This window comes from Scyliorhinus canicula, chromosome 8, assembly GCF_902713615.1.
Source record: "Scyliorhinus canicula chromosome 8, sScyCan1.1, whole genome shotgun sequence".
In the NCBI taxonomy this organism is placed as follows: Eukaryota; Metazoa; Chordata; class Chondrichthyes; order Carcharhiniformes; family Scyliorhinidae; genus Scyliorhinus; species Scyliorhinus canicula.
The window spans coordinates 97,914,783-98,050,910 of NC_052153.1; the positions used below are offsets into that span (position 1 = coordinate 97,914,783).

The 136,128-nt window shown below is 45.2% G+C and overlaps 2 protein-coding genes across 2 annotated transcripts; both read right to left on the reverse strand.

Annotated features, from left to right (window-relative positions):
• Window positions 1–364: 364 nt before the first annotated feature.
• On the reverse strand, window positions 365–60,684 carry lmnb1 (lamin B1). The gene is made up of 11 exons (XM_038804978.1): window positions 60,089–60,684; window positions 22,761–22,917; window positions 19,631–19,756; window positions 13,706–13,876; window positions 8,768–8,893; window positions 8,460–8,680; window positions 6,491–6,716; window positions 6,281–6,385; window positions 5,084–5,203; window positions 4,588–4,686; window positions 365–1,044 (listed from the first exon to the last, which is right to left on the reverse strand). The coding sequence occupies exons 1-11, from the start codon at window positions 60,448–60,450 to the stop codon at window positions 1,003–1,005; spliced, it is 1,755 nt and encodes a 584-aa protein (XP_038660906.1). The 5' UTR covers window positions 60,451–60,684; the 3' UTR covers window positions 365–1,002.
• A 37,214-nt stretch (window positions 60,685–97,898) lies between these two features.
• jtb (jumping translocation breakpoint) lies at window positions 97,899–134,703 on the reverse strand. The gene is made up of 4 exons (XM_038803885.1): window positions 134,553–134,703; window positions 133,457–133,542; window positions 125,133–125,206; window positions 97,899–98,603 (listed from the first exon to the last, which is right to left on the reverse strand). Exons 1-4 carry the CDS (start codon window positions 134,701–134,703, stop codon window positions 98,447–98,449), a joined length of 468 nt encoding a protein of 155 aa, XP_038659813.1. The 3' UTR covers window positions 97,899–98,446.
• Window positions 134,704–136,128: the final 1,425 nt, after the last annotated feature.

The window sequence follows — 136,128 nt, forward strand, 5'->3', positions numbered from 1 at the left end:
AGACTCCTGAATGACCCTCTTGTGGACTGAACCGATCTCTCCATGTATCTTCTCTACTGTGTAGCATTACACTCTGCTTCACCTGTAGTCTATGTATTTACTTTGTGTATTTATTGTTACGTTGTTTTTCATGTAGGGAATTATCTGCCTGGACTGTACGCAGAACAATACTTTGCTGCACCTCGGTACACGTCTAGATCCAAATCCGAACTGAAACATAAAGTGAAATTTTTTTAATTTTAAAATCAAGTTTAGTTGACCTACAATAAAATAGGTATTTTAGCGACACAGCAGTTACTGGAGATGCCTCAAATCATGGTACTTTGATGCAGGTTTGATTTCAGAAAGAATGACATAACAATTCTTTATTACACAATGTTTATTTTATTTATATTTGCCAAGAAAACCCAAGTAGATCATTTCTACGTTAAAACTTATTTTTAAAATCTGCATTAAGTCATACCATGTGCCCAACCACTATCTAAATAAGGGGGTAAAGCTACACTCTAGATTTTTCATCCCATTTTGTGGCATATTTATGCCAACCTGATATAAACAATTTAAAAAAATTAAAAAAGGTTACGTTCAGTATTGTTCTATTTATAAATTTACAAAATGCCATTACCAAAATCTAATCCCCCTTTCCTTGCTCATTAACTCAAGTCCAGTCACAAATGCAAGCCGCCCCAAAAAACTGTAGTTTCTTCAACTACACAAAATTATGTTTCACTGGTTTCATCGGTAATCTTCAGAAAACCATCTGATTCACATTAGTTTGGTTTCAGAATTACACACTTTTGTTTTAAGTCTATACTTTGTAATGTTCTAAAACAATTCTCAGTAACAGTATAAAAAAGCCCTGAACCAATGTCATGTGTACAAAAAGAAATTAACAAAATATCTAAAATACAAATTACTGAAATACAAAAATAGTTTGAATTTCTAGATATCAAGTTGAACGTAGGCAGCGATGAGTTTTTGAAAAGTTGTCTTGCAAGACAATCACATTACTGCACAGCCCCTGTCAGCTGCTCTTGGATCGCCCTGCAAAAGAAACCCAAACAAGCTTACTGTTTTAAAGTAGCAGTTTTTGGTGGATTTGTAAAATGCATAACAAGTTCATTTTACTCATTGGGTTTTTACTATTTTGATGTATTTGGACAGCAATATATACCTTTAAAACAAAGTTCATTAAAACATACTTCGAACCCAAGAATATTAAGAAGGGAGCGGGGGGTGGGGGGAATTAAAATCTTGATCAAAGAGTTGGGTTCGGCTGGTCTTAAAAAAAGGTGCTGTGGAGAAGTGTATAAAATTGCAGAGCTTATCATCTAGATGGCACAGTGATTAGCACCGCTGCCTCACAGCGCCAGGGACCCGGGTTCAATTCCGACCTTGGGTGACTGACTGTGTGGAGTTTGCACTTTTCCCCTCAGTGACTGTGTGGGTTTCCTCCAGGAGCTCAGATTTTCTCCCACAGTGCAGAGATGTGCAGGTTAGGAGGATTGGCCACAATAAATTGCCCCTTGGTGTCCCAACGGTTGGGTGGGTTATGGGGATAGGGCAGGGTTGTGCACCTTGGTAGGGTGCTCTTTCAGAGGAATGGTGCAGGCTGGATGGGCCAAATGGCCTTCTTCTGCACTGTAGGGAATCTATGATCATAGCTAAAGACACTTTAGGATGAAGAGGCCAAAGTTTGATGATCACAGACTCGTAAATCTTGCAGGATAGCAAGCAGATGAGGTCATAGACAGGTTTGAATAGGACTGAAATTTTAAAATCAAGGTACTGGGAGACAATATAGGTCTATCAGCATAGATAATGGGCAAATGAAACTTGGTATGATATAAGAAACAAGCTGAAATTTGGATGAGAAATTTATATTGAGTACAAGATAAATTTTGTGTTCTATGTTAGCCTGCGTGTCACCACATTACAATTGTATGGTCAATTACCAGGTGCTAAAGGGGAACTCTGGATCTATTTTCTCATTCAAAAAGGTTTTAATATTCGTTGAGAACAGTTCAACCTCACGAACCAGCAGCTTTCCAAATGACCTGGCCAGCTTTCATCCCTCAACCAGTTTAACTGATCATTTATCTCACTATTTGAAGATCTTGCTACACACAAACTGGTTGCCTGTTTGTCTATACTTCAAAAAGTAATTTGTTTCCTTATAAAAGCAGTTTGGGACAAAGAACATCAAAATATATAAAAGCAAATACACTTAGAAATAGAGTGAACAGTGAAGAAGTTAGTAAGAGGCTAGAAAGGACACAGACAGACCTTCCAAGATTTATTTTTCCAGTTTAATCTGCCACATTGATATTACAAGCTAAATGACACAATAGATTTATTTTTCCAGTTTAATCTGCCACATTGATATTACAAGCTAAATGACACAATAGAGACCCATGGGGTATGTGCACACACCTTTAAAGGCAGCATGATCGATTAACAAAGAGGTTAATAAAGCCAATAGAATCTTGCGCTTTCCAAATAGACAGTGTTCTAAAGTAAGGATGTTAAACTTGTATATTGGCCCCAGCTGGTTAATTCTGGGCACCATTAGGAAGGATGTGGCAAGAATAAATTCGCTAGATAGACTCCAGGAATGATGAATTATATATGTTAGATAATAATCTTTACTGTCACAAGTAGGCTTACAACACTGCAATGAAGTTACTGTGAAAAGCCCCTAGTCGCCACATTCTGGCACCAGTTCGGGTACAGAGGGAGAGTTCAGAATTCTCAGCTGGTACAGGAATTGAACCCACGCTGCAGGCCTTGTTCTGCATCACAAACCAGCTGTCTAGCCCACTGAGCTAAACCAGCCCAAGAGAAATGGTTTTCAAATGAATGAAGAGTTTATGGCTTCAGCATGGATGTGATTGGCAAAAGAACCAGAGACAATATGAGGAGAAACTTTACTGGACGAATGAAGAGGATTTGGAATACACCAAGTAGTGGAGATTGAATTGATAGGTGGTCAAAAGGGGATTAGATAAATTACAGGAATATGAAAAAGGAATAACAAGTGTGTGGGACTGAATTAATTTTCATTGAAAAAAGAACAGATTCAATGGCTGGAGAGTTTCCTTCTGCCCTGCACTAGTCTATGATTCTAGGAAATAAAACACTTGTTGATTTAGAGCTGCATGCCAGACTGATAAAAGCACATAGACAGGCCACTTCTAAAGAGAAGGGAATCACATTGCAGTAGCTGTGTTAGAGAAATTGTATTCCCCAATCATGAACCTCAGGTCTTGCCATGAATGAACTCATTTCAGATTTATTCTTCCTCAGTCACAAAACTTTAAAATTCACATCAAATTCAGGATCTGCGTCATAATTGGTGTACGATTGCACTAACCACTTCCCTTTTGCAACTATCCACTTACACGAGAAACCAAATGTTACTGAACATTCACAATAAGGTTAGAAGGAAATGAAGCACAAGATATTCAGTCCACTTGCATAATGTCCAATGTGTAGACATACGAGGTGTGATTCTCCCAAAAACTTTCTAAGTTCATTTGTGGAGGATTTTTCAGGGACTTTCCCGCCAACTCTGCCAGCAAGCTCCCCACCGCTATTCAATGACACCTGGTCGCTTTTTTCGACCCTGGGGAGTTTCTCACCGGTTTAGTCCACACAACAATTTTTCAGCACTAGGGAGCTAATCAAGCTGCCATTTTGAAAGGGTGCCTCTATCTATAAGTGAGCTTGGGGGGACCCCCACACCCATGGGCAATGTCACCACCCCACACACACATGGGCATTACCCCCCTCGCCAAAGTGAGGACACCCCACTAGGTGTCCCGAGTGGTCCTGCCGCTTCAAGAACGACCACACCTACTTACAGGCCCCTCCCTTTCCAGGACCCCCTCCCCCTCCAACATCCCAGAGGCCCCGACTTACCTGCCCTGCATACTCCCACCTTTCAAACGCCCCCCACTCCAGGCATGCCTCCCTTCCCTCGGACCCTTGGCAGTACCACCCTGGCACCACTCCTGCCAGCTTGGCAGTATCAGAGGCACCATGGCAGTGCCAAGAAGTCCATGTTCCAGGGAGAAAGCGAGGGAACCAATCTGCACTGACCCTGACCACCCTGGGGTCTCCGATGGTCCGGGAGATTGTTGTGTGGACCGGTGCTGAACGGCTCCCGGTTGCGGCCTTGCTGGGGAAGCCAGTGGATCCCAGCTAAGTTCACCGGTCGGTTTAAAACCAGCTTCCATGTGCGCTGTTTGGTCCCACCCCTTGTGGATGTGTTTCTGACTGGAACCTCGCAGGACTTGGGTGAAGCCTGCAAGATCTGAAGACCTCCAGGAAGCCTGCGTGAAGGCTCTCCCAGCATCAACTGGCCGCACCGCGCTCAGGCGAGAGCACAACGCAGCTGGTGGATTGTGTCCATGTTGTCTTAATCTAAAACTAAAATTAAACGCAAGTTATTGCTTCAATTTCAGACATTCCACCAGTGTGAAACGGAAACTTACAAAGCTCTCACAGCTCATTTATATCACCCACAATGTTTCCCTGTGTAGCTCACATTGTGAGATATAAATTCAGTTGTTAGATCAAACATACCTGTTGATGGAAGAGATCTTCATCTCTGATCTCAACTTCTTCCTCCTCCTCCTCCTCCGGTACAGTAGTTGTGAAGATGGTGGTTCTGTCAGCCACCGCCTATATACACACACACACACACAAAAGAAATCAATCGATGAAGCTAAACCTAAACTAGAAAATTGCATTGGAACTATTTTTCTACACTGTTTTTTAAACTATAAATGCATATTTTAATCTTTACTACCCGTGAATTTTAGATAAAGGTTCTGGCATATTTTATCTCCCATAGCTTAATGCTTACACAGCTGTTATTTAGTCATGTTCAAATTATAATAAAGAGGCTTATAAGGGGAGTTATTTAAGCCTCCATTGTGCAACCTCTTCCAACCCCTATGAAACCTATTCCCATCTTTATTTGCTACAGCATTAATTTTGATTGCTTGGAACTGGCAAGAGATATTAATGGCGAGATTCGACACATACATGTTTCAATCCCACTGAAAGACGCATTTACCTCGCCCTGAGAATTCTTGAGAACAACTTTCACATCTGTCCCAGTGCCCCAAGCACTTTGGTTCTTCCAGACGAGGTTGGCAGGAGGCGCAGAGGTCACACCAGCATCAGCAGCCCAGATCTGCAGTATTACAATTATTAAATAAGAAGCATTTACATCAGTCTACATAACAGCAGAGTTTCAGCCTCATGGCAGGCACATTTTTGGTAAAGTTCCCCCCAAATTATTTGAACTAAGCAGGGGGTATAATGCATCGAAGTAGCTTTGTTTTTGCGCAAACTCTACTTAATGTCCTCCATCAATGGCAGTCATACAGCTAGCAAAACTTTCAAATACAGCAACTGCTGGATGTTATTACTTGGAAGCTAACAGAAACATAGGTTTAACCTTCTAAATCTAGGGTCTGGCACCACTTTTGATTGTTGGAAATTAGGAAGCTGCTTAAATTTCATTTCTCAATTGAGTGTGACTGTTGGGTATTGTGCAAAGTTAATCACGAAAGTCTCTTGGTCAAGAAAATCAGCTGGATGACGAATGTGACTGGCTCAATAATCCAAAGTCTAAACCACAAATCTGCAGCAGATGCAGATCTGTGGCGAGGAGCTAGGATTCTTTCCACTCAGCTATAAATAATCCTGAAAATGAATGTCACGATAGGCACGGTGGTCCTACTAGACAAGAAAGTTCACTAATGCAGGGGTCCCACCTATGCTCATGCCCTATCTCTGGCATGTCCCTGAGTAGAGAAGGTGATCACTCCTCAGACAAGAAGGAACTATATGTTAGCCACCTGAACGACTAAAAAAGGGTATTTAGGAGATCAAATCACTGGAAGCATTTATGCATTAGGATCATAATAGTACAAGTTAATATCCACTCTCTTGTTTCTGGAAACTGGATTTTCCAGTTCTTACGACAATCTGGCCAATGTACAGGGAACATGCAAATCACTATTTCCTAAACTAATGCTACAAAACAAATTGTCCGATTTCAACTCCCAGATAAAATAAGCATTCCAACCCAAAATCAGACCCATCATTTCAGCAACGATCACTGAATGTCACATCAGGATCTAGGACCCTGGCAGTTTTTTTCCAGCAGAAGTACACTAAAACCAACCAACTCCTCCCTGCAACAACCGCAAATAGAGATCAAAGGCTGTATCTCACTTTAAATCAGTAACTTTATTGGACTTACTGCAGTAGTCTGCCCAGCTTTCAATGTATACTTTGGGGTAAATTTGTAAGAGGCAGTTGCATCACCAATTTTTCTGGTCAGCTCCCAGCCACCCATAAACTGATCCTGTAAAAGAAATGTTTTGAGGAAATAGTGGGAAAAAAAACAGCATATCCAAAACAAATGATTTGATGCATCCTATACGTAAACATTTTTTTCCCCCACTCATACCTGTTCAGAATTGTTCTTTAGGCGGATAAACTTGCCATCTACATCCACTTCTTCAATGACAACATTCCCTGTGGCAGAAGCAAGATGGGAAATACTGACACTGCTACTGGCCTCTGATTCTTCAACATCAATGCGCTTTCTCTTCCCACGAGTAGTTCGGACACTGCGACTTGATGTCGCACGAGAAACAGTCACACGAGAAGATGGACTTGGTGACAACTTCAATCTGAAAAGGTTATGGAAACCAAATTAGCAAAAAAGCTACAAGAAAAGGACAGTTCTTACAAATTACATGTTGTAAAAGTCCCTCAAGTAAAATTGCTACATAAAAATCAAATAGTTTGTGCAAAGTTGCAAAAGTCATCCTTTATCCAAATCATCAAATGTAGGTTTTTAGTTGCTGATGTTTCTGCTGTGAGTTCCAACACTGTGGCTACAAGTATCGTGATGTATAGCATTTTGGATATTGGATTTGGTTTGTTGTCACATGTACCACAGTACAGTGAAAAGTATTTTTCTGCAAGCAGCTCAACAGATCATTGTACATGAAAAGAAAGGAAATAAAAGAAAATACATAATAGGGCAACACAAGATACACAATGTAACAACACCTGCATCGGGTGAAGCATACAGGGGTGTAGTGTTAATGAGGCCAGTCCATAAGCGGGTCGTTTAGGAGTCTGGTTACCGTGGGGAAGAAGCTGTTTTTAAGTCTGTTTGTGCGAGTTCTCAGACTTTTGTATCTGCTGCCCAATGGAAGTTGGAAGAGTGAGTAAGCCGGGTGTGAGGGGTCTTCGATTATGTTGCCTGCTTTCCCCAGGCAGCAGGAGGTGTAGATGGTAGTCAATGGATGGCAGGCATTCATGTGATGGACTGGGCTCTGTTCACGACTCTCTGAAGTTTCGTGAAGCTCAGCTCAAAAGATATGCCTGATATGGGGCAATGGTCAGATGATGTCAGTGCATATAAACATTTGCAGGTGTGTCCATCCGTGCATACATTGAGATTTTGAATCACAATAAACCACTTCCTAAAGTTATTAACTCCAAACAAAAGGGGAAGGCATCAGGACTTTTTCCCCTACAAGAATTCGTAAGTTTGTAAAGAGAGTGACTGAATACCTAAAGACCAAAAAAAACTATAAAATCGACAGCTTTCAGGAGATCACGCAGACTGAATGGGCCTATTTTGCCGAATATGCCAAATTTAAAGTTCCTGGGTAATCCAAAATTTGTTTCCATATTTATGGCAGTGACATATTTTAAATGTTCATCTTGCTCAGATTAAGAAACACAAAAACAAGCCCACCTCACACTTGGATTACCTTTAGCCAAAGCGTGATTCATTAGCAATCCAATTTTATTGGGTATTTTCTGTCAGAGAAGATACCAACATAAAAGAATACTTAATAATAGGGGGAAGTGCAGTCAACAGGAGATAACATTTAAAAGCATCAGATACCATAACATAGTTGTTTTGCAAACAGCATACTACAACCTTTAAATGAAACAGAGTACTCGTCCTTGAAAATCTATTGCTCATGTGTGTATTATAACTATTTGGCCACTGTAAAAATATTCAACATAATAGATGCAGCAACAGGATAGATATGGCATTTCAAGCACAATGATATTGGCTGTGGTTGTCAGAGTACTAAACTGTACACCTGCCATTTCCTTTAATATTAAACTACTGTCCATAACTGAAAAATGATGAGTGAGGCTATGCAGTACTTGTAAGCAAGTATGAAGAATCAGAATTTAGTCCACTGGAGACATGCAGTACAGCAAGATGTAATATAATGGATAGAACTTGATGCTCAACAGGATACGTGCATTGTAAAGAGCAGTGGCATATGGACACTTTTGGACATTGGAGTAAGGCATCGACAGGAAACAAAAAACAGTAATATTAAATATGGCCTCAGCAGTCTTAAAAATTTAACTTGAAAGTACGATTTAAAGATTACCTCTCCTCTTCACCCTCCAACAGCTTCCTGTACGCGCTGATTTCCATATCCAGTGCTAATTTAACATCCAAAAGATCTTCATATTCATTTAGTTGGTGCTGCATCTGTGCTCGGATCTCTGCCATTTCTTTCTCCTTTTCTGACAGCAGCCTGCGATGTCCATTCCTCGCCTTTTCCAGCTCATCTTCCAATTCCTGAACCCTCGCTTGCCAGGCTCCAGCCTATGGCAAAGAGGCAGGGTGAGATTAGACTAGTTGAAGGCATTTAAAATTACTGATATTTTAACTCTAATTAATAAATATACTTACATCTTTTTGCATGTTGAACAGCTGAGTGCAGAGACTCTCTATCCTCATAGAATTTTCTTTCAACTCTTCTTCAGCTGCCTTGGCTGACCTGGTGTTCATCTCGGAGGCAAATCTTGCATTCTCCAGCTTAAAAACACAAATTACCAGGAAATTTCAAAATATGCACTTCCTCAAAATGGTTCGTAATTGAGTCACGAATCCAATATAGAATTGAGCCAATCATCCTCAATGCCCTTCAGATTACTGAATATATGAAAGTGTAGATTTAGCAGAGACAACTTGCAAAACTATTTCCATTAAAAAAAATAAGAGGACTATTATTTGCAGCTTTTCAGAACTCGTTACAAGTGCTGTAAACCCCAATCTACACACTGCATGCTCCTACCAGACCAAAAGGTTTTTCAAAAACTAAAAAAGGTACACAAAAAACTCTGAACTGCACAGTCACACCCACCATTGCTTCCTGTCAGAAAAAGCTACAAGGGAAATGGTAACAAAGCACAGAATTAGGCAGAGTCACTGATTAATCAAAGGGAAACAGTCTTTAGCAATTAATAGAATGGATAAGGGGCAGATGTAGTGCATTTGCAAGAAACTCCCCCTGTCCTTGTAAAAGTGTGGGCTCCCTTGCATAGACACGAATAAAACCGGTAAACCCAGCCCCGCCCACTCTTCATACTAACATCTGGGAGCTTATGCCGAAGTTGGGAGAGCTGTCTCAGAATAGTCAAGCAACAGCCTGACAATTGTAAGATATGATTCTGAGTGTATGACTATGTCCCAGACACGATTATCACCATTCCTGGGTATGTTCTGTTTCACCGGCAGGACAGATGCAGAGATGGCGGCATAGTGGTATACATTCGGGAGACCTCAACAATGACTCTGCCTTCTGAGGGCCAGGGGGGGATGATGGGGAACATCAGCAGTAGAATTGTATTCAACCACAATCTGCAACCTCATGGCATATCCCCACTCTACCATTACCACCAAGCCAGTGGATCAACCTTGGTTCAATGAAAAGTGGAGGAGAGCATGCCTGGAGCAATATCAGGCGTACCAAAAAAAAAAAAGTCAACCTGGTGAAGCTACAACACAGGACTACTTGTGTGCCAAACAGCATAAGCAGTAAATAATAGACAGAGATAAGTGATTCCACATGAAACCATCAGATATAAGCTCGGAAGAATGGCGGTGGACAATTAAACAACAGTGAGGAGGCTCCACAAATATCCCCACCCTCAAATGATGGTGGAGCCCAGCACAACTGTGCAAAAGATAGGGCTGAAGCATTCGGAATAATCTTCAGCTAGAAATGCTGAGTGGATGATCCACCTTGGTTCCCTCCGGAGAAACCCAGAATCACAGATCTCAGTCTTCAGCCAATACGATTCACTCCATGTGATAGTAAGGAACAGCTGAAGGCATTGGATAGCAAGGCCATGGGCCCTGACAATATTTCGGCAGTAGTACGAAAGACTTGAGCATGCAGCACCTACAGAACATGCAGCACCTAGCCAAGCTTTTCCAGTACAGCTACAACACTGGCATCTACCCAGCAATGTGGAAAAGTGCCCAGGTGTGTCCTGTACACAAGAAATAGGACAAATCCAACCCAGCCAATTATCATCCAATCAGTCTATTCTCCATCAGCAAAATGGTGGAAAGAGTCATCAACAGCACAACTGGACTCAAACGTGAATCACGGAGGAAAACTCTGCTGGTTGGGGTCATACCTGGCACTAAAGAAGATAGTGGTGGTGGTTGGAGGTCAATCATTTCAGCTCCAGGACATCACTGCAGGGGTTCCTCAGGGTAGTATCCTAGGCTTAACCATCCTCAGCTGCTTCAATGACCCCCCCCCCCCCACCCCACCACCCGGAGGTGAGAAGTGTGGATGTTTACGGATGACTGCACAATATTCAGCACCATTCGAAACTCCTCAGATAATGAAGCAGTCCATGTTCAAATGCAGCAAGACCTGGGCAATATCCAGGCTTGGGCTGACAAGTGGCAAGTTACATTCGTGCCACACAAGTGCCAGGTAATGACCATCCCCCACAAACAACCTGGGTTACTATTGACCAGAAACTAACTGGATTAGGGCTGGTCAAGGACAGTAGTGGGAACTTGTGCATGGAGTCAGAAGAAATAGGAGGTGTTGAATGAATACTTTTCTTCAGTGGTCACCAAGGAGATGGGGCCATGTTTTTGAGGATGAGTGTGAGATACAGGCGGGTAGGCTGGAGGAGGTAAATGTTCTGAGGAAGGATGTATTAGCAATTCTGAAAAACCTGAGGGTCGACAAGTCCCCTGGGCCAGGATATATCCAAGGATTCTTTGGAAGGCAAGGGATGAGATTGCAGAGCCTTTGGGTTTGATCTTTGGGTCCTCACTTCCACGGGGATAGTGCCAGAGGACTAGAGAGTGGCGAATGTTGTTCCTCTGTTCAAGAAAGGGAATAGAAATTACCCTGATAATTATAGGCCGGTGAGTCTTACTTCGGTGGTCGGTAAGTTAATGGAAAAGGTCCTGAAGGATAAGATTAATGACCATTTGGAAAGATGCAGCTTAATCCGGGATAGTCAACACGGATTCGTGAAGGGCAAGTCTTGCCTCAAAAATTTGATTGAATTCTTTGAGGTAACTAATTGTGTAGATGATGGTAGAGCAGTTGATGTCGTATACATGGATTTCAGTAAGGCGTTTGATAAGGTTCCCCATGGTCGGCTCATGAAGAAAGGAGGTGTGGGATAGAGGGAAATTTGGCCAATTGGATAAGTAGCTGGCTATCACATAGAAGACAGAGGGTGGTGGTGGATGGAAAATTTTCAGACTGGAGACCAGTTACCAGCGGTGTACCACAGGGATCAGTGCTGGGTCCTCTGCTATTTGTGATTTTTATAAATGACTTGGAGGAGGGGGCTGAAGGGTGGGTCAGTAAATTTGCTGATGACACCAAGATTGGTGGAATAGTGGATGAGGTGGAGGGCTGTTGTAGTCTGCAAAGAGACATTGATCGGATGCAGAGCTGGGCTGAAAAATGGCAGGTGGAGTTTAACCCTGATAAGTGAGAGGTGATTCATTTTGGTAGAAAAAATTTGAACGTGGTTTACAGGGTCAACGGCAGGGTTCTGAGGAATGTGGAGGAACAGAGAGATCTTGGGGTTCATGTCCACAGATCTCTGAAGGTTGCAACTCAAGTGGATAGAGCCGTGAAGGAGGACTATAGTGTGTTAGCGTTTATTAACAGGGGGCTAGAGTTTAAGAGCCATGGGGTTATGCTGCAACTGTACATGGCCCTGGTGAGACCACATTTGGAGTATTGTGTGCAATTCTGGTAACCTCATTATAGGAAGGATGTGGAAGCATTAGAAAGGGTGCAAAGGAGATTTACTAGGATGCTGCCTGGTTTACAGGATAGGTATTATGGAGGAAAAGTTGAGGGGGCATGGGCTTTTCTCTTTAGAGCGGAGGAGGGTGAGAGGCGACTTAATAGGGGTTTATAAGATGATGAGGGGGATAGATAGCCGCAATATTAATAGATATTAATATTGCAGCTACCAGGGCAGGTCAAAGGCTAGAAATCCTACGGCATGTAACTCGCCTCCTGACCCCCCCAAATAGTACATCGACAGCAGTGCATCAAGAAAAGTGATGGTTACAGTGCGGAACAAGGCCAAACAAGAGCAAAGGACGTTGAGAATAGTGTTGTTTCAGGGAACAGATCAGTCCAAAGGAGAGTCATTGAGGAGTCTAGTAACTGTGGGGAAGAAGCTGTTCCTATGTCTGAATGTGCAGGTCTTCAGTATCTTCTGCCTGATGGAAGGGTCTGGAGAGGGCAAAGCCTGGGTGTGAGGGGTCTCTGACAATGCTGTCTGCCTTTGAGGCAGAAGGTGTATACAGAATCAATAGGAGGAGGGCAAGCTTGCATGATGCGTTGAAATGAGTTCACCACACTCTGTAGTTTCGTGCGATCTTGGGCTGAGCAGTTGCCGTACCAAGCTGTAATGCAGCCGGATAGGATGGTCTCTATGGCACATCTGTAGAAGTTTGAGAGATGATGCAGACATGCCGAATTTCTTTAACTTCCGTAGAAAGTAGAGACGCTGTTGGGCTTTCTTGACTGCTGCATCAATGAGAGTGGACCAAGACAGACTGTTGGTGATGGTGACCCACAGGAACTTAAAGTTATCGACCACCGCTACTTTGGAGCCATCGCTGTGAGGAGAGGGGTTGCGCTATGCTTCCTGAAGTCGATGATCAGTTCCTTGGTCTTTCCATCATTTAGAGGTTGTTTTCAGTACACCATGCAACCAAGTGATCCATTTCCCTCGTGGAACACCACCCTGACAGCACTGTGGATGTACCTACACCTCCGGGACTGCAGCGATTCAAGGCGGCAACTCTCCAATACCTTCTGAAGGCAAATTAGGGATGGGCAATAAATAAATGCTGGCCTAACCAGCGACCCCCCATCCCGTAAATGAATTTAAGAATGCATGTGCATAGGTCATTAGAGGTCAAAAGTGCAGGTTAAAAGAGCAGGACAAAAAGCAAGTAGATTTCCCCTGTTTCTACAAGATAGAATTTGCATAACACATTTGGAGCATTGCAGGTAGCTCAGGACAGGCCATCGTATGAAGGATATTAAAGCCAAAGAAAGGGTACAGTGAATACTGACTGGAATGATTGAAGGGTGGAGGTGTGAAACTCGGGTGAGGAAATGGAAGCTCTCTCCCACCCGGAAAAACCCAGGGTGGTTTTTAAAATTATGGATAGTTTTGTGCAGTAAAAATGACAGCGATTTAGTTATAGATTAATTAGCGATTTAGTCAGCGATTTACCTCGAATAATTTATTCTTTGATATACTGGATTACTCTTCCTTGTACACGTCTTCACAGATATTGATGGGGGAGAAAGGTTTTTTTTATTACCTTATCGCGGAAGGTTTTTTCGAGTTCTTCTTTATAGATTTTAACTTGTTGATCATGTTGTTCCCGGAGTTCTTGTAGAGCTTTGGCCAGCTTGTGCTCGTATTCAACCAGCCGACCTGTATCCACCTCAACTAGACGAGTCTCATGTCTCTTTCTGGTTTCTTTGATTTCCTGGGGGTCACAGAAAAGAGCCACAAGTACATGGAGGTTTTTCAAACACAATTACTTGAAAAAAACACATACAAGATTTAGAATGGACCTGGAAAGGAAGTAATACACTACATCACAAGGCTTTGGAAAATGTAGTTAGTTGAGAAGAAGTTAAAGCATCAAGACTGCCTGGGGTAGCAGGGTACAAATTGGTTCTAACATTTTGCCTGGTAGTGTTAGCCTCTCATCATGCAAGGTCATGGTGGCTGCCTCTCACAAGGATTGAGGAATTCTGGAGTATCAAAATCAACGCATCCACTATTTTTGCAGCTGCCTCTTAAAACCCCAGGTTGCAGGTCGTCAAAACCAAGCAATCTGTTGTTACTTCATCTCAAAAATTTCCCCAGACCATTTCTTTAATAATTTAAGTTCTTAATTCTTACTAGGCTCTTAGTTCGCCATTATTTTGGGAACATTGTCTTCTACTGTGAAAACAGATAAGTTTTGTTAATGTCTCTGCCGTTTCCCTATTCATGATTTTACCCGCCTCTGATGGCCTGTGTTTCCTTTCACCAATTGCTTCCTATTTACATTTAGTCTATTTTTACATCTACTTCCAGCCTACTCTTTATTTCCTATTTTGTTCCTTCTTAGCTAAATTCCTTGCAATCCTCAGGCTCACCATTCTTTCACGAAATAAGCTTTTCATGTAATGCTGTTGAACTGCTGGTCCACATTTTTTTACCTTTATGGAATACATAGTTGTTGCACATTAGGTATTATTTCCTTAAATGTTAACCATTGATTGTCATATCCTTTAATGTATTTTCCCCATCTAACTTAGGCAACTCACACAGGCTTTGCTTTGTTCAGATTTAAATCCCTAGTTTCAGTCATACCTAAAACAAAATTCTAACATACTATGGTCACTCTTTCTTAGAAGTTTCTTTACTACAAGGTTATTCATTAACTTATTTCCATAGCACTGAGATACTCAGTAAGGAGTTAGGTAATCTCATTACTAGCAACTTTGGAGGAGTTGAGACGTTACAAAGGAGTACCCCTACACCAGGCTAGATCAATCAGAGGACAGACAGGTAATATCACAAACTAAAACGGTGTGCCTATGTAAAATGAAATTTGTATCTAAGTGTGGGGAAACATGCTTTCAGACACAGGTCAACAAACACTACTAAATCCAAAACAGCCTATACTCTAGTTGGTTATTTGACATACCTGATCTAGAAAACAGGCTACTCACTCCCATCAATCTTTTCTGCCTTGGTTTCTTAGCCCCACTGGAATGGATTCTACTACTTAATTTTCTAAGATTGTCTTTATCAACACTACCCCTGCTTTTCCATTTTGCACCCCTCAAAAAAAGTATCACAAAACATTTAGTTCCTAAACTTACCCACTCAGTAACCACATTTACTAGCAGATCAAACCTTTAATTTGTTTGTGCGGTAATTCACCTAATTTGTTACAAGCACTAATAAGCAAATATTAGTGTATTTAGCTTCAACATTTTCAGAATCAATAATAATCTTTTAGCGTCACAAGTAGGCTTACATTAACACTGCAATGAAGTTACTGTGCTATCGTGCCGCCCTTCCACCTACTTTCTACTTGTTACCTAATAGTTTTCCCCCCCTTCCTTGTACTGTGCAGTTACTTAATTCAGCCCCCCCCCCCCCCCACACCCCCACAACTGTACTGTGCACTAGTCATTTCCCCCTTTTGCCAGAACTCCAATCCATTCTTTAAATTAAAACCTTCGCCAAAACTCCTTTTGCCAATTTCACTGTCCTTACTCTCTTCAATATAAAGTCTCAAAGCACGCATGGCCTAATGTTTCAGTCACTGATAAAGCCACTTCTGATCTTAAGTGTTGCTTAAGTGTTTCCCCCTCTACTATAACACCAAGATATTGACAGAATAGTGGTGCCCTCAAAACTGTATCCATCCAATTCTCACTAAATTTCTACTATCCCATTTCAAACTTTAACTTTACATTTGCTTCCATTTCAAATATCTAGCTTGATTTCCACTCCGCTTACAGCATTATACAAATTGATGTCATTCATGGCATCCTCTGTAGCTACGAAAATAGTGCATTCTCCTCTGTACAGTCTCTCCACCATAATTCATCTCAAATTCTCACTTGCATGGTTCCAATGATAAAGATTCTATCTGAAACACATCTCCTGCAATGACTTCTCGACTCACTTCTTGCAAGGTCAATTTGCCACTGTCCTCCCTTTCTTGCTTTTTATGTGGTCCCTAAGCAGCATTATCTTTAAGAATGAAAGTTTGATCTATGCTTACCATATCCAATTCAACGTCACCACCAATCTCAATTCAATAAGTAATATGCTGTCCAATTAGTGGTCAGATATCAAAACAAAAAAAAGACAGAAACTTCCCAAACAGACAACATAAATAAACCTTTCCCTACCCTGGCATGTTATTGCCTGCTCAGGGTATGATGCTCTAAACCAGGGGTGGGCAAACTACGGCCCGCGGGCCGCATGCGGCCCGCCAAAGGTCTTTATGTGGCCCACCAAGATCAAGTCATTAAAAAAAAAAAATCTTTTTTAAACATTTTTTGTAAAATTAAGGTTAATGTGGGGGGGGGGGGGCTGTTGGGTTACTGGTATAGGGTGGATACGTTGACTTGAGTAGGGTGATCATTGCTCGGCACAACATGTGTTTCATGTGAAGTTTCTACTTTAAAATATTAATTAATAAAAATTAATTGCTTTTTTTTCTTTAAAAACCTTTTATTTTGGCTATTTTAAATATTAATTATTTTACTTAATATACTATGTGGCCCTTTAAAATTGTGAATTTCTGAATGTGGCCCTTGCACAGAAAAGTTTGCCCACCCCTGCTCTAAACTGTTGTGAAATAGTTCATTAATTTAATGACAGGGTGGGATTGTGTGCCCATACTTCATTTACTGTGGCCTGTCTCAGCTGCTGAAACTATGTTCTCTCAAGATTTGACTAATCCAGGGCAGCACGGTGGCCTAGTGGTTAGCACAACCGCCTCACGGCGCTGAGGTCCCAGGTTCGATCCCGGCTCTGGGTCACTGTCCGTGTGGAGTTTGCACATTCTCCCCGTGTCTGCGTGGGTTTCACCCCCACAACCCAAAAATGTGCAGAGTAGGTGGATTGGCCACACTAAATTGCCCCTTAATTGGAAAAAATAATTGGGTAATCTAAATTTAAAAAAAAAAAAAAGATTTGACTAATCCTAATTATTTTCATAGGTTATTTTAATGTTGGTCTATAACCATAATGAAGTTGATTACTGGTTTGATTTGCATAATCACCACAATTTGACAATTCTTCTAAAACCAATTATCTATTCTGTTCAGTCCCGTCAAAAACTAGAACCACAGAATCCCTAGTGCAGAAGGAGGCTATTCAGCCCATCAAATCAGCACCGGCCCTCTGAAAGAGCACCCTACCTAGGCCCACCATAACAGTGTGCAAAATGTAGCCCTTCCAACTATTCATTAGTCATCTCCACTAACTGTGCTATCAATGGTCGGCTTCAGTCTCCTCTCCTTTGGGCTCCCAACAGCAGGCATTACAGGGGGGGGGGTGGTTTTGTTCACTTGGCTGGACAGGTGGTTTATGATGCAGAGCAAGGCCAGCAGTTCCTGTACCATCTGAGGTTATTCACGAAGGCACTGCCCTCTCAACCTTGCCCCTCGCCCGAGGTGTGATTAAATCACCAGTCAGCTCTCCCCTCGAGGAAAGCAGCCCATCGTCATCTGGGACAATGGCAACTTTACCTCAGTATATACTTGCAAACGGCAGTTCATCTGTTCAAGGGTTGACTGTTCAAATAAAACAGCATGATCTCAAAGCTTCTAGATAATTCCTGCAGATCTTTCACTGATATGCTATGACATTAGCTTCAAATGTTTTCATCCTATAAATCACTCCTCGATCTCACCATAAATCTGACTGAACCTTCTCCATTTGGTCCAGCCAACATTTGCTTGCCTCCCAACTCCATGACCACTCATTTTGCCCCTCCTGCCAAGGTCAACATTTCAAACAGTAAGCTCAGGTTTACTCTTTCAAAACTACTTTGTCCCTTTCGCCAAAAAAATAGGAAGATTTCTGTACTTCACAACATGGAACTTTCCTAACAAGTTTTCCAATCATTCTCTCGTTTAGAAATTCTATGCAAGATATGCAACCTATTATAGCACACTACAAAACTAAATTTCCTTAAACTGTTGGCACAAGGAAGGTAGATTTAAGGGTGTAATATAACACATCAATATAACCAACCAACCATTTTAGAAAGAATAAAATGACGACTCCCATAATACAGAAGAACTCTCTAAATCAAGTATTGAAATTCATTCAATTTTATTCTGTGGGCAAAAAGAGCAAGCAATTATTCTTTGACATGCAACTGGGCGGCACCATAGCACAGTGATTAGCACTGTTGCTTCACAGCACCAGGGTCCCAAGTTCAATTCCAGGCTTTGGTCACTGTGTGGAGTCTGCATGTTCTCAAGAATCTGCATGGGTTTCCTCCGGTGCTCCGGTTTCCTCCCACAAGTCCTGAAAGACGTGCTTGTTAAGTGAATTGGGCATTCCAAATTCTCCCTCTGTGTACCCAAACAGGCGCCGGAGTGTGGTGACTGGGGGCTTTTCACAGTAACTTTATTGCAGTGTTAATGTAAGCCTACTTGCGACAATGAAGATTAAATTAAATGTAAGATGCGTAAATAAAATTCCACAATCCAGATCCAAAGAGAGGCACTGTACTGTCTTCCTATGTGCAAATTCAATAAAGTACAAGTTTTATGCTCGGGCTGTTTTCGGAAGTGGCTTAGTTTGGTATTTTGACTGATGCTGTGGCCAAACCCATTTCCTAAATGGTCTCCACCACAGTTCATTCAAAAGTGATGCATTAGGGTTTGAAATTATGAAGAAAAAAAAAAGAGGAGCTTGGCAATGGCCTACAGCATCTTCCTGGTCATCCCACAGTAGGTATGAAAGGAGGGAGATTGGGTGGGTGCGATAAATTGGTTTCTTGAACCTTGCTTTAAATCACCTAAAATAGCACAACTTTCCTCCAATTGGTCTCACTTGAAATAGTTGCCCAGAATTAGAAAAAATGGAAATGACAACAGGTTAGAGTTGCAGTATTTTTGGCGAGTTAATATTCAGCGTTTCCCTCAACCCCTCCGAATCCAATCACAACTTCAGGACTTCACATAAGCAGAAGCATAGATTAACGCTCCGTAAAAAACTGTGGGGAATCCTCCACCCCACCCAAGCTGGTAGTGAAATCAGTTACTTTGCATGGAAGCTCCCCTTTTACTCGTTTGTTAGAAACCAAGTCAAGTCTTTTCAATGAAGTGCAACTAGATTTTATTATTTAATCACAATTTTATAATTTCAGCTGAACAATCAATCTGGTCCTCAAAAAAGTGGAATGAATGATTTATTACTTGTTGGTTTTTTGTTCTTATTTCAGTCTCTACCTTATCTTTGTGCATGTCCCAATCTTCTGATCGGTTTATCGGAGTTTCTTAATTCCTGGTGTGATGCCTGTGAAAATTTGCCTGGACAGAATGATGACATAACTGCAGCTCAATGCTGGGAATTTCCCGCAAACATTATACATCAGCACAGATTGCCGGATCCATCCATGCAGCTTTCTAGAGGCCAGTATGATTGCCATCGCTTTGCTGCTGGCTGCAAATCTGGATCAAGTAACATTGCATTACGTTCTTACCTCCTCATATATATTCTTTCTGAACTCCAGTTCCTCGGTGAGGCTCTGACATCGATTCTCAAGATCTACTCGTAAGAGAGTCTCTTCTTCGAGTTGTTTCTTGACAGCAGCTAAGGAAACCTCCAGCTTTAAGAGAGAGATATTTTAGTTTCATTTCAAGAATTCAACTCTACCTTAAAATCTAAAAAGATGCTACGCATAGATAATTAGTCTATTCAAAAAAACTAAGTGATTAGATTTTAGGAACATATTTGCAGATGCCTTGTTATACAAGTATGTACCAATGGTACCATGAACAGTGAAGACTTTGGGGTGGGAGCTCATTCATTCCCTCCAATGGCAAGAGTAGCTCGTAGAAATTGCTTTCTGTGGAAATTTGATGAACTTGGGATGGTGTATTAGAGAAGGCAGAGGCTGTTGCATCTTTTACAGAAGAACACCGAAAAAGATCAGGCTATCGGGGATCGAGCAGGGCAGCTGGATTAATTTTGGGTTGCCCCATTTAAAAAAAATGGACAGACCAGTGGCATCAAATGACATCTGTGCAGAAAACTTCCATGGTGAGGGACCCCCTCTGCTTAAATTTCCTTTAACATTTAAACTTGTGAAATGTTTTGATAGAATGGGTGATGGAGAGATAATGTCTCCTGTGGGGAAGAACATTCACAAGAGACCAGTAATGCAAGATAGTCACCAAGAAATGCAATAGGGAATTAGGAAGAAACTTTACCCAAAGAATGGCAAGAAGGTAGAACTCATAACCACAGGGACAGTGAGATAATTGAAATGAATAGCTAATATAGGTGCATTTAAGGGAAAACTAGACAAGCATTAAGGAGATCAGATGGTGGATCTAAAGCAGAAAAGATGGGAGAAGGCTCAAGCGCAAGCACTGGAATGAGCTGGTTAGATCAAGTAGTGGGTTTCTGTGCAGCACGGTAGCACTGTTGTTTCACAGCTCCAGGGCAGAGGTTCAATTCCCGACTTGGATCATTGTCTGTGCCAGTGGTAATGATAACTATGGTACTGGGTTTTCACTATATTTTATAACAATGGCAAAGGGTCATCTGACAATAACAGCACAATTATTTTCAAATAAGATAAATTGCATAATGATTTACAAAAGAAACCTGTTAGTTTTTCATCTTGACAATAATAGTTTGTAATTAATTCAGGGTAATGCAGGGGGGGTCAACTGGAGGTGAAGGTGATGTGACCCAAGGGCAGGAGTGCAGTGGGGCTGCCACAGCTGAGGGGAACACTCATGGAGGACACAAAATATGGCCAGGAAGCAAGCACCAAAAAGTTGATAAATTATGTACAGGTGTCTCTAGCTTGCATTCACCAGTTGTGGGAAGGATGAGGAGGAATTGTACAGTTCTCGACCTCAAGGTGAGGGAAAGCAATTAGGCCACATCAGTCCAAAATTGCCATTGTTCCGTAACTTCCAAGCTCCAGGACGTCATGACTAAGGGAAAGGTGCACTGCCTGTTGGCAAAAAAGCTCATATGGGAGCAGTTTGTAATTCAGTTAGTTGGGCATTACAATTATTAGTTTACATTTGTTACGCTTGCCTGTGGGAAGTTTCAAGATTTTATTTTTTGGCAAGCATTGCTACAACGTATAATAGATGCGTGATTATTTTACTGCAAAATGTTGTGGAATCAGAATTAATTAAATGGGAAAATTATGTCGTTTGCACAGAACTTCTCAAGAGCCGTTAGGGATGGGCAATAAATGCTGGTTTGCCAGCGACACCCACATCCTATGAATTGAAAAAATTAAATTTGGATACCTTGCTGATGAAATGAAATGAAAAATGAAAATCGCTTATTGTCACGAGTAGGCTTCAATTAAGTTACTGTGAAAAGCCCCTAGTCGCCACATTCCGGCGCCTGTCCGGGGAGGCTGATATGGGAATCGAACCGTGCTGCTGGCCTGCTGGGTCTGCTTTAAAAGCCAGCGATTTAGCTCAGTGAGCTAAACCAGCCCATATGTAACTGGTTAAATATGTTGAATCAATGCAAAAAGGTATACAAATCATACTCATGTGTTTGACAAGACTACAAAATTTATGACGTAAATTGGGATTTGAAAAGTCGACTGAATAATTGAGTTCCTGCTACTAATCAATTTTCTGGATGCAAACAGTGATAAAAGGAATAACGGATAATTTACGATCTTTCAGAATTGACAAGAATACTGGTTTTGAAAACACTGGGTTTGCGGGACCCATTTTTGAACAAAAGGTTTGTAATCGTGTTGCTCAAGTGGAAAATAGAAAAGGAGCTGGTGGGGCAGTCCTATGGATGCAGAGTGCACAGAATTGGGAACAAAGCGACAAAACGTGTCATCACTTTCCCAACATGCATTAAACATTTTCTGGCATAGCAATGAAGGAAAAGTTCAGGCTCGCCTGGAAGGAGAGAATGATGTACAACGTTCATTGCCATCCAATGCATATTACATGAATATTCAGATGGTAATTAAACGATCCTGAAATGTCTAATTTTTAAAAAGAATTCTGGCTGAGTCAAAAGTTTATCCTTCAGCTCATCGAGTCTGTGTCGGCCATCAAACACCCATCTATTCTAATCTCATTTTCCAGCACATGGTCCATAGCTTTGTATGCAATGGCGTTTCAAGTGCTCATCTACGGAATTTAATATTTGGAGTAAATTAAGATTGCTTTTGGGAATAGATGCAATAAAGTCAACATGAGGGGCCTCCAACTTGCAGCTTTTAAGTGCAGACAGCCCAACTCAAACTGCAATTCAGTGGCATTCGGCAATGTTAGCATATGCAGGTTAATGGAGATCTAAATTTAAGCCATTTACCTGGCTTCCTTGCTACACAATAATGTAGCTCATGAAGGCAAGTAGTTAGAAAAGATGCTGCAGAAGGGGATATCTTATGAATACATGGTTATACCCAGTACTCTAAATGAAAGGAGGAAAAAAATAGGAAAAAAAGGAGGCAAAAATAGACAAGACTTTTTGTAATCCACAATATTAAGATCAAAACAACACAAGAGAATGGAAAGAAATGGCATCTCTCCAAACAATTTTCAAGCAAAACTGCATCCTGTTGGAATTCCAAGGATTTTCCAATCCAAAAGTCACAATGCTACCTTTGAAAGACGGGCCTGCAAATCCTCAGCTTCTTCCTCAAGGGCGTCCTTTCCTCCCAGGGCACTGGCAAGGCTAACTTCCTTAGATTGAAGCACAGTTTCAAGATCTTTGATGTGAAGTTGGGCCCCATGAAGATCAGATTCTTTCTTGGCATAACTGTTGACAGACCAGAGAGAAGAGAATTTTCAAACTTAGGTTCCTGCCCCCAAGTTAACTAATGTTGGATCTGGTGCTTGGTCAGATTTTAGAAACCGCAATTGGGCATGGACTGCAATATGGTTTCCTTAAATCACGGTGGTGACTCATGATCAAATAAAGTTATCATAAAAAAGAACATTTAAGCATTAAAAATGCAACTTATAGGTCTAGTTATGTACCTAGAATGGCTCTATTCTCAATTCTAATACAACCAAAATGTCTCATACTTCAATTTCATACCATTTTTAAATTCAATGATTTTCTTAGTCTTTTCAAAGTGTTAAAAATCAATGCATTAGTGTTTCCCCAAAAGTTAAAAGCACATTTCCATAAGAAAATTCACATAGTATTTAGATTATGATCATATTTTAAATACTATAAAAGGATTATATACCAAATACAAACAGCTGCAAATGGAAGAAAATATTTGTCAAGTTAAGAGCTATGTGCATGGACTTACCAGATAACAAAATGTGATTATGCCCACCAGGACCCTTCAACACTTCCTGGAAGAGTATGCAGGTTCAGGAAGATGATATGGAAAAATTTATGGATACAAGCTTCAGTGGCAAGGCCAGGATAACTATCCTTAATTTGGTGGCGGGCCACCTTTTTGAAATCCTGCATTCTCACTGTTATTAGGAAGGAAACACCAGGTATTGTTCAGAGTCAGGATTACATTTGGCTTGGAGGGAACATGGCAGGTGATAATAAAAACAGCAGATGCTGGACAATCTCAGCAGGTCCAACAAACGTTTGCCAAAGTTGGAGACAACCGGAAATAGATGGGAGTTTAACGTGCAAACATGCGCATTTTCAGTTCTCTGTAGCTTGGAGAAAGAATCACCCAGACCCAAAGCCTTAGCTCCATGTTACTTCCCACTTTGAAGTAGCTGAAGTCGGTTGGACCCAAAAGGAACTTCTGCAACAACACCCTGGGGCAGAGACCATTGGACTCCCAATAACTGCAATCATCTTCCTTTGTTCCAAATAGGATTCCAGCCACTGGAGCATTCTTCCCCACCCACCAATCACCACTGAACTTCTTGCCAGGGCCCCTTGATGCCACATTCATTAAATGCTGTTTTGATGTCAGTGGCAATCACTTACCTCACTTCTGGATTTCAGCTCTTTCAATGTTTTGACCAAGGCTCTAGAGCAGAGTGGTCCTAAGCACACCCCACGCTCAGGTTAACGTATCAAGTGCCACTTAATAACACTGTCAATTAAATAGCTATAGCTGGTTTTGAAGCTCCAAAAGCTCACCATACTGGGATGCTGTCCAGAACTTTGCATGCTGCTTCTACTTTTTGGCATACATAGGAAGCTTCACCAGGTTAATACCTTATTTTTAAGTATGCTGCTCTTGGTATTCTCTCCTGCTCTCCATTAACCTAGGGCTAGTCCCATGGCTTGATAGTAATGGCAAGTAAGGACATGCAAGGCTGTGAGGTTACAGATTTAGGTTGAATATAATTCTACTACTATCACTACTGCTACCCCACACCAACTCATGGATGCCCGGTTTTGAGCAGCTAAATCTGCTCCGAATCTCTAAGCTGGTAGTACCACATAATATGATGGAGCGTGTACTCAACATGAGGGAAGACAGTCACAACAAGGGCTGTGATGGCCACTCCTAGCAATATTGCCTTTGGTGACTACAACAGGTAGACTGGCACATAATGGCACCAAGTAGGTTTTTCCCCTCCGATTCCCTCACCACCTATCAGGCCCAGTCTGGAAGATGTGTCCCTCATTACACAACCAGTTCATTTACAAATGGTGCGACTGAGCCACTTGCGGTGATGGACTCCTCACCCAAAGTACATTCAAGTGTGTTCAACATAGAGAAGTGATTCAAGATCGGAGGGAGAGCGGTAAGTAATATCAGATTTCCTTGCCCATGTTTGACCTGATGCCATGATAGTTCATGGTGTTCTGGAGTCAACGTTGGGGACTCAAGATGGACAATCCTTTCTGGCTGCATACCCTGTGTCACCACCTCTGGTCACTGTCCTGCCACTAGCACCCATTGTAGCTGGGTAGCTAATGGTCGTGACCGTGTCACAACTTACTTTCAGATAACTTTCAGATTTCGAACTTTGTCATACCTCACAATCCACTTCAGATTGTTGATTGACTAATCGGAGCCAAGCTCTCCCAATTTTGGTGCAATCCCCAGATGTTAAAGAGGAGAATATTTGGGAAGGGTGTGCCTTTGTCCTTTCTTTTAACTAGATCATAGGTGGCCCAACCAGTATTGTTCCTTTTCAACTTTTCTGTAATGATTTGGTACAACTGAGTGGTTTGCCTGACGACTATAGAGGGCAGTTAAAAATTGGCTACATTGCCAATGTTTGGATCTGACGTCACATGTAGGCCAGATCGGGGAACAAGGCATATTTCTTTCCGCGAAGGACTTTTGCATTGGTCAGTGTGCAGAAGGTGGCACTTATTAATCATCTGCCTCAAGTCAAAAGAAATTCAGCCAACCAGTTGCGGAAGCGAAGGGATTTGTCAAGGTCCTACCCAAACCGTGACAATGCGGCATCCAATTCCCCAATCAAATACATCAAAGTATCAGTTCAAATTTTTTCAGGGATCTGGGTTGTTTGTTTGACTCAGAACCTGATGGAGACTGCTATGCCTCATCTCCCATGCAAAGGTTGCCACTATGTTGTGTCCTCCATGAATACAAGAAACCAAAAGTATGCAAGTTCAACAGGTAATGTTGACATTAGATTACTGTAAAATAGTTTTAATTCACACTTTGTGCAAAGTCAAAATTATGCTCCCTCCCCTGTTTCCAACTCCAAGCATTTCTTTTCAGAAAGGCAAAAAAAAAAAAAAAAAGAACCTCCCTCTCAGTAAAACTACGATACTAAGTCTCCCGTTACCTCAGCTGCCAGGTTAAAATCAAAATGGTACAAGAGATCCATATGATTTCAGGGTCAAGGTGTTCGTACACAAGGGAAACAAAACTCAATTCAAATTTTCAGGTCAGTATACAATGCTCAACTAGAAACGGTTTATCTGAAAGTTTAAATTCAACATTAAAAAGTACAATCAATATTATTTTACTCGTACAATGTGTAATTAATACAACAAATAGATAGTGGATGGGGCTTTGTTCTTGTTAAGAATCTGTACTCAAAAATAAAAAAATAGGGAAATCTCCAGGACCTGGTGATTTCTACTCCAGAAAGTTTAGTCCTTTGATTTGATTTTAATTTCCCTTCTATCATTGGTATTTTAGCTTTACCTTTGTGAATACAGAATAAGAGTATGTGTTTAATCACTTTGCTATTATCTTATCCATTGCAATATTATCTGCATTGGCAGACATGGTCATAGATAGTAGTTTCAGGGATGTTGCTACTCCAAAGAATGAAGATAGATGGGTGACAGTGAGAGGGACTGGGAGGAAGCAGTCAGTACAGGGATCTCCTGTGGTCCTTCCCCTTAGTGACAAGTATACCCCTTTGGATACTGGTGTTGGTGGGAGACACGACTTACCAGGGGTAAGTCACAGTGACCCGATGAGTTCCCCAAACCGAAAACACAAACAAAGCCAAGCCAACGGCCACCTAAGACATGCCCAACCATCAGGGCACCCACCCCTTTATTGGTCAAGAAGCGGCCCAATTAATTGGGGCCAAGCTTAAGGCCCGCCTAAAAGCACGCGAAGCCCCTCCGGGTATAAGAAGGAACCCCCACGAGAGAATCGCTCTCTTGGAATTGGCTCTCAAAGTGGAGATCCCCTTCCACCAGCTGCACCAGAAGCAAGCAAGTTCAAGGTTAACACCCGCTACCAGACAGACGACCTTAGCTGTTCTCCTGTACCTCTTCAAACCCAACAACCTCAGATCCGAACAACGGCCATTGTTCCTCTGACTGAGTGGGCATCCGAAGTTAAGTATAGGCGTTAGCGTTAGAGATAGTTTAGTTTGTACTACTTTGTGCAGGAGTAGATCTTACTGCGTGTGTAAATAAATATTGACTTTGAACTAACTAACTGGTGTATTGGCTCTTTGATCAGTACTCGGGTTTGAACCTTGTGGCAGTATTGAGAGATACCTGGCGACTCTAAAGCAAACATAATTAGGATTAAAGGAGGTGACCATATTGACTGCTATATTTATAGCAAGTAAACAGAGCAACAGTACCAATGACATAGGTAAGAGTAGGGACGGGGATTTAAAACAGGAATTTAGGGAGCGAGGGTGGAAGCTGAGAGCCAGGACAAACCATGTTGTCATCTCTGGTTTGTTACCGGTGCCACGTGCCAGTGAGCTGAGGAACAGGAAGAGTGCAGATAAACACGTGGCTGCAGGGATGGTGTCAGTTAAGTGGATAATTGGAGCACAATCTGGGGAAGGTGGGACCTGTACAAACAGGACAGTTTGCACCTGAACCAGAGGGGCACCAATATCCTGGGAGGAAAATTTGCTACGGCTCTTCGAGGGTGTTTAAATTAATTTGTCTGGGGAATGGGAAAATGAGCTGTGGTCCAGAAGCCAGTGTTGAGGTACTGAGGAGGGTATCACGGTTGTAGGGGTGTACCAGCAGGCAGGAAGTTTGAAGTGTGTCTACTTTAATGCAAGCAGCATCCGGAATAAGGTAGGTGAACCTGGAGCATGAATTGGTACTTGGGACTACGATGTTGTGGCCATTACAGAGACATGGTTAGAACAGGGACAGGAATGGTTGTTGGATGTTCCAAGGTATAGATGTTTCAGTAAGAGTAGAGAAGGTGGTAAAAGAGGTGGAGGTTTGGGGAACTCATCGGGTCACTGTGACTTACCCCTGCAGAAAGGCAGTTCGAGGGGGATTTGCCTACTGAGGTAATATGGGCTGAAGTTAGAAATAGGAACGGAGCGGTCACATTGTTAGGAGTTTTCTATAGGCTCCCAAATAGTAATAGGGATGTGGAGAAAGAAATTGCAAAGCAGATTATGAATAGGTGTGGAGGTCTCAGGGTAGTTGTCATGGGTGACTTTAACTTTCCAAATATTGATTGGAACCTCTATAGGTCGAACAGTTCGGATGGGGCAGTTTTTGTAGTGTGTGCAGGAGGGTTTCCTGACACAATGTGGATAGACCGACAAGAGGTGGGGCCACGTTGGATTTGGTACTGAGTAATGAACCGGGCCACGTGTTAGATTTATTTGTGGGAGAGCACTTTGGAGATAGTGACCACAATTCGGTGTCTTTCACTAATGCAATGGAGAGGGATAGGGCCATACGGCAAGGCAAGGTTTATAATTGGGGGAGGGGTAATTATGATGCAATTAGGCAAGAATTAGTGAGCATAAGATGGGAACAGAAACGGTCAGGGAAAGGTACAAATGAAAAGTGGAGCTTGTTCAAGGAACAAATACTGCGTGTCCTTGATAGGTATGTCCCTGTCAGGGAACCATGGTTCACAAAAGAGGTTGAATGTCTTGTCAAGAGGAAAAAGGAAGCATATGCAAGGATGAGAAAACAAGGTTCAGTTGGGTCGCTTCAGGGATACAAGGTAGCGAGGAAAGCTTTAAGAAAAAAAAAAGGGCTCAGGAGACCGAGGAGGGGGCATGAGAAGTCTTTGGCGGGTCAGATCAAGGAAAACCCCAAGGCTTTTTATTCTGATGTGAGAAATAGAAGAATGACCAGGGTGAGGTTAGGGCCGGTCAAGGACAGTAATGGAACTTGTACATGGAGTCAGAAGAGATAGGAGAGGCGTTGAATGAATACTTTTCTTCAGTGTTCACCAAGGAGAGGGGCCATGTTTTGGAGGATGAGTGTGAGATACAGGCTGGTAGGCTGGAGGAGGTAGATGTTCCGAGGGAATATGTATTAACAATTTTGAAAAACCTGAGGGTCGACAAGTCCCCTGGGCCAGATGGGATATATCCAAGGATTCTTTGGGAGGCAAGGGATCAGATTGCAGAGCCTTTGGCTTTGATCTTTGGGTCCTCACTGTCCACTGTCTGGGGATAGTGCCAGAGGACTGGAGAGTGGCGAATGTTGTTCCTCTGTTCAAGAAAGGGAATAGGAATGACCCTAGTAATTATAGGTTGGTTAGTCTTACTTGGGTGGTCAGTAAGTTAATGAAAAGGGTCCCGAGGGATAGGATTAATGACCATTTGGAAAGATGCAGCATAATCCGGGATAGTCAACACGGATTCATGAAGGGCAAGTCTTGCCTCACAAATTTGATTGAATTCTTTGAGGTAACTAATTGTGTAGATGAAGGTAGAGCAGTTGATGCCGTATACATGGATTTCAGTAAGGTGTTTGATAAGGTTCCCCATGGTCGGCTCATGTAGAAAGTAAGGAGGTGGTGTGGGATAGAGGGAAATTTGGCCAATTGGATAAGTAACTGACTATCACATAGAAGACAGAGGGTGGTGGTGGATGGAAAATGTCCAGACTGGAGACCAGTTACCAGTGGTGTACCACAGGGATCAGTCTGGGCCCTCTGCTATTTGCGATTTTTATAAATGACTTGGAGCAGGGGGCTGAAGGGTGGGTCAGTAAATTTGCTGATGACACCAAGATTGGTGGAGGTGGAGGGCTGTTGTAGGCTGCAAAGAGACATTGATAGGATGTAGAGCTGGGCCGAAAAATAGCAGATGGAGTTCAACCCTGATAATTACGAGGCGATTCATTTTGGTAGGACAAATTTGAACGTGGATTCCAGGGTCAACAGCAGGGTTCTGAGGAATGTGGAGGGACAGAGAGATCTTGGGGTTCATGTCCACAGATCTCTGAAGGTTGCAACTCAAGTGGATAGAGCCGTGAAGGAGGACTATAGTGTGTTAGCGTTTATTAACAGGGGGCTTGAGTTTAAGAGCCATGGGGTTATGTTGCAAGTGTGCAGGACCCTGGTGAGACCACATTTGGAGTACTTTATGCAGTTCTGGTCCCCTTATTATAGGAAGAATGTGGAAGCATTGGAAAGGGTGTAAAGGAGATTTACCAGGATGCTGCCTGGATTGGAGGGTGGGTTGAGGAAAGGTTGAGGGAGCTATGGCTTTTCTCATTGGAGCGAAGGAGGATGAGAGGGAACTTAATAGAGGTTTATAAGATGATGAGGGGGATAGATAGAGTGGACGTTCAGAGACTATTTCCTCATGTGGATGTAGCTGTTACAAGGGGGCATAACTACAAGGTTCGGGATGGGAGATATAGGAGGGATATCCGAGGTAGGTTCTTTACTCAGAGTGGTTAGGGTGTGGAATGGACTACCTCTGCGATAGTGGAGTCGGACACTTTAGGAACTTTCAAACGGTTATCGGATAGGCACATGGAGCACACCAGAATGACGGAGTGGATAGCTTGATCTTGGTTTCGGACAAAGCTCGGCACAACATCGAGGGCCGAAGGGCCTGTTCTGTGCTGTTCTATGTTCACGGGCCCACATTCCCCTTAGCCACTTAACATTTATAAAACACTCACCGTTGGCTTTTTATACTATTTGGGTTTTCCATACCAGACTCTTTTTCACGGTTAATATATTTGTGTGCAATGCCGCCATCTTAAAAAGTAAATTCAGGTCAGAACAGAATTGATGGATTAGTCATCGCACTCAAAAATAACTTTTCCAAATGATTGGAAATGTCCATTTATTTCTTCTATGGATCAATTAAAATTTTCAAAGAATTAGGTGCATTGACGAGCCCAACTAGGAATGGGTACACGCTCGAACAATTTGGTCAATTTCAACCACAAGATGTCAATTCTTAGGCATAATTAAACGCTTGGTGGCTGCACGGTGAGCAGCACATGTGGCTGCTCGTGTTAGGGTACTTTGCTTATGACCCTTTTCACTGGGGGGGTGCGTGTGGTGTGTCTATGTGGGAGGGAGGGGGGGGGGAGCAACGACCCCACAATGTCCATGGTATACAAGTCAGCAGAGGGGCAAACAATGGTCAGACTCAGAAGCCCGTCTAGCCTCATTGGTGGAGAAAATGGCATAGGCTCCTGCTGCAACTCTCTATGGACGGCCAAGGATGCTGGCAAGCTTCTTGGGGGATGAGTTCAAGAAGCAGCGGCAGGAGGTCTCGGAGGAAGTTGATAAGAGGCTCCAGCCCCCATCCGTGCAGAAGACGGATTGCAAAGTAAAGGAGCATGGTGCAGGTGCAGAGATAGCACTAAAACCAGATTGTTTCACTGGCGGCAGAGATGGCCCTGCTGGCTGAAGGGCATAGAAAAGAGGGCCAAGATAGATGATCTGGAAAGCTGCTCCAGTCGGCAAAATTTAAGAATACGTTAGGCTGCCAGAGGACCCAAATCCTACAGACCACATGTCCAGGATGTTGGGAAGGTGGTGGTTGGTGGATTGCTATTCCCTCTGGACTGGACCAGGGGTCGCTAATGGCCCCCAATCTGGGGAATCACCATGGGCAATCAAAATCAAGTTCCACAGGTACCAAGAATTCAGGTACTTGCAGGTTTGTGACTTCTTGCGGAAGGAGGTTCCTTCCATTTCCTCTGGCACAGCCACCTTCGCTCTTGGATAGGACCCTTTATCTGGCTGAGTTGGGCAATGGACGATTTCAGATGTCTCTGGCCGGATCCCGTCGACAGAGCAGGCTTCGTTAGAGGAAGATATAAAGAGAGAGTGTGTGATATCTATACACGTACTGATTTGGAGTGCCAAATCCATTAAACAACTGCTCAAAAAGTCAAACTTTGGTCAAAATTCATAATCTGGGTTTCCATAACACTAATAGCCTGGCAAGAATCGAAAAGTAAAGAGAAGTTACTGTCACACTGGAAGACGCACCAAAACACTGGTTTGCTGGTACTAAACTCACTGTTTGTTGTACCAACAATATTTTAACAAGTCCGAGCAAATAACTTCCATTAAAACATTTAATTGCCATACTGTTTAATTCCAGTCAGCTTCTTGAAAATGTACGAGGATTGACAGAATGGTCAACTATCTTCCACTAGGAAAGTTTTTTTTTAAAAAAACACCTACTTCCCTATTTTAAATCAATTGCAGTGCCATTGTGGAGTAATAAGATATATTCTATCTATTGTCTCTGGACTGACAGTATATTTCCAAAAAGTGGCCAACAGGTTAAAATGTTTTTTGTTAAACATACTAAGAACATATGAACTGACCAGGAATCTGTAATTATGATACAGTTTTTATGGTGATATGGGGCATATTGAGCAGCAGTATTTTATCGCCTACAATATATTTTATCACCCTCAACCACAATTTCAGAATGATTAGCCACATTTCTTTCCTTGGGTTTATTTTACTTTAATTCCATGGATTTATTTCATTTAAAATGTTATATTTAGTGGTATGTACCTATTCAATCTGCAGTCAACTGTTCTATAAAAAAAATTGCTGTTGAAGAGGTAATAAAAAAAGATAATCTCCTCATTACAGTTTAGGAACTTAAGAATTAAAGCATCATTCAGTTATTAGACGAAACCAGGACTGGATCGGCACACTCCATTATATAATGATGGGTAGGTTGAAGTCTCCATTCTTAATGACTCAAGAATTTGACATTTGGATATTCTTAGCCCTGCTCAGAAAGTGGATTACAGCACAAAATGATCCAGGATTCTGTAAACAAGAGTCCAAAAGTAGTAGGGTAGAATCATAAAATTTACAGTGCAGGAGGCCATTCAGCCCATCGAGTCTGCACCAGCCCTTGGAAAGAGCACCCGTGCCAAGCCCACACCTGAGGAAGGAGCAGTGCTCCGAAAGCTAGTCCTTGAAACAAACACCTTGGACTTTAACCTGGTGTTGCAAGACTTCTTACAGTTAGCACAGTTCGACTCTCTGCTAACCTATGTGTGATTGCTCTGTATGACTGAACCAGACTAGCTTTCAAGTCACGTGTTGGAGGTGTTGTGTGATATATATACACCCTGACTCACTCTGTAGATGTCCCCAGTGGAAAGAGTGGAGTGAGAGTGCATCGTGCCTTTTATAGTAGGAAACCACCCCCAAGTGTTCTTCTGCTGATAGCTGCCCGTTTGTCCTGTTCTCATTGTTCATTAGCTGCCAGTCTGTATCTCATTATGGGCATGTCTGGATATCATGATATCGCCCCTTTTGAAATGTTTTCTGTAACATATGTTAAAGTATTTACATGTGCCGACCGGAAAAAAAAACTGGCAGATGGGAAGATATGTACATGTGAAAACAGGTGTCTATGCACGAAAACAGAACATAGCAAACAAAACAAATGTTCAAAAGTCTAGCCCCTAGGGCTTGCGTCTGATCCTAGTCGACCACTGGAGAGGTGGTGGTGAAGATGACGGCACCTTGATAGGCAGGATTAGAGCCTGACTGGTAGCCTCGTAGTTAGAGGTATCATGAGGTGGCACAATAACAGATGGAAACAAAGAATGTGATTGCGGGCAGGCAACTGTGCGCAGTGCCCGTCTGTTTCGCCGCACAGAGCCAACACCCATATGCACAACATACGATCGAGGAGCAGCCTGTCGAACAACAGCTGGAGCGGACCAGCCACCCATCAGGTAGCTTGATCCGAACAGCATCCACCGGGGATAGCACAGCCAAATCGGTGGCATGAGCGTCATAGCCCTACTTTTGCCGGTCCCTCAGTTTCTGCAGCACCGGGAGGTGATCCAGGTCAGGCAAGGTATGGCTGGAAGAGTCGTCCACAGGTCCCTGTTCATCAGGACTGGAGCAGGTGACATCCCGGTAGACAGAGGTGTTGCCCTGTTCACAAGCAACACAAGGTTGACGTCAGAAGCAGAATCCATGGCCTTGCAGATGAGCTGCTTCACTATGTGCACCCCTCTCTCAACCTTCCCGTTGGACTGCGGGTAATGCGGGCTGGAAGTGACGTGGTTAAACTGATATGACTGAGCAAATCTTGACCATTCTTGGCTGCTGAAGCAAGGACCATTGTCATTCATGACAGTGAGTGGAATACCATGCCTGGAGAACGTCTCCTTACAGGCCTTGACGGTGGTCTTGGATGGGAGGTCGAAGACCTTCACGACTTCTGGGTAGTTGGAAAAATAATGATCAACACAGAATCACGACCATTAGCGTGAAAGAGGTCGATGCCCACCCTGGACCATGGGGAGGTCACGATTTTGTGCTGCTGAAGCGTCTCCTTGCTCTGGGCTGGCTGGAAGCGTTGACAGGTCGGACAGTTAAGGGCCATATGCGAGATGTCCAGACTAAACCCAGGCCAGCAGACAGCTTGCCTGGCCCTGCGCCTGCACTTTGACACCTAGATATCCCTCGTAGATTTGCCTTTCCATCCAACGGCGGGAGGTTGCTGGCCCACAGCTGCACCTGTGATTCAATCTGTTGGATGAATGCCAGCAGTTCACTAGGCAAGGTTATGCAGCGGGACAAGGCATCCGCAATAATGAGCTCCTTGCCAGGCGTATACACTAGTTCACAGTCATACCTTCAGAGTCTGAGGAGGATGCGCGCAGCCGGGGCGTCATGTAGTTCCGGTCCTTGTGGATACTGTGGACCAGAGGCCTGTGGTCAGTCTTGACGATGAACGTAGGCAGGCCGTAGACATACTTGTGGAACTTGATAATTCCAGTGAGAAGGCCTAGGCATTTCTTTTCAATTTGGGCGTACCGCTGCTCGGTGGGTGTCATCGCCCGTGATGCGTAGGCAACCGGTGCACAGGATGAAGTGTCATTGCGCTGGAGCAACACCGCGCCGATGCCGTTCTGGCTCACATCTGTTGAGATTTTATTTGAAGCTCTACATGGAAGCTTCAGACCTCATGAGTGCGTCTGATGTCAGGAAGATCGCGCTTCAACTCCAACTCTTCAATTCGTTTAACTTCACCGACGTTCACTTTCAGCTCCAACCACTCTGCTTGATGAGCTGCCTGCCACTCAAAGGCAGTGGACTTTCACCAGGTGTCTGAGGGCCGTGGTGTGTGAGGCCAGGTTTGGGATAAACCTGCCCAAAACGTTTACCATGCCTAGGAAACGCAGCACGGCCTTCTCGTCTTCAGGGGTCTTCATGGCTTTGATGGCCTGGTGTCCGGGCGCACACCCTGCCGAGATATCTGGTCACCAGTGTTGACATGCCAAAGCAACACTTGGCCCTGTTCAGCTTGAGGCCATTGGCATGGACACGGCGGAATACCTGCTGGAGACGAGAGATGTGCTCTTCGGCGGTCGTGGACCATATGATAACGTCGTCCACATACACACAAATCCTTCAATGCCTTCCATCATCTGTTCAAATGATTCTGTGGAAGATCTCAGAAGCTGAGACAATGCTGAACAGCTTACAATTAGAGCAGTACCTGCCAAACGGTGTGTTGAAGGTGCAGAGCTTTCTGCTGGACACATCCAGCTGGATTTGCCAGAATCCATGTGACGCATCTAACTTTGTGAAAAACCGGGCGTGTGCCATCTCACTTGTGAGTTACTCCTGCTTCGGGATGGGGTAGTGTTCCCGCATTATATTGTGGTTGAGATCTGGAAGGTGTTTGGGTGGTTTCTTGATGCGGTTGAAATCTGCCTGTGAAAGAAGATTGGTAGAAGCACCTGTGTCCAGTTTGAACTGGATAGAGCACTGATTTACTTGCATCACCACACGCCATTCGTCTGCAGAATCCACAGTGAGGATGGACAGGATTCGTGATGATGTTGGCATGCTCCCATGTGGTAATGATGCCCACATGGTAGGGGGACTCCAGGCAATCGTCCTCTGGATTCATTGTCCAGCCATGATCAAAATCCTGTAAACCTTGTTGTACACGCCGAACGCACCTGCATTGGAATTGGGAGCGCTGGCCCTCGACTGGTGGTGCAGACCTGCACAAGGCTGCGTAGTGTCCAGGGTTTCCGCAATTTAAACATTGCCTGCCTCTTGCAGGACAGTGTTTCTTTAAGTGGGCGGTGCCGCAGTTCGGGCACATCATGACATCGTTATGCTCAGTGCATTGTCACACAGGCGCAGACCTGTTGGCAGACGTTCGCACCTGCGCAGTGTGGTGATCGGCCACTTTGTTATCCCATTCGCATCGAAATGCGTGGGGCTCCGGGAAGAGCTTGCGAAATGGCCGCTTTCATCAATGCTGAGTCGCTGCATCCGGGGGATGACCTACACGCTGCCTCTTGGGAAGCAAGTTTCTCATTTTCAGGCAATTTGTATTGGGTATACCGATGTTTGGCGTGCTCATGCACTGTACGTGTTTCAATCGTGACTGACATGGTCATATGCTTGATTTTGAAAAGCTGCTCTCAGAGGATCAGAGTGCACTCCAAAAACGATTTGGTTTCTGATCATGGAGTCAGCAATATCACCAAAGTTGCAAGACAGCACTAGCAGACGGAGATTAGTTAAGGAGTTGAAAGATTCATCTTTACCTTGTAGGCGTTGTTTAAATATATATACAGCGCTCAAAGATTTCATTGGTGTCCACTTCAGTGACTATCAAACTTGTCCAGGATGGTCTGAAACTTTGTCTTGTCCTTTAAATGAATTGAAGAGTTGGATGGCTTGATCCCCCACAGTAGAGGAGAAGCGCGATCTTCCTGGCATCAGACACACCCACGAGGTCTGAAGCTTCAATGTAGGGCAGAAACCTTTGCTTGAAAGTCCACCAGTTGGCACTGAGATTGCCAGAGGTCCACAGCTGTTGAGGAGCTTGGATCTTCTCCATGGTGCCAGGATACATTTGCTGGTAGTCACGGAACAGATGGAGGTAAACCACCTATGGTTAGCAGTATCCTGGTATCATGTCATGTTAAGCACACAGATAACACGGGCTGCAACTGGATGCAGTTTTAATTGAAAGATACGCCAGACCTTGAAGTTAGTTCAATCTGATTTATTGAACCTGTCGCACAGTTCTGTGAGTTCGACTCTCTGCTAACCCAAGTGTGATTGCTCTGTCTGACTGAACCAGACTAGCTCTTGGCCACGTGTTGGAGGTGTTATATGTGATATATATATATATACCCTGACTCACTCTGTAGATGTCCCCAGTGGAAAGAGGCAGGAGTGCGAGTGCCTCATGTCTTTATAGTGGGAATCCACCCCCAAGTGTTCTGCCTGCTGATGGTTATGTCCTGTTCTCTGTGTTAGCTGCCTGTATCTCATTATGTCTATGTCTGCATATCATGACACCTTTCTTAAACATTAGTCCAAATGAGAGCTACTCAAAATGAAAACTAACTATCCAGCAAAGGACATAAAAACAGAGGGATCCAAATCAGCTCATCTACTAAACAAACCACTTCCTTCCAATCTCTGCAAACAGCAGTCTGCCTGCCCATCTAGCACTCTAGCATGGACATATTTGCCCAAATAGACAATCTCGAAATTACCCCCAAGATAGCAAGTGATCACAACATACAGATGACCATCCATGCCACCACAATTAAATGAGTGAAATCCAATTACTTCAGGAGCGGTGCAGTAGCACAATGGTTAGCACTGTTGCTACACAGCACCAAGCTCCCAGGTTCGAATCCCAGCTTGGGTCATTGTCTGTGCAGAGTCTGCACGTTCTGCGTGGGTTTCCTCCGGGTGCTCTGGTTTCCTCTTACAAGTCCCAAAACCCGTGCAGTTAGGAAATCTGGACATTCTGAATTCTCCCTCAATGCACCCAAACAGGCACCGGAATGTGGTGACTAGCGGCTTTTCACAGTAACTTCATTGCAGTGTATGTAAGCCTTCTTGTGACAATAAAGATTTTTATTATGCGGTACACTTCCTAGCACTTTGATTTTGCCTACTTTGCCTGAAAATCCCTTTCTCCAGTTACAAACTATTGCAAGCATCCCAGCAAATCTTGAGAATGAGGTCAGGATTAACCCAGCCTATGCCATTAATGTCCTGCATATTATAGATGCACCCCACTCCTCCCAAATAATTTTCTAAAAAGAGAGAATTCAGAGATACATATACATACCCATATCTCATATTATATAGCACAAAAAACTTCTATGGCACTTTGCAACAGTGTTAAACAAAACACATAGGGAGAGATATTTTTGGACAAGTGACCCAAATTCAAAAAAGGAGACACAATCGGAGGGTTTTGGGGAGGAATGCCAGAATTTCTTGACAAGGTAGCTGAAAGCACGCTCAATGGTGAACCAATTAAAATTATGATGTGGAGCTGCCGGCGTTGGACTGGGGTGGGCACAGTAAGAAGTCTTACAACACCAGGTTAAAGTCCAACAGGTTTGTTTGGAATCACTAGCTTTCGGAGCACCGCTCCTTCTTCAGGGATGTACATGTGTGCAGGAGTCAGAGATAGGGACGAGGGAGGGACAAGGTCACAGATTTGAAAACAAAAGGAATTTGACTGAGACGTTGCCACATATGATTTCTTCATTGTTGATCCACAGTTATTTGGCATGCTAAATTCGAATCTTCATCAACATCACTAATCCCTTTCCACAACTTTCCTTTCAAATGTACAGTATTTAGCATTCATCTGCATTGTACATCAGTCATGCTTATTTGTGCATTAGCTTATTTTGTAGCTCACAGCTAGACCGACTCTTCTCCCAATTTATCATCCTCTACTTAAATTAGTCGGTTTCCAAAGTCATTTGTTTAGATTAGGAACATCAAGGACTTCCAAATCACAATCTGCCAAAAAAGAATCCATTCAACATCTGGGCAGAGGCAGGTGCTATTTTTCTGCAAGTATCAGAGTTTTACTCAGCCAATTCAATAATCACAGGTTGAAGCTGCTATATAATGTTGCCACAAAAATATCCATTCATAAAGTTGCTCAAGTATTTTAAGTCCAGTACATCATTTGGTTTCCATTATGCCATTTGGTTCACGAATGCCTTCCAGGCAAGGAAATTTGCCATCCTATCCAGTCTAGACAACATGCGACTTCCCAAGCACAGCAATATGGTCAACTCTAAAATGCACTTTGAATGGCCTAGCAAGCCCCTGGGATAAAATTTCTGCAAATTTCAACTAATTCAAGGACTTTTCTACTTCTAAACCAAAGCTAGCTTTTAAAACATAAATTGGGCAACAGATTCTACTTTCCTCCTACCCAAAAAAGGAGGTATTCCTCATATTTCCCCAGGTGAATAATTGGATAAGCAATCATTTAATTGGATATCAAACTTTGCTTGCATCTTTTTCAACTGCCTAGTTACTCTTGGTACCTTAGGGTAAAATAGAAGACAAAAGCATCTCTACGAATTTTAGTTCCCTTTGGCTCACCTCATCTAAAATCCGGTTTAGCAGGTCTGACAACTGGTGGTTCCAAATTCTCTCAAAAATGCACAGTTGGATCTGGCTTATTACAGGGAATTTTCTGTACCAGTACAACCAGTAAAACCAACCTAAAAAGGTACAAAACAAAACAAAAAAAAACACTGGGAACACTCGTGGAATGAGACATTGAGCTAACATTGCAGACCAGTTATCTTGGGTCAAAACTAGACAGGGATTATGTAGGAATTACCCCCATAAATACAGTCATGGATACATGCAGCTGCTACAACAAGTCTGGCCAGTACAATGTCAAGATGATTCCCTCACCAAACTCTGGCAGGAATGCCTACTCCGGTGAGTAGCGGTGCTTTATTCTTTCATAGGATGCCGGCATCACTGGCAAGAGCATTTGTGGCCAATCCCTAATTGCCTTTAAACTGAGTGACTTGCTTGGCCACTGCAGAAGGCATTAAAGAGTAAGCCACATTGTTGTGGGTCCAGAGCCAATTTGCACTGGGGAGCTGAACAGAGATAGAGCCGCCATTTTGGAAGGGTGCCCCAATTGATCTTGTGCATCCCCCACACTTCCTACCCATGGGCAATGCCCCCCCCCCCCCAAGTGATGACACACTGCCACGGGGTCCCTGGGGATCCCACCTCTTCAGGCTACCCTCCTCCTCTTTCCCCTTCTTCCCCCCCCCCAACCAAGCCCCCTTACAGCACCCCCATCCATCACCTCCCCTTCCACCCTCCTTTCATGGGCATGGCTCCCCCTGGCAGGGTCACCCTGGCACCCCAACAGTGCTCCTGCCAGCGCCAAGGTGCCAGCTGTGCAGTGCCAAGCTGACAGTGTTCAGGGGGCAGGGGGCCACCTTGTACTGACCCCCATCACCCAGGGGTTCCCGTTGGCCCGGGACCCCCTGGGGGCCTTTCCACCTGGTCCATGTTTGTGTGGACCAGTGAACAGCACCTAGCTGCGGCCTTGCTGGAGAGGCTAGAAAATAGAGGGAGACCAGTGGATACTGAGCGAGTCCACCCAAGTCAGTTTAAAACCAGCTTCGGCGAGCGCAGTTTGTTCCCTCCACTTGTGGATGGGATTCTGACTTTGATGCCACACAGGATTTGGGTGAATCCCATGAGGCAACTGCCAGGAAGCCCATGAGAGGGCTCGCCCAGCATTCACCAGCCACACTGCGCTCATGCGAGTGCGCAATGCAGCCGGTGGAAAATTCTAGTTAGTAAATTAATTTCAATTCCACAGCTGTCTTGAACCCATGTCTCAAGAGCATTAGCCTGAACCTCTACGATTACAAGACAAGATACCACATACCTGCCTCCCAGAGACACTCCCTCAACTGTACACTAGTAACTATTCTATAAATTCACTGGCGCTTTCAGAAGATATATTTGACAATGGAAATAGCAAAGTCAGATATGGGCCAAAGATAAAAGGGGTGGCGGAGCTGCTGTACAAGTTCAAAAAGGGGCAAGGTAGTAGACCGAGAAAGGAACTGGAATAAAGAATCCCACAAAAAAAAAAGACAAGCATGGCCCGGATCCATGCAGGTTCCTAGAATGACATTTTGGAAGCAGTAAGTGGAGTCAAAGGGCAAGCTGCTAAATACAACAAGCACCGTTAACAGGGTGGAGGATGATGACTGATTGGGTCTCTGTTCAAGGAAGAACGGAGTGCCCAAAAGCCATCATGTTAAGACAACAGAGGTGTAGAAGGATAGAGATGAAATGGACATGCTTGGGGGCCAGGAAACAAGCGGTGGAGGGCGCCGTAAGAATCATGGCGGGGCGGTGGGAAGAGAATGTACGAGGAGAAAGAAAAATAGTAAAGTGATCAGGCAAGGACAAACTGAGTGAAAGTGCAACTGCAGATTTGGACAATTTGAGCAAGTCACTGCTTACGTAGCAGTGGAGTGTTGATATCAGTGAAATAGCAACTGTGTTTCAAAGAACATTATTGAGGTAGATATGTGATCATCGGTGGATCAGTAACACTAGGGGGTGGAATTTTAATTCAATCCATGTGGAATAGGTCAGAGCCAGTTGCTGATGAGAGATGGGACTGTGCATGATCAAACCGAGGAAAGGAAACAGAAAGCAAATTAAAGATGAGACAAACAGAAATCCGTTTTGAGAGAAGAGCAGATAACTTCAGTATGCATTCCTGGAAGGAATGGCAAAATTAAACAACATTACAAACAGGGGAAAATAATACCACAGATTTTGGAACTCTGAAATAAGCAGAAAATGATGAACATTCCCAGCAGGTCAAAGCAGCATCTCAATTCAAGAATGGCAATCCAAGATCTGGAGTCTGCTCCAGAAGGATTTTAAAAATTTACATTGGAAATGAATATGATGCTGGGAATGAGGGATGAGTTAAGAGTCAGGGGCAGATGGTGGGCAATGTCCAGATATTATGCCTAATGTGCTAGCCAATTAAGTTTCAGGAGAGAGAAATCAGTTATTACCTGCACACAATTTCCAAGGTGATACTGCCTGCAAGTATTACAGCGTGCCAGAGCGACTGCAAGAATGAGCCCTCATTATTTCTGGGGGAAGTTATCGTTTCATCAAAATGGTATATTGTATAATGTTTGACTTTCATAATTAAATTGGTTCTATTACCTCAAAAATCACAATCCCAACAGCATATCTCAGATTTCTCAACTCCTTTGGAAAGTGAAAGGGAGGGACCGATTATGCTTTCATGCACAAAGTATGTTCAGATTTCAGTACATACTAAATAAGGAGAACCAAGTATTTTGGAAGCCAGAAGGAATTTTCACCTGACCTTTTTGCTATCTGTTGTAAACTGGCTTCCAAGTCTAATCTGGCTTCTCACCACCTAGAACATTCTTACATCATGCTGTGCACATCATTCTCAGTATAAAATGTATATATTCCTATAACAAAAGTAAAAATCAACATATTGAATAATTGCAGTATTACACTCCCATGCTCCTTATGTGGAAAATGTTGCTAACAGGATTCTTTAGTGGCAACGGCATTTGCACAATCTATACTTGGAAAAGATTTGCAGAGGAATCATTAAGCTAACAGATACAGTTCTATTGTAAAATGTAAACTCGCCGTAGTCCCAGATGATCATAGGCTGTTTTCCCCTTTTGAGGTGATTTAACTGGAGTGTCACCCATCTCAAGTGGAGGGGCCAAGGTTGAGAAGGATAGGCCTTTACAAATAACCTCAGCCAGTACAGGAATCTTTTAACCCATCCCTCATTTCTGAGTATATTTCATTCTCTGGAGCAGAATCCAGATCTTGGATTGCTATTCCTGAATTGCCAACGGTATATTAATGGATGCTGCTCGACCTGCTGGGAATCACACATCAGGAATCAGCTGCCCAGCTAATCAAGCTAAACTGGCAGCAGAACTAAGGCTTACAAGACAACTATATTTTCCCACTACTGCCAGCACATCCATTATTCACTGCACCAAGGAAAAAAATTGAATTATTCTGCTTCCGAAGAAGCGTGCTTAAAGCAGAGCCATATTGTAGACAGCATCCTCCTGCAAGGGAACGACCCTCCGGGGCTCGCCACAGCAGAGCTTCCATCCTTCCCGACAAAGTACACATCCTGCCCAGTGGTGGTAGCCACAGAAGACATGGAACCAAATGAAGCAGCATTTCGGTCGAAGAGATGTTCCCCATCTGCAACAACCACAGCAACTTTAGCAGGATGGGGGGGGAAGAGGGGGGAGACAATGCTAGCAGTCAGGGACTCTTTCATAGGGGACAGACTCGTGACCTGGGCAAACTGATGGAAAGAGAGGGGGGGGAGAAAGAGGGGGGGGGAGAAAGAGGGGGGGGGGAGAAAGAGGGGGGGGAGAGAGAAAGAGGGGGGGGAGAAAGAGGGGGGGGAGAAAGAGGGGGGGGAGAGAAAGAGGGGGGGGAGAGAAAGAGAGGGGGGGAGAAAGAGAGGGGGGGAGAAAGAGAGGGGGGGGAGAAAGAGAGGGGGGGAGAAAGAGAGGGGGGGGAGAAAGAGAGGGGGGGGAGAAAGAGAGGGGGGGAGAAAGAGAGGGGGGGAGAAAGAGAGGGGGGGGGAGAAAGAGAGGGGGGGAGAAAGAGAGGGGGGGGAGAAAGAGAGGGGGGGGAGAAAGAGAGGGGGGGGAGAAAGAGAGGGGGGGGAGAAAGAGAGGGGGGGGAGAAAGAGAGGGGGGGAGAAAGAGAGGGGGGGGAGAAAGAGAGGGGGGGAGAGAAAGAGAGGGGGGGAGAAAGAGAGAGAGGGAGAGAGAGGGAGAGAAACCCACGGGAATCACAGAACACAACACTGAGAAATCAGGAGGGGAGGGGCCATGTAGCCCACAACAGAATGTGATGCCTAGAGCAGGAGTCAACACTAAGCTACCAACAGAGGAACGGGGGGGGGGGGGGGGGGGGCGGAGAGAACCACATGTACATAAGAATTGTAATACCCAGTACACTCTGCAAAAATACCAAAAAAAAAATTTCAAACAAAGAAAAGAGTCAAAGCAGTTGAGGGTGGTCTGAATGTTTTTTTTCCCCCCACAGAGCGAGCCACAACGGAGTAGTCATCAGCATACTGCAAGTCATGAGATATGCAGGAGCATCACTTGGTCTTGGCTCTCAGCTTGAAGTTAAAAAGTTTCCCTTCAAGGTGAAACTCGATTATGATTCCTTGGAACTCCCGTTTCTGACCAGCTTCTACATGAACAGACTGAAATAGATGGAATTGGAGCAATCACATTTGCTGGATGCTCTTCTCCAATCCACTGCAAAAGGATAGTTGCTACTATCCTGTGACTCCTGGACACCAAGTCTTTGGAGGACTTTCCATAGTATTTTATGGTTGAAGGAATCAAAGACATTCAACAGATCAATAAAGGCCATGTACCTTTGCACTGTTCCAGACACTTTGTCGAATGACAAAGATGACATCTGTGCTCCCCTCGATTGGTCGGAAACACACCGGTATAACAAGGTCTTTGTGGACAGTAGAGGTCAGTTCAGGAGGATTTAGCAGAGAACAGTGGACCAAAGGGAAATACCTCTAGTTCCAGTGAATTATGGCACTGCAAAAGTTTGGAGATAGTGGGCAGAATTTACCGGCCGTTCACGCCACGCTGGCGGGCTATTCTAGTCCCACTGATGACACGTGAATTTTCTAGCAACGAGGGGTGCTGTCAATGGGAAATCCCACTGATCATAGCAGGACCAGAAAATCCCACTGGCAGCATCCTCCGCCACCGAAAAATATGCAGCGGGTTGGGTCGACAAGTCCAGACCCCCCCTAATCATTTCTTCCCAGATTACTGTAAAAAGATCTGAGAGTTTGAACGAGAACGCACAACCACCAACTTTACAGGTCTCTGCAGGAATGTTGTCCAGGTCACTGCAGGAATGTTGTCCAGGTCACATGCCTTTTCATCGATAGCCTTTGCATCAAGTTGGCAGTGTACTCAAAATTTGCCTCCCAAGCCGAGGGATGGTTTTGTCGGATATGGTTTACTTTCAACTAAGATTTCAGTGGTGTTCCTTCCAACAGTGTCAGATAAATGTATAATTACAAACAGGAACGGATTAGAAATGCCCCCACTTTAATAACTCATTCAACCAAAAACTATCAATAGCTCCATCATTGTTGAAATGGCATGCCATCCTAGACTATGTGCTCTATTCCTAAAAATGGGCAGAGCCCACATCCTGAGAATGATGGATGATAAGTTTTATGGATTGTGCTGGCAATATAATTTAAATATTACACACAAAATTAAGATAAATGCTACCAGGGCATGTACAGCATTTTATGTATAAATATAATTTATAAATAAAATTGGCTTCAATTGCTCAGGAATACAGTGCATCACAGGCAGCAGGCAATTGATCAAATATTCTGATCAAGTGCTCCAATACCATTGCAGAATGACGACAAAAAACAAATCAAAATCTTCAATTTTATGGAAGGATTAAATAAAAAGCTGTGCAACACAGTAAGTGCTGGCCGAGCCAGCGACACCCATGAATGAATTTTTAAAAATTTGCAGGAACCAAAATTGTTAACAATTTGCCAAGATATATTTTTGGAGCGTGTAGTTTTGCCACTACCTTGAATTAATAAGGCAAAACAGTGGCCTCTCTCAGTTAGTTTGTGACATGCAAGTCACACATGCATGTCCTAACCAGCTGAACCAGTGCAGGGAACACCAACACATAAAAGATGGAAACCAACACATAAATTTGTGCATAATCAAGTGACCAATTTAATTGCAGCTTTCAAATTACACACTCTAATCAGCAATGGAAATACTTTTGCCAGGAAGTTACAAATAGCTCCTAGTAATTATAATCCCACTTGTAATGGACAACATATCAGGAATCAACAGGGTGAACAACATCATATTATACATTTCCTTGAATAGGAGCAATATTATTCAAAGATCAGTCAAATAAAGCAGTTGGTTCTTTTACTTGCAGCTGCTTTTCTCATCAAGATTTGTAAGACAAGAGAACACTATTATTTTCAACTCGGTTTACAGATGTCAGACTAGTTTGAATTAAAACAGTCTAAATTATTGTTGTACTGAGCATTCCCATCCCCAAAACAGAGGCAACAGCTGAGATTATATTTAAGACGGCAATCATGCCAGCAGCTTGAAATGACCACCTGTCATTCACTAGTCTCACGTTTCATTGCACATGCAGAAATTTTAAACACCTGCCAGCTCCTTTTGCCATAAAGGAAAACATACAAAATCCTCATGCATACATTTTCCCCATTCCTATCCCTTTTAATGCATTCGGGCGTGCACTACCTTATCTGTACACATCACATTGAACATATAATCCTTTCAGGTTTAAGACGTTTTTCTTCAGGTAAAATTACTAGCGACCATTTTTAGTTCAGCCCGGTTGACCAAACTCTGACAATTGACTCAGTGAAGATAATTTCTGGAACTCTCAGATCAATTCAAGTTCAGCGGTCAGAATCCTCTCAAATATTGCCCCTTCCCTCATTCAATGGGACACATCCATTGAGTCCCCGCAACCACCACATGGCTCTACAAAACAGCCTCTGGACACGAATGGAGCATCTCCACCATCATAACACTGAAGAAACTGAAGGAAAGCTAGAGCACAAACCATCCAAAATAAGCACTAGAGTCTCTGACCCAACCTCTTAACCACACGTGGATGATTTGGCCACCACAAATGGCATTTTGAAACCTCTCCTTGTTGTGCCTGCATAAGCTCTGCCCACAGCATAGCATCTTGAACCCAACTCTTGAGGGCAACATCCTTGAATTACACTTGCTCTCCAACAGGGCATTGAACTGGTTTGGGAACGTGACATTGAAAATGTTGACAGTTTCTGTTCCCAAAGCCAAAACGAGGGGAACAACAGGGACCAGCATAACCAAGTTTACATCACTGTTGCACCAGTAGCCCTTTTACCTCTTGTAGCATTAAGAAATTCAGGAAACAAAACATTGAAATTTGCCATTGTTTTTATGACAGAAGAGTCAAGATGATAAATTCTGGATACAATGTGCATAGCTCTAGTTATCAATGTAATTAACAAATGGATAAACTACATACAAATTTTGCAGTTTATAGCACAGACTGCAAAATTAAATTGCAACCCCATTTCATGTAGCATTTTTCCAATTTTGAAAAATTGACTATGGCACATCTATAGCACTAGGGCACAAAGTCTTGGAAATTAGGCAATTATATACATCACACCATAATGTAAGAGAACATCAAAAGCAAGAATGGAACTTGTTGAATTGCCACTTAGACCAGTGCAGAATAGAGATTGAAGGCTCAGTAAAGTAGTTGCTCATGGCCAACTTTATATTGACTTGTTCCAAGTACTTGATGGAAACCATACATGTCATAAGACTCCCAGAAGGTATGTTGCCTCCGGGTGCCAGAGATGTCTCGGATCGTGTCTTCAGGATCCTTAAGGGGTAGGGTGAGCAGCCAGAAGTCGTGGTGCACAATGATACCAACGTCGTAGGTAAGAAAAGGGGTGTGGATGTAATAAAACAAGTTTAGGGAGTTAGGCTGGAAGTTAAAAGCCAGAACAGACGGAGTTGTAATCTCTGGTTTGTTGCCGGTGCCACGTGATAGCGAGGCTAGGAATAGGGAAAGAGTGCAGTTGAACACGTGGCTGCAGGAATGGTGGAGATGGGAGGGCTTCAGGTATTTGGATAATTGGAGTGCATTCTGGGGAAGATGGGACTTGTACAAGCAGGACGGGTTGCATCCGAACCAGAGGGGCACCAATAATCTGGGATGGAGGTTCTCTAGTACTCTTTGGGAGGGTTTAAACTAATTTGGCAGCGGGCGGAATGGGAACTAGATTTTGGACAGCACGGAAGCATAGTGGTTAGTACAATTGCTTCACAGCTCCAGGGTCCCAGGTTTGATTCCCGGCTTGGGTCACTATCTGTGCAGAATCTGCACGTTCTCCCAGTGTGTGCGTGGGTTTCCTCCGGGTGCTCCGGTTTCCTCCCACAGTCCAAAGATGTGCAGGTTAGGTGGATTGGCCATGATAAATTGCCCTTAGTGTCCAAAATTGCCCTTAGTGTTGGGTGGGGTTACGGGGATAGGGTGGAGGTGTTGACCTTGGGTAGGGTGCTCTTTCCAAGAGCCGGTGCAGACACGATGGGCCGAATGGCCTCCTTCTACACTGTAAATTCTATGATATCCGCAACTCCTGCAATCTTAGTATCATCCGCAGACTTGCTAATCAGACTCGCTATGGTTTCTTAAAGGTCGTTTATAAATATTACAAAGAGCAGAGGTCCCAGTCCTGGGGCGAAATTCTCCGACCCCCAGCAGGGGCGGAGAATCGCTTGGGCGCGCCTAAAATCCCGCCCCCGCCGTGGCAGAGATTCTCCGCCACCCAGGAAGTGGCGGGGGCAGGAATCTCGCCCCGCCGATCGGAGAGGCCGCTGCGGCGATTCTCCGGCCCGGATGGGCCGAGGTCCCGCCACTGGGAGGCCTCGCCTGCCGCCGAGGTTTAAACCACCTCTGGAACGGCGGGCACAGCGGCGCGAGCAGGCCCCCGAGGGGTGTCCCCATGGTGGCCTGGCCCGCGATCGGGGCCCCCCGATCAGGGGCCAGGCCAGTGCCCTGGGTGCACTATGTTCCTCCTCGACCGCCACGGCCTCCACCATGGCGGAGATGGAAGGGAACACCACATTGCACATGCGCCGGCAGTGACGTCAGCGGCCAGATGCCACCATGTCAGCAGCCAGATGCCGCTGACGTCACTGCCGGCGCATGCGCCGACCGGCGAAAGCCTTTCGGCCAGCCCTGCGGCCGGGGGCGCCGGGTGTTTGCGCCAGTCTTCTGGTGCAAACCGCTCCGGCGCGGGGCTGGCCCCCAAAGGTGGGGAGAATTCCCCACCTTTGGGGAGGCGCGACCCCCAAGTGGTTGGCGCCACTCCCCTACTCCGGCACCCTCCGTCACGCCGGGTAGGGGAGAATGCCGCCCCTGATCTCTGGAACATCACTAGTTACAGACCTCCATTTGGAAAAACACCCTTCCACTGCTACCGTCTTCTATGGCCAAGACAGTTCTGGATCCATCCAGCTAGTTCACCCCTGACCCCATGTGATCTAATCTTTTGCATCAGCCTGCCATGAGGGACCTTATCAAATATTTTACTAAAGTCCATGCAGACAACATCCATAGCCCTTCCCTCACCAATCATTTTTGTTACCTCCTCGAAATCCTCCTTGCTGTTTAGCACAGAGCTAAATTGCTGGCTTTGAAAGCAGACCAAGCAGGCCAGCAGCACGGTTTGATTCCCGTAACAGCCTCCCCGAATAGGCGGCGGAATGTGGCGACTCGGGGCTTTTCACAGCAACTTCATTTGAAGCCTACTTGTGACAACAAGCGATTTTCATTTCATTTCAAAACTTCAATCAAATTAGTGAGACATGACCTCCCTCGTCCAAAACAATGCTGTCTGTCGCAAGACCATTCACTTCCAAATGTCCATAGATCCTATCGGAGAATCTTTTCCAACAATTTCACGATCACTTGACGTCAAAATCACTGGCTTATAATTACCCGGATTATCCTTGCAACCTATCTTAACGGTACAACATTGTGGCCTCATTGGCCACAAGTGAGACCCCAGAGGATTGAAGGATAGACAAAAATTTCTGTCAGAGGCCCAGCGATTTAATTTCTCGTCTCCCTCAGCAATCTGGGATAGATGCCATCTGGCCGTGGGAATTTGACTACCTTAAAATGCTTTTTAACGCACCCAACACTTCCTCCCTCGTAAAACACTTCCTCCCTCGTAATAACCTTTTCTAAACTGTTTACACATCCCTCAGACACCACCAATCAACGTGTCCTGCACTCCCATCAACTGCTCTTTTAAAAGACTCCCACATGCCAAATGTGGATTTACCCTCAAACAACCTCTCCCAAACAACCTCCAAATCCTGCCTAATCTAGTTGCAGTTAGCCTTCATAATTTAGCACCTTAACCCCAGGACAACACTCGTCCTTTTCCACGAGTATCCAAAAGCTTACAGAATTGTGGTCACTGTTCATCACTTGTTCTCCCACTGCAACTTTGATGACCTTGCTGTGCCCGTTCCCTAGTCCTAGGTCCAATATAGCACCTTTTCTTGTTGGACTATCCACATATTGCTCTTGGCCACACTTACCAAATTCCTCACCATCCAGAAACCTAGCCCCAAGGGATTTCAAGTCAATGAGGAAAATTTAAAAAGTCTCCCACTACGACAACCCTATTATTTCTACATCTATCCAGAATCTGCTTACATATCTGCTCTTCAACTTCTTGTGGGCTGTTGGGGAGGCCTCTAGTACACCCCCATCATAGTGACTGCCCCCTTCCTGTTTCTGAGTTCTACCCACAGTGCCTTGTTACTAGATTCTTCCATGGTGTCCTCCCTCTGTACACCAGTAATACACTCTCACCAGTATTGCAACTCCCCCACCTCATTTACATTCCTCCCTGTCTCGCCTAAAGCACCTATACCCTGGAATATTTAGCTGCCAGTCCTGTTCCTTTTTTAACCAAGTCTCCATTACAGCAACCACATCCAAGTTCCACGCGTGAATCAAGGCTTAAGTTCATCTGTCCTGCCTGTTATACTCCATGCATTGAAGCAGATACACTATAGACCTCCAGGCCCACTGAGTTGATCTCGCCCAGCCAGCCCTTCCTCTCAGCCAGCCTGGCCCTGGTACCATGCTCATCCCCAGTCTCTGCACTTGCTGACTTACTGCCCTGATTTCCACCCACCTGCCAAATTAGTTTACGACCATGTTTGTTCCATTCTATATCAGACCCAAGTAGCTTGGGGGAGAGAGTCAGAAAGATTCAATTCACCACTAGGCTTCCGGAGGTACGTAATTTTTTCCAGCAAATTGGGCTGCAAATTCAGTACTCAAGAACCAGGGAGCACAAGAGTCTAGTTATCATATTTGCTGCTAACATTACTATTGCAATCAGTACCAAGGCATGAACAAGAATTTCTTATGTTGGGAGTTGGAGTCAATACAATGCACAAGTGCATTGTATACATGATAGGACATGCAATAAAGATTTGGGTAAAATGGAGTTTAGACCAATGTTGAAGACAAATCTAAAAGACAATGAAGCACTGATCAGAACCACTCAATTATCCCAGGATGATAACAAAAATGTTGTAGGATTCATAATGGTAGAGAAGTTTCATTTTCACAAAGAAACTTTCTCCAAAAAACTAGATTAACCTCAGACTCCAAAAGGCATTCTTGAGGAAAGAAATTGAATATCGCACAGCTGAGTCAACCTGTATTTCTAAGAAGCACTCAGCAGAAAATGTATCTCCAAGAAACATCGAGCAACACCATCTATTCTTTGATAATTAAACCACAATTTTGGAGTCAGCAAAATGACAGTACAATAAATAGCTGAAGCACCAAAGGGGCTGGAATACACAGGGGGTAAAAGTTATAGCTATGCAGAATTTTCTATCTGGAGTACAGAAATCCCCGGTTAGAGCTTGTTCTAAGTGAACTTTCCCCAAGTACTGCTGCTGGCCACATATTTAAATTTTCACTTTAGTGCAGTTACTGCACATTTGTAACAACAACAAAAAAAACACATCTAGCCAGTTATTACAGCACATGCTTCTGATCTCAGTACAATATCCAGGGCTATGTCACCTTATTTAATTATCTTCATGAGACAGCAGATATTATGGTAGATTTAGGAAACTCTTTAAAAATCCTTTTTTATTTCAGACCTCGATCTGCAACTCTGGTCTGAAGAGTCCTAGCGGACTTAGAACATCAACATCATCTCTCCACAAATGCTGCCAGGCCAGAGTGTTTCCAACATTGTTTTTTAAATTTTAATTTAAGAAGCTCTTTAGTCCATCTCGACAATTTCAAGCCTGCTTCCAATTCCCTTGATGTTGAGAAATGGTCCAAAATTCACCTGTAGCTGTGCTGAGTACCAGACCTGCCACTCCACCATGACATCAGTCAAAATTCACACCTGCCCAGGCCTATACAAAATAGATGAAGGTAAAGGCCTTATTTTCCCTGGTTCTGCCAGAGATCCTGACTACCAGATCTCTTGGGGTTCAACTTCTAACCTCTTTGGCTTCAGTCAAAAATAGTTTTGGACCCAGTCATTTGTTTCGTGATTTGATGTGTTACAGCATCCTGCAATTAATCAGCATTTCTACATCTGGTGCATGTTTAGTAAATCATTCATCACCTTGCCTCAAGTTTGAAACACAATGGCAAACTGACCTATGCACGTGACATTTAAATACATTATCTGCATCGGAGGGAAAAGTACATTACAGTTTTCAAAATAGAGTTATGAATCATTTTTTCTTTTAAAATAAACATTTTATTGAGGTATTTTTGGCATTTTAACAGCAGCAATATAAACAATGTACATGAAAATATAAACATAGTGCAAATACCACCTCCCTCCCCAACAGGTCCCACCATTAATTAACCCCCTAATCTACGCTAGCCTAACACCTTTTCTCCCCCCCTCTGACGATTGATTCTCCGCGAAGAAGTCGATGAATGATTGCCACCTCCTGGCGAACCCTAACAGTGATTCACTCAAGACAAAATTGATTTTCTCCAAACAGAGAAAGCTAGCCATGTCTGACAGCCAGGTCTCCGACTTCGGGGACTGAGTCCCTCCAGGCTAATAATATCCGCCTCCAGGCTACAAGGGATGCAAAGGCCAGAACGTCTGCCTCTTTCTCCTCCTAGATTCCCGGATCCTGTGACAACCCAAAAATCGCCACCTCTGGACCCAGCGCCACCCTTGTTTTTAATATCTTGGACATGACGTCAGCAAACCCCTGCCAAAAGCCCCTCAGCCTTGGACATGTCCAGAACATGTGGACATGGTTCACTGGTCCTCCCGCACATTTGGCGCACCTATCTTCGACCCCAAACAATCTGATCATCCGGGCCACTGTCACGTGAGCCCGGTGAACGACCTTGAATTGAATCAGGCCGAGTCTGGCACAAGTTGTAGTCGCATTGACTCTACTCAACGTGTCCGCCCAAAGGCCCTCCTCTCTATCTCTCCCCCCAGCTCCTCAGATCCCACAAGTTCCTTTAAATGTCAGAAATGCTACCCTCACCTATTCCCTCCCCCCCCCCCCCCCCCCCCCCCCCCCCCCGCCACTTCCTAACCATGGCTATGTTAACTGCCCAGTAATAATTGCTAAAGTTCGGCAGCGCCAGCCCTCCCTCTCTCCCTGACTCCGCTCCAGCATTACCCTCCACACCTCGCGGGGACTTGCCGCCGCCACCCACCCCCCATTGAAATACAAACAGGAATCTCGGGAGGACTGTCATTTTCACTGTTTGGACTCTACCAGCTAGAGACAACAGGAGCGCATCCCATCTTCGAAATCATCTTTCATCTGATCCACCACCCGGGCCAAGTTCAATTTATGTAGCCAGTCCCAATCCCGTGCCACTTGGATACCTAGGTACCTGAAACTGTCCCCATCCAATGTAAATGGCAGCTCCTCAGTCACCTCTCCTGTCCCCTCACCTGGACCGCAAACATCTCGCTCTTCCCCATATTAAGCTTATACCCTGAAATCCGACCAAATTCCCCTAAAATTCTCTGATTTTTTCCATCCCCTCAATTGGATCCAAAACATTAAGCAGGTCACCAACCCCCCCCGGACCAGCCCCTTGAGGCCCTCAGACCAATTGCCAGTGGCTCTACAGCCAGTGCAAACAGCAGTGGGTAGAGGGGGAATCCCTGTCTTGTCCCCTGATGCAATCTAAAATAGTCCAAAGTCGTCCTGTTCATCCGTACACTTGCCACAGGAGCCTGGTACAGCAACCTGACCCAGTCAATAAAGCCCCTCCCAAATCCGAACCGCCCCTAACCTCCCATAAATAATCCCACTCAACCCGGTCAAAAGCATTTTCCGCATCCATCGCGACCACTACCTCCACCTCCCTACTTTCCGGGGGCATAGTGATCACGTTTAACAGCCTTCTTACATGGGCCACGAGCTGCCTGCCCTCAACGAACCCCGTCTGATCCTCCATAATGACGATTGGTACACAATCCCCAATCCTGGAGGGCAAAATTTCAGCCAACAGTTTGCCGTCTACGTTGAACAGGGAAATTGGCCTGTAAGACCCAATTTCTTGTACCGTTTCAGGATAAACAAAATCGTGGCCCATGACATTGTCTGGGGCAGAACCCCTCATTTCCTTGCCTCATTAAACAAACACATTCATCAGCACCGGTCACAATATCGCAGAGAACTTTTGTAGAACTCCACTGGGTACCAGTGCGGTCCCGGGGCCGTACCAGTGCGGTCCCGAGGCCATACCCGACTGCATGGCCTTCAAGCCCTCCACTATCTCTTCCAACCCAATCGGGGCCCCCAGTCGGTCATTCTGCCAGCTCCCTGTCCACCTTCGGGAAAGTCAACCCCTCCAGGAAGGGCATCATCCCCTCCGGCCCCACAGGGAATTCCAACCTGTACAACCTACTGTAGAAATCCCTGAACGTCTTGCTAACCCTTGCCGAGTCCCCAACCCTATCAATAACCCCCTATTTCTCTAGCTGCCTTCCTCTTTCTGAGCTGCTGTGCAAGCATCCTGCTGGCCTTCTCACCATGCTCATAGATCGCCCCCCTCACCTTGAGCTGCTCCACTGCCCTCCCTGCGGTTAACAAGCCAAACTCCGCCTGTAGCCTCCGCTGTTCCCTCAAAAGCCCCATCACTGGAGTCTCCGCGCACCTCCTGTTGACTTGTAGAATCTCCTTTACCAGTCGGTCCGTCTCTGCCCTGTTCGTCCTGTCCCCGAGAGCCTGGATCGAGATCAGCTCTCCTCTCACCACTGCCTTCAGCGCTTCCCAGACCACCGCTGCTGAGACCTCCCCCATGTCATTTACCTGCAGGTAATTTTGTACAAATTTCCTCAGCCTCTCGCACACTGCTTCGTCCGCCAATAGCCCGACATCTAACCTCCATTACAGGCGCCGATTGCTATCTTTACTAATCAGCAACCCAATGTGGAGCATGGTCCGAGATTGTGATCGCCACGTACCCAGTGTCTACCACCCCTGCCAGCAAGGCCCTACCCAAAACAAATCAATCCGAGAGTATACCTTATGCACGTGGGAGTAGGAGGACTCCTTCACCCTCAGCTGCCTAAATCTCCATGGATCCACCCCCTCATCTGCTCCATGAACCCGTTCAGTTCCTTTGCCATTGCTGGCACCCTGCCTGTTTTCGAGCATGACCGATCCAGGCCAGAATCAATAACTGTATTAAAGTCCTCTCCCATGATCAGCTTGTGCGAGTCCAGGTCCAGTATCTTCCCAAACATCCTCTTTATAAATTCCACGTCATCCCAATTTGGCGCATATACATTAACCAGCACCATCTTCATCCCCTCCAGCTTACCACTGACCATAATATATGGACCCCCCCCCACACCCGAAACTATTCTACCCACCTCAAATATCACCCGCTTATTAAATCAAGATCACAACACCTCTAGTCTTTGTATCCAGCCCCGAGTGGAAGACCTGACTGACCCAGCCCTTCCTCAACCTAACCTGGTCCACTACTCTAAGGTGCGTCTCCTGCAGCATTACCACGTCCGCCTTAGTCCCCTCAGGTGCGTTAACACACAGGCCCTTTTAACCGGCCCATTCAATCCTTGGAACATTCCAGGTGATCAGCCTAGTTGGGGGGGGCAAAGTGTCCCCCCCCCTCTGATCAGCCATCCCCTTTCTTGGGCCCGCCCGCCCCCCAGCAGCCCCCGCCACCAACCTCCTTGGTCTCTCCCTCATCAGAACTACCACCCCACCCAGCAGCACCACTCTGAAACCTAACCCATACAATAAACTAAACATATGCACACCCCCCACTGCGCTTCCGTGAGCTAGCTCACCCAGCTAGCTTGGAGGCCCCTGCCCCTGGCGTCAATAAGTCTCCCACCTAGTATTCCCTCACTCCCTCCCTCCTCCCCATACAAACAAATTTCCTCATCTAACAATCCCCACACAAATCACCCAGCTGGAAAAAAAAACAGCGAAACTCAAACAAGCACATCTCCATCCAACAAAAGTGCACAAAGAAAAAGACATTGCCAACACAAAACCCGAAAAAAGAAAAAACTTTTCCCCTCCCCTCCTTAAATAGAACTCCTAAACAGAAGAGGATTTTTTATTTTTATTTTATAAAAAGACCCAATATAAGCCAACAAGTTGCATCAAAGTTCAAAGAGTTCTCAGCCCCCCCCCCCCCAACCAGTCCTTTTCTCTTCACGAAGTCCAGCACGCCTTTGGGTGACTCAAAATAATGCTGGTCCTCATACGTGACCCAGAGACAAGCCGGATGCAGCAGTCCAAACTTCACCTGTTTCTTGAAGATTGCCTTAAACTTGTTGAAGCCTGCCCTTTTCCTAGCCACTTCCACACTCAGGTCCTGGTACACCCGCAGGTTACTGTTTTCCCCATTTACAGCTCTGCATTTGCTTGGCCCACTGAAGAATACATTCCTGGTGCAGGAACCTGTCGAATCTCACCACCATTGCCCTCTGAGGGTCCCCCGTTCGCAGATTCCTCGCAAGCGCTCTGTACACCCCAAGGGTCGGGAGAATGTCCCCTTCCCCAGCAGCTTTTCAAACATACCGGCTACATATGCCCCAGCATCAGCTCCCTCAGACCCCTTCGGGAGCCCGACAATTCTTAAGTTCTGCCGACGGGATCCATTCTTTCGGTCCTCCACCTTCTCCAGAAGTCTTATTCTGCTGGTCCCACAGCATCCTCACATCCAGCTCCACCACTGTTTGATGCTCCTCCTGCTTAGCCAGCACCTTCTCAACCTTCTGAATCATGAGATCAAGGGCATCCAATCTGTGCTCCAGCCAATCAATCGATTCTTTAAATAAAAACATTTTTTAATTTTTTTTAAAAAATAAATCGGGTCCAGACAGTCCCGTTTCTGCTTGGTCAAGCTGTCCTGGATGATCTGCATCAACTGCTCCGTCGATCGGCAACACACCCACGGCCATGCTGTCTCCAGCTGCAGCAAAGCTCTTCCCCATCTTTCTATTTCCGCCTTTTCGTGCACTTCTGGTTCTTTTCTCCATACACCGATTTTGTGGAAATGGTGCCCAATTGCCTCAGCCTTCAAATTTGCCATTTAAAACCGAAAAAGTCCTGGGGAAAGGTCCAAAAGTCCGACTAGAGCGGGACTTACTCCTTCATAGCCACCACCGGAAGTCCCCCAATAATCATCTTCTAACAGTACAAGCAATAACTGCTCGTAAAATTTCAGATCATTCATCAGAACTAGGTCCAACAAAGCCATCAGGAACCCGAACTCTTTCTTGCTCTCCACACATGCTGCCAGGCCAGAGTGCTCTCAACATTGTCCATTTCAGATTTACAGCATTAGCTGTGTTTTGCTTTTGTATAGGCATTACTTTACTGCACTGAAACAATACAGGTATTTTATTGCATGCAAACCAACCAAATTTGCAGCTGACAGCAAACCAAAAAAGGGGTTATGTAAAATCCATTGAATTTCACTGGTCTATGCATTGAATGCAGCAAAAAGTGACACTTTGCAAGTAAATGCATGGACTTACACAACCCATAAAAGATGACCTGACAGCGTATGAACAGATTAGTTCATTTAGCCCCTCAAGCCAGTCATTCAATGAGATACTGGCTGATTTGTGATGAATCCCTTTGTTCGCTCTCTCTCAATACCTTTGGTTCAATAAAAATATGTTTTTATCCTTTAAAACTAACTAATGTAGCATCAATAGCCATTTGTAGAAGCGAGCACCAACCTCCACCACTGTGTAAAGGTTTTTCCTAATTTTACTTTAGAGGAGGTTTGGTTTGAGGCTTTAGACTGTTGCCCCTACCCAACCAACAGAAAGCATCTCTCTCTCTCAAGAAAATCCATCAGGTCCCCTTAATATCTTGAACATTCAATCAGACCATCCATTATCCTTCTAAAATTCCAGGGAATACAAGCTTGTTTGTGAGATCTCTCCTTGGAATTGAACGCTGGGGGTCCTGGTGTTATTCTGGTAAATCTGTGCTGCAGTCCTTTCAAGGCCAAATCTAAAAGTAAATCACCTAGGGATGTAGAGGTAACAATGGACTCAAGTACATTGGGATGTAGCAATGCATAAAAAGGTGCTATCTAAATGTATGCCTTCAAAGCTAGGAAGACAGGCATATGCTTGCATATTGTTACTGCCTGCACAGAGACCAATAATGTTTGAAATGAAATAAGATGGCACTGTGACAGACTAAAAGCATTTGACTAAAGACTTTTTGAAGATAAGTTACTTTAACTTTCACACAATTGCCACTTAACGTCCAAAGCTGTTAGGTCAAGGGATTATTGGGATAGGGCAGGGTGAGTGGGCTTGGGTGGAGTGCTTCGAGGATTGGTACAAACTTGATGGGCTGAATGTCCTCCTTCTGCCTGTAGGGATTCGATGATAATAAGTTCAGTGATATTCTAGAAAAGCTTGTAACCTGATATCACAATTGTTTCCTCTGTACCTTCCCATCTCAGATTCCATTACCATGGCAATGTGAATTACATGGGCCTTTTATCCAGGCAGAGATACCGATGAGAACCCAATTCTTTCATCTTGGATAAGGGGCAGTTGAGAGCACAATCGTTTAAACCCAACATTTCACTTTTCTGAGACTGGAGAATCAATTTATCCACTGTTGGCACACAGGCTGCTTGCTGCAAGGGCAAACACCTTGCACCTCCTTTCCAGTGAGACAATCCAGGCCCCCTTTAATCTCCAACAGGCAGATTTATCTCCCATTTTATCTGAAATTAAAGACACTCGCAAAAACAAATCTTATTAACTTTAATAGGAATGCAATTCCAAAACACTTTTTAGAATGATGGCAATCTTCATATTGTGATCACAATTTTGAACAGGCTTGTGAGGAGGTTAATACAAGCAAAAACACTGAATGGTTGAGGAGACATCTGTGAAATATTAGGTGCAGGGGCAAAAGCCTTGAACGATGTTTCAGTAAACTGCAGTGTGTCAAACAACCGTCACTGCTTGCAACTTCCGCGATCGGGAATTAATTGCAAACAATTAAACCGTGCACAGCGGCAAAGATGGAAAAACCACCTGACCAGAGGGAAAGTAAACAGGTGAAAATCCCAGCCCCTAGCAATTCCACGAAAATCTCAAGATTATTTGACAAGATTTGGGGGTGGGCACTTTTATCATTGAAATGTTTAAGGAAAAGATCTCACCAGTCTCAACAATTTTTTTTTAAAATGGCAGATGGCTGTCACCCCCACCCACCCCACTGAAGGATAGCCTTTTGTCATCAACAGGCAAACTGGTCAGCCGGCATTCTGGCCCACACTAGGACTGTATCCTTTTTTTAAAATCGCAATGTGCAACACTGGTCTTATTCGCTGAAAGTGTGCCGTTTATTTCGCTTGAATTGTAACCGCTGTAGCCCTGCCCGGTGTTTTGCAAGGTGCCGGCTCCCCGGCTCAGGAACAGCTCTTTGTCTGCAGTGGCTCTTCCACACGACAGATGGCCATTGTCCAGCTCGCACATTCACTATACCCCTCAAAACAGACTCCGACTTCCACGAAGGCGTTCATCGTTTAAAGGGTGTGCCGCCCCACAAAAGACGGCTGCAATGTGTGATATTAGTGAAAGAGCCGAGATTTCGCCAGCAGGAAAGCGCGATACCCGCCGTCAGCCCATATATGGTCAGCCTGTAGTAACTGGACAAACTGGTCCATTCAACCAGCGCCAATTACACCCGGGACGTTATAGTATACACACACAGCTGAACAAATGGCAACTCCCAAGTCACAAGAGATTGGAAATATCGCTTCATTCAACACGTTCACGACACAATATATGGAGAGCTTGGACCACATCGACACTCCGACTTAGAGGAAAAAGGTTGGAGTGCTCACACAAATAGACATCCCGTTAATGCATTCCCCGCGCGTTTTAACCACATTCATCCGGCCACCGACTCTACTCTTTATATAAAAGATAATATAATTGTTAAATTCGTTATATCCATTCCTCCGTGCCGGAAGGAGATGCCGGTTTAACCAATGAAAATCGACCTTAAAATACCAAGTCACAAGCGATCCATCGATAACAAATATATTGGGGTGCGAATCACGGGGGCTTTTCAAAACAAATCTCGTAAAATTAGATTTTCCCTACCTCCTCGAGACTCTAGCTCAATGTTATCCTTTCAAATTACAAACGTGCATCACATACAGGGAAACGGGAGGAAAGGAAAACATCGGGGAGTTCACCACTTGGTTAAATCCCAAAGCGTGGTTTTACCCGCCTATCTTTGACTAATTTGCACCCTGAATTTCAGTCATTCTCACCTCTGCAGCACGTTCTCGTAGTCCCCGCGGAGCTTGCCCAGCTCTATCTGTAAACGCGCCCTCTCCCTGGCCGTCTCATCCAGGGACTGGCGGGCGTCCGCCAGCTCATTCTCATACAGGTTCCTGATGCCAGTCACCTCCCGGCTGGTTACCTCCTCCCTCTCGGAGATTTGCAGCTGCAGGATACTATTCTCGGACTCCAACGAGCGCACCTTGTCGATGTAGACAGCAAGCCTGTCGTTCAGGTTCTTCAGGTCCTCCTTCTCCTGCAGTCGGGAAATGCGGGTCGGACTGAGCGGGGAGCTGGCCGCACTCCGGCCGCTCGGACGGTGCTGCTGGGTCTTAGGAGTAGCCATTGCCATAACTTACATACACAACCGTGTTGGGTGGGTTTTGTTTTCCGTACAGTGGAGCCCCAAAAAAACTGACGTGAACCAGCAATTATTTTCCCAATAAAATCAAAGCAATACGAGAAGCGGCAGCACCTGAAAGCTCTTACTCCTCCCCGCCTTTACCCGCGCTTCTTTTCCACATTCACTGCATCCTCTGTTAAAATGGCTCCTCGTTTGAGATACACAACGTGACCGTCTGGAGGCCAATTGTACCGCGAGACTAGACCCGTCCTCGTAACACCAACAGCAGATGTGAAGTTTGTGAAATGTCCACTTTACTCTTTAAATCACGGTACAATTTTACCTCGCTTAAACTAAACTAACAACCAGGACTGCATCTGTAGTTAACTAGGGATTTACACTTGTACAATCCGGTCTGATTGTTGAGTTTTTTTCCTCTTTCTCTGGGAATCAGTGCGGTGCAGTGATTACTATAAATGTGAAGCTGCTTAAGTCAATTATACGGGCTGGTATCACCTCATATTCACATCAAGGAGACCGAGATAATAGGCAGGGTGAAATAATTAAGTTGAACAGAATCGTCTAATTAATTGTGAACATGGCTTTTGAGGTTAGATTTTTTTTAAAGTTTTGTTATTCGAACAGTTTCTACACTTGAAATTTCTCGCGCTGACAAACAAAAATCGATTAAATGTCAAGACCATATGTGCACAAATCATTCGTGAACACCGGTTTTCTCCAACTTTGAATGCTCACACATTCGCTCATAGGTACACAGGGTAATTGATACCCAGCAGATGTTTCTTTTCAGAAACACTGCGAGCGCTGGAAATTTGGAAACAAAAGGGATGGAAATACGCAGCAGCACCGGCTACAACGGTGCAAAAACAATTGCACTGCTCGGATATTGGCACATATAATCTCTGCTCATAACTAACCTATCCAAAACATAAGTTTCAATTTCAGTCTGGTGTATGAGATAATTTTTCTCGTTCTTATCCAAATCTTACGTGGTAACGGATGGTGTAAATCCGCTCTACTCTTTTGGGAGAAACTGCATGAAATAGTAAGAGCTTCCTAAGAGCCAAAAGATTTGTTTTAAACTAAGGAAACTTGTTTACTTATACCATTGGCGGCGCCACATGAGATTAAAGACCAAGTCTATAAACTTGCAGTTACTACATTTATATTTGAGCAGTACTGCTGACAAGACCTTTTTTGTCATGTACTCACTAATCAGGATAAACACAAGAATGCCAATGTAAGGGAAAGCAACATTTGTACTGTATGAGAAAACAGTATTGATTTGTTGGCTAGTGGTCAGCTAGAGACCTTGCATGGAGAATGCACTTGTTGATAGTGATTGACAGTTAACTGCCAAGCATTGTTTGAAATTAAACCAGGCTTTAGACTCTGGTCAGAAATAAACCAGCGAATGGCTGTTACTTATTTTGTTTAGCTGAAACTATTTGTGCAAATATTCTTTCTGTCTGCAAATTCGTATTTATTGTACAACATTAACAACATGCTTATTTAGGTGCTTATACATAAGCATCATATTCAAGTTTTATATGGAACTAATTGCAAACATGTGATATGAGAATGTGGAATTGAAATAACAAAGAGGATCAAGGCAGAAATGCTACATAAATGTTCAACCGTAGTGGATCTCCAAATATATGCATTAATTTTGATCAGTTGTTTTTCGACTTTATGTTTTATGTTATTTGTATAAACTATAAACGTGATGAAACTATTCCAAGTTTACGTCACAACAAAATGCAAGAGATTTTAAAAATAGGCCATTCTAGATACAGAAAATTGAGTGAAATGTACTGTATTAAAAAGCGTTATTGTACAGAAGTAGAAAACTCAGCATAACATTGAAATCTGAAATCCTAAGCAAAGCATACAATATTCAATAACAAAGTCTTCAGCATTTTGAAACAGACTTATTCGACTTGCAAATTCAGAATGATCTAGGAAGGGAATAAATCAACCATGGTTAACCATGGAAGTTATGGATAGTACTAAACTGAAAGGAAAATATACAATGTGGAAAAGATTAGCCAGAGGATTTAAAAACCAACAAAAGATTACAAAAAAAGAAGGTAAACCATGAGGATACACTAACAAGTAATATAAAAATGGACAGTGATGGTTCTTTAAATATATAAAAAGGAAGAATGAGACCAATGTGAACATAATCCCTTTAGAGAATGAGACTGGAGAAATAATAATAGGGAACAAGGAAATGACAGAGGAGTTAAATAAATACTTTGTGCCAGTCTCCATGGTGGAAGACACTAATAAATAATATTCCAAAAATACAAAATAATCAAGGGCAAACTGAAGGGGCAAGAGGAAATGAATATAATAACTATCACTGGAGAAAAGATACTGGGGAAACTAATGGGGCTTAAGTCTTCTGGGACTGATGAGTTGCATCCTAGGATATTAAAGAAAGTAGCCTACAGAGGTAGTAGATGCACTGGTAGCGATCTTCTGAAAATTCGTAAATTCTGAAAAAGTCCCAGAGGATTGGAAAACTGCCAATGTAGTACCCTTACTCAAAAAGGGAGGTAGACAAAAACAATAGGCCAGGTAGCTTAACACTTTTCATTTGGAAAATATTAGATACCATTACAAAGAATGTAATAGCAGAGCATTTAGAAATACATAATTTAAACAAGCAGAGTCAGCATGGCTCATAAAGGGGAAATCATATTGAGAAATTTATTCAGATTCTTTGATGTGGCAATGAGGAGGAAAGATACAGGGGAACCAGTAGATATAATTTACTTGGATTTAAAAAAAAACATTTGCTAAAGTACCACACAAAAGGCTGCTTAATAAGGGAGGCGGTGGCGTAGTGGTATTCTCACTGGACGAGTAATCCAGAGTACTCTTGGACCTCAGGTTCAAATCCCACCACTGCAGATGGTGAAATTTGAATTCAATAAAATCAATAAAAATCTGTAATTAAAAGTCTAGCGATGACCATTGTCGATTGTTGTAGTAAAAAGAAATCTGTCATCCTTACCCTGTCTGGCCTTAGTAGTATATTAGCCTGGATAGCGAATTGGCTAGCTAATAGACAGACTTGGATAAGTGTGACTTTTTCAGAATGGCAACCTGTAACTAGTGGAGTGCAGCCAGAGGGATCAGTGCGGTGGCCACAATTATTTACAATAAATAAATTGCTTGGACAAAGGTCTTATTGCCAAGCTTGTGGATGACACAAAAATAGATGGGAAAGAAAGTGCTGAGGATGACACCAAGAATCTACAGAGGGATGTAGAGAGGTTAGGTGAGTTGGCAAAAACTTGGCAGATGGAATATAATTTAGGAAAATGTGAAGTTATACATTTGGTAGGAAGAATAAAGGAGCTGGATATTATTTAAGTGGAGAAAGCTGCCACACAGAGGTATTTGGGGTCCTTGTACATAAATCACAAAAGGCTAGAGGCAATTGCGATGTTGGCCTTTATTTAAAAGGAAATAGTGTATAAAAATAGGGAAGTCTTGCTAAAACTATCTCAGTCACTAATTAGACCACAACTGTATTACTGTGAACAGTTTTAGTCCTCTTATCTAAGGAAAGATATACAAGCATTGGAGGGAGTGCAGAGAAGGTTCACGAGGGTGATCCCAGGTATGGAGGGATGTTCTCATGATGAGAGGCTGAGTAGGTTGGACCTGTTGGAGTTTATGATCAGTCATGATCTCTATGAGTGGCAGAGCAGACCCGATGGACCAAATTGCCTACTTTTGCTCTGACATCATATTTTCTTTGAGGTTTAACTATTGCATAATTCCAGTATGGGAGTAATAATTATGAAATGGGCGAACCTTGGTCAGTAAATAATTAACATTTTGGAGCTGTTTTTTTCCAGAAAAGTAGAGTGAGAAATGAACGTTTTGAGGTTTTGTGACATAAGAAACCATTCTGCAGCCCAGTACACCATTCTCTAAGATCATATCTGATCTCCTACCCAAGCAGCACCTTCCTGTACTATTTGCATATCACTTGATTCCACATGCATCAACCTCTGACTTGAATTACTCAACAACTGAGATTCCACATTTCCCTGAATAGAGAATTTTCAAGGTTGGTGAACCCCTTATCTTGAGACTGTGACCTCCTGGATCTGGCTGGTCGTTTTTGGGGTTCGCATTTGGTTAAGGGCTATTGCTTGTATTTTTGTAATTTTGTATACAATGTTAAAATGTTAATAAAAACATTTTTTTTAAATCTGCTTAATTTCCAAACCCTCAGATATCTGTGCTCTTCAAACTTTGACTGAATGTGCATTCCCTATTATAATTGCTCCACCATTGGTGGCCATGCCTTCAGTTGCCGAGGACCCAAGTTTTGGAATTCCCTCCCTACACCTCTCCAACTCTCTACCTCACTTTCCTCCTTTAAGACACTCCTTAAAACCTATCTGTTTGACCAAGCTTTTGGTCACCTAACTTAATGTCTCCTTATGTGTCTCAGTGTCTTACTTAATTTTAGAATGTTTCTGTAATGTGCCTTGGGATGTTTGATTACACAAAAGGCACATTATAAATGTAAGTTGTTGTTATAAACTCTGGGGAATAGTTATTTACTCAACTTCTCTGCATGTGACAATCCCCTCATAACAGAATCAGTCTAATTAACCTATGCTGCCCTTCCTCGAGGGCAAATCTATCCTTCCTTGGGTAAGGGAACCAAAACTGCATACAGTACTCCAGATGTGTATTCACAATTTCAGTAAGACTTCTCTATTCTTATACTCCAATTTCCTTGCAATAAAAACTAACATACCACTTACTTCTTCCGAATGGATTGCTGTGCCTGAATATTAACATTTATAGCCTCTGTAAATTTAAAATATATTCCACTTTTCTCTTTTTCTAGCCAAAGTGGATAATTTCACATTTTGTCCACATTACATTTCATCTGCCATATTTTTGCACACTTACTTAATCTGTCTAAACCCTTTTTCAGCTTCTTCAGAACTTACTTTCCCACCTAAATTAGATCATCAGTATACTTGGACATATGCTTGTTCCCTCATGTAAGTCATTCATATACATTGTAAATAGCTATTGATCCTTGCCATCATCAATTTCCCTTTCATAAATTTATGTTGACTTGGCCCAATCAAATTGTGATTTTTCTAAGTGTGCTGTTTACCACTGTTGGAGGGAAGAAATGCTCAGAGTCCATTTGCGACCGCGTGGTGTTGGCAAAACTTTTGTTTATTCAAAAAATGGCTGTGTGCACAACAGGAAAACCAGAAGATGCTGCTGCCTTCAGCTAGCACAAGTCTGTTCTGATTTCATGCATATATATTTTAAATTCGCTCAGTTAGATAAGCATTGATGTCATCAATCAATTTCATACAATACAATTTGATCAGTAGGTATCGGTAGAAATGTTTCCTGAGCCCTTTAATGGGAAACCGATTTACTCATACAATGAGTTTTACAAGTTACCAGATCACATTCAGAATGTTCCCCTTAATCTGAAATAATGCCATTAGTCCTTGATGAGGCGTTAATGGGTTTGTATTCCCTGCTCTGGGTAGAACAATTGATCTCCTGCAGATAAACTGGGGCCATAGTCTTGTGACATGGGTTCCCCATTATTATTATAATGTCCTGTAAAATGCTTAAATTATCCTGAGTGCAGGTTTTCTTAAGATTTAACCCTTTGCCTACCTGTTTTCCACACCCCAGGTGCTGCTTTTAACCTAGAATATCTTTTTATTAATATATATATTATTTTCTCACAAACACCACTTCCTAATAATAGATTCCAGCATATTCCCCACTAATGATGTCAGGGCAACTGGCCTACATTGTTCATCGATTTCTCTCTCCTTTCTTTTGAATAGTAAGGTTACATGTGGTACCTTCCAATCCATAGGGATTGTTGTATAATTTAAGGAATTCTGGAAGATCAAAACCAATACATTAACTATCTCTGTAACCACCTCATCTACCACCATAGAGTGAAGGCCATCAAGACCAGGAATTTGTTGAATTTTAGTCCCATTAATTGCTCCTGTACAATTTCACAGATATTAATTTCTTGAAGTTCCTCGTTTTCATTCAACACTTGATTGCCCACTTCCCCTAGAATGTTTTTGTGTCAAAGAAAACAGATACAAATATTTCTTCAACAACACTGCCAATTCCTTTTTCCGCATTAAAATGTAAGCTGTCAGGCCGGCACATGGCACAGTGGTTAACATTGCTGCCTGTGGCGCTGAGGACCCGGGTTCAAATCCCGGCCCTGGGTCACGGTCTATGTGGAGTTTGCACATTCTCCCCTTGTCTGCATGGGTTTCACCCCCACAACCCAAAGATGTGCACGGTAGGTGGATTGGCCATGCTAAATTGCCCCCTAATTAGAAAAAAAGATAATTGCGTACTCTGAATTTATTTATTTTTTAAAATTTCATCTGTCTCTACCTCTGGAACACACATTTAGTCTCACTAATAGTTTCCTTTTTACATACGTATCGGAGCTTTAACATCTGTTTTTATCTCTCTAGCTGGCGTACTCACATAGCCTATTTTCCCTTTCTCTAGTAATCTCTTTGTCATGCCTCATGTCTTCGTGGATTTCCTCCGGGTGCTCCGGTTTCCTCCCACATGTCTTGAAAGACGTGCTGTTAGGTGACTTGGTCATTCTGAATTTCCCCTCTGTGTACCCGAACAGGCACTGGAATGTGGTGACTAGGAGCTTTTCACAGTAATTTCATTGCAGTGTTAATGTAAGCCTATTTGTGACAAAAAAGATGATTACTATTTGCTGGATTTTATATTCCTCCAAACCCCCAGGCTTGGAATTAATTATTTAAATGTTTGTCATTGCCCATACCATCATATCTTTTCAATCTAATTTCCCACTACAGCCAACTTTTCCCTCATACCTACATAGTTTGTATTGTTAAAATTCCTTACTTAGCTCATCACTCTCAAACTCAATATAAAATTCTATCATATTGTGATCACTCTTTTACATAGACTCCTTTATCACAAAGTTATTAATTAACCTTGTCTCTTTGAGGGCAGCACGGTGGCACAGTGGTTGGCATTGCTGCCTACGACGCTGAGGACCCAGGTTCGAATCCCGGTCTTGGGTCACTGTCCGTGTGGAGTTTGCACGTTATACCTGTGTCTGCGTGGGTTTCACCGCCACAACCCAAAAATGTGCAAGATAGGTGGATTGGCTACACTAAATTGCCCCTTAATTGGAAAAAATAATTGGGTACTCTGAATTTATTTTTTAAAAACTTTTCTCTTTGTACAATACTGGATCTAAAATAGTAATTTCCCTAATTGGTTCCTTGACATACTGATGAAGAAAATAATCTTTAACACATTCCATGAACCAATGGAATACCAGTCTTATAAATTAGTTTTTCCCAGCTAGTATGAAGATTGTAGTCTTCCATGATTATTGTATTACCCTTGTTATATACACCTTCTCTATTTATAATGTTAGGATATGGAGATAGTTTAAATAGTTTTATAAATAAATAACCTTTATTGTCACAAGTAGGCTTACATTAACACTGTAAAAAAGTTACTGTGAAAAGCCTCTGGTCATCACATTCTAGTGCCTGTTCGGGTCCACAAAGGGATAATTCAGAATTCTCAGCTGGTACAGGAATTGAACCCGCACTGCTGGCCTTATTTTGCATCACAAACCACTGTCCAGCCCACTGAACTAGAAATAAACTATAAAATGAGTTTATAAACGTAAGCTGAGCTTAATTTGTGTTTCTGTATTTATGTGCTAAGAAAGGATTAAAATTTCAGTTAGCTTTACGTTAAACAAAGGTACCTGCATATCTATATGTTTTAATTTCACTTCAAACTTTGCCTGCATTGCAATTAAGAATTTACAATGTAAAAGCAATTACATGCTTTAAATAAAGACCGCACTGTTGCTTAGCAACCAGAGACTCACACTGAAAAGCAGAAGCAGTTGTTTTTAGTCTGGAGCTAGGTAACCCCAGAAACAAAAACCTTTGCACAGAAGCTACCAGTAAAGGCAGGACAATAAAATAAGGAGCAAGAAAGCAAGACACATAAGCTAAAGAATAGATAGTTCCAGGGAATAAAAAGAGGAAAGTCCCAGAAAGGTTGAAGTCAGGGGGACAAAGAACTGGAATCTGAACAAGATACTGGTCACTGAAGTTAAATAAAGAGACAGAGAGAGGCTCCCAGTTAAAGTGATGGTGGGGTGAATTTGATGGGAAATCCACAGAAGTTATATTGGGTGGCATCTGCCACTTGGATTCAAAGTGTGTTCTGTCTGACCACATTTTGCCTATTGGTTTACATAGGCTGCGAACCTACTGAGAACATTAGAGTATAAGATATATTTTGTTATTTAAAAACCTGTATATATCTGTAAAGGTAGAGCTGAGGTGGAGGAGTAGTGCATTATAATTTGTCTTATGTTTAATAATTTTTACTTTTGTTAAACGTTAATTGGCAGTCCTGAGAATCAGTTCATCCACACCTCTGAACAAAAAAAATAAAAGTTACAATCTATTGAGTGGGTTTGTAACAATACCCTTCTCAACACCACAATTACTGTTAAGGCAGCATGGTGGCACAGTGGTTAACTCTGCTGCCTCACAGTGCCAGGGACCCAGGTCGATTCCAACCTTGGATTACTGTCTGTGTGGAGTTTACACATTTGTCTCTGTGCGTTTCCCCGGGTGCTCCGGTTTCCTCCCAGTCAAAAGATGCGCTGGTTAGATGGATTAGCCATGCAAAATTGACCCTCGGTGTCCAAAAGGTTAGGTGGTGTTACGGGGCTAGGGTGGGGAGTAGGCCCCAGTAGTGTGCTCCTTTGGAGGGTCAGTGCACACTTGATGGGCCAAATGGCCTCCTTCTGCACTATACGGATGTTATGAGTATGGGCCGTTGAGCTACTCCCTCCAGTGATCAGGCCCTTGTTGCTTCTTAGCTCAACCTAAAATGATTCTATACATTGATTTTATGAACAAAATTCCTTTGTCTTTACTCTCTTTATTCCATCCTTCATCATCAGGACTGGTTACCCTACAATCATGACTCTGTAATGGCTATTACATAAACCACTTTAATTTCTATGTGTGCTATTAATTCATCTGTTATTTTGCAAATGGTTCATACATTCATATATAATGGTTTGGGCTTTTTTCCCCTCATGAAGCATGAAAGTGTTGACCTGAATGACTGTGAGGAACTTGCTACCAATCAGTCAGAATAAGCGACAACTTAGCCATCAAGCTGCATCAGGCTTTGAGGTGTTAGGACTAACACCTTAATGATGAAGCAGAACACTAGCAGGGAAGGAAAGAAAAGGAAGAAAATCCAACATTCTGGACGCCACTACCTTGTGGGACATCCTGCCCCATGTGCCCCCAAAGATCTGCAGGTGAAAATCATGAAGACCCATAGCAGAAATATGTGACCCTGAGTAGACTTCATCCTTGAATCGAGGGACAGCCAAGATGACAAGGTAGAGAAGAAGTTTCCACTTGTGGAGAAGCCCAAATGTAGGAACCATAAATATATTTTAATTACTAATAAATCCAATATGGAATTAAGAAGAAACATATTTAATAAGGGAGTGGGAATAGAAGGATATGTTGAGAAGGTGAGATGAAGAAAAGTGGTGGAAGCTCATGTGGAGCATAAATACCTCCATAGATCTGCTGGACCGAAAGCCTGTTTCTATGCTGTAAAATTCTGTAACCTGAGCTCACAAAGAGTGAGCAATGAAATGGAGCATGCTCTACACCAGAAAGTAGAGGTGGAATTGAAGCATCTGGCAGACCTGGGGGTAATTACTCTAGGACAGTTTTCAGAATGGGCAGCATGGTAGCACAGTGGTTATCACAGTTGCTTCACAGCTCCAGGGTCCCAGGTTCAATTCCCGACTTGGGTCACTGTCTGTGCTGAATCTGCATGTTCTCCCCATGTCTGCGTGGGTTTCCCCTGGCTGCTTTGTTTCCTCCCACAGTCCAAAGATGTGCAGGTTAGATGGATTGGCCATGATAAATTGCCCTTAGTGTCCAAAAAGGTTAGGTGGGGTTACTGGGTTATGGGAATGGAGTGGAGGCATGGGCTTAAGTGGGGTGCTCTTTCCAAGGGCCGGTGCAGACTCGATGGACCGAATGGCCTCCTCTGTACTGTAATTCTATGAAAATCAAAACATATTGCAAATATACAGCAAGATAACTGGTATATGAAGCTCAGCAGTGCTTCGGCTACCTTAGTCATTGGAAAGGCATTAAAGATATTGGGGACAGTATCAATACCAGTATCATATCAACAGCAGCCAGCCCAGTTACCATTAACCATTGTGGAGGGAAAGAGATGAAGCCTCATGGGCATGATTGGCTGAAGAAAATCAAATAGAATTGGTTGGAATTATTCAGTATCACTGGGGTTTTCCAGGAGCTTCTACAGAAACACCATGAGGTCTTTCAGAGAGAGTTGGGATGCATCAAAGATGTGAAGGCAAAGATCTATGTTGAGCCAGAAGCAACATCAAACTTTTTTCATGCTAGATCAGTGCCTTCTGCTCTACACCAGAAAGTATAGGTGGAGTTGAAGCGTCTGCCAGACCTGGGGGTAATTACTCCAGTACAGTTTTCAGAATGGGCAGCACTGATTGTATCAGTGTTGAACTTTGTTTTAAGCTCCCTTACTGTAACCCTTTTGTATCCAACTGTAAATAAGAGTTTTTCTGTTTGGATTTGTGAGGGAACTTGAGATGGGTGGAATGTGGTAGTGTGACCTCTTCAGTGTAATCCTTTGTGGAGCACTTGATGGGTCTAGAGGTAATGGGGGCACAACATGCGAACATAAATCTATCAGGAGTTTAGGTGCAGCTCTGGCAATTGGGACTTGGTCAGAGTTAGCCTGGGAGTCATGGGAACAAGACCTGTGTATGTAGTTGTGGTGAATTATAAATACTAATAATCCACACAGTATTGTACAACATGTGTTGAGCATGTATATTGTATTGGATCACGTGTAGTTGCGCGGCTCTACCCATAGTGGGAGATGAGGAGCTTGTACTAGGCTCCACACCTGGCTCCACACCTGGCTCCACCCATGGCTCCTCCCCCCAACCGGAAGTATAAAGGTTGATGCTGAGAGCCTGCCTGCCAGTTCATCTGGAGTTCATCTCGTCACAGGCAGGCTCTGTTGTAAGACGATTAAAACCACTGTTCACTTCTAACCACGTGTCGCGTGAATTGATGGTCTCATCAATTTAATCGTCTTAAGAAACAGTGAGGAACGACTATGGAATCAGCCCTCAAACCTGGAACTCGACCCACAGGATGCAGAGGCGAAAGAAATCTTTTCACACTGGCTCCGATGTTTTAAGGCCTACCTGGCTGAAGCAAGCACCACAGAAACGACGGACGAGCAGAAACTCAGCCTACTGCACGCAAGGGTGAGCCATCATATATACACTCAGTTAAATTGTACCGGCTCATATACAGAGGCCCTGGCTCTACTCGACAGAATGTACGTGAGGCCCGTCAATGCGGTCTATGCGCACCACATTTTTACTACTCGCTGCCAGCGCCCCACAGAATCGCTAGAAGAATTTCTAAGAGACTTAAAAGCCTTATCCCGGGACTGTAATTATCAGGCTGTAAATGCTGCTGAACATAGGGAACTTGCTGTCCGCGATGTCTTTGTTGCAGGCCTCAGATCCAATTACGTGCGCCAGCGACTGCTTGAGAAGGGGGTCCAAAATTTAGAAGACACTGTTGAACTCGCTACTACTATGAAGGTCTCGTTTCGCAGCCTCACCTCGGTCCCTGCGGACTCCGCGACCCCGTCATGGGCCCCCGACCAGCAACTGCACCAGGCCTGCGCCGCGCGGCCACCCAGCCACTATGCTGCCCCAGCCTGCCACTTTTGTGGCCAGCCCCAGCACCCGTGGCAGCATTGCCCGGCCTGCAACGCGACCTGCAGCAGCTGCGGTCGCAAAGGACACTATGCCAGAGTGTGTCTGGCGAAGAAAGCTCCAGCCTCTAACCCTCCCGCGGCTCAAAGTACTCGTTCTCTGAATTCGCAGGCCCCGTAACGATGCGGCCTATACCTCAACTCCGCCCCCACCCACCACGTGCGACCCATGGGGGCCGCCATCTTGGCGGACCCCCACCACGCGGCCGACCATGTGCGACGCATGGGGGCCGCCATCTTGGATGCCATCTTCCTCGCCGCCCTGCCACGTGCGATCCACGGGGCGGCCATCTTGGGCTCCATCCTCTCCAAATTCAGAAAATCTGATCGAAGACTGCGACCTCAGCGGGCATTCACCACGGGGCCACCCCAACACAGCGGACCGAGCCGCCGACTACCCGCAACTCGGCGCAGTCACGTTGGACCAGTCGCATCCAAAACACCTCCGCAACTCAATGACAACCGTTCAAGTCAATGGGTACAGTACACCGTGCCTCTTCGACTCCAGGAGCACCGAGAGCTTCGTACACCCAGATCTGGTAAGACGCTGTTCGCTCCCTGTTTTTCCTGCACGGCAAACTATCTCCCTCGCTTCGGGCTCCCACTCTGTTCACATCTAAGGGCGCACTGTCGCGACCCTAACGATCCAAGGCGCTAGTTACTCTAATTTCCAACTATACGTCCTGCCCAAACTCTGCGCCCCACTCTTACTGGGACTCGATTTTCAGTGCAGCCTCAAGAGTCTCACCCTCAGCTTCGGCGGACCACTACCCCAACTCGCCATCTGCAGCCTAGCCATGCTGCGAATCTCCCCCCTCCTCTCTTTGCCAATCTCACTCCGAACTGTAAACCCGTAGCCACTCGCAGCAGGCGGTACAGCCTACAGGACAGGCTGTTTATCCGAACCGAGGTCCGGAGGCTTCTACGTGAGGGGATCATAGAGGCCAGTAACAGCCCCTGGAGAGCTCAGGTTGTGGTCGTCAAGACTGGGGAAAAATTCCGCATGGTCGTAGATTATAGTCAGACCATTAATCGATTTACGCTCTTCGACGCATACCCCCTCCCCAGGATTGCAGACACGGTGAACCAGATCACCCAGTACCGCATCTTCTCCACGGTGGATCTGAAGTCTGCATACCAGCAGCTCCCAATTCGCCCAGAGGACCGCCACTACACGGCGTTCGTGGCCGATGGCCGCCTCTTCCACTTCCTCTGGGTTCCTTTGGCGTCACGAATGGGGTCTCGGTGTTCCAACGAGCAATGGACCGAATGGTGGACCAGTACAGACTGCGGGCCACGTTTCCGTACTTGGATAATGTCACCATCTGCGGCTATGACCAGCAGGACCATGATGCCAACCTCAATCGATTTCTCCAGACGGCCCTGAAGCTCAATCTCACTTACAACAAGCAGAAATGCGTTTTCCGCACAACCAGACTAGCCATCCTCGGCTATGTTGTGGAAAACGGAGTCCTAGGCCCCGACCCGGACTGTATGCGCCCTCTTTGAACTCCCTCTCCCTCATTGTCCCAGGGCCCTCAAAAAGTGCCTGGGATTCTTTTCTTATTATGCCCAGTGGGTCCCTCAATATGCGGACAAAGCCCGCCCACTCTTTAAGGCCACACTTTTTCCCCTGGCAGCTAAGGCTCGCCAGGCCTTCAACTGCATCAAGGAGGACATTACCAAGGCGGCCATGCGGGCGGTGGATGAATCCGTCCCCTTTCAGGTTGAGAGCGAATCCTCAGAGGTAGCTCTTGCAGCCACATTAAATCAGGCAGGGAGACCAGTCGCATTTTTCTCCCGAACCCTCTCCGCTTCGGAACTTCGACACTCCTCGGTCGAAAAAGAAGCACAAGCCATTGTGGAGACTATACGTCACTGGAGGCACTACCTCGCAGGTAGGAGGTTCACCCTCATCAACGACCAAAGATCGGTTGCCTTCATGTTTGACAACTCGCAAAGGGGCAAAATAAAAAATGATAAAATTCTGAGGTGGAGGATCGAGCTCTCCACCGACAAATACGATATTTGCCCTCTCCATCCAGCAGAGGGCAGCAGAGCAGAGCTACTGATCAGCTGTTCTGGGGGAATTTGCATACGTGCAGTGCGGTCAGCCTAAGTTGAAGGTGAATCTGCAAAGTAGACCCGAGGAGTTTGAGTGAAGGCAATCATCCAGCAGAGGGCAGCAGAGCAGAGCTACTGATCAGCTGTTCTGGGGGAATTTGCATACGTGCAGTGCGGTCAGCCTAAGTTGAAGGTGAATCTGCAAAGTAGACCCGAGGAGTTTGAGTGAAGGCAATCATCCAGCAGAGGGCAGCAGAGCAGAGCTACTGATCAGCTGTTCTGGGGGAATTTGCATACGTGCAGTGCGGTCAGCCTAAGTTGAAGGTGAATCTGCAAAGTAGACCCGAGGAGTTTGAGTGAAGGCAATCATCCAGCAGAGGGCAGCAGAGCAGAGCTACTGATCAGCTGTTCTGGGGGAATTTGCATACGTGCAGTGCGGTCAGCCTAAGTTGAAGGTGAATCTGCAAAGTAGACCCGAGGAGTTTGAGTGAAGGCAATCATCCAGCAGAGGGCAGCAGAGCAGAGCTACTGATCAGCTGTTCTGGGGGAATTTGCATACGTGCAGTGCGGTCAGCCTAAGTTGAAGGTGAATCTGCAAAGTAGACCCGAGGAGTTTGAGTGAAGGCAATCATCCAGCAGAGGGCAGCAGAGCAGAGCTACTGATCAGCTGTTCTGGGGGAATTTGCATACGTGCAGTGCGGTCAGCCTAAGTTGAAGGTGAATCTGCAAAGTAGACCCGAGGAGTTTGAGTGAAGGCAATCATCCAGCAGAGGGCAGCAGAGCAGAGCTACTGATCAGCTGTTCTGGGGGAATTTGCATACGTGCAGTGCGGTCAGCCTAAGTTGAAGGTGAATCTGCAAAGTAGACCCGAGGAGTTTGAGTGAAGGCAATCATCCAGCAGAGGGCAGCAGAGCAGAGCTACTGATCAGCTGTTCTGGGGGAATTTGCATACGTGCAGTGCGGTCAGCCTAAGTTGAAGGTGGTTTGTGGAGAGGCTGTTGGCAAGTGACAGTTAAACCCGAAACACTTTGTGAGTGTTTCCCACCCTACCTCCTCCTCTAACCAACCCCCCCACCCCACGGTGGTTGGGAAGCGGGAGCAGGGGCCTGTCGTGAAGGTGAGTGAGTGCCTTTAAATTTGCTTACCTTTCAGCGGGAGCAGGGTTTGAGGTAATATCAGGTAAGCTCTTCTTTCTTTTTCTTTTTCTTGTTTTTTTTTTTAAATCTAGAGGTGATGTCAGGGAAGGCAGTACAATGCTCCTCCTGCAGAATGTTTGAGGTGAGGGACGCCGTCAGTGTCCCTGCTGATTTCATCTGTGGGAAGTGCACCCAACTCCAGCTCCTCAAAAACCGTGTTAGGGACCTGGAGCTTGAGCTGGATGAACTTCGGATCATTCGGGAGGCAGAGGGGGTCATAGATAGGAGCTTCAGGGAAGTAGTTACACCAAAGACTGGAGATAGGTGGGTAACTGTAAGAGGGAATGGGAAGAAGCAGTCAGTGCAGGGACCCCCTGCGGTCGTTCCCCTGAGCAACAAGTATACCGTTTTGGATACTTGTGGGGGGGACGACTTACCAGGGGTAAGCCATGGGGTAAGGGCCTCTGGCACGGAGTCTGTCCCTGTTGCTCAGAAGGGAAGGGGGGAAAGGAGTAGAACATTAGTAATTGGGGACTCAATAGTCAGGGGCACAGATAGGAGATTTTGTGGGAGCGAGAGAGACTCACGTTTGGTATGTTGCCTCCCAGGTGCAAGGGTACGTGATGTCTCGGATCGTGTTTTCCGGGTCCTTAAGGGGGAGGGGGAGCAGCCCCAAGTCGTAGTCCACATTGGCACTAACGACATAGGTAGGAAAGGGGACAAGGATGTCAGGCAGGCCTTTAGGGAGCTAGGATGGAAGCTCAGAGCTAGAACAAACAGAGTTGTTATCTCTGGGTTGTTGCCCGTGCCACGTGATAGTGAGATGAGGAATAGGGAGAGAGAGCAATTAAACACGTGGCTACAGGGATGGTGCAGGCGGGAGGGATTCAGATTTCTGGATAACTGGGGCTCTTTCTGGGGAAGGTGGGACCTCTATAGACAGGATGGTCTACATCTGAACCTGAGGGGCACCAATATCCTGGGGGGGAGATTTGTTAGTGCTCTTTGGGGGGGTTTAAACTAATTCGGCAGGGGCATGGGAACCTGGATTGTAGTTTTGGGGTACGGGAGATTGAGAGTATAGAGGTCAGGAGCACAGATTTGACTTCGCAGGAGGGTGCCAGTGTTCAGGTAGGTGGTTTGAAGTGTGTCTACTTCAATGCCAGGAGTATACGAAATAAGGTTGGGGAACTGGCAGCATGGATTGGTACCTGGGACTTCGATGTTGTGGCCATTTCAGAGACATGGATAGAGCAGGGACAGGAATGGTTGTTGCAGGTTCCGGGGTTTAGGTGTTTTAGTAAGCTCAGAGAAGGGGGCAAAAGAGGGGGAGGTGTGGCGCTGCTAGTCAAGGACAGTATTACGGTGGCGGAAAGGATGCTAGATGGGGACTCTTCTTCCGAGGTAGTATGGGCTGAGGTTAGAAACAGGAAAGGAGAGGTCACCCTGTTGGGAGTTTTCTATAGGCCACCTAATAGTTCTAGGGATGTAGAGGAAAGGATGGCGAAGATGATTCTGGAAAAGAGCGAAAGTAACAGGGTAGTTGTTATGGGAGACTTTAACTTTCCAAATATTGACTGGAAAAGATATAGTTCGAGTACATTAGATGGGTCATTCTTTGTACAATGTGTGCAGGAGGGTTTCCTGACACAATATGTTGACAGGCCAACAAGAGGCGAGGCCACATTGGATTTGGTTTTGGGTAATGAACCAGGCCAGGTGTTAGATCTGGAGGTAGGTGAGCACTTTGGAAACAGTGACCACAATTCGGTGACCTTTACGTTAGTGATGGAAAGGGATAAGTATACCCCGCAGGGCAAGAGTTATAGCTGGGGGAAGGGCAATTATGATGCCATTAGACATGACTTAGGATGTGTTGGTTGGAGAAGTAGGCTGCAAGGGTTGGGCACACAGGATATGTGGAGCTTGTTCAAGGAACAGCTATTGCATGTTCTTGATAAGTACGTACCAGTCAGGCAGGGAGGAAGGGGTCGAGCGAGGGAACCGTGGTTTACCAAAGAAGTGGAATCTCTTGTTAAGAGGAAGAAGGAGGCCTATGTGAAGATGAGGCGTGAAGTTTCAGTTGGGGCGCTTGATAGTTACAAGGAAGCGAGGAAGGATCTAAAGAGAGAGCTGAGACGAGCAAGGAGGGGACATGAGAAGTCTTTGGCAGGTAGGATCAAGGAAAACCCAAAAGCTTTCTATAGGTATGTCAGGAATAAAAGAATGACTAGGGTAAGAGTAGGGCCAGTCAAGGACAGTGGTGGGAAGTTGTGTGTGGAGGCTGAGGAGATAAGCGAGATACTAAATGAATACTTTTCGTCAGTATTCACTCAAGAAAAAGATAATATTGTGGAGGAGAATGCTGAGACCCAGGCTATTAGGATAGATGGCATTGAGGTGCGTAGGGAAGAAGTGTTGGCAATTCTGGACAAGGTGAAAATAGATAAGTCCCCGGGGCCGGATGGGATTTATCCTAGGATTCTCTGGGAAGCCAGGGAAGAGATTGCTGAGCCTTTGGCTTTGATTTTTAGGTCATCATTGGCTACAGGAATAGTGCCAGAGGACTGGAGGATAGCAAATGTGGTCCCTTTGTTCAAGAAGGGGAGTAGAGATAACCCCGGTAACTATAGGCCGGTGAGCCTAACGTCTGTGGTGGGTAAAGTCTTGGAGAGGATTATAAAAGATACGATTTATAATCATCTAGATAGGAATAATATGATTAGGGACAGTCAGCATGGTTTTGTGAAGGGTAGGTCATGCCTCACAAACCTTATCGAGTTCTTTGAGAAGGTGACTGAACAGGTAGACGAGGGTAGAGCAGTTGATGTGGTGTATATGGATTTCAGTAAAGCGTTTGATAAGGTTCCCCACGGTCGGCTATTGCAAAAAATACGAAGGCTGGGGATTGAGGGTGATTTAGAGATGTGGATCAGAAATTGGCTAGTTGAAAGAAGACAGAGAGTGGTAGTTGATGGGAAATGTTCAGAATGGAGTTCAGTTACGAGTGGCGTACCACAAGGATCTGTTCTGGGGCCGTTGCTGTTTGTCATTTTTATAAATGACCTAGAGGAGGGCGCAGAAGGATGGGTGAGTAAATTTGCAGACGACACTAAAGTCGGTGGAGTTGTAGACAGTGCGGAAGGATGTTGCAGGTTACAGAGGGACATAGATAAGCTGCAGAGCTGGGCTGAGAGGTGGCAAATGGAGTTTAATGTGGAGAAGTGTGAGGTGATTCACTTTGGAAAGAATAACAGAAATGTGGAATATTTGGCTAATGGTAAAATTCTTGGCAGTGTGGATGAGCAGAGGGATCTCGGTGTCCATGTACATAGATCCCTGAAAGTTGCCACCCAGGTTGATAGGGTTGTGAAGAAGGCCTATGGTGTGTTGGCTTTTATTGGTAGAGGGATTGAGTTCCGGAGCCATGAGGTCATGTTGCAGTTGTACAAAACTCTAGTACGGCCGCATTTGGAGTATTGCGTACAGTTCTGGTCGCCTCATTATAGGAAGGACGTGGAAGCTTTGGAACGGGTGCAGAGGAGATTTACCAGGATGTTGCCTGGTATGGAGGGAAAATCTTATGAGGAAAGGCTGATGGACTTGATGTTGTTTTCGTTAGAGAGAAGAAGGTTAAGAGGTGACTTAATAGAGGCATACAAAATGATCAGAGGGTTAGATAGGGTGGACAGCGAGAGCCTTCTCCCGCGGATGGAGGTGGCTAGCACGAGGGGACATAGCCTTAAATTGAGGGGTAATAGATATAGGACAGAGGTCAGAGGTGGGTTTTTTACGCAAAGAGTGGTGAGGCCGTGGAATGCCCTACCTGCAACAGTAGTGAACTCGCCAACATTGAGGGCATTTAAAAATTTATTGGATAAGCATATGGATGATAAGGGCATAGTGTAGGTTAGATGGCCTTTAGTTTTTTCCATGTCGGTGCAACATCGAGGGCCGAAGGGCCTGTACTGCGCTGTATCGTTCTATGTTCTATGTTCTATGTATCGACTGGGGAAACTCAACGAGCCCCCAGATGCCCTGTCCCGCGGCACGTGCGCCAGCACGCAGAGCGACCGCTTAAAAGCCATCCACAATGACCTCTGCCACCCGGGGGTCACCCGGCTCGCCCACTACATTAAAGCCCGAAATCTGCCTTTCTCCACTGAGGAGGTAAAAGCCGTCACCAGGGAACGCCCGATCTGCGCGGAGTGAAAACCGCACTTCTATAGACCAGACAGGGCCCACCTGGTCAAGGCTTCTAGGCCCTTTGAACGCCTCGCTATCGATTTCAAAGGGCCACTCCCCTCGACTAACCGGAATGTGTACTTCCTGAATGTCATCGACGAGTTCCCCCGATTCCCTTTTGCTATCCCGTGCCTCAATATGACCTCCCACACAGTCATTAGGGCCCTGCATAGTATCATCACCCTGTTTGGTTTCCCCAGCTATGTACACAGCGACCGAGGTTCGTCCTTTATGAGCGTCGAGCTGCATCAGTACCTGCTCGACAAGGGCATCGCCTCGAGCAGGACTACCAGCTATAACCCCAGGGGGAACGGGCAGGTGGAGAGGGAGAATGCGACGGTCTGGAAGACTGTCCTACTGACCCTCCGGTCCAGGAATCTCCCGATCTCCCATTGGCAGGAAGTCCTCCCAGACGCTCTCCACACTATTAGGTCCCTCTTATGTACCGCCACCAACCAGACCCCTCACAAGCGGCTCTTTATTTCTTCCAGGGGCACTACCATGGGGCTTCACTCCCGGCATGGTTGAAGACACCGGGCCCAGTACTCCTCCGGAAGCACGTCAGGGCACACAAAACTGACCCACTCATAGAAAAAGTGCTTCTACTACACTCGAACCCCCCATACGCCTTCATAGAGTACCCTGACGGCCGTCAGGATACCGTATCCCTCCGGGACCTAGCGCCTGCAGGATCAAACTCCACCACTACCACCACCAAGGTATCCCTCACACTACATCCCACCCAACTCGCCGCACCCCACGCCCCCACGCCTACCAGTTCGCTACAGATGTTCCGCGCACCCGCAAGCTTCCAGCTCCCCAGTCGAACCAGACGGGTACGAAGCTCGGACAGAATCACCCCCGGAGTCCGCCATTGTACCCCAACCGACCGTGATCATCCAGCCACCAGAAGGGGCTGCAACCCCGGTGCTCCGCCGATCACAACAGACAACTCGACCACCGGACAGACTCACTCTGTAAACCATCATCCCCGCCGGACTTGATTTTTTTCAGGGGGTGAATGTGGTGAATTATAAATACTAATAATCCACACTGTATTGTACAGCATGTGTTGAGCCTGTATATTGTATTGGATCACGTGTAGTTGTGCGGCTCTACCCATAGGGGGAGATGAGGAGCTTGTACTGGGCTCCACCCTTGGCTCCGCCCATGGCTCCACCCATGGCTCCTCCCCCTAACCGGAAGTACTGTATAAAGGTTGATGCTGAGAGCCTGCCTGCCAGTTCATCTGGAGTTCATCTCGTCACAGGCAGGCTCTGTTGTAAGATGATTAAAACCAATGTTCACTTCTAACCACGTGTCGCGTGAATTGATGGTCTCATCACCTTAATTCTATAAACTTCTTTTATGTTTCCACACTGTCGCGTTGATCGCCTTGCAATACAGTAATGATCTTCCGACTCTGCAACATGCAGGCAGGTGGTGTTTGAAGGGCTAGTTATTTGGAGACTTGCATGCTCTCTCTAATGCTTCAACTTCACCTCTGCTAGCTCCTGACATAGAAAAAAGCAATAGTAGGCCATTCGGAGCTTGCTCTGCCATTCAACCTGATCGTGACTGATCATTTGAATTAGGTGACTGCTTTGCAGAACACCTCCATTCAGTTTGCCAAAGTGACTATGAGCTTTTTGTCGCTTGTAATTTTAGTTCTCTGACCCACTTTTACTCTAAGTTCTCTTGGCCTCCTACACTGTAAGCTTGAGGAACAGCACCTCATCTTTTGATTAGGAATTTTACAGCATTTCAGGCACACCAGAGTTCAACAATTTCATCTCATAACTACTGCTCCCATTTTTCAGTGTTAGGAATGGTTCTGTTTGATGCTTTCCCAAATTAACCTTCCCCATTTTTGCCAGTCACAAGCCAGGGACTCGCAGGGGTGTTTGACATTTCACAGATGCTTTGAGGACATCACTAAAATGTCTTGGTTGTCCTCCTGGGACTCTCCTGCCATGGCCGAGTTGTGAGTAGAATGGCTCTACTGTTCTACAAGGAATCTGATATCAGGCAATGCAATGTCCTGTCCAGCAGAGCTGGTTTTGAGTGATTAACACCTCAATGCTGGGCATATTGGCTTGGGAGAGGTGGGCTGTCTTTCTTACCACCATATTTGGAGGATCTTGTGAAGGCACCGCTGGTGGAACATTTCCTAATACTCAGATATATAATGCAAGCTGTCCAAGTCTCCCAAGCAGTACAGGAATCACTGCTGCTTGGGAAACCATGAAGTTGTCTCGGGTTTGAGATCCTGGTCCTCAAGTGACACACCTGATACACCATATTTTGACATATTTAGCTATAATGCATGTTTTAATGTTGACATAGGTATGGTGATTTTACAATCCTAACTATTATATTTTGGAATTATGAGGTCAGATGTACCCCCCAATAATTTCCTTCAACTTCAGCCTTGGTTAGCATTATGAACATGTTTTTGGTCCAGTGAATCTAACTTGCTGCTTAGCCAAATGAAGAAAATCACCCAGGAGTTTTATCTTCCTCCTGATTGATTAAATTTCAATAATATTTTAGCTAGATCGTAAAATTCATAAATATTGTAAGGGTCTGGGTTAGCATGTCAGTAAACATTACTCCACCATTAAGAGAACAGGAGTTGGGTTCATTGGGTGTTTGATACAAAAGTTTAGGTGAGACAATTTATGTTTTAAGAATAAACACACATTTATTATAATATGAAAGAAAGCATGAAAAACACAGGTCAGTTTTAAGAAGGTTGTTAAAGGAGGCAAGAGTGTTGAAATGGCTAAGATAGAAAATGCCAAAGTCTGGGATCTAGGCAGATGAAGGCATTGTTATCAAAAGGGTTGCACAGAAACCTAGGGTCAGGAACAGAGAGTTTGGAAGAGGTTGTATGGTTGGAAAAAGTCACTGAGATGAGGGGACAAGAAATAATAATGGACATGAATTTAACATTGTTTTGAGGGACCAGGAGCAGGGAGGATAAGGGTGATGGCCTCGTAGAACATGTTGCAGGATAGGTGTAAGAAAGAAGACAAACTGGTATTTATCAAATGGAAGATCGGGAAGGAGAGCATTTGAGTAAGTAAATCTGAAGGTGATGTACATATGTATCAGGGTCTCGGCAGCAGATTGATTGAAGTAGGGTGGTGGTGGGCTATCTAGGATCTGGGGGTCAGATACTCAATGTGAAATTAAAGAACTAGACTGAAAGATTGCAAGTTCTTTCTGCCAAGGGGAATGAGTAACTGGGGTTTGTGGTAGATTTGGACAAGGCTTTAGTGTTCCTTCCCAATGTTTAATTGGAGGAAATGTAGTAAAGCGAAAAATTATTCCCTCCATGTGAGACAATTTATATTCAATGTTAGTTGTTAAGCATTCTGCTTAATCTTATGATAATATTTTAAAATTAAGATGTAGTAAGTATAAAGGTTACGGTGCAGGGCTTTTTGGTGGACAGCTTTTGTTTTTTTGCTAGAACTGCTTAATTACCATTTTAGAAATTCTTTAAATTGAGACTTAAGATGCCATTTGTATGAACTATTATCCCTAAACAAATGTTATCTAATTTAAATTATTTTTGCAATAACAATGTTGGAAATATTCAGCAGGTCAGGCAACAACCGTGGAGAGAAACAGAGTCAACATTTCCGATCAATATTGGCCATTCATCACAACAGTCATTGTTGCATCTCACCATTTGGAAAATATTGTACCTTAGTTCAATATTGTTCTGTGGGAGATCACTATTAATTCTGACCAGCACTGAATATTTGAGAATGTACGTAAATTTTGAAATGATTTCAAATTAAATCGGTTTCTTGAGTTCAGTAAGTTACTTATGTAAAGTTAGTGTGGGAATTTGGGAAACTAATGTTAAAACAATTAACAAATATTCCATTTGTCTTTCACCATGCTTGAGAGGCAATCTTTGAAATATGCCTGAGATTTGACCTTTGACAAATGTCATGAAAGGCAGGACTGAAAATCTGTGAAATCTGCACGTTTGATTGAACATTTAAGAATGAGAGTGATTTTTGGATTACTGAGAGGATGAACAGTGCCATTGTCTAGATCCTATTCTTCACAGTTTGTTAGTCCTGCTGGCATTGATGACACAATAGTTTGATGTGTAGTAGGCTCTTTCATCTTCTGATTTTCTGCTTGACATGGCTGTAGTAGCAGGGATTTCACTATGTCTTTCCTCTCTTGGTTTAAAGTTCTGGCCTCACATATATTCTACTAAAATAATCTGAACATAATTTTGCAGTTCTTTCAATGGGAGTACATTTTTTTTGTTTGAAAGGGAGAAAATTCATAAGTATGGTACTTCGCCAACTGTCTCAGTGGATGTAAGCTCAGAGTGCTGGGGTTAAACACTATCCCAATACAAATTGTCCAATAATATTCCGATAGAGGCATTGTTTCCCTCAGCATGTTGTTAATTATATTTGAGTGTTCATTTATGTTCAGTTGTAATCCTAGAATATTTCAATATTGCTGAAAAAAAGAGATTTGCTGTCAAACCTTTTTTATTTTGGGCTCATGACTCAGGTTGCCAATAAGGCTAATCTTACAGTGCATGGAACTATACAAACCCCAACATATATATTACCTGTTACGGTAGGCTTGCAGTAGACAGTACTAGAGAATCCATTGGCAGATTGCTCAACTAGCATGTTGAGGAATGCGAGCTCATTTGACTGCTCCACTTTAAACGTGAATTTGAGCACAATATGGAGCCCGTTAAGATGTGTAAGAAAATTTTTATATGCAGCTGCAGATTCAACACCATCTATTTTAGCATACATGAAAAAATGAAAATCGCTTATTGTCAGTAGTAGGCTTCAATGAAGTTATTGTGAAAAGCCCCTAGTCATGGTTTACATGGTTAGCATACATGGGCTGGTTTAGCACACTGGGCTATATCGCTGGCTTTTAAAGTAGACCAAGGCAGGCCAGCAGCACGGTTCAATTCCAGTATCAGCCTCCCCGAACAGGCGCCAGAATGTGGTGACTCGGGGCTTTTCACAGTAACTTCATTTGAAGCCTACTTGTGACAATACGCAATTTTCATTCATTTCATTCATGTTGTTAAAACTGAACACAACTGCACAAGTTGCTGAGTTCATAAGTGCAATGAATACAGATTCAGTCAAAGGTGCGATTCTAGATTGCCATAATATAGCGATGCGGTGTAAATGTTTATGGCTTCCTTGAGTGTTACATTGGTGAGTTGGCTAGCAATGTCACAAGCACAGGTAGGGCAGCATGGTAGCACTGTGGATAGCACAATTGCTTCACAGCTCCAGGGTCCCAGGTTTGATTCCGGCTTGGGTCACTGTCTGTGCAGAGTCTGCACATCCTCCTCGTGTGTGTGTGGGTTTCCTCCGGGTGCTCCGGTTTCCTCCCACAGTCCAAAGATGTGCAGGTTAGGTGGATTGGCCATGATAAATTGCCCTTAGTGTCCAAAATTGCCCTTAGTGTTGGGTGGGGTTATGGGGATAGGGCGGAGGTGCACTTTCCAAGAGCCGGTGCAGATTCGATGGGCTGTATGGCCTCATTCTGCACTGTAAATTCTATGAAAACCTGCTCAAACCAGATTGTAGCAACTCACCCAGCCATTTTGCCAATTCATGCTGTGCAGAATCAGTGATAGATGAGATAGGATGTAAAGGGACATCAATGTTTGTGCATCTTGGGTAGTCCATTCGTACAATAACAGTGAAACGCGAGGATGAATCCTTTTGTATATCCAACCTGGCAGCTCGTTACTCTACGCAAGTCCAACAAGCAGTATTGGTAAATACTACTTGATACAGTTTGTGGTAATTCCATCACTTTTAATTGAAAGGAGGCGATGGAACCTTTATTTGTTTTGTTCGACTTGTCCAATTTTCTACGTCGTAAGGTAAATATCAGCAGTTTAGTTATACAGGTAGAACAGCTTGGTTCAGGGTGTGGTGAGGTTCCAGCATGTTTTCAACACTTGTGTGATGTTGTCAGGGCAGGTAGCCTTCACCAACCAAGCATTGGTCATCACATTTAACAATAGACCTTCCACATTTTGCTCCCATACTACCATTGGTGCTTATTGCAAATGGTCTTCAACATGGAGGAATAATGATTCATCAATTGAGGGACGTCAGTGGGTGTAATCAGCAGCAAATTTTCTTGCTTGTGTTTGACCTTAAGCCAAAAGACCTCATGGGAGCTGATGTGAATGTTGTGCACTCCCAGGGACCCTCGCCATAAAAATATGGCCCTATGTCTCTACCTCTGGTGAGTTTGTCCGATAGGTGGATAAGATGTATCGAGGGAATGTGATCTAAGATAATAAAAACAGTAATGGTAATACTCATCAGCTCTGGTAGCATGGGGAGAGAGAAACAGATTTAACATTGAGTAGAGTATGACTTCTTCAGAAATTACTCTTCATCTCCTTCTTAAATGGGAGAACCCTTGAGACTTCCGGTGGCGGCGATGCGGAGCTAAGCCGCATGTTTGGCAGCTCCCGCTTTTTTTGGACTTTTGGGCTCTTTTAAGAGCCTGCAACGGCGCTGTTTTAACTTTTCCCCGGGGGGAAACACAGACAGTGTGCCCAGCGGCTGGTGGATGGACTGGACTCGCAGTGGAGCGATCCAAAAGTCGGCTTGACAGCAGAGGAAGACGAGAGGCAGAAAAAGCAAGATGGCGGCGGGCGGGGAAGCAGCAGCAGCGTGGCAGCAGTGGGCGCGGGAGCAGCAGGAGCTGCTTCAGCGCTCCTTCAAGGAGCTCAAAGCTGAGATCTTGGAGCCGTTTAAGGCCTCACTGGACAAGCTGGTAGCGACTCAGATGGTCCAGGCCGTGGAGATTCGGGAGCTGCAGCAAAAGGCTTCGGACAACGAGGATGAGCTTTTGGGCCTGGCAGTGAAAGTGGAGTCGCACGAGGTGCTGCACAAGAAATTGCTGGCGAGGATGGAGGAGATGGAGAACCACTCCCTTTCGGAAGAATCTGCAGATTTTGGGCCTCTCGGAGGGGCTGGAAGACTCGGATTTGGGGGCCTATGTGGTCCTAATGTTGAACTCGCCGATGGGTGCGGGGTCGTTTCGTGGTCCCCTGGAGCTCGAGTGCTGCAACGGAAGCCGAGGCCGAACGGGCCGCCCAGGGCGGTACTGGTCCGTTTTCACCGCTTGGTCGACCGGGAGTTCGTGTTGAGATGGGCGAAGAAGTAGAGGAGCAGCAGGTGGGAGAACACGGACGTTAGGCTTTATCAGGACTGGAGCGCGGAGGTGGCAAAGAGAAGGGCTGGCTTCACTCGAGCGAAGGGAGTGCTTCATAGGAAGGGGGTGAAGTTTGGCCTTCTACAACCGGCTCGCCTCTGGGTCACTTACAAGGACCGCCAGCTCTATTTCGACTCTCCGGAGGAGGCCTGGGCTTTTGTCCAGGCAGAGAACTTGGACTCGAACTGAGGACAGGGGGGCTGGGGAAAAATGTACTTTGTTTGGAGGCTTTGCCCTCCTGGGTATCCTGTCATTTATATTGGCTGTGTTTGCTGATTGATGTTGCCTGTTCGTTTTCGCTATTTTGTTTTTTTCGGGGTTGTTTTCTGGGCTGTTGTTTATTTACTGTGGTGTTTTTTTTTTTGTTTTGTCCACTGGTGGGTTGGGGAGTAGTTTGGGGTCCCGATGGGTCATGTGTCTGCCTTTTTCCCCGCGTGTTGGGTTGAGGGGCGGAGCTCGGGTTGGAAGCGCGGGCTTTCTTCCTGCACCGGAGGAATTGGGGGCGGGGCCGGCGCTGGTAGCGATTGGTGGCTGTGTTGCGTCGGGTGGGGGGGGGGGGGTCGTGGTTATGGCGGGAGTAGCCGGGTTCAGCAGAAGTCAGCTGACTCACGGAAACACAATGTTAGGGGTAACGCAGCTTGGGGGGGGGTGTTTGGGGGGGGGGGTGTTTGGGGGGGGGGGTGTTTGGGGGGGTGGGGGGTTTGGGGGGGAGGAAGAAGGGGGGGGGTACCGGGTTGTTGCTGCAGGGACTGTGAGGGAATGGATGGTGAAGGGGGTGGGGGGGTTGGGAGGGGGTCTGCCATCATGGGGAGTGGGCTTGGGGGTTCCCTGGGCGCGTGGCGGGTTGAGGAAGAACTATGGCTGATCGGTGGAGGGGGATGGCCCCCCCGGGTTCAGCTGTTCACATGGAACGTGAAGGGGCTGAATGGTCCGGTGAAGCGATCCCGGGTCTTGGCTCACTTGAGGGGGTTGGGAGCGGATGTGGCTATGCTCCAGGAGACGCACCTCAGGGTTACGGATCAGGTGAGGCTAAGAAAAAGTTGGGTGGGACAGGTGTTTCACTCGGGGATTGATGTGAAGAACCGTGGGGCGGCAATTCTGGTCGGTAATAGCCTGTCGTTCGTTGCGTCCAAAGTGGTGGCGGATAGTGCAGGTCGATATGTGATGGTGAGTGGGAGACTTCAGGGGGAGCGGCTGGTCTTGGTTAATGTTTATGCCCCCAACTGGGATGATGCGGGATTCATTCGGTGTATGCTGGGCCTGATCCCGGCACCTGGAGACAGGGGGATTGATCCTGGGTGGGGACTTTAACACGGTGCTGGATCCAGCTCTGGATCGCTCAAAGTCTAGGACGGGCAGGAGGCCGGCAGCGGCCTCGGTGCTGAGGGGGTTCATGGATCAGATGGGGGGGGGGGGTGGACCCTTGGAGGTTTTTGGAGCTGGGGGGTATGGAGTTCTCCTTTTTCTCCCATGTTCATAAGGCGTACTCCCGGATTGATGTTTTTGTGCTTAGCAGGGCGCTGATCCAGAGAGTGATGGGGGCGGAGTATTCGGCGATAGCCATTTCTGATCATGCCCCACATTTAGTGGATCTGGAGCTGGGGGAGGGGAAGGATCAGCGTCCGCTGTGGAGGCTGGATGTGGGGCTTTTGGCAGAGGAGGAAATGTGCGGGCGGATCCGTAGGGACATAGAGGGGTATAGAAACCAATGATAACGGGGAGGTGCAAGTTCGGGTGGTTTGGGAAGTGCTAAAGGCAATAGTCAGAGGGGAGCTGATATCTATTCGGGCACGGGGGGAGAGGGTCGAGAGGGAGAGGCTGGTGGAGGAAATGGTAAGGGTGGATAGGAGATATGCAGACACCCCGGAGGAGGGGCTTTTGAGGAAGCGGCGCAATCTCCAAGCGGAATTTGACATTTTAACCACCCGGAAGGCGGAGGCGCAGTGGAGGATGGCGCAGGGGGTGGTATATGAGTACAGGGAGAAGGCAAGTCGGATGTTGGCTCACAAGCTCCGGAAGCGGGAGGCAGCTAGAGAAATTGGGGGAGCCACGGATGCAGGAGGGAACTTGGTGCGAGGTAGAAAGGACATCAATGGGGTGTTCAGATCAGGGCCGGCTCAAGGCACCGGCAACTCGGTCAGTCGCCCGGAGCGCCATGTGCTTGGGGGCGCCAGACTCGGGTCCCGCGCATGCGCAGTTGGGCCGCTGCTAACCAGCGCATGCGCGGTGGCCGCCCTCCCCCAGGGCCGCCCTCCCCCTGGGCCGGCCCCCCCTCTGTCCGCCCCCCCCGCTCGGTCCGCCCCCCCCGCCCCCCCCCTCGGTCCGCCCCCCCCTCGGTCCGCCCCCCCCTCGGTCCGCCCCCCCCCTCGGTCCGCCCCCCCCTCGGTCCGCCCCCCCCTCTGTCCCCCCCGCCCCCCCCTCGGGTCCGCCCCCCCCGCCGGGTCCGCCCCCCGCCCCCCCTCGGGTCCGCCCCCCCCTCGGGTCCGCCCCCCCCGCCCCCCCCTCGGGTCCGCCCCCCCCCCAGGTCCGCCCCCCCCGGCCCCGCCTTCCCCCTTGGCCCCGCCCCCCCAGGGCGCCGAAGTTCAGCTTGCCCGGGGCGCCAGCAACCCTAGGGCCGGCGCTGGTTCAGATCCTTTTACGAGGGGCCGTACCGGGCGGTGCCCCCCAGGGAAGCAGGTGGGATGGACCGCTTTTTGGATAGGCTGGAGTTCCCAAGAGTAGGGGACGAGCGGGTGGAGGGTTTGGGGGCCCCAATCGAGTTGGAGGAGCTGGTGGCGGCGTTGGGAAGTATGAAGACCAAAGATGTGCGGGTTAGGTGGATTGGCCATGCTAAATTGCCCGTAGTGTCCTAAAAAGTAAAGTAAGGGGGAGTGTTGTTGGGTTACGGGTATAGGGTGGATACGTGGGTTTGAGTAAGGTGATCATGGCTCGGTACAACATTGAGGGCCGAAGGGCCTGTTCTGTGCTGTACTGTTCTATGTTCTATGTTCTGAGACAGGGAAAGCGCCGGGGCCTGATGGGTTCCCGGTGGAATTTTATAAGAAATTTTCAGATTTGCTGGGCCCTCTGCTTGTGAGGACCCTGAATGAGGCTAGGGAGGGGGGGGGGCTCTGCCCCCAACGATGTCCAGGGCAATTATCTCTTTGCTCCTGAAGCAGGACAAGGACCACCTTCAGTGTGGGTCTTACAGGCCGATCTCGCTCCTTAATGTAGATGTTAAGTTGTTGGCAAAGGTCCTGTCCAGGAGGGTGGAGGATGTGGTCCCGACGGTGATTCATGAGGATCAAACAGGGTTTGTAAAGGGGAGACAACTGAATGCCAACATGCGGAGGCTCCTGAATGTTATGATGATGGCACCGGCGGCTGGGGAGTCAGAAATAGTGGCGTCCATGGATGCGGAGAAAGCTTTTGATAGGGTGGAGTGGAGTTACCTGTGGGAGGTGTTGTGGAGGTTTGGGTTTGGTGAGGGGTTCATCAGCTGGGTGAGGTTGCTGTACAGCTCCCCGGTGGCGAGTGTGGTGACGAATGGGAGGAGGTCGGCGGACCTTCGGCTTTCCAGGGGAACGAGGCAGGGGTGCCCCTTGTCTCCCCTGCTCTTCGCGTTAGCAATTGAGCCCCTGGCCATGGCGCTGAGGGACTCGAAGAGTTGGAGGGCGATTGTGCGGGGGGGGGGGGGGGGGGGGGGGGGGGGGGAGCACCGGTTGTCGCTGTACGCAGATGATCTGCTGTTGTATGTCGCGGATCCGGCTGAGGGGATGCCAGAGGTGCTGAAGACACTTGAGGAGTTTGGGGACTTTTCGGGCTATAAGCTCAATGTGGGGAAAAGTGAGCTGTTTGTCCTGCACCCGGCGGATCAGGAGAGGGAGCTAGGTGAACTCCCATTGAAGAGGGCTGAGAGGAGCTTTAGGTATCTTGGGGTCCAGGTGGCTAGGACCTGGGGGGCCATGCATAGGCTTAACGTTTCGAGGCTGGTGGGGATGATGGAGGAGGAGTTTAGGAGGTGGGACGCGCAACCTCTTTCGTTGGCGGGCAGGGTCCAGTCAATTAAGATGACGGTGCTCCTGAGGTTTTTGTTTCTTTTCCAGTGCCTCCCCATATTTTTTTTTTTATAAATTTAGATTACCCAATTATTTTTTCATTTAAGGGGCAATTTAGCGTGGCCAATCCACCTACTCTGCACATTTTTGGGTTGTGGGGGTGAAACCCATGCAGACACGGGGAGAATGTGCAAACTCCACGCGGACAGTGACCCAGAGCCGGGATCGAACCTGGGACCTCAGCGCCGTGAGGCGGTTGTGCTAACCACTAGGCCACCGTGCTGCCCTGTGCCTCCCCATATTGATCCCAAAGGCTTTTTTCAGAAGGGTGAATGTCGATTCTGGGGTTCGTGTGGGCGCGGAAGGCCCCGAGATTAAGGAGTGTATTTTTGGAGCGAAGAAGGGAGGTAGGGGGCCTGGCCCTGCCCAACCTGTGTGGATATTATTTGGCGGCGAACGTGGCGATGATTCGCAGGTGAGTGACGGAAGGGGACGCATGGAAAAGATTGGAGGTGGCGTCCTGTGCGGGTACGAGTCTGGAGGCTTTGGTGACGGCCCCACTTCCACTCCCCCCGACAAAGTACTCCACGAGTCTGGTGGTGGTTGCGTCCCTTAAAATCTGGGGACAGTGGAGGCGGCATAGGGGGGAAATGAAGGCCTCAGTTTGGGCCCCAATACGGGACAATCACCGTTTTGCGCCGGGGAGAACGGGTGGGGGATTTGGGAGTTGGCACAGGGCAGGCATCAGACAGTTTGGGGACCTCTTCCTGGATGAGAAATTTGCGACTCTGGAGGAGCTGGTGGGGAAGTGGAACCTCCCCCCGGGAACGCTTTTAGGTATATGCAGGTCAGGGCATTTGTTAAGAGGCAGGTGGCGGAGTTCCTGCGGCTGCCGCCAAGCGGGGTGCAAGATAGGGTGCTTTCGGGGACGTGGGTCGGTGAAGGAAAGATCTCGGCTATTTACCAGCTGATGCAGGAGGAGGAGGAGGCCGCAGCAGAAGAGCTCAAAGCGAAGTGGGAGGAAGAGCTAGGGGAAGAGATTGAAGATGGAACGTGGTCGGACGCCCTGGAGAGGGTGAATTCCTCCTCCTCTTGCGCACGGCTCAGCCTAATTCAGCTGAAGGTGCTGCATAGGGCAGCAGAGCAGAGCTTCTGATTGGCTGTTCCGGGGAGATTTGCATACGTGCAGTGCGGTCAGCGTAAGTTGAAGGTGTACCTGCGCAAGTGACCCGAGGAGTTAGAGTGAAGGCAAGCATTCCAGCAGAGGGCAGCAGAGCTTCTGATTGGCTGTTCCGGGGAGATTTGCATACGTGCAGTGCGGTCAGCGTAAGTTGAAGGTGTACCTGCGCAAGTGACCCGAGGAGTTAGAGTGAAGGCAAGCATCCAGCAGAGGGCAGCAGAGCTTCTGATTGGCTGTTCCGGGGAGATTTGCATACGTGCAGTGTGGTCAGCGTAAGTTGAAGGTGGTTTGTGAAGGGGCTGTTCTCGAGTGACAGCTTTACCCGAAACACTACTTACGTACTGTCTCCCACCCATCCTCCTCCTCTAACCAAAAAAAAAAGTTCTGCCCGTTGGATTGCTAAACTAACAAGTTTTTTTTTTGTTTTCAGTAGTTGGGAAGTTAGTTCAGTGGGAATGGAGGTTAGGGCAGTTGAATGTTCCTCCTGCAGAATGTGGGAGGAAAGGGTCACCTCGAGTGTCCCTGTTGACTACATCTGCGGGAAGTGCACCCAACTCCAGCTCCTTGAGAGAACCGCATTAGGGACCTGGAGCTGGAGCTGGATAAACTTCGGATCATTCGGGAGGCGGAGGAGTTATAGGGAGGTAGTCACACCTCAGGTAAAAGAAGAAGGTAGATGGGTTACCATCAGGGGAGGGAGAGGGAACCGGCAGGCAGTGCAGGGATCCCCTGTGGTCGTTCCCCTCAATAACAAGTATACCATTTTGGATACTGTTGCGGGGGACGACTTACCAGGGGTAAGTAATGGGGCACAGGTCTCTGGCACAGAGTCTGTCCCTGTTGCTCAGAAGGGAAGGGAGAAGAGGAACAGAGCACTTGTCATTGGGGACTCCATAGTTAGAGGAACAGACAGGAGGTTCTGTGGGAACGAAAGAGACTCACGGTTGGTGTGTTGCCTCCCAGGTGCCAGGGTTCGTGATGTCTCTGATCGTGTTTTTGGGATCCTTAAGGGGGAGTGGGAGCAGCCCCAAGTCGTGGTCCACATAGGTACCAACGACATAGGTAGGAAGAGAGATGGGGATTTGAGACAGAAATTCAGGGAGCTAGGGTGGAAGCTGAGAGCTAGAACAGAGTTGTTATCTCTGGGTTCTTACCCGTGCCACGTGCTAGCGAAGTGAGAAATAAGGAGAGAGAGGAGTTGAACACGTGGCTACAGGGATGGTGCAGGAGGGAGGGTTTTGGTTTCCTGGATAATTGGGGCTCATTCTGGGGTAGGTGGGACCTCTACAAACAGGATGGTCTTCACCTGAACCAGAGGGGTACCAATATCCTGGGGGGGGGGGAGATTTGCTAGTGCTCTTCGGGGGGGGGGGGGGTTTAAACTAATTCAGCAGGGGGATGGGAACCTAAATTGTAGTCCCAGTGTACAGGATGTTGAGATTAGTGAGGTCAGGGATAGGGTTAAAAGTTCGAAAGAGGGCACCGGCAAGCAAGATGCTGGTTTGAAGTGTGTCTACTTCAACGCCAGGAGCATCCAGAATAAGGTGGGTGAGCTTGCAGCCTGGGTTGGTACCTGGGATCTCGATGTTGTGGCGATTTCAGAGACATGGGTAGAGCAGGGACAGGAATGGTTGTTGCAGGTTCCAGGATTTAGATGTTTCTGTAAGAACTGAGAAGATGGAAAAAGAGGGGGGGTGGCATTGTTAATCAAGGAAAGTATTACGGCGGTAGAAAGGACGTTTGAGGACTCGTCTACTGAGGTAGTATGGCCCGAGGTTAGGAACAGGAGAGGAGAGGTCACCCTTTTGGGAGTTGTCTATAGACCTCCGAATAGTTCCAGAGATGTAGAGGAAAGGATTGCAAAGATGATTCTCGACAGAAGCGAGAGTAACAGGGTAGTTGTTATGGGGGACTTTAACTTTCCAAATATTGACTGGAAATACTATAGTTCGAGTACTATAGATGGGTCAGTTTTTGTGCAGTGTGTGCAGGAGGGATTTCTGACACAGTATGTAGGCAGGCCAACAAGGGGCGATGCCACATTGGATTTGGTACTGGGTAATGAACCCGGCCAGGTGTTAGATTTAGATGTAGATGAGCACTTTGGTGATAGTGATCACAATTCGGTTATGTTTACTTTAGCGATGGGCAGGGATAGGTATATACCGCAAGGCAAGAATTATAGCTGGGGGAAAGGCAATTATGATGCTATTCGGCAAGATTTAGGATGTATAGGATGGGGAAGGAAACTGCAGGGGATGGGTACAATCGAAATGTGGAGCTTTTTCAAGGAACAGCTACTGCGTGTCCTTGATAAGTATGTACCTGTCAGGCAGGGAAGAAGTTGTTGAGCAAGGGAACCGTGGTTTACTAAGGAAGTTGAAGCACTTGTCAAGAGGTAGAAGAAGGCTTATGTTAGGATGAGACATGAAGGCTCAGTTAGGGCACTTGAGAGTTACAAGTTAGCCAGGAAGGACCTAAAGGGAGAGTTAAGAAGAGCGAGGAGAGGACATGAAAAGTCATTGGCGGATAGGATCAAGGAAAACCCTAAGGCTTTCTATAGGTATATCAGGAACAAAAGAATGACTAGAGTAAGATTAGGGCCAATCAAGGATAGTAGTGGAAAGTTGTGTGTGGAATCAGAGGAGATAGGGGAAGTGTTAAATGGATATTTTTCGTCAGTGTTTACACTGGAGAAAGACAATGTTGTCGAGGAGAATACTCAGGTACAGTCGACCAGGTTAGATGGGATTGAGGTTCACAAGGAGGTGTTGTTAGCAATTTTGGAAAGTGTAAAAATAGATAAGTCCCCTGGGCCAGATGGGATTTATCCTAGAATTCTCTGGGAAGCCAGGGAGGAGATTGCAGAGCCTTTGTCCTTGATCTTTATGTCGTCTTTGTCGACAGGAATAGTGCCGGAAGACTGGAGGATAGCAAATGTTGTCCCCTTGTTCAAGAAGGGGAGTAGAGACAACCCTGGTAATTATAGACCTGTGAGCCTTACTTCGTTTGTGGGTAAAATGTTGGAAAAGGTTATAAGAGATAGGGTTTATAATCATCTTGAAAAGAACAAGTTGATTAGCGATAGTCAACACGGTTTTCTGAAGGGTAGGTCATGCCTCACAAACCTTGTTGAGTTTTTTGAGAAGGTGACCACACAGGTGGATGAGGGTAAAGCAGTTGATGTGGTGTATATGGATTTCAGTAAGGCGTTTGATAAGTTTCCCCACGGTAGGCTATTGCAGAAAATACGGAAGTATGGGATTGAAGGTGATTTAGCATTTGGATCAGTAATTGGCTAGCTGAAAGAAGACAGAGGGTGGTGGTTGATGGCAAATGCTCATCCTGGAGTTCAGTTACTAGTGGTGTACCGCAAGGTTCTGTTTTGGGGCCACTGCTGTTTGTCATTTCTATAAATTACCTGGAAGAGGGTGTAGAAGGATGGGTTAGTAAATTTGCAGATGACACGAAGGTCGGTGGAGCTGTGGATAGTGCGGAAGGATGTTATAGGATACAGAGGGACATAGATAAGCTGCAGAGCTGGGCTGAGAGGTGGCAGATGGAGTTTGATGCGGAAAAGTGTGAGGTGGTTCACTTTGGAAGGAGTAACAGGAATGCAGATTACTGGGCTAATGGCAAGATTCTTGGTAGTGTAGATGAACAGAGAGATCTCGGCATCCAGGTACATAAATCCCTGAAAGTTGCCACCCAGGTTAATAGGGCTGTTAAGAAGGCATGAAATGAAATGAATGAAAATCGCTTATTGTCACGAGTAGGCTTCAATGAAGTTACTGTGAAAAGTCCCTAGTCGCCACATTCCGGCGCCTATCCGGGGAGGCTAGTACGGGAATCGAACCGTGCTGCTGGCCTGCTTGGTCTGCTTTAAAAGCCAGTGATTTAGCCTTGTGAGCTAAACCAACCAACCACCACACCAGGCATATGGTGTGCTAGCCTTTATCCGTAGGTGGATTGAGTTTCGGAGCCACGAGGTCATGCTGCAGCTGTACAAAACTCTGGTGCGGCCACATCTGGAGTACTGCGTGCAGTTCTGGTCACCACATTATAGGAAGGATGTGGAAGCTTTGGAAAGGGTTCAGAGGAGATTTACTAGGATGTTGCCTGGTATGGAGGGAAGGTCTTACGAGGAAAGGCTCAGGGACTTGAGGTTGTTTTCGTTAGAGAGGAGAAGGCTGAGAGGTGACTTAATAGAGACATATAAGATAGTCAGAGGGTTAGATAGGGTGGACAGTGAGAGTCTTTTTCCTCGGATGGTGATGACCAACACGAGGGGACATAGCTTTAAATTGAGGGGTGGTAGATATAGGACAGATGTCAGAGGCAGTTTCTTTACTCAGGTCTCGCGATCTTTGGGGTAGCTTCGGAGCCGGGAGTGCAGGAGGCGAGAGAGGCCGGCATTCTGGCCTTTGCGTCTGTAGTAGCCCGGCGCAGGATTCTGTTACAGCGGAGGGATACGCGGCCCCCGAGTTCGGAGGCCTGGGTCAACGACATGGCTGGGTTCATCAAGTTGGAGAGGATGAAGTTTGCCCCGAGGGGTCAGTACAGGGGTTCTTTCGGTGGTGGCAGCCCTTTCTCGACTTCCTGGCGAAGGGGTAGAGAGTGGTCGGTCTCAGCAGCAACTTGGGGCGGGGGGGGGGGGGGCGGTTTTGGGGATTGTTAGGGGGTTTGTTTTTGCAGCGGTGGGTTTGCTATGTTGTTATTTTTTTTCTTGTATTGCTGTTGGCTTTTTGTTATTATTTATTTTGGGGGGGGGGAGTTATTTTCTTGTGTTGGTGTGGAAACACGCCTTGTTTGTTTTAAATTGTGGGGAGAATTTGTTATTGAAAAACATTAATAAACATTTTTTTTTTAAATGGGAGAACCCTTATTTTTAAACTGTGCCTAATCCTAGTTCTAGATTCTTCCATGAGAGGAAACAGCCTCTCAGCATTTACCCTGTCAAGCTCCCACAGATTATGTTTCAATAAGATCACCTCATTCTTCTAAACTTATAGGCACAATCTTTTCTCCTCAGACAAACCCTTCAGCCCAGCAATCAGCCCAATGAACCTTCTCTGAACTGCCTCCATTGCAAGTATATCCCTCCTTAAGTAAGGTGATCAAAACTGTACACAGTAGTTTGGTTGTGGTCTCACCAATGCCCTGTACATTTGTAGCAAGACTTACCCACTTTTATATTCCACCCCCCATGCAACGAAGGCTAACATTCAACTTGCCTTAATTACTTGCTGTATCTGTATTCTGACTTTGTAATACTGTACAAGGACACCCAGGTCCCTCTTTATTACAGCATTCGGCAATCACACTATTTAAATAATATTCTACAATATTGATCACATTCCTAACTGGATTATCCAACTGTTACTGAGGGAATAACGATCCCTGGGTAAAATACTTTTGGGGAATAAGATAGCTTGTTTTTCTATGCATGACCCAACATGCACAGTTTTACTTCTCGTTGCCTATGCAGTATTTTCTCAAATCCTGACAGCTTTTATGGCACACAAACAACAGAGACAATTCACACGTATTCAAAACTGCATTTAATACAACATTCAGACTACACTCCTTTAGGGGAGGAGGGGCACAGTGGAGAAGGGATATAAAGTTCAGCACAAAGTACAAATAGTTCACACTAGTACAATAATTATAAATTTAAATCAGTCCCAATGTGCAGTTTTATTAGTTTTATATAAAAAGAAAGCATATTAAATTAAAGCTCATATCTGGTGAAACAATATACTGATCAGACCATCTCCATCTATTTTATAATTTTCTACATAAATAGAACTTTTATATTACAATTACTTCTTCATATATAAATATTATACATATTGAAAGTGTCTAACCAGTTTCTTCAGATAATTACACCAACATTTGTAACCATCTGAAAGCTACAGTATATATTAAGTGAAACAAAAAAATGTGAGCTGTTGCATTTCTGAAATATACATGAGTGGATCATGAATGTGGAATAAACACAACATTGAGGGTCAACACTTGAAGTTAATTCAAAAGTTACTTTTTCTCTTCCAAAACTCTCAAACATCAATAAAACTGTGAAAAACCTAAATAGACTCAAGTTGCCGTCGCACTTTTTGTTCAGCACGTCTATCTAGCGCCCTTTGTCTAAACAGAACAATGATGGCAAAAATTACCCCCACCAAAACCACAATTCCTTCGAACCTCCAGAACTTCAGCTCTTCCATTTCATCTGAACGACAGCTACAAAAAGGTGGAAATGGAAGAAATATTAAAGTTTTATATATATATATATGTTAATAGATTATTTCCCAAGATCAACATTGAAATCTACTTGGTTAATGAAACATACAGCAGTGACGTTTATACAGAATTCAAATACAACCTTGAGAATATATGAGAGTGCACAATGCAGCCCCTTTCTGCATTTCATAGTACAATAAAACAACTTAAAACAAACTTAGCAGTGAAAAACAAGTCCCAAGTATGGGGTACCTCTACGATATAACCATCTTAAACAGAATCTTCCATTAAATCTGTGGTAAACCACAAAAAAATGTATTTTGTCCCTCTGCAGAATCTGCTACGTACAGATCCCAAAAGCAGCCAACAAACTAAAGTCGTAGAATTAGCCAATTCAGTCAAGTAATATTACACTTCATTGGGAATAACCCCACGACAACACCTTTACTCATGTAGAGTATTTAGTGTAATAAACATGGCAAGATTCTTCACAGGAATGCAGACACAAAATAACAGCAAGCTGAAGCAGGAGCTACCAAAGATACGTGACTAAAATGTTGGTCAATGAGGCAGATGTTACAAAGTAAACTGAAAGGAGAATAGTGTCGAGGATTAGGGGAAGAATTCCAGATCTTGGGCAATTGAAGGTACAACAGTGACTGCATGAGGGAAGGAAATTGAGGATTTGTAATAGGCCAGAGATGGAGGAGCTTTGCTCTTGGAAGGGTGAGTGAATTTACAGAGATAAGGCAGGGGGTAAGGCCCTCAAGAGGTGTGAAGACAAGTAAAATCTCTGGTAGACCAGGATCCAATTTAAGTTAGCAAGCACAAAGATGACAGGTAAATAAGATGTTGTGAGTTAGGACACAAACAACAAAACTTTGGACATTTATGGAGAGTATTGAATAGTCAAGTGTGAAAGGAACAAAAGCATGGATGAGAGCTACAGCAGCATTTGGGCATTGACACGGCTGGAGAGGGTTACATCATGAAAGAGAAGTCAGTCTTTGAGATGAAGATATACGGTTGGATGCTTCACTCAGGGGCAAATAGGACATCAAGGTTGGAAACAGCCTGGTTCAGCCAGAGGCAGTGACCAGGGAGAGAATGGAATCTGTAACAAAAACAGAAAATACTGGGCAATCTCAGCCGGTCTGACAGCATTTGTGGAGAGAACAGGGAGCTAACGTTGAGCCTAGGTGACTATTTGGCAAAGACAGAGAGAGCTAGAAATGGGGTCAGATTTATACTGGAGCCGGAGTGGTGAGGAGGGGCCAGCTATAGGTGGAGATTGACAAAGATATCAAGGACAGAAGACAAAAGGAATGTAAATGGAGGTGATTAAGGCTAGGAAGGGTGCTGATAGTGGCACACAGATTAGAATGTGTGAATGGCATTACAAAGGTGAGCGGTGTGTCAAAGAGCAACTAGGAACAGATGACCCAAGTGGGGTGAGGGAGGGGGAAACAATGGTGAGGTGGAAACAGATCAATGGTAAAAATGAAATGAAATTGATAGAAATAAAAACGGGGAGAAGGCAGAGGAGAGAGTTCACAGTTCGAAGTTGTTGAACTCGCTAAGTCCAGAAGGCTGTAACGTGCCAAATCGGAAGATGAGGCGCTGTTCCTCCAGTTTGCGCTTGGCTTCACTGGAACACTGCAGCAGGCCAAGGGCGGACAAATGGGTGTAAGAGCAGGACGGTGAGTTGAAATGTTAAGTGACAGGAATGTCTGGGTCTTGGTTGCAGATGTTCTGCAAAGCAGTCAACCAGTCTGCTTTTAGTCTCTCAAATGTACAGTAAACCACATTGGGAGCAGCAAATGCAATAGACCAGATTGAAGAAGGTGCCTCACATGAAAAGAGTATTTAGGGCATGAGATGGTGAGCAGGGAGGATACATAGAAGATAGAAGCACGAGGAGGCCTTTTGGCCCTTCAAGCCTGCTCCGCCATTTACCATGATTATTGATCCCAATCGCCCCAAGTGCTATATCTAGCTGTCTCTTGACTCTATTCAATGTTTCAGCATCAACTACTTCCTGTGGTAATGAATTCCACGGGATCACCATGCTTTGGGTGAAGAAATGTTTTCTCATCTCTGTCCGAAATGGTTTACCCTGAATCCTTTACCCTGAATCCTCAAACTGTGACCCCTCGTTCTGGACCCACCCACAATTGGGAAAATCTTCCCTGCATCTACCCTGTCTAGTCCTGTTAGAATTTTATAAGTCTCTATAAGATCCCCCCTCATTCTTCTTAACTCCAGCGAGAGCAGGCATAACCTAGTCAATCTCTCCTCATATGACAGTCCCGCCATCCCTGGAATCAGTCTGGTAAACCTTAGCTGCACCTCCTCAAGAGCAAGAACATCCTTCCTCAGAAAAGGAGACCAAAACTGTACACAATATTCTAGGTATGGCCTCACCAAGGCCCTGTATAATTACATCAACACATCCCTGTTCCTGTACTCGAAACCTTTTGCAATGAAGGCCAACATACCATTAGCCTTCTGCACCTGCATGCTTACTTTCAGCGACTGGTGCACAAGCACACCCAGGTCCCGCTGCACACTCCCCTCTCCCAATTTACAACCGTTCAGGTGGTAATCTGCCTCACACTTATCCAAATTATACTGCATCTGCCAATGATTTGCCCACTTGCCCAACCTGTCCAGATCATGCTTTAAGATCCCTGCATTCTCGTCACAGTTCACCCTCCCACCCAACTTGGTATCATTTGCAAACTTTGTGATGTTATATTTTGTTCCGTCATCCAAATCATTAATATATATTGTGAATAGCTGGGGTCCTCAGCACCCCACTAATTACTGCCTGCCAATTTGAAAAGGACCCATTAATCCCTACTCTTTGTTTCCTCTCTGCCAACCAGTTTTCTATCCACCTCAATGCATTTCCCCCCAATCCCATGAGCTTTAATCTTGCACAATAATCTCTTATGCGGGACATTGTCAAACGCCTTCTGAAAGTCCAAATATACCACATCGACTGGCTCCCCCTTGTCAACTGTACTAGTTACATCTTCAAAGAATTCCAACAGGAGGAGGTGGAGGGGCAGGTGTTACACCTTCTGCGATTGCATTGGGGGGGGGGGGGGTGTTGGAGGTGATGGAGGGAAAGGTCCCTGCAAAATGCTGACAGGGAGAATGAGGGGATTATGTGTTTGGAGATGGAATCATGCTGGAGTTGGCGGAACTGGTGAACTATGATACTTTGAATGCAGAGGCTGGTGATGTGAAAAGGGACAAGGGGGACCCTATCCTGGTACTGTGAGGGAGGAGAGGGCAGAGGTGCGGGAGATGGGTCCAACATAGTTCAGTGCCCTGTCGACCACAGTGGGTGGGAAGCCATGATTAAGGAAGAATGAAGACAAGGAATCTGTGGCTGAGAATGGTGCTTGTGGCAGGAACTGAAGATAATGTCTTCACACTTCCTAATCTTTAACCAAACAGTGGTGTGTTTGACAGAGGCAGTGACAAACTAGAGCCGGCTGTCATAAAGCACACTAACACCACCCCAAAATATTCAGCATGGATGAATTCCTAATCTTGACAGGAAAACCTAGGACTAACCCCCCAACCTATCCCCCTAACCCCACCTAGGGGCAATGTCGTATAGCCAATCCACGCACCTGAGTCAGTCAGTGGAGTCTTAAGCAATCATAATAATCTATATTAGTGTCACAAGAAGGCTTACATTAACACTGCAATGAAGTTACTGTGAAACTCTCCAGGTTGCCACATTCCGGCACCTGATCAAGCACACTGAGAGAGAATTCAGAATGTCCAATTCACCTAACAAGCACGTCTTTCGGGACTTGGGGGAGGAAAATGGAGCACCCGGAGGAAACCCACACAGACATGGGGAGAACGTGCAGACTCTGCACACAGTGACCGAAGCTAGGAATCGAACCCGGGTCCCTGGCGCTGTGAAGCAACTGTGCTAACACATCAACTTTCAACGGCGAGTTAACAAGTCCTTGTCCGAGATATTCTTCTATTTCTAATTGAAGCACTTCTTCCCTGATCCAAATTTATAAACTTATACATTTCTTTGTCAATAGATATCTTGTTAATAGATACGTTAAGAAAAATCCTAAAATAAATTCCATATGTTTGGCACCGCCTCACGGATGAATGCTTAAATGTTGCACCCATAAATGATCAATTTCATAGAATCCCTACAGTGCAATTCGCCCCATCCGAGTCTGCACCGACCTTCTGAAAGAGCACCCTACCTAGGACCAACCCCCACCCTATCCCCCCTCACCCCACCTAGGGGCAATGTAGTATAGCCAATCCACCCAACCTGCACATCTTTGGACTGTGGGTGGAAACCGGAGCACACGGAGTAAACCCAGCCAGACATGGGAAGAATATGCAAACGCCACACATTCACCCGAGGCCAGTATCGAACCCGGGTCTCTGGCGCTGTGAGGTAGCAATGCTAACCACTGTGCTACCATGTTGCTATTTGATCCTAGAGATTGCAAAATATTAATCATCATGATATACAGTAATGTAACATTTCTTGGGAGATGTTTCGCAACCATGCAACATTTTATCTAAAGAACTGCAATCTTAGATTATTCTTATGAGCGCTAATCCATAAATATATTTTACCGATACCAATATAGAATATTTTATTTTTTTAATATAAATTCAAGTACCCTTATTCTCTTTTGGCAATTTACTGTGTCAAATCCACCTGCACGTCTTTGGGCTATGGGGGTGAGGCCCATGCAGACACGGGGAGAATGTGCAAACTCCACACGGACAGTGACCCAGGGCCAGAATCGAACCTGGGTCCTCAGCGCCGTGAGGCAGCAGTATTAACCACTGTGCCACCAACTCCAATATAGAATTTAACATGACAATTTCAAAAACACATCATATGTATTCACTGAATCATGGAATGGTTACAGCACTGGAAACCATTTGGCCCTTGTCTGCTGGCATTCTACAATAGCACTATTCAGTTGCATTTGAGTGCTCCTTATAATGTCCCTCTCTTTAGTTCAGCATCCAAGATATTGTTATTATGCCCCTGTGGAACACCATGGGAGATTTAGCTGCATCAAATTGAAAGTACTTTAGAAATGTAAGTTGCTGATCTTGTATGCTCCAACTTAAGATCTTTTTCCTTACATTCAAGATTGTCAATATGCTACTTGTTTTAAATTATTTTTTCTCAGCTGATAGGGTCACAAAAAAGACTGGGCCATAGTACCACAGCTTTGTGTTTGTCAGGGCTTCACAACATTATACATCCATTACTCACCATAAAATGGTAGGGGAAATGCTTATAATAAACTCATGCAACCAATGCAACTGAACACCAAATACAACATCCTGCCTTTTTACCATAGCCCTGCAAATTGTTCCTCATTATTTTCTCTTGGAATTCACTTCAGCTGTGAAAAATGTTCCAGTTAATTATTTATCAGATCATGGACCAAGTTTCCCAACTAAACGCTAATTTAATCAGTTAATTTTGCATTCTAATCATACAAGCAATGCAGGTTAAATCATAAACGTTATAACGTGCTACAATTTTCTTCCCCCACATTCTTTCACTCGCCTCTTCACACCCATGCAGTTGCCTACAGTTAACATAGCAAAATAGATAGCAGAAATTAGTACAGTTATCACATCAGTAAAGCAAAACAAACTTTAACCTCAAAGTCAACTGTTTCATAGTAGTTAATATATTTAACATTGCCAGAAACCCATCAGTTTTCTCACCAATAAATTAAGCATCATAATGCATTTTAAATTATGAAGGGGCTGAGATATGTGAATCGAGAGAAGATACTTCCACTTGAAAGTCCATAACTAAGGGTCTTAAATGCAAGATAGTTGCTAATTCAGAACTTTACCCAGAAAATTATGGGAATGTGAAATTTGCTACCACGAGTATAGACGTATAGATACATTTAAAGGAAAGCCAGATAAGTAGATAATGAAGAAATGTATAGATATATATGCAGATAGGGTGAAATGAAGCACGGTGGGAAGAAACTCATGGAGCCTAACCGGTCAAATGGTCAAACGTTGAATGGCCTGTTTTTGTGATGTATATTCTATGTAATTACATGCAATTTCTATAACTTCAAAAAGATTAGATTCTTATAAAAGATACATGGGTTGGAGGGAGGTGAAAGGTTATCTGTGAATACACTTGTATGTATAAAAAAAAAGTATTTTGGGAAACAAAGTGACATTTAATAAAGTCAAAGGCTAGATAATTTTGAAGCATTAATTATTTGTAAATTTGCAATCTTGGTATCCATTTCAACTCTAAACTGAGCTTCCACCCCAAGGGCTAAATCGCTGGCTTTGCAAGCAGACCAAGGCAGGCCAGCAGCACGGTTCAATTCCCGTACCAGCCTCCCCGAACAGGCGCCGGAATGTGGCGACTAGGGGCTTTTCACAGTAACTTCATTTGAAGCCTACTTGTGACAATAAGCAATTTCATTCATTCATTCATTCACATCTTCTCAAATCCACTCCAAAGAAAGACCCACCTCCAACCCTACCTCTGCCCATCTGCTGCTGGCATTACTTATACACCTCCAAATTTCATTATTCTTGCGTGCTTCTGACCAGTCTCCCATCCTGCAACTTTATCATCCATAATTCAGCTGTTCATATCCAATCCTACAAGAAGTCCTGGTCACCCATCACGTCTATCCTTACTCATCCACTTTGGCCAAATGTAAAATGGCCATCCTCATATTTAAATTCATCCACATCCTTATCTGTTCTTTTCTCTGCAACATTGTCCAGCCCTACAACCAGCACAGAACACACTGACCTGTGCAAGCCCCCTCCCTCCCTCCTTGCCACCTAGGCTCCATTCAGACTGGAATTTCCCTATCAGTTCACCTCCCCTTCCTCCTTTCAGATCTCCCTTAAATTTGACTGAAATCCCCTCCCCCTCCTAATATCTTCTCTTTAGCTCAGCATCCACTATTTTGTTATTGTACTTCTGTGAAGCAACATGGGTGGTTAAGTCGCTGATGTTGTAGGCTCCAACTTAAAATCTTTTCATTTTCTTAGCAAACAGGATCGCCAATTTATTGTTTGCTTTCAATTTTTTCTTGGCCAACACGGTCACAAATTGGATCCGAATACTGCAGTTCCAAATTTGTAAAGGCTTCACAACATAATCCATAATGATTCACCACAAATGGTAGGTGACTTAAACTCCTACACTCAAAGTGGGGGGGGGGTCACGTGATGTAGATATTTGGGTAGCTGCGTTTCCTTTGAGCTCTGATGCTATTCTAATGTAAATCCTTTCATTTACCGTTTTCATACAGCTCACTTTCAGTTAAATGGGGAATGAAAACTCCATAATATGTCCCTAAATCTTTGGCCGAACTCTAGTCAAAATGCAGAGAAATGTGAAGAAAACCATTGATAAGATCGATCAGCTGGAGAGGTATCTGTTCTTTAATTTGGCGACTGAATCAGCTCTTGATCCAGTACTTTTTTTTTAATGTATTTTTTAAAATCACAAACATGTATTAAAGCAGGTTACAGCCAATAAACATCCCGGGAAGCGCACTTCCAAACAGTCAACTATACAGTCTGTACAAATCTTTTCCTCCTTTTCACCCTCGACCCCCCCCCCCACCCCTGCGACGAACAGCTCCTCAAACACGGTCACAAACATCCCCCACCTTTTCTCAAACTCCCCTGCTGAGCCCTTTAACTCATACTTTATCTTCTCCAACTGCATGAAGTCGTACAGGTCATCCAACCAAGCCGCTACCCCCGGTGGCAATGCCGACCGCCACTCCAGCAAAATTCGCCGCCGTGCAATCAGAGAGGTGAAGGCCACGACATTGGCCTTCCTCTTCTCCATGAGCTCCGGCTTCTTTGAAACTCCAAATATCACCACCAAAGGGTCGGGGTCAACTACCTGCTCTACTACCCTGGCTAAGACTGGCTAACAATCCCGCCCAGACTTTTCGCAACCCCAAAACATGTGCGCGTGATTCGCTGGCCCCTGCCCACACCTCACATTCATCTGCTACCCCCTGAAAGAACCCACTCATTCTTGCCAGAGTCATACCACCTTAAACTGTATCGGGCTCATTTTTGCACAAGAGGAGGTCCCGTTTACCCTTCGCAGTGCCTCACTCCATACTCCCCAATTGCTCTCCCCTCCCAACTCCTCTTCCCATTTCTCCTTGATCTTCATCACTCACTCACCTCCCTGTTCCCCCAGCCACTTGTATATATCCCCAATTCTTCCCTCCCCTTCCACATCCTGAAGCAGCAGTCCCTCCAGCAGGGTGTATCCCAGCAACCTAGGGAACCCCCTCCAAACCTTTCGCGCACATTCCCCAACCTGCAGATACCTGAACTCACTACCGCTCGGCAGCTCTACCCTCTCCCTTAGCACCTCCAGACTGGCAAACCCTTCCTCCAAATACAGATCCTTCACCTCGACTCGCCCAACTTCCCTCCACCTCCTGCACACACTGTCCATCACCCTCCAGTTTAAACCCATGATTCTCGCACAGCAGCGTTAGCACTGACATCCTTTCCATCCTAAAATGTATCCTCAGTGATTCCATATCTTCACCGTGGACTGCACCACGGGACTCCCTGAATACCTACTCGGAGCCATCGGCAACGCTGCTGTCACCATAGCCCTCAAACTAGACCGCTTACAAGATTCCTCCTCTATCCTAAGATCCTGTACTTTCAAAGGCATGTGGACTGATGACTGCTAATATCATTAAGGTCATTGGTGAGAGACTTTGTCTATTAGCACAAAACATCAGTGCCATTCGAACTGCAGAATACTGAATAAAGACTTGACGAAGCTGGGGAGTGAGTTTGTTGTGGAAAATGCAACTTCCTCAGTAGAGGCCCATTTACAAGCTCTCGAAAAACAGTTGCTCACAATGTCGGAACATTAGAGAACCGAGGCCAGAGGAAAAATGGTTGGATTATTGGTTTACCAGAGGGAGCTGAGGGTAAGCTCCCAGTTAAATTATTTGAGAGCTGGCCACTACGTTTTCCTCAACACAGAAAAAGTCATGCGCATTAAATTGGAAAGGGCACATCGATCACTTGTTCAAAGGCCCAGGAACAATCAATGACCCCAGGCCATACTTGTGAGTTTCCAAAACTTCAAAAATAGTCAAAAAGAGATGGAAGCAGCTGGACGTAATGGGACTTTACTCTTTGATGGATCAAAAGTCTCTTTCTGTCAAGATTTTTCAGCGGTGGTACAACGGAGCCGTAAGGGTTTCTTTGAAGCAACAGACGACTGAAGGCCATCGGAGCACAGTACGCTCTACTGTATACAGCCATACTGAGGGTAGCATTTAATACTCTGGCTAAAGCCATGGCTTTCCATGAATTCCATGGGAGACAATAATTTTGGTGCCTCAACTGGCATTTGTGAACAGGCTGTAGTTGATTATAAAGTCTGGACTTCATCCCTTGTGTGTATGTGTATGTATATATATTGTATTTATCATTCTGACAGAGATGGGGACGACAGTGTGTATGGTATTTAAGAAATGCTGCGAGTCGTAAATTGGATGATTAACATTTTTCAATGTTTTCAAAGGGATATGCTTTGCAGATTGTATGATACTCAGGTTGTATGAGAAATTTATTTTTTCCTTTTGATATATATACTTTTAATTTTGTACATTTTGTTTCCTTCTCTCATTATGTTAAATATGTGTGGCACTACTGCTGAGTTGAGCATGTGACTTTGGTTTGAGTAGACAAGGCTAGATTACAGAGATGGCACCTCGTTCTTTTTTTATTTTTCTTTCTTGAAAAGAGAGGCTCTGTGTCATAAATATGGAATGTATATTTGGTTAGTTAAACAAGGCCTCACATATCAGTCTCCTGCAATCTTTTTTACAGAGTAAGTAATGGCAGTGGCTACACTGAAAATTTGCACGTGGAATATATGGGGATTCATCATCTTAATAGGAAAAAGAAAATGGCATTTTTCCTCAAAAAGGAGAAGGCTGCGAAGCTCTAATGCAAGAGATTCCTTTGGACAACAAAGAACATCTGAAATTGAAGCAAGAATGGGTCGGACAAGTGGCTTCTGCCTCATTTTCTACTAATAGCCAAGAGGGTGTGATTTGCAATTTTGATTAATAAAATGTTGCCATTTAGACTTGAACTGCATGGAAGGGGAAGATATGTGATTATCAAAGGAATATTGCATAGGGAAAGTATTTTAATAATGAATGTTTATGGTCCTCCCAAGCTATTGTCCTGACTTTACGGATTTTGCTGAATTGCAACGACAAATTCATTGAATGGAAGGGACTTCACCTGTCACCTAAATCCTTTGATTGACAAGCTTCCTCTAACTAGAAATGCACCGACACAACAGGCAAAGTGTTGTATGTGATGAACTAGGATACCTGGATGTTTGGAGAATATTAAATCCTAAGGACACAGAGTTCACTTTCTTCCCTGTTCCTCACCAATGTAATACCAGGATTGGTTTTTTTTTCATGCCAAAAACAATATTACACAATTTTGATCATGCTCCAGTCTTCCTGGAATTTTCATTCATTGAGACATATCTGTAAACTAGATTGTGGAGATTTAACATATCTCTGATTAAATATCACAATTTTATTTCTTATTATAAATTGGAAATAGGCCTAAAGTCAGTCTCTTTCAGAAGTCAACCCCTCAATCCTGTGGGAGATTTGCAAGGCTTTTACAAGAGGATTGGTAATTTCTTATATGACCAATAGAAAGCGCTAAATGCTTGAGACAGTGTCAGTCATAGATGTCGGTGACTGTGTGGATTTTGCACTTTCTCCCCGTGTCTGCGTGGGTTTTCTCCGGGTGCTCCAGTTTCCTATAAGACCGTAAGACATAGAGGCAGAATTAGGCCACTCAGCCATTCGAGTCTGCTTCGTCATTCAATCATGGCTGATATAGTTTTATAAAATGTTTGTGGACCTAGTGGGCCCCTTGCTGGTGCGGACACTTAATGAGGCGTGGGAAGGGGGGACTTTGCACCCGACGATGTCGCGGGCGCTGATTTCTTTAATCTTAAAGAGGGACAAGGACCCCCAGCAGTGTGGTTCATACAGGCCCATATCTCTCCTTAATGTGGATGCCAAGGTGCTGGCAAAGATCCTGGCCACCAGGATAGAGGACTGTGTGCCAGGTGTTGTACACGAGGACCAGACAGGTTTTGTGAAGGGAAGGCAGCTGAACACGAATGTGTGGTGGTTGCTGAATGTCATCATGATGCAGGCGATTGAGGGGAGGCTGAGATAATGGTGGCGCTGGATGCGGAGAAGGCCTTCGATAGAGTGGAGTGGGGATACTTATGGGAGGTGTTGGGGAGGTTTGGATTTGGTGAAGGGTTTATTAGATGGGTGAGGCTGCTATATGAGGCCCCGATGGAGTGTGTGGCTACGAATGGGAGGAGGTCGGAGTACTTCCGGCTTTACCGAGGGACCAGGCAGGGGTGCCCCCTGTCCCCCTTGTTGTTTGCATTGGCAATCGAGCCGTTGGCGATGGCGTTGAGGGATTCAGGGAGGTGGAGGGGTTTGGTGCGGGGTGGGGAGGAACATAGGGTATCGTTGTATGCTGATGACCTGCTACTGTATGTGGCGGACCCGGTGGGAGGGATGCCGGGGGTGATGGAGCTGCTAGCTGCGTTTGGGACCTTTTCAGGCTATAAATTAAATCTAGGCAAGAGTGAGGTGTTTGTGGTGCACCCTGGGGACCAGGAGGAGGGAATTGGTAGGCTCCCGCTTAGGAGGGCAGGGGAGAGTTTTAGGTACCTGGGGGTGCAGGTGGCCAGGGACTGGGGGACTTTTCACAAGCATAATTTCACCAGGCTTGTGGATCAGATGGAGGAGGAGTTCAAGAGGTGGGACATGCTGCCATTGTCGTTGGCGGGGAGGGTGCAGTCCGTCAAAATGACGGTGCTTCCGAGGTTCTTGTTCCTCTTTCAGTGCCTGCCCATCTTCATCCCCAGGGTCTTCTTTAGGAGGGTGACTAGCAGTATTTTGAGCTTTGTGTGGGCACATGGGACTCCGAGAGTGAAGAGGGTTTTCCTGGAGCAAGGGAGGGATAGAGGCGGGCTGGAGCTGCCCAACCTTTTGGGGTACTATTGGGCGGCCAATATGTCAATGGTGCGTAAATGGGTGATTGGGGGGGGGGGGGGGGGGGGGGCGGCGACGTGGAAAAGAATGGAGATGGCGTCTTGCAGAGGTACGAGCCTGGGTGCCTTGGTAACGGCGCCGTTGCCGCTCTCTCCTAAGAGGTATACCATGAGCCCGGTGGTGGCGGCGATCCTAAGAATCTGGGGACAGTGGAGACGGCATAGGGGGGAAACAGGGGGCTCGATGGAGGCTCCATTAGGTGGAAATCATCGGTTCATCCCGGGGAACACTGATGGGGGATTTAGTGGGTGGGCATCAGTAAACTGAGGGACCTGTTTATTGGCGGGAGGTTTGTGGGCCAGGGGGAACTGGAAGATAAACTTTGTTTCCCAAGGGAACATGTTCAGATACTTGCAGGTAAAGGCGTTTGCTAGGCGACAGGTTGAGGAATTCCCTTTGCTCCCCACGCGGGGGGCGATGGACAGAGTGCTTTCGGGGGTGTGGGTCGGAGAGGGGAAAGTGTCTGACATTTATAAGGTAATGCAGGAGGTGGAGGACTCGTCAGTGGAGGAGCTGAAGGCTAAATGGGAGGGGGAACTAGGGGAGCAGATAGAGGACAGGACTTGGGCCGGTGCCTTGGAGAGAGTCAACTCTTCCTCTTCATGTGAGAGGCTTAGTCTCATCCAATTCAAGGTGCTGCACCGGGCCCACATGTCCGGGACTAGGATGAGTAGGTTCTTTGGGGGTGAGGACAGGTGCACCAGGTGTTCGGGGAGTCCAGCGAATCATGCCCATATGTTTTGGGCATGCCCGGCACTGGAGGAATTCTGGAAGGGGGTGGTGGGGACGGTGTCGAGGGTGGTTGGATCCAGGGTCAAACCAGGGTGGGGACTCGCGATTTTTGGAGTTGCGGCGGAGCTGGGAATGCAGGAGGCGAAAGAGGCCGGTGTCCTGGCCTTTGCGTCCCTAATAGCCCGGCGGAGGATCTTAATGCAGTGGAAGGATGCGAGGCCCCCAAGTGTGGAGACCTGGATCAGTGACATGGCGGGATTTATAAAATTGGAGATGGTCAAATTTGCACTGAGGGGATCAATACAAGGGTTCTATAAACGGTGGCAGCCTTTTCTGGAATTCCTGGCTCAAAGATAGGTATCTTGGTCAATAGCAGCAGCAACCCGGGTGGAGTGGGGTATTCTTTATTATTGTTTCTATTTTTCTATGGTTATGTAACTTAACATTGTGTTAATTTAAGTTGTTAATATGTTTTGTTGTTCATTGAGGATGGGCGAATGTTTATGACGGCTATCATTATTGTTATTGTTGGTATTTTATTGCGGTTCGTTATATAAATACAAAATTTTTCAATAAAAATTATTTAAAAAAAAAAATCATGGCTGATATTTTTTTCCATTCCCATTCTCCTGCCTTCTCCGCATAACCCCCCATCCCCTTATTAATCAAGAACCTATCTATTTCTTGTCTTAAAGAGACTCAGTGATTTGGCCTCCACAGCCTTCTGCGGCAAAGTGTTCCACAGATTCACCACCTTCTGGATGAAGAAATTCCTCCTCATCTCTGTTTTAAAGAATCGTCCCTTTAGTCTGAGATTGTGCCCTCTGGTTCTAGTTTTTCCTACAAGTGGAAACATTGTCTACATGTTCACCCTGTCCAGGCCTTGCAGTATCCTCTAAGTTTCAATAAGATCCCCCTCATCCTTCTAAACTCCTACGAGTACAGACCCAGAGTCCTCAACCATTCCTCATACAACAATCTCTTTATTCCGGGATCAATCTTGTGAATCGCCTCTGGACCCTTTCCAAGGCCAGCACATCCTTCCTTAGATGCAGGCCCAAAACTGCTCACAATACTCCAAATGGTGTCTGACCAGAGCCTTATACAGCCTCAGAAGTACATCCCTGCTCTTGTATTCTAGTCCTCTCGACACGAATGCTAACGTTGCATATGCCTTCCTAACTGCTGATTAAACCTACATGTTAACCTTAAGAGAATCTTGAACAAGGACTCAAAGAGTCAGTCAATCCTCTATCCATGCCAGGATATTATCCTCAACACCATGGGCTCTTAGTGCAGCACCTTGTCAAAGGCCTTCTGGAAATGTCCAATAGTTCTCCTTTGTCCAACTTCTTTGTTACCTCCTCAAAGAACTCGAACAGATTTTTCACATATGCCCTCCCTTTGATAAATCCATGCTGACTCAATCCTATTTTATCATGCATTTCCAAGTACTCCACAATCTATTCTTTAATAATGGATTCTAAAATCTTACCAATAACCAAAGTCAGGCTAACTGGCCTATAATTTCCCGTCTTCCAACTCCCTTCTTAAACAGTGGTGTTACATTAGGCACTTTCCAGTCCTCTAGGATCCTCCCTGCCTCCAGTGATTCCTGAAGATCATCACCAATGCCTCCACAATTTCCTCAGCTATCTCTTTTAGAACCCTGGGGTGTAGTCCATCCCATCCAGGTGACTTACCCACCTTCAGACCTTTCAGTTTCCCCAGAACTGTCTCCTGAGTGATGGCCACTGCACTCACCTCTGCCCCCTCATTCTCCTGGAGCTCTGGCATCCCACCGGTTTCTTCCACCATGAAGACTGATGCAAAGTAACTATTCAGTTCCTCTGCCATTTCTTTTATATTACTTCTACAGCCTCATTTTCCAGTGGTCCAATGTCTATTTTTGCCTGTCTCTTACCTTTTATACATAGAAAAAAAACTCTTCCTATCTTCTTTTATATTACTAGCTAGCTTACACTCTTATTTCATCTTCTCCCCCCTTATTGCTTTTTTAGTTGTCCTCTGGCTTCCCACTAATCCTCGCCACTTCCCTCATCAGCCATGGATGCCTTGTCCTCCCCTCAGCAAGTTTCCTCCTCCTTGCGATGAATTTATGTTGTGCCTCCCGAATAACCCCCACAATTCCTGCCATTGCTGTTCCACTGTCTTCCCTGCTAGACTCCTTTTCGAATCAACTCTGGCCGGCTCCTCCGACAGTCTAAAGATGTGCAGGTCAGGTGGACTGTCTATGCTAATCGCCCTTAGTATCCAAAAAAAGGTTAGGTTGGATACAGGGATATGGTGGAGGTGTGGGCTTAAGTAGGGTCCTTTTTCCAAGGGCCGGTGCAGACTCGATGTGCTGAATGACCTCCTTCGGCACTGTAAATTCTATGATCTATGTACTATAGATAAAACTTGCTGAATCAGAAAGAGTATATTAAAAATCCTGACCATTTGACATTGAAAGAAATTACTGCAGTTCCACCAGCTTTGAATTCCCTTTTGACTCAACGTGCTCAGAGGAGTATAACATTTGCAAACAAAAACTGTATGAATTTGGAAATAAACCAAGTAAATATTTAAGCTCTCCTTACAAAGAAGAAAGCAGACTCTTGGACTATTTTTCATGTATTGGATTCAAAGGGCAATAGAAGGGTTAAGACAGGGCGGCACAGTAGCACAATGGTTAGCACTGTTGTTTCACAGCACCAGGGTCCCAGGTTCCATTCCCGGCTTTGCTCACTGTCTTTGTGGAGGTTGCACGTTCTCCCCGTGTTTGGGTGGGTTTCCTCCGGGTGCTCAAGTTTCCTCCCACAAGTCCCGAAAGACATGCTGATAGGTGAATTGGACATTCTGAATTCTCACTCAGTGTACTGGAAAAGGCGCCGGAATGTGGCGACTAGGGGATTTTCACAATAACTTAATTGTGGTGTTATTGTGTCCTTGTGACACTAATAAAGATTATTGTTATATTAATATGGCATTTAAATGTTTTAATGCCAGTTTATATAAAACCAATCAATCTGAAGATGCAGTAATACATACAAAGCAATTCTTCTTTCTTTGAATTCCCAACAATTCCTGAAGACCAGCAGCCGACCTTAACACCCTCATTTCTAAAAAAGTATTATCTGCTTTAAAAGGTCTTCATTCTGGTACGGATCCAGAATCTGATCATTTTGAAAATTAATTTTCTAAAGAATTCAAAGATATGCGAAGAGAATCTGTGATTGGTACGTATAACCATTTTTTTCCAGAAGGGCAGCTACCTCAGTTTCTTAGAGAAGCAAATATTTCTCAATTTTGAAAACAGGCAAAGTCCAGAAGATTGCCGCTCCGATGGACCAGTCTCGCTTTTAAATGTTGATCTGAAATTACTTTCTAAAATACTGCCGTAGTGTCTAGAAAACATTCTTCCTTTAACTATCCAGGGGATCAGACTGGGTTCATAAAAGGCCAAAAGGATTATCCCATTATTTACATCCATAAAGTGCAATTTGCATTCTTGGACCTCTTTACCTCTATCATGAATGGGCAGGATAGCGCTGATTAAGATGAATGTATATTAGTGTGCACGGTGGCACATTGGATAGCACAGCTGCCTCGCAGCTTCAGCGATCCAGTTTCAATTCTGACCTTTGGTGACTGTGTGGAGTTTACACATTCTCTGGGTCTCTGAGTTTCGTCCGGGTGCTCCAGTTTGCTCCCACAGTCAAATCATGTGCAGGTTCAGTGGAGTTATGGGGATAGGGCAAGGGAATGGGCTTAGGTAGGGTGCTCTTTCAGAGGGTCAGTGCAGAACCAGGAGGGCCAAATACCTCCTTCTGCACGGTAGAGATTCAGTGGATTATCAAGGTTGCTTTACCTTCCACAGATGATACCACACTGTCATGTGCGAGTACCTTTAAGAAATGAGTGTTTGTCAGATAGCTGCAGCGACGTCAGAGAGTGGGTGGAGCTGGGCTGTCTGTCTTCCAATTTCACTTTCAATAGGCAGCTACAGGGTGTGTTTAGTTTCATTTTGAGAGCTGGATAGCTGCAGGAAAAGCAAGCAGCTGTATAAGGATCTCTCTGCAATCTAAAGACTGTCTCCAGATCATTTGGGTGATTTCAAAGTGATAACTGCCCTCAGTAGTGAATTTAAACCTGATCTCGGTGTTAAAATGGGTATTTTGTCTTATGGATGTTGCAAGGAAAGATTAAGGGTTACTTCTAGAATATTGTATCTCTGAGGATGATTGGTGCTGATAGTTGTGCAGATGTTTACTATGGGTTTATAAAGTGTTAACTGGTTTCATAAATAAACAGTTTTAATTTAAAAGTACTGTCGATTTCTGTTGCATCACACCTGCAGAGTGGGCCCGTGTGCTCCCAATAACCACAATCTATTAAAAGTTGTGGGTCAGGTGAACTCCATGATACACTTTGGGGTTCTCTAAACCCTGGCCCATAAGAAATTGTGGGCTTCTCCGGGATAAAAGTCTATCTATTGGATTGGCTTAGAAAACTTTACGACAGTTAGGAGTGAGCATATTGTGGGTGCTTTTCAGGTGTGGTATTTCAGTTTAAGTAGGGAGTGTGTAGTGGACAATGGCTCTTTCAGAGGCTCTGAGTTTTTGGGGGTGGAGACGGTCACACGGAATACCTTACAAACAGAGACAAAAAATAGGCTTTTAGATTTGGCAAAAACATTGCAGTTAATATTACCTGACAGAATACAAAAAGAAGAGTTACTTACGGTGCTAGCTGAGCATTTAAAATTGCCTGAGATACAGTCTGACTCATTAGAAATGGCAAAATTCAGTTACAAATAAAGCAACATGAACATGAAAAAGAATTAAAGCAGCTTGAATACGCAATGAGAGAAAAAGAAAGAGAAAGGGAGGTACAGATCAGGGAAAAAGAAAAGGAGAGAGGAAAGGGAAAAGAGAGAATTTGAACTTCAGAAAATGGCCATGAAACATGACAGTCAGTTAAGATTGGCAGATGTAAAGGGAAACGTAAACTTTGAGGATAGTGATGAGGATACAGAGAAAAAGCGTCAAAGTCAAAGGCTTAGTGGGGATCTATTTAAATATGTCCAAGCATTGCCAAGGTTTTATGAAAAGGAGGTGGAAGCCTTTTTCATTTCATTTGAGAAGGTAGCTAAACAAATGAAATGGCCACAGGAGATGTGGGTATTACTGATTCAAACAAAGCTGGTAGGTAGGGCGAGTGAAGTGTTTGCATCACTACCGGAGGAGGTATCTAGAACATACGAGGAGGTGAAAAAATCCATCTTAGGTGCATATGAACTAGTGCCTGAAGCCTACAGACAAAGGTTTGGAAAATTTAAGGAAAGGACCTGGTCAAACATACATGGAGTTTGACAGGATCAGAATAATTTTGATACAAAAGAGAAAATGCTGGAAAATCTCAGCAGGTCTGGCAGCATCTGTAGGGAGAGAAAAGAGCTAATGTTTTGAGTCTGATGACTCTTTGCCAAAGCTAACAGACAGAGAAAGTGGGAAATATTTATACTTGGAGTGAGAATGAAAGATGAGTCAGAGCCACAGAAACCCAGGGAAACCGGGTGCTTATGGCCACAGAAACCAAGGGGAAAGAGTGCTAATGGCAGTCCCCAGAGAGAACAAAAGGCGTGAAAGGCCAAACAGCAGAGAAACTAACATCAGAGGGTGAACTGTAGATATGGGGGAGGGAAAGGGGAAGCAAAGAGGAGAAAGGGTAAGGAAAGGTGGATAAGATCGGGGAGAGGTTAATATATATTAAGAAAGACAAGTAAGAAAGACAAGTAAGAAATAAATGGTAAAAGACAGTTAAAATGAAATGGGATGAAAACAAATAGGTTGAGTTGAGGTAGAGCTAATCATCTGAAGTTGTTGAATTTGATGTTGAGACTGGAAGGCTGTAGCTGTAATTTTGATAGGTGGATAAGTGCTTTCAAAATAGGCCAAACGTATGAAGCTCTCAGAGAAATTAGACTTTTGGAGAAATTTAAAAATTCAATTCCTGATGTAGTAAGAACTCATGTGGAAGAACAGAGGGTTAAAACTGTGAGGTTAGCAGTAGAAATGGCAGATGATTATGAATTAGTTCATAAATCAAAGCTTGATTTCCAACATCAGTTTCAGCCTGTAAGGGATAGAAAGTGGGGACATGAGAAATACTCAAGTGGTAAAGGTAAAGGTGATCTGATGGGAGATAATAAGGGGAGTGTACCTCAGATTAAAAAATAAATCCAGGAGGGTGGAAAAGAAATGAAAAGTTTCAAATTATTTCACTGTAATAAGCTAGGCCATGTAAAGTCACAGTGTTGGTGGTTGAAGAAAGCACTGGGAAGGCTGATGTGGTAAAACAGGATAGGACAGTGGGGTTTGGTGGTAAACCTAGCCAATAATGAATTTGGAAAAACCCAAATCACTTTCCTTGGCGATACAATCGGACAGACCCGAATGGTCCTACAGGATATTGGGGAGTTTCCAATACCCTCGACACAAAGGGAAATAATGCGGTTTCTTGGCATGAGTGGATTCTATCGGAAATTTGTGCCCGACTTTAGCAGTGTGGTTGCTCCACTGACGGACTTGCTAAAGAAGCGTAGCAAATTTAAATGGACAGCGGAGTGTCAACAGGCATTTGACTGCCTGAAAGCTATGTTAACCACTGCTCCTGTGTTGGAGAATTACAAGGGGCCCGGTGATCAGATTCAACTAAAGTATCTGACTTTAAAGAGAAATGCCGAGGCGTAGAGAAATGGATGAATCATGCAGAGACCTTCTTGTCCAAAGAGACTGTCAATCAATAAGGATTTCAGTTGAAGGAAGAACTAAAATGGACTATGTTATTATAAATGTTTGTGTGTTTTGTTTTCTTAAAAAAACGTATATTCACTGTCAATATTTCTTAAAGGAAAGTGGAAAGGTGAAAAATGAAACCATCTTGAAGTTGATGGATTTCTTTTTCTTGGGGGGAGGTGTCATGTGCGAGTACCTTTAAGAAATGGGTGTTTGTCAGATAGCTGCAGTGATGTCAGAGAGAGGGTGGAGCTGGGCTGTCTGTCTTCCACGTTCAGCAGGCAGCTACAGGGTGTGTGTTTAATTTTGTTTTGAGAGCTGGATAGCTGCAGGAAAAGCAAGCAGTTGTATAAGGTTCTCTGCACTATAAAGACTGTCTCCAGATCATTTAAGTGATTTCAAAGTGATAACTGCTCTCAGTAGTGAATTTAAACCTGATCTCGGTGTTAAAAGGGGTCTTTTGTCTTATGGATGTTGCAAGGAAAGATTAAGGGTTACTTCTAGAATATTGTATCTGTGGGGATGATTGGCGTTGATCATTGTTAAGATGTTTACTGTGTGTTTATAAAGTGTTAACTGGTTTCATAAATAAACAGTGTTTTAATTTAAAAGTACTGTAAAGCTCTGTTGCATCACACCTGCAGAGTGGGCCCGTGTGCTCCCCATAACCACAATCTATTAAAAGTTGTGGGTCAGGTGAACTCCATGATACACTTTGGGGTTCTCTAACCCTGGCCCAAAACATCATATAGAATGTTACTATCGGCTAAGGTGTTGAAGGAAAGCAATACGGGTTTAGCTCCTTTATATGGAACAAAAGAGAGCTCCACTTAAACTGGCCAAATTGCAACTTCCAAGTTCAAAAGGGGGCTTTGGTGTGCCAAATATAAAATTATATCAGCGAGCCTCTATCTTAGATTTATATGGGAATGGATGAGGAGGACCACACTTTCATCCATTTGGCTTGATACTTACTGAGGTTTGTCAGGCTAAATATTCTTTACAAACCCTTTTGCTTCTTACACATTGTAAGACACTATCAGGCAGATGTGAGAATTAAGAGCTTGGAAGATGGTTCATGATTTGAAACAAACATCTTTGATAACGTCTGCTCTGATTTTGAAACCTGGAATGATAGGGGACTTGATTGGTGGATCTGTTTCAAGGGCCTTCCTTATTATCTTTTGATGAACTGTGTAAGCAATGGCCACCAAGCTAGCTGGGCGGGCTAGCTCACGGAAGCACAGTGGGGGCGGGGCGGGTGCATATGTTCAGTTTATTAAAGGGGTTGGGTTCCAGAGTGTTGTTACTTGGGGTGGCGGGGGGGGTAAATGTTCTGCTGACAAGGGAGAGACTTGGGCTAAGGGACAGAGAGGAGGTTGGGGTCGGAGGCTGCCTGGGAGCGGGCCGGTGGTGACGCGGAGCATGGGCTGGAGGCGGCCCAAAAAAGGGGATGACTGATCAGCGTCACGGCAATGAGCCCCCCAACTAGGCTGATCACCTGGAATGTTCAAGGGTTAAATGGGCTGGTCAAGAGGGCACGTGTGTTCGCACATCTTAGGGGACTAAAGGCGGACGTGGTAATGTTGCAGGAGATGCACCTTACAGTAACTGACCAGATTAGATTGAGGAAAGGCTGGGTCAGTCAGGTATTTCACCTGGAACTAGACTCAAAGACTAGAGGAGCTGCGATCCTGATCAATAAGCAGGTGGTGTTTGAGGCGGGTAGAATAGTCTCGGATGTGGGAGGTCGGTACATTATGATCAGTGGGAAACTGGAGGGGGTGCAGGTGGTATTAGTAAATGTGTGCGCCAAATTGGGATGATGTGGAGTTCATAAAGAGGATGCTGGGGAAGATACCGGACCTGGACTTGCATAGGTTGGTCATGGGAGGGGACTTCAACACGGTTATTGACCCTGGCTTGGACAGGTCAAGCTCGAAAACAGGCAGGGTGCCAGCAATGGCAAAGGAACTAAAAGGGTTCATGGAGCAGATGGGGGGGGGGGGGGGGGGGGGGGGGGGGGTGGATCCATGGAGAAGGGGTTCTCTTTCTATTCACAAGTGCTTAAAGTGTACTTCCGGATTGATTTCTTTATTTTGAGCAGGGCTTTACTGGCAGGGGTGGTGGACACAGGGTACTCGGCGACCACAATCTCAGACCATGCTCCGCACTGGGTTGACCTGCAGGTTATTAAAGACAGTAACCAACACCCGCACTGGAGGTTAGATGTGGGACTTTTGGCTGACGAAGGGGTGTGCGAGCGGCTGAGGAAATGTATTCAGAACTACCTGCAGGTCAACGACACGGGGGAAATTTCGGCAGCAGTGGTCTGGGAAGCACTGAAGGTGGTGGTCAGAGGGGAGCTGATCTCGATACGGGCCGATAGGCAGAAGGTGGACAGGGCAGAGACGGACCGACTGGTAAAGGAGATACTACAGATCAATAGGAGGTATGCGGAGACCCCAGAGGCAGGGCTTTTAAGAGAATAGCGGAGGCTACAGGCGGAGTTCGGCTTGTTAACCACAGGGAAGGCGGTGGAGCAGCTGAGGAAGGCAAGGGGGGCGATTTATGAGCATGGAGAGAAGGCCAGCAGAATGCTTGCAGAGCAGCTTAGAAAGAGGGAAGCAGCCAGGGGATAGGGAAAGTAAATGACGGAGATGAGAACCTGGTTGGAGATTCAGCAGGGGTGAATAAGGCATTTAGGGATTTCTACAGTAGGCTGTACAGGTCGGAACCCCCTTAGGGGCCGGAGGGGATGAGGCACTTCTTGGTAGGGCTGAATTTCCCAAAGGTGGACGGGGAGCTGGGAGAAGGGCTGGGGGCACAGGCCACAATTTCGCTGATTCTGAAGTGGGACAAGAACCCAGAGCTGTGTGGGTCCGACAGCCGATATCCATGTTGAATGTGGACTCCAAATTGCTTGCCAAAATTTGGTCCTCCCGGTTTGAGGATTGTGTTCCGGACGTTATTGGGGAGGACCAGACGGGGTTTGTTAAGGGTAGGCAGTTGGTGGACAATGTAAGAAGGTTGTTAAACGTCATCATGATGCCCCCGGAAGTTGGGAGGTGGAGGTAGTGATCGCAATGGATGCAGAAAAGGCTTTTGATCGAGTAGAATGGGAATATCTGTGGGTGTTACTGGGACGGTTCGGATTTGGACGGGGCTTTATTGACTGGGTCAGGTTGCTGTCTCAGGCTCCTGTGGCAAGCGTACGGACGAATAGGACAACATCGGACTATTTTAGACTGCACCGGGGGACAAGACAGGGTGCCCCCTCTCCCCACTCCCACTGTTGTTCGCGCTAGCTATAGCGCAGTTAGCAATTGCTCTGAGGGCCTCAAGGGGCTGGACCGGGGGGGGGGGGGGGGGGGGGGGGGGGGGGGGAAGAAAGAGAGCACAGAATCTCGCTCTGTGCAGACGACCTGCTTCTGTATGTATCGGACCGAATAGAGGGGATGGAGGAAATCATAAGGATTCCAGGGGAATTTGGCCGGTTGTCAGGGTATAAGCTAAATATGGGGAAAAGAGATGTTTGGAGTCCAGGCGAGGGGACAGGAAAGGCGATTGGGGAGCTGCCATTTAGATTAGTAGGAGGAAGCTTTAGGTACCTAGGCATTCAAGTGGCACGGAAATGGGACTGGCTGCATAAATTAAATCTGGAATGACTAGTAGACCAAATGAAGGACTATTTTCGGAGATAGGACGCGCTTCCGTTGTCACTGGCTGGGAGGGTGCAGACGGTGAAGATGACGGTCCTCCAGAGATTCCTGTTTGTATTTCAATGTCTCCCCATCTTTATTCAGCGGCCCTTTTTTAAACGGGTCAACAAAGTGATCACTGGCTTCGTTTGGGTGGGCAAGTCCCCGTAAATAAAGAAGGTAATGCTGGAGCGGAGTCGGGGAGAGGGTGGACTGGCGCTGTCAAATTTTAGTAACTATTACTGGGCGGCGAATATAGCCATGATCAGGAAGTGGGTGGTGCAGGAGGGGTCGACCTGGGAGCATATGGAGGCTGCTTCATGCAAGGGCACCAGTCTGGGGTCGTTGGTAACTGCGCCTCTGCCATTCACGCCGGCACGGTATTCCACCAGCCCCATGGTGGTGGCAGCCCTGAGAGACTGGGGGCAATGGAGGAGACATGTGGGAGCAGAGGGAGCATTGGTCTGGTCCCCAATCTGTGATCATCACCGGTTTTCCCTGGGAAATATGGATGGAGGGTTTCGGATATGACGAAGAGCAGCGATTGAGAGGATGGGGGATGTGTTTATAGAGGGGAGCTTTCAGAGTACTTTGGGTTGGCGAGGGGAAACAAATTCAGGTATCTGCAGGTGCGTGACTTCCTACGTAAACAGGTGTCAACCTTCCCTCTCCCCGACTGGAAACTACCCTGTCCTGAATCCTTTTAGTGGTAGGAGTGGGAAGGTTGACACCTGTTTACGTAGGAAGTCCCGCACCTGCAACCTGTGCCAGGCTCAGCCTGCTCCAATTCAAGGTCGTTCATCGGGCTCACATGACAGTGGCCCGGAAGAGCAGATTCTTTGGGGTGGAAGACAGGTGTGCAAAATGTGCGGGATGACTAGCGAACCATGTCCACATGTTCTGGTCAGGTCCGAAGCTTAGGGGATTTTGGCAGGGGTTTGCAGATGTCATGTCCACGGTGTTAAAAACAAGGGTGGCGCTGAGTCCGGAGGTGGTGATTTTCGGGGTGTCGGAAGACCCGGGAATCCAGGAGGAGAAAGAGGCAGACGTTCTGGCCTTTGCTTCCCTGGTAGCCCGGAGACAGATACTATTAGCTTGGAGGGACTCATAGCCACCGAAGTCAGAGACCTGGCTATCGGACATGGCTAGCTTTCTCTGTTTGGAAAAAAATCAAGTGCACTTTGAGAGGGTCACTGTTAGGGCTCGCCCAGAGGTGGCAACCTTTCGTCGACTTCTTTGCGGAAAATTAATTGTCAGCAGAAGGGGGGGGGGGGGGGGCTTAGTTTAGCTTAGAGTAGGGGGTTAATAAAGGTGGGACCTGTAAGGAAGGGAGACGGCTTTTGCAATATGTAATATGTTTATAGTTTCATGTATATTGTTTACTGTGTTGTTGTTACAATACCAAAAATACCTCAATAAAATGATTATTTTAAAAAAACTGAGACAACAATGTAATATCCCCAGACATGCATTTTTTTCAAATACTCAACTTAAAGACTTTATTCTTAATAAAACAACCTTGCATCTTAATCCCAATGTTTTTCTTGTAGAAAACAATATTACTGCTTATGGATCCAGGACGATTATTTAGTCATTTTTATGACACTATGTTCTAGATCCAAGACAAATATGCAAGAGTACTGCAGATTTGGGAAAGGGATCTTGCGGTGAATATCGATGAAGAGATCTGGGGAGATATCTAGGAGAATGTTTGTAATAGAACAAAGGCGATTAAACTACAAATTCTACATTGTTTGCATATTACACCAGGTTTAAGACACAAGATGGACTCAGTCATATCTCCACTGTGCAAAAAATGTAGAATTGCAATATGGAACTATACTCTGTGTCTGGTCTTGTGTTGAAATGTTAAAAATGCTATTTGTCAGGTACATGGAGGTGGGAAAACTATTTGATCTGACCTTGGGAGATGGACCCGGTGTTTCTGATTCCAGATAAACGTATAATTGGACTATAACGAGAAAAGGTAGCATAATATTATAACATTTGCAGCAAGACAAAATATTTTATATTCTTGATCATTGATAAGTCACCTCCTGTCCAAAATTGACAAAATTATTATAGAGTGCCGTCCAATGGAATTTTTAATTTGTATACTTCAATCCAAGTTGGACTTACTCCAAAATGTATGGGCCCCTATCTTGAATATACAGACTTTGTGGTGTTAGATTTACTCCTCCAAAGTTTTCCACAGAATGTGCAGTTATGTCCCTAATATACTGTACATGGGGCTGTATGCCCTTTCTCCCTCTTTTTATTTATTTATGGTCTTCATTCTTTTATTTTCTTATGTCAACGTTCTGGGTTAGATAATTCAACTGTATTTTTCTTCTATACGGTGACATGATTGCGCTGCACTGCACCAGTTTTATGGTGTGTTTTTTGTTTCTAAAAAATATATTCAGATTTAACTAAACACCCATCCAAAAATGACCTGTAGAAGTTAGAATTAGAGATAATGGTGGCAACTATATGGTCCATGACTCTCCACCACTGCAAAATCATGACAAAGATGAACAATAAAAAGACCAAACTACTAAAGAGAATGAGTGAGTGTTCTTGTATGGGTGCAAGGAGAATGTTGCAGACTTTACTAAAACATTCAAACTGGTCAAGCAATATAGGAATTCAGGCCTTGCACCAAAGATAAAAATAGCACCATATGGGTGCTAATTGTAAATGTAAATAAGACGAATATAATGGGGTGACTGACTGTCATTCCAACCTTATGACCTAATGAAGACAGAAGAAAGCAATGACAACCAATTGGTGGACAGTACAAGCTAATATAGACCCAGTTAAAGATAACAAACAACCTAATGGGGAAGTCACTAACTTGCAAGTGAAATAAAACAAATAGTCATACACAAAACTTAAATTTCTGTTTGTTTCTGAAATTGCAAGTATTTATTACTGTAATTGCAAGTATTACATTTATTTTTCCCTGGAGATTCTTAGGGATTTTCTGATTAAGTTGGCCTTTCCAATGTCCATAATTTCTTAAAATGGACAAGCAGTTCTACTGGACAAGAAGTTCTACTGGACTCAATGCTGGGTTTGTCTTACCTCCTGTACTTATGGTCTGATGTACACTGTATTTCTTCCACAAACCCAGTAAATGCACATTCCACCTTCACTTTCTGCAAAAAGTTAGATGGATAAGTCATAAAATAATAGTAATAATACACATCAGGTTTTTTTTTTTTAAAAAGACAAAATATATGGGTAGTCAACCATGTCAACGCTACTATGTGATGCGTTCTAATTTTGAACTTGTTTCTGGATAATTTGGCGGATTTGGCTCAGATGTGCAAATTGGGTCATTTCCTCAGTGATTGTGGCATCAGAATTATATATATTTGGTCTGTCATTATTAGTTTCACCAAGATTTATCAAAATGGTAGAATAAATTGGATCGGAGATTTTTCCACACACATTCAGCAGCAGGAAGCTCAATTGCAATCTGGGAATTTGTCCACGAAAACATTTTTCTCCCCCTGTTCCTCTTACGTTTTCTTCCCATAACCAAAAAGAGAAATAGAAAAGCGAGTGTAAGTTTACTCAGCTAGACTCAGAGCCTCATCCAAAACGTGGGAAAGTGGGGGGCTGGAGGGGTGCGATGAAGTATAGCCCTGATAATAAAGGATAGGATGGAAAAAAGAGAAAGGGTGTTAGCTGAGAAATCAAGATACAAGGTGGACCTCCGGTGGCGGCCATGGAGTAAGTGGTCGCTCATAGGGCAGCTCTGCCTCAAAGGCGTTGGTTTTGGCATTTTTTACCTGCCTTCTGGGTAGTTTCAGTAGAAACATAGAGCGGAAAGTGTAAAAGAGGTTCTCCCCTGGATTGGCATTTCTACTGGCTATCAGACCCAGCAGAAGACTGTGCAAGTCCTGGCTAAGGAGTTGGAGGGGACCTGTGGTGCAGCACCAATTGTGAAAATGGCGGAGGGAGAAGGGTCATCCTCCGTGGCAAAGCCTCAGATGGAGCAATTGATGAGCTTCATCAAGGAGGAATTTTGGCATCAGAGGAAGGAGATGCATAGTGACTGGTCGAAGGCGATTGAGGGAGCAGTGGCACTTCTTCGCAGTCGCAGGTCTCTAGATCGGGTGGAAAAGTGTGTCGAAGCGTAGGGGGTGACGATTTGTGAGGTGGAGAAGGTGGTGTCCGACCAGAGTGACCGTGTCTTTGGAGGTGGCGGTCTGGATCCTAGTGGACCTGTGCAAGTCGTTGCCGTCGAAGGTGAAGGAGCAGGAGAATAGGTCCAGACGACAGAATTTGCAGATTGTGGATGGAATGAGTGCCACGAAGTACATCTCGAGAATGTTGGCCGGGATGATGGAGGAGAAGGTGCTGGATAAGGCCCCAGAGATGGACCAGGCCCATAGGTTCTTCAGGTAGAAGCCGAGAGCAGGGAAGCCGGTGCAGGCAGTGATTGTGCGAAACAAGTCTGTGACTGGGAGGGTAATAGAGTTTGGATTTGCCAGGACATTGGTGCGGAGCTGACGAAGAGGCGTGCAGGTTTGAACAAGCCCAAGACGGTGTTATACAGACGACATATTACGGTTTGGGGCGTGTACACAGCCAGACTCTGGGTGATTCATGACAGCTGGGAGTATTATTTTGAGGTGCCGGAGGAGGCGAATGATTTTATAAGGGACCATAAGTTAGGGGAGAGCTGAGGGGTGGTATGAGACGGAGGAGTTAAGTCCACGAAAACTGAGAGTTATTGTTGTTTTGGGTTGCCAATGGGGGAGGGAGGGGTTTCTTTTTTGTTAGAAACTGCAAGTGTACAATTCCCCCCCGCCCCTCCAACCTTTTGCTTTTTTGAGCTAGAGGTTATATGTGAATTTGGTGTTTTTTTCAGGTGTGTTTGTTGGGGCCCTTTGGGTGGCGTTGGCGGTTTGGTCGTTATTCAGGGGGGTTGGGGGCCGGTTGCGCACGCTGGGGCTGGTGGGATGGGTGTGCAGAAGGGCCTTCAATCAGGAGATCCCATGGAAAGCAATGCTGGTGAACGGAAGTGTGGTGGGGAGGAGGCCGTGAGGGGTGGCCAGGCCTGGGGGGAGAGGGGGAAGGATGCAAAGTGGCAGGTTTGGAGGATGACCATGGGCAGAATGGGGGGGGGGGGCATCTTGTATGCGCCCAGTTTAGAGTGAGGTTGGGCGAGGCAGAATCAAAGGGGGATGATGGTGGACAATAGAGGGGCTGGAGGTGCAAGCCTCAGGTAGAGTTGTGACTTGGAACATCTGCCAGTTGAACAGATTGGTCAAGAGGTCCTGGATTTTCACACACTGAGGGGTTTGAAAGCCGAGGTGATTTTCCTGTAGGAGACGCAACATCGGGTGAAGGATCAGGTTAGGCTGAGGAAGGGATGGGTGGGACAGGTACTTCACTTGGGGTTTGATTCGAAGTCGAGGAGGGTGGTCATTTTGTTAACTAAGAAAACAGGGTTTACGGGGGCCAGGGAGACGTGATATTCAGGGGGAAGTTTTGTGATAGTTGCAGGGTTTGTAAAGAAGCTACTGGGGCGATCCCGGACTTAGACACGCACCAGTTGTTCATGGGAGGGTATTTTAACTGTGTAATGGAGCTGAAGGTGGCCAGATCGAGTCCCCAGATCGATGGGAAGGTCGAGGATGGCGAAGGAGCTGGGAGGAGTTATGGAGAGCATGGAGATGGTGGATTAGTGGGGTGGGGGTGGAAAAGAGAGTACTCCTCCTTTCTGCACGAGGCAAGGGTGGCGATTAGAGTTCATGTGGAACAGATTAGGAATTATGTGGAACTGAATCAGAACAAGGAGGTGTCGGCAGCCACGTTCTGGGAAGCTTTGAAGGCAGTGGTCCATGGTGAGATTATTCCGTTTAAGGCTCATAGAGACAGGGGGAGGTGGAGGGAGGAGCATAGGCCGCTGTTGGACGAGATAGCGGAGGTGGATTGAAGATACTCAGCGGCCCCAAGGAAATAGTTGCTGGCGGAGTGCATGAGGTTGCAGGGGCAGATTAATAGGCTGACGGCAGGCAAGGCAGTGGGGCAGCTGCAAAGGCCGGAGGGGGTGCTGTATGAGTATGGAGAGAAGGCGAACCGTATGCTGGCCCACCATTTGTGGCGGCAGGCAGCGTCTAGGGCTATTTTTAAGGTAAGAGCAGAAAAGGGGAGAGGGTATCAGAGCCGTAAAAGATGGAGATGTTCAGGAGGAACTATGAGAAGTTGTATACGGCTGAGCTGGTCAAGAGGCGGGGGATATGGGACAGTTTCTGGATGGGTTGGAGTTCCCAGAGTTGGAGGAGAGGAAGAGGCAGGCATTGGAGAAGTCGCTGGGATTCAGGGAGGTGATGGATAGCTACAGGGGAATGCAGTTGGGGAAGCCCCCGGGCCCGGATGGTTTTCCGGCAGAATTCTATAAGCAGTTTGCAACAGAGTTGGCCCCCCATCTGATGGGGATATTCAGTCAGGCAGTGGAGAGTGGCGAGTTGCCAGTAATTTTTTTTTTGCAGGCGGTGATTTTGTTGATCCCGAAGAAGGTGAAGGACCCACTGTAGTGTGGGTCCTACAGACCCATCTCTTTGTTGAACACGGATGTGAAAGTATTGGCGAAGGTGCTGGTATGTAGGCTGGAGGTGTCTCCGAAGTTATTGTATCCATGGATGCAAAGAAGGCCTCTGACCAGGTAGAGTGGAGGTATCGGTTTGAGATTCAGGATAGATTTGGTTTGGGCCAAAGTTTGTGGTGTGGATGAGTCTTTTGTATGCATCCCCATTGGCAAGTGTGTACACTAACAGGATGCATTCAGGGTATTTTGGGCTGCATAGGGGAACGAGACAGGGGTACCAACTGTCATCATTGTTATTTGCGTTGGCAATTGAGCCCTTGGCAATGGCACTTTAGGGGTCAGCCGAGTGTTGAGGGATTGTGAAGGAGGACAGGGAGCACCAGGTTTCTCTGTACGCAGACGGCCAGCTGTTGTTTGTGTCAGACCCGCTGGCTGGAGAGTATGAGCGGAATCATGGGTCTGCTGGAGGGGTTTGGGGCCTTCTTCAGGCATAAGCTGAACGTAGCGAAGAGCGAGATGTTTACCGTGAATCTGGCGGGGCGGGGGGGCCAATTTGGGGCATTATCATTTAAGGTGGAAAGAGAGCTGTTTAGGTATTTGGGGATTCAGGTGACCCACGAGTGGGCCATGATGCACAGCTGGAACTTGACAACATCAGTGAAGGAGGTTAGGGGGGATCTCAAGAGGTGGGATGCTTTGAACTTGATGTTGGAAGGGAGGGTGCAGGTGTTAAAGATGAATGTGCTGCCAAGGTTCTTGTTTGTCTTTTAGACCCTCCTGATCTTTCTCCCCAATGTCTTTTACCGGGAGGTGGGGGTACTGATCTCAGAGTTTATATGGACAGGAAGGTACTGAAGGTGAAGAGGGCTCTGTAGCAGAGGCAGAGACAGAAAGGGGTTTTGGCAATGCCAAACTTTTGAAGGAAGAGTCCTGCAGAGGGTCCAGTCTGAGGGCCCTGGTGATGGCCCTATTGCCGTTAGCCCTGGGGAAGTATTCGGGAAGTCTGGCGATGCAGTCGACTGTCAGGATATGGAATCAGTTGAGGCGGCATTTCAAGTTGATGCCACTGTGTGGAAACCATAGGTTTAAGCTGAGGTGGTGGATGAGACATATGGAAAGCTGAACAAGCTGCTGGAGTAGTTTGAGCTGCCAAGGGATAGCGAGTTTAGGTATATGCAGATGCAGGACTTTGTGCGAAAAGAGTGGTAGACATTCCCCCAGCTGCCAGAGTACACGTTGTTGGGGCAACTGCCGCTCCCTGACGATTTGGGGGAGGGAGGATTGGTGACATAAACGGGTGGCTAGGGGAGCAGGACAAGGTACAGGTGTTGAGGATAAAGTGCAAGTGGGAGGAGGAGTTGGGGAGGGAAATAGGGTAGGTACTCTAGTGTGAGGCGATGCGGTCAAGTGAATTCAACCTTCTCCTGTGTGAAGGTGAGCTTGATTCAGTTCAATGTGGTGCACAAGCTACACATGACTCGGGCTGGATGAGTGGATTCTTCCAGGGGGTGGCCGATGGGTGCGAGAAGTGTGGGCTTCGGCTGGCGAATCACGCACGGATGTTCTGGGACTGCGAGAAGCTGGAGAGCTTTTGGGAGACGGTGTTCAGAACATTATTCGGGATAGTTTGGGCTGAGGTCAGGCCGGACCCTCCAGTGGCAATCTTTGGGGTTTCATAGGAGCCGGGGCTGCTGGAGGGGAAGGGGGCTGATGCTGTGACCTTCGCCTCTCTGAATACCGGTGAAGGATTCTTTTGAATTGGAGGCATCTGCATATACCTCCACCTGGGGGGAGGAGGGAGATTATGTTCGAGATAGGGGGGGTCAGAAGAGGGTTTTGAGGTGCTGTTGAGGCAGTTTATTACCTTATTTGAAGAGTTGCTCATCCTGGTTGTGGGATGGGGGATTAGAAAAGGAAAAACTATACAAACTGTTGACTATGTTTTGATGGACTGTGCATTCTGTTGATGTTGTGCATATATATTTGGAATAAAATATATATTTTTTAAAAAGATATAGGGTGGGATTTTCAGAAAACAAAATAGCAAAGTGTCAGGTTCTGACTGAAAACCGACGTGTTTCTCTCCAGAAACGCAGCCCAAGCTTTCTGACCAGATCTTCTATCAGTCAAAACAGAAACTTGGGGGGGGGGGGGGGCATCACGCCTCCAGGGGCTGGATGCTACGTTTAGTAAGATTAAAATATATTTAAAATCATGCAAAGAGCGTGAATCCGATCACATCACTAAATTCAGCCTCATAGAATCAGTTTGGATGGAGCTAAGTGACAATAGGGCCCCAACTACTGGGCATGTATGAATCAGGATATTAATGGTACATATAGGATAACTGTAGTCACGCAGGACTTTAACCCTCAAATAGACTGGATGAACCGAATTTGCAGCAATAATGTGGAGGATGAGTTCAAGATAGGTTGAGATCAGTCTGTCAATGGATCAGGCTATTTTACATCTAATAATGAGACAAGGTAATTAACAGCTTTATATAACTGGAGCCTATCAATTGGTACATCACAATATGAATGAATTTTGTTTTGGGTTAGTGTGTGATCTGGTCAAGTCGAACTGGGATCTCAAATCTGAACAAAGTAAACTATATTGTTACAAAGGACAGGTTTGCTCAGATTAGATTGGAAAACCTGATTGAAAGCTGTGACAAAAATCACAAATATTATCCTATGCAACTGTGGCAAAAATAAACTCTCTCCTCATCCTTGTCAAACACTCTTAAGACAGTTGATGACGTTATTCTCTAACAACTCTACCATTGTCCAGCTGGGTGTCACTGCATTTTGCCTGGTTTAAATCTCATCTGTCTAAACGTAGCCGGAGAATCATCTGGTTTTTCTTGCAACACTCTGGTATCCTCAAAGGATCCAACCTTGGATCCCATTTCTCATTTACATGCTGCACCTTGACAACATCTGAAAACTCAGCAGATTTCACATGAATGCTGGCATCACTCAGCTCTCCCTCACCACTCCTCCACTGTCTTAAAATTATCAGACTGCCTTTGTGACATCCAGTATAGAAGGAGTTTGAATTTGCTCCAAATAAACACGGCGAAGATAAAATTATCTTGGGTCTCCACTGCAAACGTCATCCTGCAGTCACCGACTCATTCTTTCTCCCGGGCAATACTCTGGAACCAAACAAGACTGTTCACAACCTTGGTGTCATATTTCATACCCAGATGAGATTTCAAACACATATGTGCCAGCACTAGGATCATCTATTTCCAGTACTGCCCAACTCTGCTACCTCATTTCATCTGCTGCTGGAACCCTCATGCATGCCTTTACCTTTGGACTTGACTATTTCAATCGACTCTTGATCAGCCTCCAACATTCTACTCTCTGTAAACTTGAGGTTGTGCAAAACTCTGCTTCCCGTGTCCTAATGTGTAATAAGTCCCATTCACCAATCGCGCTTGTCCTCACTGACTATATAAATTGCTGGATAACGCAATGCCTCAAAAAATTCCCATTTTAGTTTCCAGATCTCTCCACAGATTTGCCCCGCCCCATCTTAGTCATCTCTTCTCGCCCCACATTTTTCCAAGATATCTGCTCTCCTATAATTCTGACCTCAAAGCATTTCTGATTTTAATTGTTCCATGGTTGGCGGCTGTGCCTACAGCTGACAAGGCACTAAACTCTGGAATTCCCTCAGAATTCCCTCAATAAACCGCTGTCACTATCTTTCTCTCATACTAATAAGCTACCTTTATTGACCAATCTTTTGGTCATCCACCTCAATATCTCTAAGTGACGCTGTCAAGTTTTGCTTAATAACACTCTTGGGATGGTTTATTACAATAAAGACACAATATAAATACAAGTAATACTTCCTGGCAATAGATGATCAATGCCAACAGTTAAAGAATTAGATCATAATTCGCAATGAATATACATCCCCATCGGAATGAAGATCCAACTGCAGTTAAAGATAGTATTGGATTAAATGAAGAAGCTTATAATGCTGCCAAAGAGTATGACATATGGTTTGAAAAGGATTTTAGAATTTAAAGGATGACCAAAAATATTGATAAAGAAAGCAAAATAGAATACGAATAAAGTAGTAGGAAACGTAAAAATAAGTAAATTTAGAGGCAGAGGTAGGACAGATTATAGTGGTGAACTGTAGAGCAGCTAACCCAATATCAGTAGTGAGAAAAATATTAGACTGCATTATTAGGGAGATGGTAACAGGGCACTTAAAAAATCATAATACAATTGGGAAGGGGGGGTGTCAACATTTTTACCAGAGCAGGGTGGCACGGTGGCACAGTGGTTAGCACTGCTGCCTCCGGCGCTGAGGACCCAGGTTCAATCCTGGCCGGGCCCGGGTCACTGTCTGTGTGGAGTTTGCACATTCTCCCCGTGCCTGCGTGGGTTTCACCTTCACAACCCAAAGATGTGCAGGTTGGGTGGATTGGCCACGCTGAATTGCTCCTTGATTGGAAAAAAAAATAATTGGGTACTCTAAATTTAATTTTTTTTATCAAAGCTTATTAAAGTTACAGCTAGTGGGATAGAGAAGGGAGAGCCAGTAGGCATAGCATATTTGGATCTGCAGCAAATTACAATCAAATATATTATTCTGCACAATTTACGAACTAGTTATGAAATTATATTGAGAGCAGGTTGGTTAGTTCCTGGTACAGTATATGTTGTCATTATACCAAAGGCACAAGGGTAGCAAATAAATGTCTTCATTATTTTTATTTATGATATTAATTTACTGATTTATTTTCCATCTCAAAATAAATTTTAGAATTACTCAATATGGACATAAAATGTTTGTAAGTTACATTACACAATACCTTTTCATAATCGCTGCATGAGGTACATTTTCTTATAATACTGAATTCTTCTTTTTCCCAGCAAGGCCATGATTGTAAAATTCCTGCTGTTTAATTCATAAAGATAACATAAATCAAGTTATAGAATGTTATTAGTTTATAGGAAAAAGATTATGTTTCAGTATTTATAACTATTGACATTTTTGAAAAGGTAACCTCCGATAGTCTATCGGGGGCGACTGGTTTACAAGTTTGAACTTCTCTCCAAATTTCATCATCATACGGTTGAATACCTGATTCTAACCATTTCCATTTTTCTTCCTTTGTACAATCCCCCCCCCCATCCCCCATCAAAACAAACAAACAGACCCAAAGCCCAAAACAGAGCTACATCCTCAAGTACAGCCCAAAAGTGATTAATTCAAACCAGAAGAAAACCAAGATACAAGATAGGAACATCCCCTCCAGGGTTCAATGTCCTCAGTCCAATTAATTCCATCGTATCCTCTGGCAACCCAGAGTTCCCGGCCTTCATACGCTACCCACAGACGCGCTGGGATAACATGCCAAACTTCACCCCCTTCTAGCAGAGGGCCGACTTCACCTTGTTGAAGCTCGCCTCTTTTTGGCCAGCTCTGCACCCAGGTTCTGATAAGATACATAGCTCACTGCCTTCCCATGTACAGCACCTCGTCTGCCTGACCCACCTCAAAATACATTCCTTATCCAGGAACCAGTGCAATCGGACCGCCATCGCCCTCGGCAGCCTGTTTATCCGCGGCTTCCTCATAAGCAGCCTGTGCGCCTGGTCCACTTCCAAGGGCCGAGCAAATGCTCCCTTACCCAGCAGCTTCTCGAATATCCACGTCACAAATGCACCGGCGTCCCCTCCCTCACTGCCCTCCAGCAGGCCCACGATCCTCAAGTGATTTATTCTCCAAGTCCTCTACCTTATCCTGCAGCCTCTTCTGTTGATCTCTCATTAATCCCATCTCCGCAGCCATCGAGGCGAGCTGTTCCTCGTGCTCACCATCGCCTCCCCCACCTTCTGGATCGCCTGACCCGAAGCCTCCAACCTAATTTCTATGCGGTCAATCCCCGCCTTTATGGGACCCACCACCTTGGCCGGGTCTTCCAAGTTCTCCTTCCTCTGGGAAAAAGTCTAGTGGAGGAAGCTCAATCACTGGGCTGGCAAGCTCAGACCCTGACCCTCCACCATCTTCCTCTGTGTCACAGGCTCCACACCAGCTTTCAACAGTTGTTCCCATCCTCCTCTCAATAATCTTTGTCACATCCTCAAAAAACCTGATCAAATTAGTGAGGCATGACCTCCCCTTCACAAAACCATGCTATCGCAAATGAGTCCATTTGTTTCCAAATGGGTATAAATCCTGTCACTGAGAATTCTTTCCAATAATTTACCCACTACCGATGTGACACTGATGCAAAGTACTCATTTAGTATCTCGGCCATTTCCTCTGGCTCAACACATAGCTTCCCCCTACTGTCCTTAAGTGTCCAATCCTTTCCTGACCAGTCTCTTGCTTTTCACATATGAATAAAAAGCTTTGGGATTCACCTTAATCCTACTTGCCAAGTGCTTTTCATGACTCCTCCTAGCCCTCCTAATTTCCCGCTTAAGTACCTTCCTACTTTCTTTATACTCAAAGGGTTTCTCTCGACTGTCCCCTCTCTTCTAGTCCAGTGAACCCTGGATAATGAGAGATATGCAGCATTGGATAAGGAGAAAAAGGGAGGCTTATAGCAGATATGGAGGGCTCAAAACAGCAGAAGCCCTAGAGGCGTATCGAATGTGCAAAAGGGACCTTAAAAAGAAAATTAGGAGAGCGAAAAGGGGATATGTAAGGATACTGGCAGGTAAAATAAATGAAAACCCCAAGTTGTTTTACAAGTACATTAAGGATAAAGGGATAACTAGGGAAAGAGTAGGGCCCATTAAAGATCACAGTGGTAATTGTGTGGAGCCAGAGGACGTAGGTAGGCTTATAGATGAATACATTGTGTCGCCGTTCCCTCGTGAGAGGGACAGTGTGGGTATAGAAATCAGGGAGAAGAGACTGTGATAAAATAAAAGAGAATAACATTAACAGGGAGCAGGTTCCAGGTGGTCTGACAGGCTTAAAAGTAGAGAAATCTCCAGGGCCAGATGAAATGTATCCCAGGCTGTTGAGTGAGTCAAGGGAGGAAAGAGCAGGGGGACTGGTAATAATTTTCAATTCCTCTCTGGTCACAGGTGAGGTGCCAGAAGACTGGAGGATAGCGAATGTGGTACAATTATTGAAGAAGGGAGGAAGTGATAAACCAGGAAACTACAGGCCAGTCAGTCTAACCTCAGTATTGGGGAAACTATTGAAAGCAATTCTGAGAGACAGAATTAATCTGCATTTGGAGAGGCAGGGATTAATCAATAACAGTCAGCATGGTTTTGTTGAGGGGAGGTCATGTCTGACTAACTTGAGTGAATTTTTCAAAGAGGTGACCAGGTGTATAGATGAGGGCATTCCATTTGACGTTGTCCACTTGGACTTCAGCAAGGCTTTTGATAAGGTCACACAGGATCCAAGGAAATTTGGCAAATTAGATCCAGAATTGGCCGAGTGGCAGGAAGCAGAGGGCGATAGTCGAGGGATGCTTTTCCAACTGGAAGACTGTATCCAGTGGGGTCCTGCAAG

Excerpts from the sequence above, each read along its gene's own strand:
- lmnb1 (XM_038804978.1), bottom strand. The coding sequence starts at position 60,450 with ATGGCAATGGCTACTCCTAAGACCCAGCAGCACCGTCCGAGCGGCCGG. Across the intron at positions 8,681-8,767 it reads TGTTCAACATGCAAAAAGAT|GCTGGAGCCTGGCAAGCGAG; the intron begins GTAAGTATATTT and ends TCTTTGCCATAG. Across the intron at positions 6,386-6,490 it reads TAAAGAACAATTCTGAACAG|GATCAGTTTATGGGTGGCTG; the intron begins GTATGAGTGGGG and ends TTTCTTTTACAG.
- jtb (XM_038803885.1), bottom strand. The coding sequence starts at position 134,703 with ATGGGAACAACTGTTGAAAGCTGGTGTGGAGCCTGTGACACAGAGGAA. Across the intron at positions 133,543-134,552 it reads TGGAAGACCCGGCCAAGGTG|CAGGAATTTTACAATCATGG; the intron begins GTGGGTCCCATA and ends TGAATTAAACAG. Across the intron at positions 98,604-125,132 it reads TCAGACCATAAGTACAGGAG|CTGTCGTTCAGATGAAATGG; the intron begins GTAAGACAAACC and ends ACCTTTTTGTAG.